This window comes from Amia ocellicauda, chromosome 17 (assembly GCF_036373705.1).
Source record: "Amia ocellicauda isolate fAmiCal2 chromosome 17, fAmiCal2.hap1, whole genome shotgun sequence".
NCBI lineage: Eukaryota > Metazoa > Chordata > Actinopteri > Amiiformes > Amiidae > Amia > Amia ocellicauda.
The window spans coordinates 26,292,672-26,436,850 of record NC_089866.1 but is presented as its reverse complement, the minus strand read 5'-3'; the positions used below and the strand labels follow the sequence as shown (position 1 = coordinate 26,436,850).

The 144,179-nt window shown below is 39.0% G+C and overlaps 1 protein-coding gene and 1 long non-coding RNA gene across 5 annotated transcripts; one reads left to right on the top strand and one right to left on the bottom strand.

The window, feature by feature from the left end:
- Positions 1 to 37,049: 37,049 nt before the first annotated feature.
- tbx5a (T-box transcription factor 5a) lies at positions 37,050 to 76,878 on the bottom strand. 2 transcript variants are annotated; one of them, XM_066688844.1, is made up of 9 exons: positions 76,702 to 76,878; positions 72,406 to 72,578; positions 69,274 to 69,368; positions 67,231 to 67,350; positions 63,315 to 63,462; positions 55,792 to 55,944; positions 47,069 to 47,160; positions 41,539 to 41,765; positions 37,050 to 41,293 (listed from the first exon to the last, which is right to left on the bottom strand). In XM_066688844.1, the coding sequence occupies exons 2-9, from the start codon at positions 72,547 to 72,549 to the stop codon at positions 40,707 to 40,709; spliced, it is 1,566 nt and encodes a 521-aa protein (XP_066544941.1). In that variant the 5' UTR covers positions 72,550 to 72,578; positions 76,702 to 76,878; the 3' UTR covers positions 37,050 to 40,706. The 2 variants fall into 2 exon arrangements, with proteins under 2 accessions (XP_066544941.1, XP_066544940.1); XM_066688843.1 differs by lacking the exon at positions 76,702 to 76,878 and adding an exon at positions 74,723 to 75,135.
- A 254-nt stretch (positions 76,879 to 77,132) lies between these two features.
- LOC136712330 (uncharacterized) lies at positions 77,133 to 108,639 on the top strand. 3 transcript variants are annotated; one of them, XR_010804818.1, is made up of 4 exons: positions 77,184 to 77,726; positions 103,778 to 103,813; positions 104,883 to 104,977; positions 107,735 to 108,639. It is a non-coding gene; the product is annotated as an uncharacterized LOC136712330 (long non-coding RNA). The 3 variants fall into 3 exon arrangements; XR_010804817.1 differs by lacking the exon at positions 103,778 to 103,813 and having other exon boundaries at positions 77,185 to 77,726; XR_010804819.1 differs by lacking the exons at positions 103,778 to 103,813; positions 104,883 to 104,977 and having other exon boundaries at positions 77,133 to 77,726.
- Positions 108,640 to 144,179: the final 35,540 nt, after the last annotated feature.

The following is a 144,179-nucleotide window of genomic DNA, read 5'->3' as shown; positions in this document are numbered from 1 at the left end:
AACAAGTCCGCTCTCACTGGGAGCTGCCAAGGCTCTCCGTGGAGGAGGGCGATCAAGTCTGCGAACCAGAAACTGCGAGGCCACCGTGGGGCTATCAGCAGAACTGTCACTCGTTCTCTCCTGACCTTCTCCAGGACCACCGGGAGAAGGGGGAGCGGTGGGAACGTGTAAAGGAGACAGCGTGGCCACGTGTGAGCCAGACGACGTGCTAGACAGTACAGTCTGCGAGACCGGAGACCTCCTTGCCTGTTGATATAGGCAACCACCGCTGTGTTGTCCGTCCGAACCAGCACATTGTCTGTCCCACAGGACTTGCAGGAAATGAGACAGTCCAAGGAGTACTGCTTGTAACTCCAGGATGTTGATATGGAGGGCCCGTGCTGGCTCCGTCCACCTGCCTTGGACTCCACGTCCGTCGCAGACTGCTCCCCAACCCTGCTTGGAGGCGTCTGTCGTCATGACTGCTCGGTGGTAGACTGGCCCCAGGGGCACACAGAGGGTCAAATTGTGGGGGCTCTGGCACCAACGGAGCGCCTTCCAGCACGCCAGAGTAACTCTGACTCAGCGTGCTCAATCGTGGCGAGGGTGCATCCTGAGAGACCTGAACCACCACAGCAACAGCCTCACTTGGTGAGTCGCGGGTTGCAGTGCGGCCACAAGCCGGCGGAGGTCTCTTACGACACACACGGATTTTACTGCCGCTGCTAGTGCTCCTGCTGTGGAGGAAAAAGCCCTGTGGACAAAAAACCAACACAGCAAGCAGTCAGAATATATATAGCACTATATAAACACGACTATTATTTTTAAAAAGGCTCTTCTTGTGAAACCTGAAAACCTGAAAAAACTGAAACCGAAAGCGCAGCCGGACCTCCGGTGTGCGGACGGGACAGAATTGGGATTAGCTATCAATAATAACTAAACATACACAAGACAGAGACGATGTGCAGCGAAAACGGTGGTGAAAAACACTATGAAGTGAGCCAGCCAGCTGAAATACGCAGTTTGAATATTTATTACAAACACAGACACAGAGAGCTTACGAGTCCAGCGAAGGGGCAAAAGAGGACAAACCTGCGCTGATGTCACGTTTTATAGAACAGGAAGTGGGAAGGGACCTGTTCTGAGTGACGAGCGCAGGGGCCAATGGCAGCTTTGATAGAGTGACGTATCGATCGGGTTCCTACGGAAGTGCGCAGAAACCCCTCCCCCCTGGGCAGTGCTTCTGACTTGAAAGATAACATACACTTTTTTAAGAAATTGACAATTCATGATAATTAATATTGGTGATTTTAATCTGAGAGCTGACCAACATTTTTCACATTTAGCATGCATAACTTGACTGGATACAGAAAGTAACAATCTGAAAACCCACAGGCCCAACTAAAATGACCCTCACTAGCTGTGCTTCCATGTAAGTATGAGTTATTTCCAAATATGACAAATTTAAATGGGTAAGGCTAATTTACAGCAGCGGTGTTACATAGGCTAATTTACAGCAGCAGTGTTACATGGCCAAGTCTTAAATGTTTTTGTCCAGATACTGCTCTTGGGAAATGGAATCCTGATGTGCTTTGAACAGTGCCTACTTCTACAATGATTATATCTGAAGTCTGTTGTATTGCATGGCAATGACAGAGCTTGAAAAGCAAGACATTTCCTGAAAATTACAGCAAGCCCTTCTTGGCAGGGCTTGTCTGGGTAACACAGCTGTCATAATTCAGTTTCCCATTGAAAACATGTTTGCCACAACGGACACTCGCATCTCCACACAGCTGATGTTAAATTTGGGACTGGAATCAAAGACCCCATTCAGAAACCTATCCATGTGTGTTTGTTCTGTTATACTGAAATCATTGACAGACCACCACCAGATTAAAAATATATAATTTCAAAGAGAAGTGGATACCCCCCAATTAAATTAATTTCAGATTGTACAAGCTGCCCAATCTTAAAGTAATCAGCTGGACATTTCAAAACAATCATCTAATTTTTAGTAAATTTTCCCAGACGGGTATTGCTTATCGGTTTCATCAGGACATTTTGCTTGCAGTTCTGGTGGGGGGGACCAAACTTTTCTTAGAGGTCTTATCTGGACCTTTCTATGCTTTGTTACCTATGAACTGTGACCACCAGCACAGCGCTGCTTCACACACAGCCCTGCTTCACACACAGCCCTGCTTCACACACAGCCCTGCTTCACACACAGCCCACTTCAGATCATCAGGCCACAAGCACCTCGTAAATACTGTATATACACGCGTCACAACTGAGGGGGTTCAGTGTGACGCACGTGACCAACAATGCCACCTCAATTGATGAGCGAGAGGAACTCACAACCCCCTTCGAATTCTCTCCCTGGGCAGGCTCGATCAGACCCAAAGACAACAGCAGGAGGCAAGTAATAATTTTATTTAAACCGTTTGGTTTGACATGCACAGGGCACGAAGCTGGGCACCGCTTCCCCAGATTCTAGGAGAGATACAGGTCAGTAGTATTTGTTAAAAACAGTCTGTGCAAAAAAGCAAATATTGCTTTCCTTTTCTATTACAGATTGTAAGTCCCAGAACAGCCACCAGAGGAGAGCGAGGGAAAACAGCAGCAATCAAATTATGCAATTGCAATCCCAACTGTCCTTTATCACATTCTATGGTGTTTGAAATAAAGTACCATATTTAACTCTTATTGTCTTATCACTTTTCCATATACAGGGAAACAAAGGTAAGGGTGTGGTGTGGTCCCTGCTTTTATAGGCAGAACAGTGGAGTCAGCAGTGCAGGTGGTGGTAATTAGGTAGGTGACGTGGCAAGTCCATGTGGGAATGCGACCGAGCGGCGTGTGGTTGGCTGTTGACTTAAATAACACACATGAAGCAATAAACTAATTAAAAAACAATTAAGGAATAAATAATAAAACAAACCAAAACACTTATTAATAAGTGAAAATAACAAAGCCAAAAGTGAAATGTAATAGTGCACACATTACTCAATGGTGATAAAGGACCAAAGGTGATAATTGCCAGTCATGCCTGCTCGTGCCATGCATGCAGAATAATGCAATCATGCTTGATATGAGAGAGGGACCGAGGATATGTGCAGATAACCTTAATGCACAGCAATCAGAGAATGTTAACTGCTCCTGGTGGTCAGGGTAATATGTCTGTGCAACAATAGGTGCATTTACACTGCTATTTCTGAGCAGGATCAAATGCATTGGTAGCATTTGATCCTGCTCAGAAATGGCAGTGTAAATGCTTGGCGATTGGATCAAATGCATCTCTCAGGGAGATGGTACAGATCTGGAACAAATGCATTGGTAGCATTTGATCCTTGCAGTGCAGATGCTCGGCCGACTCAAGTTCCAGCATACACTGGAATTGTTGTTAAAATTAACGGTACATGGCTTATTTTATGTTTGCAAAAAATATATAATTGTAAAACAAGATTAAAATAAAAAATACATGTAAGAATAATTTGTAATGAGATAAAATGACAGTTTTTGATAAAGCTTTGTGTTCTAAAAGACTAATTTCATATATACATAATTAAGTTTGGACTTCATGCAAAGACACCTGGGGCTGCTGACAGTTGATACAGATCAAATGGCAGTATAGACGTGATGCCACTGATACATTTGATTTGGATCAGCAATGGCTGTGTAAAAGGGCCTATTGTTTCTCACATTGTACAACTCACACCATGTTGTGAAAAGGAAATGTGTTCGTTTGGATAGTACTCTGCCTTGATTTTGTTGCTCTATATCAGAAGGCCCCCCTACCCTGCTGTTTTTTGTTCCAACTAAGCTCTCAATTACTGAATTGAACCCTTAATTTAAGTAATAATTTATTAAATCAGAGCCTTTTAATAATTTTAAACATATGGGGTTTTAAGTTAAGTATAGAATTGTATAAATAACTTAATAGACCAACTCTTATATTACACAATTTAAAAAGTCAAAAATAGGCAGATTGTTACTTAAATTAAGGTTCAATTAAGTAATTGAGAGCCCAGTTGGAACAAAAAACAGCAGGGTAGGGGGTCCTCCAGGACCAGGGCTGGGAACCCTTGCTCTGTATAACCTTTAGAATACATGGTGTTCAACACTGTACAATAATGTAAGTAATGTAGCGCAGTGTAAGATTTTACGTTTTAAGTGCCTTGTACAAAGGTGTCAGTCTTAATACTGATACTGGTAATAATGATGGTAATCATCGTGATAATGGTACATTACATGGTTTTCACTGTAAGTGCAAGTGCTACTCTTTGTTTTGTTTCAGAGGTCTCTGTCTCAGTGTCTCTAGCTCCTCTTTGATTGTAATATATGTCTTTAAGATGGTTACTAGAATCTGGATAACTGCTCAGCCCAGGACGAGTCAAGAGCACTGCTATTTTATCTCAAGGGTTGAGCACAGTCCTGGCCATTTAAACAAAGAAAGACACTCTCATCTGTGCACCCTCTCTTCCATGACAATTTCTACTTTTACATTAAGATCTACTCCTCAGAAAACTATAAGCGCTCCAGCAATAAAGCCTAATTTAGCTAAATTAACTTAAGGCTGGGAATGGTTAGGATGCATGGTCTAATAGCATTACATTAAAGGATTTTCTGGCTCATAACCTCGATGGAGGTAGGGGATTTAACTGCAGCCCGTTAAATTTTTGAAGTAACATAAGCTACAGCTTGATAACTGCATGTAACAAAACATGCTGTACAGTTTTGTGCACAGTTGAATTTGTGTGTTGGTTTTCCAGTCATGCTTTAGTGTTTTTATGTGGGCTAGGTGTGAGTTGTCTATGGTGCATGGTTTAATTGTGACATTAGAAGTCAAAGATGTATGACATCTTATCAAAATTACTACAGACGTTATTTGATTGAACTGACAGAAAACAGGTGGGGTGTAAACATTGGACTGCCGCTCCAAGAAAACAGTCTAGAGGCAATCTGAAAATTGCACGCTCTCTGTCAAATGCAGTCTTTACAGTTTTCTCTAGGCTAGAATCAGTTTTCTGCAAATCCTGAAAAGACAGCATTGACAAAAATATGTTGTCTCATGAACAACATTTATTCAAAGGAAACGTGAGAGAGCTTTCAAAAGCAACTGCATGTTTAAATACAACAACCAGATTTGGAAATAACACACAGAAACAGCACATGACAAATCTTTGTCCATACCTAGGAATTAAATGGTGAATGAATACACATTGCCCAAGTTTGGAATACAAAGTTCTTTAATGTACTGTATGGAGTGGTTCGATTATGTATTTGCCACAGCATACCTGAGACTCTGGCACCTGCTGCCCTCTTAACAGGTTCTCTTCAGTGAGGAGTTGGGGGGGATCTTACTGCCAGGCTGACAGGGGTGCACCTGGCACTTTTTTTGGAATTACCAGATCTTTGTAAATTCCTATCCCTCCCAATGGATTTGCTCAAATTGTTCATTGCAGATTCTCAGATAGACATGAGTAAGGAAGAGATAGATAATCTGGACAGAACAGACAGGCTTCAGAGGAAAAAAGCAGAGGGAGACAAATAATCAAACAAAGAGTACAGTGGCTCTCAAAAGTATTCACCCCCTTGGACTTTTCCACAAATCATTGTGTTACAACATGATATCAGAATGGATTTAATCAGGAGTTGTTGCCACTGATCAACACAAAATGTCCATAATGTCAAAGTGAAAAATATAATCTGCAAATTGTTCTAAATTAATTACAAATACAAAACAGAAAATAATTGAATCCATAAGTAATCACCCCCTTCAGTCAATCTTTGGTAGAGGCACCTTTGGCAGCAATTACAGCCATGAGTCTATGAGGATAGGTCTCTACCAGCTTTGCACATCTGGACACCGCAATTCTTGCCCATTCTTCTTTGGAAAATTGCTCAAGCTCCATCATGTTGTATGGGAACCTCTGGTGAACAGCAATTTTCAACTCTTTCCACATACTCTCAATTGGATTGAGGTCCGGGCTTTGACTGGGCCACTCCAGGACATTGACCTTTTTGTTTTTAAGCCACTGCACTGTGGCTTTGGTTGTATGTTTTGCATCATTGTCCTGCTGGAAGAAGATGATCTTCTCCCAAGTCCCAGGTCTCTTGCAGACTTCAGCAGGTTTTCTTCCAGGATTTCTTTGTACTTCATTGAATTCATTTTGCCCTCTATCTTTACAAGGTTTCCAGGCCCTGTTGCAGAGAAGCATCCCCATAGCATGATGCTGCCAACACCATGCTTCGTGTTAGCTCTATTTTGGTCTCATCAGACCATAGAATCTTCCTCCACTTGATCTCAGAGTCGCCCATATACCTTCTGGCAAACTCTAGCCGAGATTTTATGTGAGTTTTTTTCAACAATGGCTTTCGTTTTGCCACTCTTCCATAAAGGCCACTTTTGTGAAGCACCCAGGCTATTGTTGCAGTCTGCACAGTGTCTCCCAGCTCAGCCGTGGAAGACTGTAACTCCTTTAGAGTTGCCATAGGCCTCTTGGTGGCCTCCCTGACCTAGTGCCCTTCTTGCCCGGATACTCAGTTTTTGAGAAAGGCCTAATCTAGGCAGATTCACAGTTGTGCCATATTCTCTCCATGTCTTAATAATGGACTTTACTGTGCTCCGGGGGATATTCAATGCCTTGGAAATGTTCATATATCCTACCCCTGACTGGTGCTTTTGAAGAACCTTATTCATGATGTAGTTTTTGTTAGGAATTGTAACCTGAAATCGGACTCCATTCAAATAATTACATGACTTCTAGACAATTGGTTTCACCACAGCTCAATCAGGTGTGTCATAGCAAAGGGGGTGATTACTTAGGGTTTCAATTATTTTATGTTTTGTATTTGTAATTAATTTAGAACAATTTGCAGATTATGTTTTCCATTTTGACATTTTGTGTCCCAAGAATGAAGAACAAAAGAAAAGGAGAGGAATATTTCAGTTATAATGCTCCAAGACTGTGGAATTCATTACAATGGTTTATTAGAGATGCACCCTCACGGACTATATTTAAATAAAGACTTAAGCGTTCTTCAATGGACTGTGTTCCTAACCCTGATATTGATAAATCTTTTTGTCATTATTGTTCCCTGTATTTTATTGTGTGTTTTATTCTCTTTCTTTGTTGTATTTTAAATATTCAATTAATTTTATTTTCTCGTACAGTGATTTTCTCTTTCAATTGCTTATTGGTATTGAAGGAGCTATATAACTAAAGTAACACAGGTGCCTTCTAAGCCACAGTGATCTCTGTTGCCAAGCAACCCCTGAACATGCTGTCTGGACTGCAAGACTCAACATAGCTAACAATATACCATTGTGCTTATTTCAGATTTTGTTTGGACAACTTAAATTTGTACACTCCCTGATAGGCGCATACAACCTTTTGAGAATCAAAATCGAATGTTGTTGCAACATAACCATGTAATTACCCAGTTGTTAACATTGCTATAGAGTGGTAATAATGTTGTTATATGACATTGGGACCATATAATCATACTAACCTTATTTTTAAACTTTCCTTTTTTTATTTGGAAAACAGTTATTATAAACAATTAAAGATATTTCCCTTAAACAAAGGAGCAATGAGCATTTATGGAAATATAGTAAAATACTGATGTTCATATAATGAATATAAAACATCCTCTTACAATAAGGCCATTTAAAAACATATATATAGCTAAAACAGTGCTTCTCAAAGAGTGGTTGATCTAGAAACAATGACAAAGATTATCACATAAACTTTATCATAACATTTGATAACCGAATGCATTTTGTCATCAGGGGAGGGGTGCTGGGTAGTCCATGAAAATGTTTGCATCAGCTGAGTGTTCTGCAGGCCAAAAAAGTTGGAGAAACTAAAGACTTGTGTTTCTGTTACATTGCGTCAACATTTCTCTCTCAGATTTAAATTGTCAATGTTTTAGCAAGACAGTTTCCACTTATGAATAGGGGATTAAAAAAGGTTATAAAGACAGTCGACATGCCCAACCAAGGTGTCCATGGGGGGTGGCGGGGGTGGGGCAGCAGTGAGTGACAAGGACAGGCAGGATTACAGGAAGCAGTGAAGCGCAGTGGATTACACGCAAATAATACACCAGTGTAGGATACAGAGGCAGTGCGCTTGATAAGTACCCTGTTCTCTTAAACAGAGCTGTCGCCTTATCGATCTCCGATATGTTGGCAGCTTGTGTGGCCCCTGATTCCTGGTGTTGTGCTTGACTGCTCCCCGCACCTTCTCTCTCGGCCTACACATGGGGTCACCATGTGCACTGCTGCCCGGGTAACTAGTCCCCAAATAGGACCTCACAGCTTCCGGTCCAGCGGATTCCAATTCCTCCCTTTCCCCGTGTCTGCAGAAGACTCTCGCCACCCCCACCCTGGTCCCCGAGACATGTCCACGTTTGTCCCAATTAAATTAATGCAGCTTCTCCTCTGTTCTTCCAAAAAGGCGACAGCCACTTCCATCTCCCAGCAGGCCGCAGTGACAGCCACCAGGTCTCCTTGCGCTGGCGACACCTAGCAGCAGCTAGCAAGGAATCAATAGCCCGCTCAAGTAGAAGACAAAAGTGGCTGTTAGCTCCAATTTTTCACCTTGTCGTTTCCGAAACTCAGCTAATATTTCCTGATGTCTGATGTGGAAGATTGATATCTGTTGCACCGAAGGGTTTAAGCCTGTGGCAAAGTTTTACCCTTTCGGTGCCATCTACAGAACTGGGCTTACTGGACTTCTTGGCCTGGCTGTTTCAGGGCAGCTAGACTAGGCACTCCCCAAGTCAAGAGAGATCCAGCATTAGACACATTAATTGCATAGATGTCTGGAAATACTACTTTTTCAATTAAATAAGCAGGCACTTGTTATCCCTCATTGCAACTACTCCTGTTTATGTACTAATGCAGGGGGCTGCTGATCTGCCCCAAAGATAGATTCCTGTGCTGGTAAAATGGAGGCTGATGTGGTGCTCACTTCAGTTAATCACGTGTGTTGTCAAAACATCTAGTGCAAATCACACACAAAGCAGTCTGCACACTTATGTTCTGTTGTTGCATTTAGAAGTCATGTTAAGTCATTTTTGTGGATTTTATGCATACATCTGATGTAGTTGAATACATGATGAGAAAAGTTGCCACCTTGTATTCCAGTACAAGTTCCTTCATACACTTTGACACAGGGGTAGTTTGTTGAGGGCCATTCTGATTGGATACAAATGCGTGTGAATTAAATAAATGTATACATTTTGTCACTCATAATCTCTGCATTATTCCCTGATTACTTCATTGTTTTTTACAGTAATTTATATTATTTAATTAAAATATGCCTGAAGTAACTTAAAATTATTTCTTACCACACACCCTTATCCAGGCCGAATTAGAATTGTTACAATATATCACATTCTTTTAACATACATTTACCCATTTATACCCATTTAGAGAGAGGAAGTGAGGACCGGCACAAGAAAGGGAGGATTTAAAGGAATAAGAGTAAGTGACAGAGAGAGAGAGAGAGAGAGAGAGAGAGAGAGGGCACAAGCACAGTTTACATTGGGTCACACTATCCCTTTTGTTTTCTTAAATACCTCTTGTATACTTTTTCAAGTGCTTAAATAGTGTTATTCAAAGCTGTAATGTTCATAGCCCCCCTCTGCACCACCCCCCCTCCCCCCAAAACATTTTTTTCTCGCAAGTCCTCTCAAGACATCTTGGGGGGGAGGGGTGGCTGGGCCAGGGAGAAGCGGAGCCTGATAACATTAAGTACCACTTAAGCACTTTGATCACCAGGGAACATCAATCTCTTTGGGGTGAGAGCCTTGTATATTTTACAAAGTGAATCAATGTTATTACTGGGACAGCTGGGATCGGACTAGCCCTGTACTGTCTGCAATCTCACACACACACACACGCATACACACACACACACAGACATATACACACACACTTATATATATATACAGCAGGGCCCAAGCAAGAAGTTAGAAGTGTGTATTCTGTCAGAGAATTGGACTTATGCCTAACTGCATCATTGAAATCGTGGATGGTTAGAAACTACATTGGCATGCATTAGCAACTTCCTCTCAGCATTTGGTAAGCATCCCTCCTGCATTTGGTAATTCTCAGCTTAGATATTTCCTTCAATCAAGGGTGCAGGTTTACCTTAAGAGCTTGTCCGATTCCTCAGGAAAGTATGACTGAAGTGGTGTTGAACCTTCAGGGGAAGCAGGAGGAAGATCCTGACTGTTGCCATCCACAAAATGTGTGGGCCAATGACTCCTTCCATTCAGCTTGTGGCTTATGAATATAAAAAGTCTGCAACTTGCCTATTAGTGACGTAACTCAAAATTGACTTGACGTATGACCTCAGGAAGTTGTTGATGGGATACAGTAGTATGTGCCTTCCTCTCCCCATTGCCCCCTAATGAAAGAGAGCACTGTGGAGTAGTGGTTAGGGCTCTGGACTCATGCTTTAAAGGTTGTGGGTTCAAATCCCAGGTGGGGTAGTGCTGTTCTACCCTTGAGCAAGGTACATTGCTCCAGTAAAATGCCCAACTGTATAAATTGGTACAAATGTAAGTTGCCCTGGATAAGAGCGTCTGCTAAATGACAAATAATGTAATAATGATAGATATTTTGTAAGGTGTTGCCTTGGTTTACCAAGTTAAGTGAATGAAAGCTTCTGCTTCAGACCCATAACTTTCCCTTCTCCATCTCATGGCTGCATAGTTTATGATTTCATTTTCGCATCTTCTATGCGGTCGTCTTTTAGGTCTTTTTAATCTCTTGGGATTCTTTCAATAGCTTCCTTTGCCGATCTACTTGCAATGTGTCCGGCCCATTTTAATATTTTCACTCTTGCAGTGATGTCACATATTTATGTTTGTTCTTGAATCCATTCATTTATTTTGGTTATTCCAAGCATCTTTCTAAGCTTCTTAGTTTTGTCCACCGTTTCTGCACATTTTAGCATTTAGTGCCCAGGATTCAGAGGCATAAGTGAGCACTGGTATTCCACATTGATCTAATACTTTTCTCTTCAGACCAATGTCTAGGTTTTATTTCAACAGCGTACTGTCTCAACCAAATGCACCCATTGTCAATTGATCCACTTCAATTTTCTTACATTTAAAAACACTGTTAAAACATGACTTTGGTTTTACTCAGGTTAATTTTAAAGTAGTGAATAGAATGGAATATACACACGCAATGGGGAATTGATCCTTGTTGTTCAGGTTGACCTATTACCTTCTCTGTATGGACCAAGGAGAAAAACAGTCACACCAACCACATTTTTGAAGTGCCTTTTTATTCCTTTTCACAAAGAAGCTAAAATACATGTACATTATCTTGCACCAACCTGCAAGCAAACTGAAAACAAATGCATGCATTTGCAGAAATGTAATTCAACATTTACATAAGTCATTGATAAGAAAAAGGCTGAAAATGTTCTGTGAAGCGTACGTTATCGAAGTTGTATTTTTTGCCCCTCAATCCAAGAATGCAGCTGGAACTGCTAACAGCTGATTTATACCCACCCCACCGTGGCTGTGTCCTGCCACCTCGGGTCCTCCAGGGTGTATCCTGTGCTCTGAATAGTACTTTTAAATAGATTTGAGCACCTAAATCCTACAGTTGTGCTGACTTTACTCAACAAAAGTTAAACTGAAACTGCCATTCACTTGTTGTGTAACTAATGCCTGGACCAAATTCAAACCTGGACTAAATCCAAACCTGGACCTCCCTGTAAATCTCAAATGACAGACTTCATTTCGTTTTCATTTCTCGACAGAACCCATTTTCTCCTGCTTAACAAGAAATTAAAATGTCATAGTTTGCAATTTTGCGACTTGAGTTTAGACTGGCTCCAGGCCTAGGTTTGCATCAAAGTCTCCAAAATAAAATTTGAGGAAACTTGCCAACAGGGTCTGAAACATGGTCTGTTTTTAAGCAACTCAAGTTTATTACATGCGGCTGGCCACTGCATCAGGAAAGCTCTCTCCAGCTTTGAGAAGCAAAATAGTCATCTCCTGCTGGAGACCAAGGACACAGAGACTGCTTAACCTTGACCTGAGATGGCCAACTGAGAATGGCTTTGTGAGGGAACTGCTGCCTCCTCACGTAGCTCACTTTACAAGATGTTTACATTGGGCCGTTACATTTTTATCTCTTCCCTGTGCTCTCCCCGACAGTTCTCACAGCCCTGACTCCAAGGAGAACAAAGGGAATGGGTGCCAGCAAGCTCTGGAGAAGGAAGATGTCACAATGCCATTTATTTCACCACACTGGCTCCTCTATGCTGTGTTGCCCAGCCCCTGGTTTACAGCTCTGGTCAATGAGCCATCATCTCCAACCCCCATCTTTTTTTTTCTTTGTTGATATTTGAGATGAAATAGAATGCATTGGAACATCATTTCAGTCTAAAGTTCCATTCCGATTATACACAGTTTATAAATCTTAATTCAAATATTAGATTTTCAAGGACAACTCAATACTGTATAAACCAGAAAGGACAACCATTGCAGAAAAATAATAAGAGCATTTTCATATTTATGGTTTAGATCACAGTTCATACCTATGTCTGCAGAATAGAGTACATGATATTAAAATAGCACACAACTTGTAATTCTGTGATTTGTACCATTTATATAATATATTCCATGCAGGCCTGGTTATCTCTCAGTTCCAATGGCTGTCATGAGTCTGTTGTCTTTCTGGGCATGATGGGTCCTGCATTTCTTTTCAGCTTCTCCTGTCTCCTCCATTGTCTGCTTAAGTGATAAAAACCAATTGACCCCATTACTGGCCTGCCTGGTATATTGATTGCGATTAGGGTTTCCCCCTTGCAGAGATAAACCTGCAGGGCTGGGAGAAAGTCGACCTCTTCACATTGTTTACACCACCTGCCAAGAGATGGCCGCACAGCGTCATTGTCCTCTGTAAGCCAACAAAGAGAGCCTAAAACCCGAAGGTGCTCCGTTCTCAAGTTGATGTAAGGATGTTTAAATTATACTTAATTAATAATGGAAAACCAGACTATTATTAGTCAGATTTGCCTTATTACATTGGTCATTTTAATTTTTGTTGTAATAAATTGAAAGTAAAAGAAAAGTTTATTCATTCTTGCTTTTTGTTTTGGTTGCTTTTTAGTATGGGGCTTGGCTTATTATTTTAATTCTCAATCCAGTTGTATATGTGAGTGTGTTTTTTGTTAATAGTCTTTGAGTAAAGTTTGTTTAAGAGCTCTGATTAACTCTTATTGTCATAAGGGCCTGATATGTGTATAAAATGTAAGAGTACTTCATTTTTATATATGTTCTGGAATAGGTCAGTTTACAAATGTTTAATTCCTGTATTTACTGTACTTTCATGCACTCGACTAAGATTATACGTATGCAAGGTGGCCATATTCATTGATTCTTTTTTATTGTTATGTAACTCCAGATACTTTAATTTAATTTGCATATCAGAATTGTTTGAACATTTTTTGTGACACCTGGATTAGGGCAAACAATGTATGACATTCAAGTAAAGGTACGTAACTAGCTGGGGTTAATCATTTCGATGCTGTCTGTGGAAGTGATTTTATTCTGGAGTAGGTGTTTTCTGTTAAGCCGACTGTGTGGATAAATCATACAGTGAGCCCTTATTTGGAATAATGTGAAGTTCATAATTAGAGGATGGCAATAGAATGGAAGGGAGTACTCAGAAGAGATTTAAAGGGTTCCTTATCTATGGTATACTGTTCATGCTTTCATACTTACTTATTTAATGTCATATTCATCTCCTGCTTAACCAGTCTTTTTTTCTGGCATTTTTATAATTTATATTTTCATTGATTTTCTATTTAAGCCCAATAGCACTACATACATTTTTCAGTACGTACAGAATTATATTCCGAAGCAAAATAGAGGGACAATAAACAATAATAAGGTAATCGCTCATTGAGGCCGGTAAATGCAATTATAGTTCAAATACGATAATGGAAAGAAAGGAAATGGGTGAAAACAAAAGAGAAAGTCCTTTGAAATGCATACTAGTGAGACCTTCTCTTGCTTTCCATTACTACAATGTCATTCCATAAACATGTCCCTCTGTCCCAAAATGTTTCTGGCTGAAGGTCATATTATCTTAGATAATAAATGCATCCATATCTTAAGTATTAGTATTGCTCCAAATTACAATAACAACATACAGTTTTTGATGCTAGATCCCTTATTCTGTCCATTAGTCTTTCATCAGTCTGGCCCCTGTACCAAGAGACAATCTGTCCCAAAAAATGCAGAACTGGGCCTCAATATAACAAAATGTTTATCTTTGGTAACTGAATTTATAGATTTCCAACAATCATTTATTTGATCATGTAGCCAAAAGCCTATGAATAAAAGAGCATGTTTCATGTTACATGTTGCTTAGCATGTCATTTTTTTATGTTATATTATATTGACTTCTGCCTCTGCTATGATCCTTGCTGGTTACAGGATTTTATCCGTCTGATTTTGACTATTGTCTTTAGTGTTTCAAGTGTAAGTGTCCCTAAAAAAGACGTAAATGAGACTTTCATCTCAGTGAGTTTTGAGTTGCTGCATAAGTCCTTAAAATTAGGGGATGACAATGCCAAAAGGAAGTGAGTTTTCATGTAGCTGATCTGCAGTCAATCTTGTAGCCACTGTGAATGCACCTCACCCTCTCACACAACAAAAAAACACTTATGGCACTCAATTGTCAAAGTCAACAAAGAAGATGGAGTCATTATCACTGTGACAGGCTATTAGCTCTTACTGATGCTGAGACAGGCCTGGGATGGATTTAGTGCTGGCTACTAGATGTCGTGATAAGTGGCCAAGCCCTTTTACAAAAAGAAATCTAAAGACCACCAACAAACCCATAATGAAGGCATAAGAGCTGCCCTTTTAAGGAGCAGAAGACTCAATTTCCAAGTGAAAAACTTCAGCTGCTCTTCTAGGCAAACAAGATTAGATAAGACAGGCAATATATATATATATATATATATATATATATATATATATATATATGTTTATTATATACATAGATATAGATAGATAGATATAGGTAGATATATTTTTTCTTGTGGCCATTAGTTTGTCAAAACTTACTTCCTTACTTCCTTTATACGAATATAAAGTGGCACACCTCTATCCCAGTAGGAGGTCTTTGGGTGGCGATAAAAAAAGCCAAGTATCAGGCCTCATCCCCAAACTGTCTTAATGCGCACACTTATCAGAATCCAAGTCTCCAGCCCATTTTTTTCCATTTTCCCGTTATTGAGAGAGGAGTCCCATCATCTCGCAGAACATTCTAACTTTTTTTTTTTAAGAAAAATCAATATGCTTTGTTTCTGTGCTGTTTAATGATTTTTCCATTTCGCACATCCTGAATTGTATTGTTTCCTATTAAAGGTCAGTTTGCCGGGACAAAACATGTTTTTTGTTTAGTTTTTCACCACTACTTCTTGGCATCGATTCTCATTTCTCCTTAGTTCTTATTTGCCTCTCCAGTCGCTTGACCACACCAGCCACCAATCCCTCAGCCCTTACCACATTAACAGTCAACTCCTATCAGCCGCTCATCTCCACTCACAAATCCCTATTGCCCTTACAATTCTGAGATGTGACCACCAGCCCACATTGCTGAACAATCCCTAATACACACAAAGCTAATTACCTCACCTTATTCATTTTCAAATAATAATAACAGTAATACACATATAACCATAAGAATCATACAAGATCTGTATACCACACTTGATACAATAGTTGATTTATGATGTATGATGTCCAGCTTAAATACAGCCTGGCACAGAGGAATATTGTGCATATGCACTTGCTAGTGCAGAGACACTGTATTTGACTGGAGGAAACCTTATAAAACCTCCATACCCATCAGCCCTCCAGGTGAATGAAAATTATGCAACCTTTACTTTTCCCAATGGGTATCATTAATGTTTGAAACACTTAAATAGATAAATAAATCATAATAAAATAAAAGAGAGTACATTTATTATTATTATTATTATTATTATTATTATTATTATTATTATTATTATTATTATTATTATTATTCTGAATGCTTCTATGCTCCCCTGTTTGTGACATGAAAGATTACTCACCCCACCACCACCACTTGTGCTCTCCAAAGACAAATAAAATGAATACAAATAAATGTGCGGCTGCTCAGCTGGGGAGGTTTGTGAAAAATTGGCGTTCTGAGGTGAGGCATCGAGCTGCACCTCTGAGAGAGCGAGCAGGGAGCTGACCCCTGCCTGCGCCAGCCTCACATTTTATTGATAACATCAAGTCACACGTCCTGCGCTCTGAGATCAGAGGCTGCTGGGAGCTAACCTGGGTGGTCAAACACAAAAGAAAGTCGGGGCGATTCCCATTTTCCCTGCTCTCCGGACTTCTTTGGAATAAGCACCAGCCCCTCTGTGTTAGCTAGATCAATATCTCTCAACCCACAGCCCGCCTGTTCCCAAGGGAGACATGGGGTATCGACTCGGAGCTGGTGTTAATAGAGACGGCAAAGACATTCTCTGACAAAGTGTCCTTTCAGCATTCCACTCTCCTTAACCATAGGCACACACACACAGGCACACGCAGCAAACTTTTACTACAAGTAGTAAATATAAGACATCTTTAAAAAAAGCACAAATTTCTGACCTGGGAAGCACACCTACAATGGCACTGTTCTACACTACTGGGAGGAGGAGGCTAAAGTGAAAGAAAATGGGAATAAATACTGACTGCTATGTTGAAACTTTCAGCCCTTGTTTTTTATTATTTAGTAATTACCAGGGAAGGGTTTATACAGAGACCAGACACAATCCTTTTGTCACATGCTTTTGTTTGTTCTATTTATTAGTTTTTTGTCTTTTCTTGTTATTCTAAATATTTATTACCGTGCCTCTTTGTGTTGCTTGCAGTTTCTGTAGAAGTTTTGCATTTAGTAAGCAGATTTCAGAGTCATGAGTGAGCACTGCTAGTATGAATTGAACAAATACTTTTCAATTTTTGACAATAGCATGCCATTTCTACCACGTCCTCCATATCATTTTTCACTCCTCTTTTGATTTCTTCTATAAGATCTTGTTGATTTGTTGTCCATACTTTTTTACTTAAAGTATCCTTTAATCTATTTTGTCAGTTTTAACAAAGCTCTTATGATTTTGGTCTCATCAAGCTCATTTTGATTACAGTTTTCTTACTTGCAGTCAAGAAGTCTTCTAATTAGAAGTCTTCTTCGAGTGTTGCTGTGTAGACTTTGGAGAGATTCAAATCTTGCTTATGTCAGTGTCTTGGTGAGGTCAGATTGCTGATGTAGAATTGTAGATATTTTTCATAAGATTTATGCATGTTTAATCAATATTTTGATGTTTGTTAGAGTTCTGATGACTGAGTTTGTATATATTGAATCAAATGTTTTCTCATAGTTAATAATGCCCTGGAACATATTCTTTTTCTATTCATCTTTCGAATACTTCTTGGATGACTTGAACCACCATATTTTATTCACTTCTGAATCCTGCTTGTTCTCTTGGTTTGGCACATCGCCATCGTCTTGAAGGTGATGTTAAACCTTGATAACTACTGAACATATAATTTCAGTAGTACAGTTTTGTTTTGTTTTGTTTTTATTATCAGGGTGTGTCCAGAAAGGTTTAAGAAACTAATTAGATGATCCTATTTTTCCCATTTAAAATTAATAGTTTTCTTTCATGACTGTTAAAGTTAACCTTCATATAGACACTGTGGCATACTATTAATAAAAAAATATATAGGATTTTTAAAATGTCACATAAAAATTGGGGGTGGACATCCATTCAACAAAATGTATTATTATTATTAATAAAAATAATATTGTTTTTGTTGTTGCCTGTGTGGTCCTAGAATTTGTTTAATGCCAGGCATGTCAAGTATTACCATTCCGCATTGTTACTCAAAAAACAGTTCTGTGTTTCAGGCTGTCTGCCCAGTTGTGCATTTGAAAAGGAAACATATTTTTTGTGTTCAGAAGTCTGCCATGAAAGATGGACTTCTTCGAGAGATCAAAGTTAATTGAATAAATCCGATAGATATAATGTTGTGTGCAGCCCCTCCGTGTTGGTTTTCGAGCTTTAATCTAGAACAGACATTTGGATGCATGAGAGTATATTTTTTAATCCTATTTCGCAGATCAAATTTTTGCACTTCAAAACTTAAAAGTAAATCTTCTATTGCGAGGAAGCCTCATCCATCTTGCACTGAGGGACTGTCTTCCTGGTTTAAATACCAAGAGAGGCCTGTCCTTATATGAAGCACAAGAGAAGCAGTTTGCTTTTCTCCTTCTACTAAAACTCTTTACTCCCTGTAGTAAAGTGTGATTTGTGGGTATCTGTGTTTTTCCTGTGATAAAAAATTTGCCTCTGATTTGAGTGATTGATTGATCAGCTGTTTCAGTCAGCAAAAAAGAGAGTCTGCTCTCAGTCTCATAGTCAAGGTGTAACTGAATTCACTTGGAAGGATAACCTGACCTCATAAAATGTGCTCGTTTTAATTTTGACAATCATGTTGTTATTTCGTATACATATTTTGTTCATCATACTTTATACAACTGTATAATCAAGGCTTATGTTACACTACTTTTCACGTACAGTGACTCAGTAGTATGTGGCTTGTTTGTAATCAATTCCTGCCAGTTTAAACCTTGAAAGGAGACCTGCAAAAGGCCCTGGTCCACATTCTGTTTATTTTGTTCTTTCCACAATGGACAATCCATAGCTCCAGTCAATAGTTATACAAGGTTTTCAGAAAATACAAATAATCATTAAAAAAACTGCAGCTCCCAAGTGCACAACAACCCCGCAGTAATTGGCCACATTAACCTGGACAAAGGCGTGCGGTTGTTGAAGATGACCAGAAGACCTCTAAACTTTCCCTCTGCCTTTTTGCCTGTTTATTTCCTCTTCACTCATTCTGTGCAGAGAAGCCCGGGGAGTACCTGGTATGGCATGTCTGATCTTAAAGCCCGCTGCTCAGCGAGCGCCCGGCAGCCTGGTACCACCAAGCTGCTCGAATTAAAACGCAGGAAAGTGTGAACGATCCATAATGTTGCACGGAGCATCCTATTGACCCAAACTGTGCTGCCTTGCACCTGGGGGCTGGCTGAGGAGCACTATCCCTGGAGAAGCAGTAGACTGGGGGTATTGATCTGCCCCTTCCCTCCCTCACCCTCCCCTCTTGACTGTCACGCTGTACAAAGGTGTTTCCAGTAGAGCTCTGCGGATCTGCAGCTACACTTTTTCCAATACTCACCACCCTGGTCTTCTCCCCCCTACTACACCATGTTGTACAGGGTGTTTGCAGGGGGTGGAGTGGTTGGAGTGGGGGAGCAGTGCACTCCTGTCACAACACAGGGGACATGACTTTTCATTGACCGCTTTCCGTGACCACGTTAGTTCCACTCCGAGGGCCTGCTGTCATTGGAATAAAGGCGATTTGCTCTTAACCCATTCCAGTGCTGTCCCGGCATCCATGCATAAACCAGAAGCTTTAGTGATCGATTGTGGCCGTTCCTCAGGCCTGCACTGAAAGCAAGAAAACCACACCTGCATGTCAAGGATCACCAAGGATTTTTTTTTGGGGGGTGCTGTCTTTTATTTAGCAATCAGAGGTCTGACAGCTTGGAGAGATCTCCATCTCATCGGAGGGAGGTATCCCCCCAAAGGACACCATCACGGCAATGTCTACGGTCTTCAGATGCCGGCCTGCTGAGCTTTGCACCCCAAGTGCGAGACCTGAGCGATGGCTTGGCATCACGCTCTCACGACACTGTACTGAGCTTCTCACCCATGTCGAGATTTGGACATGGGTGTTGATGTACACACACAACATTTGGAAACCATCATGCAGGCAAAATTGGAGTATAAAGGAACTATCCACTTACAGAAATGCAAATTGCTTATTGTAAGTTTGATGTCATTGTATCAATTTGGATGAAACTTGCAGAGAGCTGTGTTTGACACCATATTGCCTTTCCCATTCCCCCAAGTTGGATGATCTCATGCTTTGGGAAAGTGTCAACTCATATAGTGGAGCCACAGTAACGGTGCAGATAATTTTCCAAAAGGAAAGTTACAACCTGCTATGCCCTACTTTTACAGTGATAGCTATAACTGCTATTATTTTGCCTATCAATCCATAGTAATAAAGCAGTCCTACAATCTAATGGTTGCCTCTAAACCAAAGTTTCTGGTTAGATCCAAAATGTTAAATATATTTTTTAACAAAACCCAGAGTTTATTATCAAAGCAAAAATACCAAAATCCCAGTTTAACACTGGCACCTCCCTCTCTACTGGATGCTTCCAAATGTTCACCTGTCGAAGTAAAAAATAAAAGCCAGGTCATTTATAGATGGTGAATAAATATGGCTAAAATACAAAAAGGAATTCAGATCTAAACTCACCAGTATCAAATTGTGGGTGATAATGTCAATAAGTGTTTATTGATTGATTGGTTCTTGTTCTGCTTGTTTACAATGAAGGTATGCTAAAACAAAATATAATTCGAGCCCAGACCTGTCACATTTCATTTTTATCCCCAATAAATTAAACTGTGATTGGGTACACATTTGAAGAAAGTGAATGAATATTGAGAAAATAAACTAAATAATTGAATAAACTAATCACAAGATGTTTTTTCAATGTATTGATTTCTTGGCCTTTTCTGTTGCCATATCACAGAAAAACTAGCATTCATTTGTTTTTTTTCTGCTGCGTGCTCTATATGTATTTTTTGAAAAAATGTTTTTATATGTACCTATTGTTGGTAATATCCTTTTGATTTCATTAGATAGTGTAGTACATACACTGACATTTGTGTCACTCATATGTCATGTGTGATACAGTCCCATAGACGAATACCACACACATTTCAGTGCTGTCCTTAGATGACTTAGGTGTTTCAGGAGATGCAAGCAAAAAGTTGATTCCAGTGGAGCCATACAATTACAGAAACGTATTATTGTGATTTTGTTTTCTGCTAGTAAAGACATGTTTAAAGCAGTGATTTTCTTTCTTAAACATGAAGATTTATTTTGGCCTTCGGGAATCTAGCTTAAATAAAAGACAGAATGATGCCAGTTGTAGTTAATGCTAACGGAATGCATGTATATGAGATAAATACAGAAAAGACTTGCCCACAATGTGTTCCATATGGGTGAAAAATGCAGGTGAAAGTGGGCACTGCACAGTGTAATGTCACAGGGAATCTTACCTTTTCCCACAGACAGAGAATAGGGAGGATTTGTCAGTTGCAGCAATGAGACAGCTGGAAGACATTTGCGATAGGATGCTTGGTCCTTCTCTGGGCAGATTAAGCTTTAAAAAGCACAGAGCTCATTTAATCTACTCGTGTGGAGAATGGATGGAGTCATTCTGACATCAACAAAGAAATATTCAAAGCTAATGTGATTTCATTCTTTCCTTTTTTTTGTTTGCACTGTAATCTCTTGTTAAAAAAATATCTTGTCATGGATCTAATTGGTTTGAAAAGGTTCCTCTCCTCTTCTTCATCAAAGCCTTGCTATTGGGGGTGAGGTGGATTCTCTGCTGGCTGTACCGCAGTAGCTTAGCAGAGCGTTTCCTCTATTCTTAATGACAGACAGGAGTGCTGTCGTTGGGAAAGCCTGCAAGGAGTCTTGACGGGATGTGTCTTATCTGAATACGACGCAGAGAGAAACCTGAGCCTAAGAACACTTTAAGACATTTACATTAATGCAATTCCTTTTCCTGTATATGTGGACATGCCTGTATTATTTTGTGCTTGCTTCTACAGTGTTTTGGCCAAAGTGACCAACATAAAAAATACATTAAAATAATTAATGTATGAACTGCAGGAATAACAGGGATATCACTTAATCTGAGCTTTGATGTCCCTTGCTCTCTCAGTGTCCTCTTGCGCAACTCCCCAAGGAATGGACAAGTGAGGCTGAGCAGGGTCAGATTTTGGAGTTCATATCAACTGATAGTTTGCTATGTCTGGCAAAACGTTGCTTGGGAAGGTGACCAATGAACTGCAACCTTAGTCTTAACAGACTGAGAGCATCAGGATGTGTATTAGCTAAATATAGTTTTATTTTGTGATTCCCATAAGACAAAACGGGGCACATGAGACACTTTTGCTGTAGGGCAGGGGTCCTGGGGGGGCGCAGTGTCTGCTGGTTTTTGTTCCAACAGGAGCTCCCAATATTTTAATTAATATCATTATTTACTCAGGTAGGCTTCTCTAAAACTTTCATCTTTTATTTTTATAGATGATACCATTTGTTGATGACTCAAAACATTGAACCCAAGGAACATTTCAGATTCTGAAGAGAGATGTTCAATTCATCCAGTTAATTATTATTATTATTATTATTATTATTATTATTATTATTATTATTATTATTATTATTATTATGATTTATTTCTTAGCAGACGCTCTTATCCAGGGCAACTTACAAAACATGAGAGCAAAACAAAGTGCAAAAATACAGTTCAAAGCATAATGTAATTTACAAATTCCAATTTATATGCCTGTATAGGAAATATACAGTAAACAATACAAGTCTGTTTTATATCATTACTATTTGTGTCTAATGTAGATATTTTATTGTTGTACTCAGTGTCAGTACCTGCAGTCTGTAGCTTTATTCTCACATCTTTTTATTTTTGTGACTGTTAAAGGGTACAAGGTTATAAGTTAAGGATAGTAACTCCTGCTGCATATTGTTTAATCAACTTAAAACAGTCCACCTCCGCAGTGGGGACTTTGTGTCTCTGAGTGTTGATGCACAATGATACATCCTAAATATATCCAAATCAAAACTGACCCATAGGCAAATCTCAAAATAACAAAATAACGGCTTTTGCATGCCGTTCGCTGAAAAATATGAAGGTTAGTTCCTTTCCTAAAAACAAAACAATGTGATTAGTTAAAAAACATTTTTTGTCAATATCCGGTACCTTTCACACAGTGTGATTTATTGGGAGCTGCCACTTGTTTAGTTTAGTGAGAGGCCAAAATGTTGTTTTGGTCTAGGCCTGAATTACATTTTGTTTTAGCAATCTTCATCGTACACAAGCAGAACAAGAATCACTCGATTTCAACACTTGTTTAATTGATTGGCCCAATTGTCTTTTTCTTGTAAACATTGCAGATTCATCATGTTATGGTGATCAGGTCCTGTTTAGAAGCATCACAGAGCCCAACCATACAGTCCCAAAAACAACAATCAGGAAAACTGACATACATCTAAAAAACAAATATACATAAGAAATATACAAAACAAATTGGAATGCAATCGGGCCTTGAACCGAAACTTAAATTGGAGGCCTGAAAACTCAAAAATCTAAAATATTTGAGAAAGACAAACTTTAACTAAATACAGACTCGGTGACCACAGCCTACCCATTGAAAAAGACCGTTAAAAAAATTCCTGGGTGGCCAGAGAAGAGCGGTTGTGCAGCCAGTGTGACCTGGGGGAGGTCGAAACAGAGACGCACTTCCTGCTGTCCTGCTGCTTTTTCCCTTTATCCTTCCCCCCAAATCTATCTATTTATTTATTTTATAATGACTTGTTTTCAATAAATTTTCTTTAAATTACAATATGTTCCATCCTCCATTCCCAGGGTGGTTTCTGTAAACTGTACTGTTTTGTTACTGTACAATGTGTTGTTGCTTTAAGCCTTGGCAATACTGGAGCATTCTTGTCATGCCAATAAAGCAAATTATGAATTTGAATTTGAATTCAGACAGGGGGGCGGAGGGAGGGAGAGAAGGAGAGAGAGTGGAAAGGAGAGCGAGAGAGAGAGACAGAGTGCAGGGTAGCAGAAAATGTAAAATGGGGTGTGAAATGAGAAATTAAGGAGCGTGACTTTGCCAAGTTTTCCAGTCATTACCTAGTATGCATAAACCCTTTCCTACACTACACCATTCTTACTTTACTTGCAAAAACAAAATGCCTGAACGTCTACATGCCTGACATCCAAACCCCATATGCTTATGAGAGTTTCCAAGTGCCTCTAATCCAAGGAGCCCCTGTCCCCTTGCCAAAGCTGCTTAGGTGTCCAGACAGAAACTGTTATAACGTTGGGGGGAGGACTATTACTGGGAGCCACATCAAAAAAGGCCAACCTGCGGCCCAGTCTCTGAGGACAGCTCTCGTTACAGGCCTGAACATAAACTCCCTTAGATGTTTGGGAACAGAGAGAGTGATAGGAACCGTGGGTCCCCCTGCCTCTGTTTGTTGATCTTGCTCCCAGTGCTTCACAGACACCTGCTTGCTGGGCTAGAGTCATGCAGGGGTCTGCAGAAAAGCCCCCCAACTCCCAGGCTAGAAGGGGTGGGGGGGGCTGACAGGCACCTTCCACTAGAGATTCAACACCATAGACATTTGACATATAAAGGATTTGAAGTCTGAGAGCCCTGTGTACATTTTGTGTTGTTGTTTCTTGTGTAAAATGCCTCTCTCATTGATGGCTCCTTATTCCTCAGCCCTACCTGTACCTTGCACCTATATCGCTGTGTGTTTAAAAAGAAAAATACTTTGAGATGGTCTTCAAACAAAGACAGATCGAAGGGCTCACTGAGCATACCATATCTGTTCTCCCTCTGCACAGTGCGTATTTACTGAGCTGTCCGCTAAGTGGAAAGACATCAGCTGACGAAGTGCAGGCCTCCTTGAATCATTAGGGGATCTCTCAAGACCACTGGCTTTCTTTACATCAATGGAAATTTCAATTAATAAAACCAAGGAATTTTCCCAATAAAAACTGTTAGGAAAATGTAGTTTTTAACAACCCAGCATGGTAAAAATAAGGGTCTTTGAGAAAGGGTGGGACACGAGAAGGAATTAACTAGCAGGTAGAAAAGTGTGGTTAATGGCATAGGAGAGTCTTCCTGCTGTAGTGTAGGTCTTTTGAAATGTGTGGATACAGAAACAACAACAAAAATACACATTGTTAGCATCAGAGTTTGTTGTTTTCTTCACCTTCTCATCATCCCCCCAGCATTATTCCCAGCAGGCCTGCAGAGAGTGAGGAATGACAGAACGATGAAGAGAGAGCTATCAGTGTTAAGTGAGGCTTGTATTTGTTGGAGAAGCCTGCAAGGCCTCCCGTTCCCATTATGTCTCTGCGCAGCTACAAAGTGAAAGGCCTGTGCAGATGTCTCTCAATCAGAGTGATGTATGACCTCGTTGATTTGTTGGACGTCTTACATGAACCAGAAGACGTGTTATCTGATGAAAATTGCTTAACTTAATATTCTGCTCAGGCCAGGCTGGGCTGGTCCTGGGACTCGGCCAAGGGTATGCTGTTCTTTACCTGCCGGCTGACTGCAGCTCCTCATCTGAGCAGATTATTTGTTTTTTAGGCCAATTAGAGATATCTATATACTACAAGAGTCTGTCACAACAGTGCTCAAACCATTTTGTTTAATTTACGAGGGGACTGTGGTTAAAATAAGGCTGTTGAAATTAAACTTCAAAAAGCAGTTTGGAATATGTCAGTCTGCCCATGAATGAACTAAAACAAATGTAAGCAACATACATGCAATAATATGTTATATATGATAAAATAGTAAAACAATGGCCCAGAAAGATATATTTTGAAAATGAGACATCAAAATGTATGTATACTTATATACTTAAATAGTTTTTATGTATGATCAATTTTCCCTTTAAACCAATAACATTTTCCCAACAAGCAGTACATCCATATCAGGTGATGGATGAACCCGGAATATTTTTCCTTCTTCCATTTTATAAGCAGGCATTCATCATAAATTGATCAGGATTTCAGCACTGTAACATTTTAACATTGTAATCCCAGTTGTCGTTTTTTCTCCAGTTTGGAATGCTCTTGTTCTTTCTTTTTTTCTTCCCTGCCATATCTTTTGAAGACCCTGCTGTCGTGAGTCTGGTAGACCTTTCGCTGATTTGTTTTCTTTAGTGATTTGAAGCTGAACAGGGCCAGAGCTTATCACAGCTTTCACTTTGCTATAGCTTGTAATTTGTGCTCTCCTGAATCTACAGTATGTCACCTTGTTTTCCCTCCAGTATTTACCACTGAGTAACATAGTTGTTTGAGTGGTTGTTCTCAGTCATATGAAACATAGTTAGCTTTTTGTGTTTTCTTATTTATTTTTTATTGAGGAATAATCAGACCATGAGTTGAATAACTGTGAAAAAGTCATTTTTTTCTGCAAACCTATCAAAAAAGAACCCCACAGAAATCACAGAAGTAAGAATTTGGTTAAAGTACATGTACATAAGATAGGATTAAGATATGTAATGAAACAACTTGATTTAATGGATAGTAAGTAATTTAGCAAATGCCTTTGTCCAAGATGATATAAAGCTACCATAGAGTTAATTACACATGCACAACATAACAAGTGTAACAATATCCCTATAAAAAAGATAGAGATAGATCAGTGGTCTCACAACAAATTTAACAGAATGAGAGAATTACAAGTAACAGGGGATGTGCCAACTGATTAGAAAACTGCTAATGTCATACCTATACACAGGAAAGGGGACAAAACTGAGACAGGAAATTATAGAACAATTAGTCTCACCTGCATTACCTGTAAAATTTTGGAAAAAATGATGAGACACAAAATAGAGGAGCATATTAATATTAACCATATTCTTGGAGATAGTCAACATGGGTTTAGACAAGGCAGATCATGTCTAACTAATTTATTAGAATTTTTTGAACACGCAACTGCAGCTGTAGATCGTGTGAAAGCATATGATATGATATACTTAGATTTTCAGAAAGTTTTTGATAAGGTTCCACACCAAAGACTGATCCTCAAATTGGAAGCTGTAGGCATTCAGGGTAATGTAAGTAGATGGATTATGAACTGGTTGATGTGTAGGAAATTAGAGGAGTTGCTTCTAACTGGAGTGAGGTTGTTAGTGGAGTTCCACAGGGATCAGTATTAGGGCCTTTGCTTTTTCTAATCTATATTCATGATCTGGACTCTGGGATAGTTAGCAAACTTGTCAAATTTGCAGATGATACTAGAAAAGGTGACTGTAAAATAGGCAGATATAATCTTGTCAGCACAAATTATTCAAAGGGACTTAGATAATATTCAGGTGTGGGCCGAGACCTGGCAGAAATTCAATGTGGACAAGTGCAAGATATTACATGATATTTGATCCCCTGCTGATTTTGTACGTTTGCCCACTGACAAAGAAATGATCACTCTATAATTTTAATGGTAGGTGTATTTTATCAGTGAGAGACAGAATAACAACAAAAAAATCCAGAAAAACGCATTTCAAAAAAGATATAAATTGATTTGCATGTTAATGAGGGAAATAAGTATTTGACCCCTTCGACTTAGTACTTGGTGGCAAAACCCTTGTTGGCAATCACAGAGGTGAGACGTTTCTTGTAGTTGGCCACCAGGTTTGTCCCACTCCTCTTTGCAGATCCTCTCCAAGTCATTAAGGTTTCGAGGCTGACGTTTGGCAACTCGAACCTTCAGCTCCCTCCACAGATTTTCTATGGGATTAAGGTCTGGAGACTGGCTAGGCCACTCCACGACCTTAATGTGCTTCTTCTTGAGCCACTCCTTTGTTCCCTTGGCTGTGTGTTTTGGGTGATTGTCATGCTGGAATACCCATCCATGACCCATTTTCAATGCCCTGGCTGAGGGAAGGAGGTTCTCACCCAAGATTTGACGGTACATGGCCCCGTCCATCGTCCCTTTGATGCAGTGCAGTTGTCCTGTCCCCTTAGCAGAAAAACACCCCCAAAGCATAATGTTTCCACGGTGTTCCATGTTTGACGGTGGGGATGGTGTTCTTGGGGTCATAGGCAGCATTCCTCCGCCTCCAAACACGGCGAGTTGAGTTGATGCCAAAGAGCTCGATTTTGGTCTCATCTGACCACAACACTCCTCTGAATCATTCAGATGTTCATTGGGAAACTTCAGACGGGCCTGTACATGTGCTTTCTCGAGCAGGGGGACCTTGCGCGCGCTGCAGGGTTTCAGTCCTTCACGGCATAGTGTGTTACCAATTGTTTTCTTGGTGACTATGGTCCCAGCTGCCTTGAGATCATTAACAAGATCCTCCCGTGTAGTTCTGGGCTGATTCCTCACCGTTCTCATGATCATTGAAACTCCACGAGGTGAGATCTTGCATGGAGCCCCAGACCGAGGGAGACTGACAGTTATTTTTTGTTTCTTCCATTTGCGAATAATCGCACCAACTGTTGTCACCTTCTCACCACCCTTTAAGAGAGTGCTCCTAATCTCAGCTCGTTACCTGTATAAAAGACACCTGGGAGCCAGAAATCTTGCTGATTGATAGGGGATCAAATACTTATTTCCCTCATTAACATGCAAATCAATGTATAACTTTTTTGAAATGCGTTTTTCTGGATTTTTGTGTTGTTATTCTGCCTCTCACTGCTAAAATACACCTACCATTAAAATTATAGACTGATCATTTCTTTGTGAGTGGGCAAACGTACAAAATCAGCAAGGGATGAAATACTTTTTTCCCTCACTGTAAGCCTATGCAAAATGTAGAAGTAAAGAATATTTATTTTTCCACTGAGATATATGACCATGTAGTGTACTAGGATAAAATGACCTGTCTGTAAACTCAGCGGTCTCAAATTCCTTCACCCAAATGGCTAGATCATTCCATAGTTTTGGTGGCTGTATAGGATGGCATGCTTCATTCCCAATGTGTTATTTCAGCACTGGGAATGACCATTAACATAGAATTGTAACTCCAAGGCTTGGCTGTGTGGAGTAATTCCTTGAAATATACTGCTTCTGAACCATTTAAGTTCTTGTTAGTTAAAAGAAGGATGTTCTTGGTTTTATGCCTCATAGGGATACAAATAACTGCAGCGTTTTGAAGGCACTGTTGTGGAGACCACAACATGTATAGGTCTTTTACATCTATAGGTCTCTCTCAGGTACAGCAGGGGAGGATCCTGCCAACATTGCAGATTGAATTGAAACTTTGTCCTCCCTGTGAAAAACAAATGACCCTGGGATATTTAAAGTAACGGATACTCTAACAGCTACAGAGTTTAAAAGAGCAGGTTACATCATCAATCACAGGACTCATAGTGTGGTTGGGGAGTGTGTGGGTGGGTTGGCAGTTGTAGTGGTGGTGGGTGGATATCAATAACTGTGAAAGCTCTAAATCTTCTCTAAAGCAGGGGAGCCAAGGCCATAGGGGAAGGGGTTAATGAATTTCTCTTCCTGCCGCCGGTCGGCGCATTCAGATCTGATAAGAGGGCCCGTTGTAGGGCAGGTAGTGTAGTAAGCCATGGCGGTCACATCAAAGCCCAGGGCGAGGTCATGATTTGGGGCTCAAAGCCAGTGAGGAGGAGGGAGCGAGGCATCGCAGACCTTTCCTCAATCTGCCATTTTTCAAATCCTTGTGATCTCCCTCAGATGTAATGACTTTGACCATTTTCTTTTTTTCTTGAAACAAAATGTGGGATATTTGGAACAGTCTGACCTGCATGCTCTATCTTGCCATACCCCAATCCCAGCCGTAATGCATGCCCCCTCCGTGAAATACTTATTTGCAAAGTCTTTGATTTTAACTTTTTTTTTGTTGTTGCTTATTGTATTGCTGTTTTTTGTCTTCTTCCTGAAAGATGCCACTGGCATTATGCAGATCTGAAAATTAGAGCTGAAAAATGTCTTTAATATCAAGGTGGGAACTTCTCAATCACACCAAACCAAGAAAAGAGAATGGCACACTACCAATAGGCTTTAAATTATTTGTATTGTCTTAGTGCACACACAAAAAAAGACATTATAATAATACTGCATCTGCTACTGTCCTACAGTTGAGATATTGTACAGACCTGCCTCATAATTCTTCCTTTGAAGTGTTTTGTTTTGTGGGGGTTGGCCAGGTGGAGACTAGAGCAATAAGAAAGAAAATGAAGCAAGGTGCTAAATCAGCCTGACCCTGCGGCCTACAAACACAGTTAACTACTGATTTGTGATGCTTCACCCCCCCCACCCCCACTACACTCCCCTCTCATCCTTACAACTGTAAAGCTTGAAACTCCCTGACAAGCCAGAGGCTTCTGTGATGCAGTCAGTGCAGTTTTCTTCTTCTCCTAACCTGCTCACTGCAAGTTGCTGCAGAGAGCTTCTTGTAGTATCAATTAGAGATGCAGCTGTCTCCCAAAACCCTTTCTGGTCACAACCCTACATGGGCTTGCATGCTCCTCAGTTATTTTCTTTCCAGACCCCACTAGCAGTTCTGTGTGGTGATGTTTGCTTTAGTTATAGGCCTCAGCTGATGAAAATAAAATCTCATCTGTGCCTTATAGTGGGTTTTTTTCTGCAATATTTTTATATTTGAAAATATATATATCAGATCTCGTTTCTTTTCATGATGAAGGCAAACATACTACAACTTTTGTCACATTACGATTATTATTATTATTATTATTATTATTATTATTATTATTATTATTATTATTATTATTATTATTATTATTATTTTTTTATTATTTTTTTATTTTGTATTTATTTCTTGGCAGATGCCCTTATTTTTATTTCTTGGCAGATGCCCTTATCCAGGACGACTTACAACATAAGTGCAAAAATACAGTGAAGTACAAGGCATCAATCATTACAAAATCAATGTATCAATCAAAATCAATCAATGCCTTGAAGGTTGTATCTAGATTCAATCTAGTAATGCCCAGCTTTTTTCAAAATGTGTATTTGTGTTTGTTTGTCAAACTGTGTGTATTTTTCAATATTGTTTGCTTTTGTACTTTACATTCTCTTCTTTTAACATACAGTGATGATGCCTTATGGCATATCTATTTAAATTACACTTGTAAAGGTATTTGATACTTATTATATGAAAGATTTCTATACATTTGACTCAATTGGTTTCTCCATGACTGAAAGTGACTGAATGCAATCAGGCTGAACTTGAAGTAATACAATTATTTCACTACAGTCACTTCACTGTAATCTTTGTTGTCCTGTTGTGAACCTTTGAAGTACACTGTATGTTATAGTTTGGAAAAAGGACACATTTTGACTCGAGTAAAGTAAGGTGTCTGTTGAATGACAAACTGTAAACCTGGACATAATGGTTTTGCCAGCTGCTGCCATTTATAATCTATTCAGGTCCACTACCAGTCAGATATGGCACATGTTAAGGGCAATTAGAAAAAATTGTCAACATTTTACTACACAAGTATGGAGACTGGAGAAAATTTTCCCTCCAATAACCTCCACATGGTATTAACATTAGGGAATAAAAGCACAATTTAAAATAATTTATTATTAGTAAATATAGCCTAATGATCAAATATTTTTTTGTTGTTGTTGTATTTGTTGTGAGCAACATTGGAAAGGAACAAAGCCTGTAAAGACCTAGCCTGTTTAACCAGGGTTAAGGCACTAGAGTCAGTTAATCTAATTTTGATGCCACTGTTCCCTGAAGAAGAGATTCCCCCCCACCACCACCACTCTTTACTGCTTACAACTTTGACTTCTGTTCTTTGTTTGTGCAAGAAGTAATAGCTTTTCGGGTCTTACTCTGCTAGAGTCTTTTACATGTGTCTATCAAAGATCAAAGCCTCCTTTTCTTATTTTCTCTCTTAATTAAACTGGCTTGTATGCAAATAGGATAATGTAAAATGTGCTTACAGTCAACAGGATGGTTTGTTGGTTTCATTTGGATTGTTTGTCAACTTCGGATTTATTTGTGATGTTATTACTTTAAGATAGTAAAGATAGTAAACAGATTATTATTTGACTGATGCCTTTGTCTGTGGTAAACCAAGTGAGCTGTAAGATGCTACACAGTACAACGCTGGCCCAATGCACAGTGTGTAATATTATTGTGAATTATAATAATTCTGTGCACATGTATACTTGGAGTTCCCTATGGAGATGATACTCAAGTGAGGCAGTCAGTTGTCAAAGGAAAACCCTTAACCCAAAGTGAAACCAGTAGCAGTGTTGGCATGTACTGTCACTATCTTCTGTCTCGTATCAGTGTACACATTCGTTGTGACACAAAGTACTATTATTATTATTATTATTATTATTATTATTATTATTATTTTTATTTCTTGGCAGATGCCCTTATCCAGGACGACTTACAACATAAGTGCAAAAATACAGTGAAGTACAAGGCATCAATCATTACAAAATCAATTTAGCTAAAACAGCAATTCAGAATAATACATTTTACAAATTCCAATTTACAATTTACACAAGTACAGTAAGTGACTTCCTACATCCTGGACGGTGAAAGCTAAGTGCTGTCAAGATGTAGGGTCACAGACAAGGGGTACGGGAAAGGGAGCAAGGAGGAAAACAATCAAGAACGCGAGAAGCATAATAAAAACTGTGAAGTGCTATCTAGCAGGGATAGAGGACTAATATTACAAGTACTGTCAGAAAAGATGCGTCTTCAGTAAGCGCCGGAATGAGGTCAAGGACTCTGCTGTTTTGACTTCGGTGGGCAGGTCGTTCCACCATTTAAGGGCCAGGGATGAGAAGGAGCGGGCTCTGGAGGAAGGAGAGTGGAGAGGAGGCAGAGTTAGAGTTAGTAGTTCTTATTATTGACATTCTCCTTGTCTCATGGGTCATGTGCTTCTGTTTCATTCAACAGAACTAACTCACTGTTCACAGAGTTAAATTTGTGATTTGTCTGCCTTTTGAGCATCCTGATCTTAATTTTCTTGTTTTCGCTGATTACAGCAACCAGCTTCTCTTATTTTTTCAAGTTTATTATCTTCAAAGTTAATGTTAGTTGGATGAAATAATATACCCATTAGCAAACTAATTACTTACGGTAACTAGTATTATTTTAATCTCTGAAGCATGTTAATTGGCAGTGGCATGGTTGAGGTTGCTTAGCTACAGTCAATCAGGGTATGTTTTGTAACCAGTCAGAGTTGAGGTGGGGGTGAGCATCCTCTTTAAACACTTTCATCGATCGAATTGTCTCAATAGTGCCTAAGCAGATTATTATACTGGCAAATGTCATTGTGAAAGCCAATATGAAATGAATCGCATGTACAGAGAGGAAAAAAGCAACATGCCACAGCAAAGGAAAACAATAGCAAAAGCGATTGTGTTGAATGTGTGGAGGGAAAGTCAATGTATGGTATAACTCCAGGGAAATTACCTCACAACTGTACAGCCCATTATAAGGCTGTTTCTGGGTGCAACGCTCTGCCCCCTTGCCACAGAGAACTCCATGTAGAAAGACCTGATGCAGAACTCCCTGATTCATGACTTACCCTGTGCAAATACCGCAGCAGCAGTGGCACTGTGAAGGTGGAAGACGAACAAGTCCCAAAGGTATGACGGGGTCTGTAGCTCAACCTTTATCCCCCCTAATCAGCAACCTTTCTGCAAGAGCTGCCAGATAATGCAAGCAATTAGCTGTGACCGCAGCCTGATTTAAAGGGTCTATAAAAACTAATTCCACAAGATCGCAGTCACACTGACCCCTGAGCGGCCCACAGCAGAGGCTTTAAGAGACTAGGCTATACAAGGACAAGATCCTCCTTTTTTCCTTGCACTCATTCCAGTGGGACAGCTGCATGACTTACCCTGTGTGATTGCAACCTTCAAGGCATGGGTAACACAATGCCTTGAAGGTTGTATCTAGATTCAATCTAGTAATGCCCAGCTTTTTTCAAAATGTGTATTTGTGTTTGTTTGTCAAACTGTGTGTATTTTTCAATATTGTTTGCTTTTGTACTTTACATTCTCTTCTTTTAACATACAGTGATGATCCTTTTTGGCATATCTATTTAAATTACACTTGTAAAGGTATTTGATACTTATTATATGAAAGATTTCTATACATTTGACTCAATTGGTTTCTCCATGACTGAAAGTGACTGAATGCAATCAGGCTGAATTTGAAGTAATAACATTATTTCACTACAGTCACTTCACTGTAATCTTTGTTGTCCTGTTGTGAACCTTTGAAGTACACTGTATGTTATAGTTTGGAAAAAGGACACATTTTGACTCGAGTAAAGTAAGGTGCTTGTTGAATGACAAACTGTAAACCTGGACATAATGGTTTTGCCAGCTGCTGCCATTTATAATCTATTCAGGTCCACTACCAGTCAGATATGGCACATGTTAAGGGCAATTAGAAAAAATTGTCAACATTTTACTACACAAGTATGGAGACTGGAGAAAATTTTCCCTCCAATAACCTCCACATGGTATTAACATTAGGGAATAAAAGCACAATTTAAAATAATTTATTATTAGTAAATATAGCCTAATGATCAAATATTTTTTTGTTGTTGTTGTATTTGTTGTGAGCAACATTGGAAAGGAACAAAGCCTGTAAAGACCTAGCCTGTTTAACCAGGGTTAAGGCACTAGAGTCAGTTAATCTAATTTTGATGCCACTGTTCCCTGAAGAAGAGATTCCCCCCCACCACCACCACTCTTTACTGCTTACAACTTTGACTTCTGTTCTTTGTTTGTGCAAGAAGTAATAGCTTTTCGGGTCTTACTCTGCTAGAGTCTTTTACATGTGTCTATCAAAGATCAAAGCCTCCTTTTCTTATTTTCTCTCTTAATTAAACTGGCTTGTATGCAAATAGGATAATGTAAAATGTGCTTACAGTCAACAGGATGGTTTGTTGGTTTCATTTGGATTGTTTGTCAACTTCGGATTTATTTGTGATGTTATTACTTTAAGATAGTAAAGATAGTAAACAGATTATTATTTGACTGATGCCTTTGTCTGTGGTAAACCAAGTGAGCTGTAAGATGCTACACAGTACAACGCTGGCCCAATGCACAGTGTGTAATATTATTGTGAATTATAATAATTCTGTGCACATGTATACTTGGAGTTCCCTATGGAGATGATACTCAAGTGAGGCAGTCAGTTGTCAAAGGAAAACCCTTAACCCAAAGTGAAACCAGTAGCAGTGTTGGCATGTACTGTCACTATCTTCTGTCTCGTATCAGTGTACACATTCGTTGTGACACAAAGTACACAAAGGTCACAAAGTTTTGACAGATGTACTGACCCAAAGACTGTGCTATTCAGTTGTAGGACACTGTGAAAGTTTACTGTTTACAATAAGTTTACAGTACTGTTTACTGTACCTGCAGTCTAGATGAGTAGAGAATTATGAGGCTCACTCAATCCTGGTTAAAAGAAAAATAAAGTACAGAATGCATCATGAATGCAATTTCAAGAATCAGTGTAGGAAGGACTGGGTAAACACTTAAATCCTTTCACACTTGAATTAAAAAAATGGGGGAAGAAAGTGAAACTGTTGATTTGTTACAACGTAAATTATTTAAGAAAACATAAATCATAGCAATCAGAACCCTGTTATATATATATATATATATATATATATATATATATATATATATATATATATATGTAATATTATTTTGACAGACCTGCCGCAGGAAGAGAAAAAGGTGCACTTTATGTGAGTTTTATTTTTATGTACAAAAATAGAAATGTGTGTAAAGTAAGAAGACTTTAGATAGAAATTTGGAGTAGTCACAGCAATTTTCAATCCACACTAATACAGCTGAGACTGAATGGGAGTGAGGAAGACAACATACAAACTTCCTCAGGGACACCTATTGGCAGCACTTTAGATTTGGAGTAAATCCCATCCACAGTAATGACATGTAGGGATGTGGCTGAACAGCGGACTGTTGCTGACCTTGTGCTGAGCTGTGTCTGCATCACTGTGAAGAGCTGAAATGGGGGATGAGAAGCAGTTACCAGGACTGTCCTGCTCTGCACTGTAGGCATCTAACTCCCCATGAGAACCCAAATTCCAGGTCAGGCCTGGCACTCCACCAGCACAGAGTAGCCCTGTCACTGCCTCACTGCCACATCTTCTCTACATTCATAAATAGGAGTATGAATGCTTCATTACATGATCTATAGCACAATGGGAAATAAGAATGAATGCTGCTACTTATTTACCAATTTACCATGTACTGTATATCAATAGTTTGTATATACATTACATTATACATATTTTAATTTTGTCCTTACTTACTTGCAGTTATACATTGTGAATTTACTGTCCACTTCCATTTAGGAATGTATCAGCTGAATTTGTATAGGCCAGCCCCATTCCCAATATTAAATGGTACTGAATATCATCTGTTTCCATGGGCTGGTGGGTATCCCAATGGATTTGATATCAGAAAGTAAACAATCAGTTGATGTTATTGTTATATGTCTGAAAAGACAGACACAGGACAGTACAGGTGGAACCAGGTGGAGCCAGTTAGGTGTGAATTGGTGGCAGATAGACAAAATGTACTTAAAGCTGCTGTTGAGAAAGAGCTACGCTGTTTCTCAGTGACAAAAATCTAAGTTGACTAGGGAACAGAAACCAAGAGACTGACAAACTGTAACATTTAGAAGCATGTGGCCAATACAGTGTCAGGTTTGCAGAATGACTGCCTTTCTGGATGAACTTATCCAAGAAGATTTCATTTGTGAATGTTGTTGCAATGTTGAAATCCTAGAGATCAAAATCTGTGATCTTGAGGCTCAGCTTGCTGATCAGCACTGTATTAGTGATATGGAAGAATTGGTCAATCTGCCCATGAGAGAGATGTTGTGCAGCCAGATGTTGGGCCCTTACAGCAGGAAAGTGTACAGAACTGCTGGGTTACAGTAGGTCGTATCCACAGAAAAGGGTGAACACACCCCTAGGAGAGACAACCCAAGAGCTAGAAATGCCCAACAGGTTCAAACTGCCGGACACCAAAATGGACAGTGACGGCTCAGAGGGTGATGGGAGGGCAGTTGAGCTCCAGAGCACCATGGTGTCCACTCCCCCCCAGTACAGGGGAGGTAGTTATAGTAGGAGACTCGATTCTTAGAGGTGTAGATCGCACAGTGTGTTTTAGTGATAAGGAGACCCACATGGTATCTTGCAACGTTTTATTTTTCGAAAGAGATGTGGCCAGCCTGACTGTGCCAGTATATTTATTGTCTGAGACAGACAACGCAGTCAGTTTGAATAATCCAAAATGTTCTTTAAATTTATTGCAGTTCTGTATATACATTTGTGTTTATTTACAACATAAACAACAAAGTAAACCATCTTTTTTACAATTGCATTTGAATATTCTCATTTCTAGAACATTGTTTAATATTTTTCTTTAAAAAAAGGTTCAAACAAAGCAAAAACAAAACAAAGGAAAAAGTAACTAACAATATATATTTTTTGATAAACTAGAACAAATTGATTTATAATACTAGAACAATAAATACTATGAACAAGAACAATACTAGTTAATACAAGCATCTGTCACATTCTCTCTTTTCAATAATCAATACTTGATGCATAATTTAGTATTATTTTATCCTTCTCATATTTGTGGAGGTTTTTTTAACTTTCAGATCAACCTAGGCTTTATAATAGGGCACTAAACTGTATTGATATAAATGCATAAGTGGACTGCAATTTATGGTGATGCTCTGTACACTGGTAATGAAACATATTATGAAAAAACAATCAACGTATAGAAACACCACTTCCACTTTTCTGTGCTGCCCTTCTTTATTCTGAAACTCATCACATTCTGAGTTCTTTATAGCAGATAATTGTTGAGGATCCTACTGCATACAAGACATCTGAAATAGATATTCCAGTAAAGCTTATGGTTCGGCGTCACCAGTGGTGTAGGTTAGGTTTCAGAATTGGGACACACACATCCACTATGCCTATGGAGCCAGGCATATATTATTGCAGGGGACTATTAAACGTTCTCTCAACATTGGTAGGTCTCCCCCTAAACCTACACTTACACAATCCACATCACATACATGGATCTAGCTATCTGAACCTCACTGCGCGTTACAGAACCCACTGTATATATGATCGCATATGAGAGCATCATTGAAGAGATTCAGAAGGAAGAGCCATGTACAGTCTGACTGGGCTTTGGCTCAGGAAAAGTCTTCCACTCCACTCCACCACTAAAGCAAACTGATCTGAGTTTCAAGCCTCCCAGAATGACACAGAAACAGATGCATGTTGTTTAGAGCTACACTCACAGTTTCTAAGGTAGTAGTTATGTTGTTGTTTTTTCAGATTTAATTGGAGATACTTGAGTACAGTAATTTAAACAAACAAAGAAACAAAAAAACACCTATAATTAGCAATTAATTCAGGGACTTTGATTTTCTTCCAATACCCTTCATGGTCTGAGTCTCACTAAAGATTTAGTTTGCAACCAGTCATGCATTTGTAAGTGTGTGAGAGATTTGCTGTTCTTTGCCCCAAGCAGGAATCTTTAAAACATCAATAATTAATAATTTCATTCAGATTGTGAAAAACAGTACAAGCTTTACATGATCAAAACAGAGTACATTTACATTGCAATATCAAAGCAAGCTCAAAACCCAGAAGCAAGATTGTCCTGCACTTAAAATCAAATTCATATCAGAGTCTAATCTCAGTTCGTTGCAGGTGAATGGAACTGAAGGGAGTCAGTGTGTTGCAGAAATTTGATCATTCCCGTGTAGACCTTTAACAGTGCGGGTGAAATAACTCAGGATCAGGAAATAAGTCACCAGATTTTTTAAACAAAACTGGGTCATAAATGCTGTTGAGAGGGAATAATTTTAGCTGTGACTAGACAGGAATAGTCTACATGATAATTTTTTCCTGTCAGTTTCTTAGTTGTTGTCATAGCCCATGATGGGCATAGGGATAACAGAAATGTTGAATTGATGAAGGGGCCAATTGACCAAAGGCTTCTCAAGTGATGATTTCTGACATTCTGGGTAATGCTGTTAAGTTGTAAATGCACTATAGATTGACTGATAAACACAGGAGTGAAAGTTAACCAATCTGTGTAGGAACTACCTATGCCCCCCATATTGTGACATACCTGCATTCATTGTGATGTGCACTATCTGGGGTGGCCTGCATCTGAGCTCGATTGCATTATAGGTCACTAGAGACCTAAAAAGCTGCTGGTTGCTGTTTAATATGGGAGGATTTTGTTCAGAATTGAACTTAATTTCAGCATAAGGAAAAATACATTATAAAATGTGTCCCCCAACCTTCCTCTTGGAATAGAAGGTGGTGTGATTTGTATTTGTATTATTAGTTTTTTGTTGTTCTTGTTTTGTCAGTATGGGCACAAAGCTGCATTTAAAACACAGTCTCTGTTTTGTTTAGGATGAAATCAGCCGCAACAAAATTTGAAAGACCAATAGCCAATTCATCAAGATTGCAAAATAAGAAACCACAGTTGGAAAATCCATCATCATCATCCGTCATCGTGCTTCTAATTGTGCTCTTTCCAATGGTAAGTTCCACGGTTGTTTTCTGCATTTCTCGGAAGTCTTATTCTAAACAACATGGTTGTCTTTTCTGCTCACACCAGTCTTCACCAAGAGCCTAACATGACATCCCATTAACCCTTCCTTCACTGAAAAGAAAGTTCTGCTAATGTACTTATCCCCGCAAGACATCATTATTGTAAGTATAAACTAATCCACAATAAGTCATTTCAACCAGTGAGTGCTTTAATTTATACCAAGAACAATTCAGGGATATGAATAAAGAAATGATTGATGCCTGTTTTGTGTTCTATACCACTACCAATATGCAAGCAATTAACACAATTTTCCTTTCAGACAAAGTCATCTTACTTCTGTGTGGTTTAGATTGTCGCAAGAGACTGGGATTCAATCCAGACACCACATTTCAACACATCGTACCAACTTATCTCTAGGGTTTTGTCATAGTGATGATAATATTTAGAACATCTGCGTCACAGCATAGAGCTTTTGCTAAAGAGTGTAAATGCATTAAGCTGTATTTTGAATGAAACGTTTGTGGCTGCATCTTCAAATCACTTCACTTAATAACAGAATCAAACTCAATGTTGACATTTGTAGAATGGGAAAGTTGAAACAATCTCAGATTTCTTGGGAAATGCAACGGTAACAATTGTTTGAGTTGATGCTCACAGAGATCACACCTCACAGAGTTTTGGACTTGTTTGTCTCCTGTCTCTATCAGTTTGTTGTGAATTTATCTGCACAGGAAAAGAAAAATACATTTTTCAGTGGCTCTGTACCTTGTTTTGTATGTTCTGACCTAAAGGTTATGAGTTACCGTATCAGGAAATTCTGTATATTTTCCTTTTCTAAATAGCACCTTATGAAACTAAGGGGAACAAAACACCCAAAACAGCAAAAGAAAAACTATAGAAATGAAAACCCGGAGCGCAGGTTGCACATTGTCAGAGGTTTACTGATCACCCTGCTCTGATGTCTCTAACCACTCTCACAGGAGGTTAATCATTCTCTTCACTGCCACAGGATGTGGGCACGTTCACAGGACCAGCTTTTTGATTCTGTCTTATTTTATATTTTGTATTTTATATAACTCTGGTTTACCTTTTTTGAAGCAGCCTGGATTGTCCTCTCTCCGGGGGGAGGGAGAGAGAGGGGGAAGTGGGCGTTCACCGAGACAATAAGGCCGCCCGCTTTTCCCTCTCTTTCTGTCTTTTGAAATGCATTTAATTGAAAACGTCATTTTGCCGGAAACCAGTTTTTTGTTTTGTTTTACTTGTATTTTATTACTCCATCTCCCTCCCCCCTTCAATCAAGTCTTTCCCACCCCATCTTCTCTGGGTACAAACATCCAATTAGCTGTTCTCGCTCCACTCAGGAACAATTCCCACGCCGTGCACGGGGTGGTACTGGTGTGGGGAGAGGTTGCGCGGCATACTGTGGGGGTACAGGTACTCGTTTCCCTGGAGGCTGGCAGTGGGGGACTGGATGCCAGTCTGGGGTCCGCACTGCCGGGCCAGGGGCTGGTGGGGCATGGAGCCCTGGTACATGCTGTGAGTGTCTGCGATCTGCGGGGAGGCATGGTTGGCGACCCCACTCAGCCTGGGCATCAGGGGTCCAGAGGTGAAATGGGCAGAGAAGTGCTGGTAGGGTAGTCTCTCCATGGACTGCATGGCGCTCACCGGACAGGTACTGTAGGGCGGCACAGTGGTCCAGTTGTTGCAGCTAATGTCCTCCAGGCCAGGCACAGCCTCGGCCGCTTGTGAGGCACTGGCATACATGCAGGCCTGGCGCTGGGCTGACTCAGTCCTGTAGGAGGCGCTGCCCAGGCCAGGGGGCTGCGTGTAGCTGCCGGGTCGGTAGTACGGGTCCTCATCACTGGGCGAGCTCTCGATGTATGACTTCTTATAGGGGTGGTCTCCTGTCTGGCACTCGTCCTCCACTGCACAAAGACAGACAGACACTCAGTGAAGCCCTGACCAACTCTGACTAACAGATCCCTCCCCGCTGCTTGCCACTAATTAGCCAGCCTAATAATGTGATGAACTTTATGAATATAACACTCTTTTCCAGAAAGCAAAACCCTCTGCAGGTGATGCCCTGGAGTCAACAGCAGGAGATGGCAGAAAAAAAACACACCCACACACCAAACACCCCCCCAGAGAAAGGCTTTGCAGTGAGAGTTACCTTTCCTCTTGGTGCAATGGTAGACCTGGTTGTGCTCATGGGGGAGGGGGTAGGGGTTGGGCTGGGTAATCAGGTCCTGAGATGAACTGCTCACTCCGTTTTCACATTGGTACTGTGAGCCCAGGCTGCCCGGCGTGGCCAATCCCCTGACATCTCCGCTGTAGGGACTCTGACTGGAGCCCACCCTCTGTCTGACCGTGCTGCGAGGAACCACGGGGTACTCCTTACTACAGAGGATCAGCACCAGAAGAGAAATGTCAGCAAAAGTACCCAGATATAGGTCTAACCAAAGCCCTACAGCATATCTTAAACAAATTCCTGCCACCTAAAATTCATTTATATAATTTGTAATAAAGTAATGTAGCATATTTTGGCCTCGGAATGAAGAACACTGTTGTATCAATCCATGTGTTATTTTTCAGGGTAAGGACCATGTCAAACTGCTTCGACTTGCTAAATGCCTTCTTTTGCAGGTACAAAAAACGCAGATGTACACATGAATACAAATCATCACCAGATTAAGGCAAGGTCTGCTCAGCAGGTGAAATCTACTAAAGATAGCATTTTGTGTCTGGTTTGCTTTTCAAAATTGGACACAAAATATGGTATGGAGTCACATTTCAAATGCATTGTTCATAATATATCTTTAATCTCACGAGCAGAGAATCACAAGTCAAGCTGACTTCCACCTGCTTTTTTTAATACATAACCAGTTTCCTTCCATTCTGTTTTTTTGTTTGTTTCTGATTATTAACATTTAACTTTTATCAATTTGAATGTTCAATGACCAGCAACTAAATTAGTCACCTAAAATATTGACTAATCAGCCATATGGTAGTAAGTGGTACCTTCACAAAGCCATTCTGAAGACCAGAATAAAGAAAGCACTCACAGCAACCTCAACTAGTTTCCTAGGAGCTATTGTGTATTACAGGAATTTGCCAATTACTTCTGAGACCAAGAACATCTTAAAGAATCAGCATAATTCATACATATCAGCAATGATATGATCTCAGACATGCAAGACATGGTATATAGCTGTAGTATAGCTGTAGTATATATTACTATGATACACAGGTGATTTTAAATGAATACAGTGTAATGCAGATTAGTATAATATTAATTCTAATACCTGGAATATTTGACCATTTGGTACGTTTGTCAAATAATGTAATTGTCCCAGCCCGAGTTCTGAAAATAATGTGTATTCTCTTTAACTTAATATAACGTAATGACCTAATAACTTAATATTTACAGTTGAGGGTTTCTTTACATATATAGTTTTCAAACAAATTACTTATCATTATATTATATTTTGCCTCTGAAACTTTCATCACCTGACAAAAATATCGATTTGGTGCTCTCTGTTCACTGTGGCACATCAAACATTCTTGAAATTTTGAACTTATCCAGGAAAGTGTTACCTTTCTCTACAGTCAGCTAGAGAAGTTGCTTGTTACTTGAACATACTGTATATTAAAACTAACACACAGGTCTAAAAATATATTTCAGCTTTTTGTCACATCACATTGCTTCGCTCTGGTTGAATCTCTGAATAAGCGATGACTCATCCTCTGCTTTCTTGGTTTTAAACTTTTATTTCTTTAGAGATATTTTTAAGTGTGGGAGAGCAAGACTATTTTGCTGCGTGTTACTTCAAAACAACATGTAAATGTAAATTCTCCTGCGTTTTGCAATCGGAGCTGGGCTATTTATTTTTTGTTTGTTTGCTTTTTGGGGTTTTTTGGTAAGGGGGAGAGACCTGCTGCAGATAACTGCTTTTCTCTTGAATTTCTTTTGACAGTTCCAAATTATTCTGCACCATGAGTATAGTAAACATATTCCTTTGATAATTGCTTAATAGATGAAAGATGTGTCTCTGGAAAAGATAAAAATAAAGAAATTGTGAGTATTGTATTTGCAAATATTTCATTTTACAAGCTTTCTCTTCAATGTTCATTTTTCATATCCTGACAATATTTTATATCCAGAACCCTAAAGTCCTTTGTAAAGATCGCTTCAGGATGGCAATTTCTTTGACTGTGGATGTGTGCTCTTATCAGTGTCAGAAAAGCAGTATAACCAGTGCTTGGCTTTTGCCAAAAAATCTCGGGTCGTGACTGCTGTGTGCTGCTGCTGCAATTAAATTACAAAGACAAATTAGTTATTTCCTCCATGTTTAAATAAATGGTATTAAATGTAATAATGCAAAATAATGAATCCGATTTATGTTGAAATGTCTTCTGATTCCTATTTTTATTGTTTAATACAGTGAGGGAAAGAAGTATTTGATCCCCTGCTGAATTTGTACGTTTCCCCACTGACAAAGAAATTATCAGTCTATAATCTTGCTGATTGATAGGGGATCAAATACTTATTTCCCTCATTAACATGCAAATCAATTGATAACTTTTTTGAAATGCGTTTTTCTGGATTTTTTTGTTGTTATTCTGTCTCTCACTGTTAAAATACACCTACCATTACAATTATAGACAGATTATTTCTTTGTCACTGGGCAAACGTACAAATTCAGCAGGGGATCAAATACTTTTTTCCCTCACTGTATATAGATATATATTTTATTTCCAGAATGTTTCTGATATCACATAAATTGTTTCTTCTTCTTCTTCTTCTTCTTCTTCTTCTTCTTCTTAATAATAATAATAATAATAATAATAATAATATTATTCATTGGTTATTTTTCAACAAAAAATAGACTAGTATTTTCCCCAAATTATCCCTTAATTTAAATCAAATAATAATTTTCTGTAAATATTCGACCTTCAAATAGAATAAATACCATATAATAAAACTATGTATTAAATATTAATACATTAAATAAACCCATAAAGATTGTTAAATATGTTTAAGCAGGAATAAATAACTACATTAATTTAGTTTATCTTTGTATTTGTTTATTCTATGTGTTAGATTTATGTTTAAAAATGTGTGTGTGTGTGTGTGTGTTTAATTTTGTATTCCCTTTTAATTTAGACAAAACTTATCCCCTTAGGAAAAAATTAAAATCACAGTCAGTCTGAATGATCTTTTGTACCACCATAACCCCCCAGGATACTATGTAGAACAAAAAAACAAGTACTTTTTCCTCCTACTTTTTTTAAATGTTATGTCCGTATTCCATCATTTAACATCAATCCACACTCTTTAAACTGCCATCCTAGCAAATCTTTACAATAGCCTTTTACATATTAAAATATTAACAATGAAGAAAGAAAACAACAGTGCCCATCATTGTAAGAACATCACTACTTGCTACTTGATCACTGCTTTGGAATATATCAAAATATTAATATATCAGTATATTGTGTTGTAGGACTACAAATCCTTCATTTAAATCTTAAACTCTTCTTAATGTCACCTTTGCCTTTCTCAGATGGAATATTACTAACACTCCCAACAAGCAGACTGTATTATATCACTTAATCAAGTCAAGATTACCTCTCTACATGTTTATATTTTTGCTGCAGTAACCAGTTTTTGATCTACACTTAGTAAAACACAGCTGCAGACTAATCAAAATGAAGACTATCATATCAACATTGACTTTTGCCCTAGTTACTATTGACACTTTTTGACCCAATAATCAGTCCTAAATTACAAAAGCAGACACTGTTTGTTAAATTCTGCTTTGTTTCTGTGTTCCTTACACAATGTTGTTTTCACCAGACATGTCTGTCAATTATATTTGTTACCAGGAGAAGCCTAGTTCAAGACACTGGTTCACGGTGCAATGCCTTGAGCAAGCTAGTGAATCGCGTTAAGCTCACTGATGAGATCGAGAAACCGAGATCTTGCCGTTGGCGCCATTGCTGATGCATAGTTTACCTAGTCTCTCTTAATTACCTGAAAGTGTCTGCTACACGACTGTTCTTTATCACAGAGAAGTCGCCTCAAAAGAGCCTAGGTTTGCAAGAGCTGGAAAAATATATTATTGTCCCAAAAAAAAAGCTCCCCCAAAAAGAAGCATACTGGAGCCACTGTATATAAAATATATAGGCATAATAAATGTTTTCAAGCCTGTTGTAATAGTAGGGAATTCACAGGGCAATCGCAGCCTGTTCAGAAGTTTAGCCAGAGTGACCATGAGAGCTTTGTTCAGGAAGACCCGAGCTAATCGCTGGCTGCGATTCAACAACTGCACTTACGTCATATCTGTGAGTGGAGGGAAAATGCACGCCTGCATCTGCATTAAATCATATTTCTCCTTTATGTAATTTTTTTGTGTTTAGGCAATTGGTCTTCATCATCTTAGATGAAGCAAGGCATAACAATCTGCCCAAAGGAGCTGGGAATCTGTTTTTTTAATATTCCAGTTCAGGAAAAAAAAACATATATGCCTGATTGTGAAATATGAGAAAGAGTGGCAGCAAGGGGACCAAAATAAAACAGCTGATTATTACTTTATTTTCTTTTAATTTAATTTCCCTTGCTTAAAAAGCAAGTCACTGAAGGAAATTATAGACTGCTGCATCCCTTTGTGTTGCTCCAGTTGTCTGAGTAACATACCTTTTGTTTATTTTCTCAGGTAAATTCCTGGTAATTATTTTCTATAATACAACAAAAGTACTAAAATCTGTCTCGCCTGGTTATCTAAATATCATGTTTTTGGTACAGAGGAGATGTGATGTGATGTGTTTGTTTAGAAGTGTTCTTAACATGAATAAATACAGTGCTTTGTTTTTTTTTGTGATTGCCCATTTCTGTTCAGCTGTAGCATGGCATGTTTTTGTGAGAAACTGATAAGCCATACAATTCTATTTCTTTATCCAACTTCTGGAAGGACTCCATAGGCACAATTGATAGGTATCCTACACACCATTTACATGTATAACAAAAATGACCCCCCACCCACGGTGCCATTTCTAATGGTAATCTGTAGAATTCAGCTTGCTTTCCATTGTTTCTAATGGGAAATGTTGCTGGTTCATTTAAGAAAGAAGTGCAGCAGCACAATTACAGATTTCACTTGGCAGCACGTTATAGGGGGAATAAATGTCAGTCAGACATTTAATGTATTCCTTTTTGATACAATACATGAGCATTCCCCAGCAAGAAACAGCACCCTGCTTCCCTAAGGATTTTGTGCACGGAAGACATAGCCTACAGTGCACCTGGATACAACAGAGAGAGAGAACGAGAGAAAGAAAAAGAGAGAGAGAAAAACCCAATCACAGCACCAGATGTGATTAAGAATGTCTTTGCAGACTTGCAGCAGGATGTTCTGCAGAGAGCAGTGTAATGTTGTGGATATGAATGATATTTGCATCACTCCTCAAAAACCAGGCAGTACTGAGGTAACCTAGCCACCCTGCCAAGCTTCTGGAACTCTTTTAATGGTACTGTTCTCTTCGAGTCCACTGCAGAGAAGAAAGATAACTGTAGTAGATTAATAGATGGAAGGAGGTCAAAGGGCAGCAATGGATTAATGCTCCAGTGACACTTTGCCACAACCACTAATACTTTAGTCTTTGGGTTGATAATTGTGGGGGGTGGGGGTGTTCATGCTTACCTCTGCATTCTGGACATCCTATGAAGCTCCATGTCGTCGCTGCCCCGGAATCCTTTTGCAAAGGGGTTGTTCTCAATCTTGAGCTGTGTGATCTGCAAAGCACAGCGAAACACAGTGTGAAAGGGACAGCAGGAATCCTGCGAGGTACACAGGAAGTGGGTGAATATAGTCAGGCTTCAATAGGGTCACATGACATATTTCATTTTTCTGCTCACTTTTTAGAAAAGGGCACCACACATTCTGCTTTTTCTTCTTCATCTTCAACAGTGACTCCTTTCCTGGATATCTCCCCAGGATTTTCCATTCTATACAGTCCACTGGTGATCCATGCTGTCTGGCTCATCATATCCCTCCCTTTGTTCTTATTCACATTGACCTAAACCTGCTGAACCCATTATTAGTGTTTTTCGTTTGTTTCTGCTGACCCCTCCTTGCTTCTAAAGCGGTCATTAGAATTGTTTGTGTGCTGCACGTTAGCCATCAGATACTGACAATATGACATGAATAATTCCTTCCCATTTAAACAGCATTTATGAAACAGGAAAAATGCTATATAGACTTTGCAGATGCAGATACAATCCTTTATCTAAATGTGCAATAAGGAAGACTCCCTGGTGGTTATCGTACTTTTTAAGTGAATTGTACAAGGGTTCGCATGAGGCTTGGCCAAGGCAGACTCTGAATGAGGAATTTAAGTAGAAATACAGGGCAAACTCTTGAAAATGGAATGATCTGGTAATAAAACACCCAAATGAAATGAGATTTGCCATATGCACCAAGACCATTTTAGTAATTAAAGAGCTGAGTACCCAAAGGTTATTAATGATATACAGTGAATGGTCACAGATAAGAAGGGAGTGACTGAAGGTTGTTAAGAATAGTGTCTAGGGGCCTCTTGAGTGGCTCAGTTGGTAAAAGTGCAGACTGAGCCCTATAAGCTGTGGTTTGCTGGTTTGATCCCAGCTTATGTCTTTTGCCAATGGTGAAATAATTGGCAATTCCAAATAATGCAGCATCTATTTCAAATCATCTGAATTAAGCCCTCCTCCTGAATCAATCAATTAAAAAAAATGTATGTTGTATAGCACCCCTTCACATGCACGTTCACATTGAAATAAGGAATCCCTGACCAAAATCTGATAGTTTCACTTTTGCCAGCTTGTCAAATCTTTTCGCCCACCCTGCACTGACTGATGGTGCTTCACTGAGGGGTTAGATGATGTGAGAGCTTACAATAGGGACTACTGGAAGAATCAAACTGATACCACTTGGGTTTGCATCACAGTCAAAGGTCATGCTGACGTAAGGAGATGCCAACATCGCTACAACAGGACACTTTATATTATTGCAGTCAAGTGGTTGAAGCTAAAGACACGATAGGCCTCTGCCCATTTGCAGCCAGGACAGTCATTCCATTGAACTAATTAATTAAATGATTGAAAAAAGCACCACTACATACATTGAATTGCCTGACACACTCAATTCAAAAAGCTGTGCATCTGTGGGTGCTACAATTTAAATACCCATCTTCGTCATACTGTCCAATAGCTTTATTAATTCATGATCTAGCATAAAGCTTATTCCCACTTCCCACATAAGGCATGATTTAGTTGGCAGGTACTTTCTTGGTAGCAAAGTGGTGTGTATCCCCTAACACATGAATGCTGTCTGTGCTCTGGCTTTCACTTACTGCGAAACCTTGTAAAACCCCCTTTGTTGTGACAAAGACCTTGTAAACGCATGGTGTGTTTGGCAACCACCTGATCACTATGTTCCCTTTTGTGCCTTTCTCTTTTTTTTTCCTGCTTTGTTTTCTGTTTTGGTAAGGATAAGATCTCCTCGCTGTATTGCTTGACAACAAATGTCAGGTTGTTGGCACTTGAATCGAGTACTGTAGTGTGTAAGACCTTGCGGTTCACCTGTAGTGGAACACAGAAAGGAAGCGGGTAGTTGTCAAATGCTGAGACGAACACAGCAGTTAGTTGAGACTGATGTCACATCAATGGTGAGGCTGTAATGAAATGGAGAAGGAAAACTATGTATGATGAGAACTCTAACAGTCAGAACCCAATCATCCTTGTTCCATAGGTGTTGTCACTCTTTTATATATACAAAGATTAGTTAACTTGAATGAAAAATCAGGACAAATAATTGATTTGTAGCTTATGACTGAATATATTAATTAATTGAATTAGTAATTGTTTCATGGTAACGCTGGTCATTACGGAGGAACAATTATATATTTTCATTTCTGTTATGGCTGGAAGTAAAAAAAAGCTCTCCATTGACACCAGAAAATGATTTATTAAAGCATTAGTAATCCTATCTATAATTAACTTCTGTCAAAATCATAGGTGACCATTTGAACAATTCAAAAGGGATGAGAGGATAATAGCAGTGTTTTAGTGTTTAGCAGAAGTTGGAGTTATTGTGTTTGAAATCTGCCTGCGCAGGTCATGTAGTCATAATAAATATGTTTTTTTCCAATATTTTCGGAATTATTATAAAGGAAATCTGGGCTCCGTTCATCAAGAAATCTAATTCTAAGCCTACTGCTTCTCTATTTGCTTTACTGGCAATAATATTGCTTAATATGGGTCAAAATATGTTAAACGTGTTTCTTTTTGATGCAGAGTCATTTTAATTGTAAATACACCCCCTTCACCGATTTTTACAACCCTCACTAGTGTAGTTGGAAGTACACTATAGCAGATTTCTTTCTACTGAGAAATTATTCATTAAAACTGTGTTGGTGAGCGTTTGATAATACCGTACTTAATTTTGTATATCTGATTTTAGAAAGTCCACAAGTATAAACATGTTTAATAAAAAATATACTGTTTTCATAAAAGATGACAAGTTTGTTAAAATAAATGTGATTTAAATCTTTTTTTTTTTTTTTTTTTTTTTTTTTTTTTTTTAGTGGTGCTGTATCCTGTACGATTGGAAGTGTTTGCGAATCACTTTTTTGCATTTATTAATTCCCATTCTTGAAATCGTGATGTGTGTGAAGTTATTTTACAGATCTTGAGGTATTATTATAGTCTAATATTTATGAAAATTCGGTCGGAAATTGACTGTTACATTTGTTTTACAAAACATAATAATAATAATAATAATAATAATAATAATAATAATAATAATAATAATAATAATAATTCCGTCTGTGGTCAATAAATATAGTGTATTATGAATCCATAATACACTATATTTATTGACCACAGACGGAAGTCGGCTATATCCGTAAGAACAAAACATTTAAGATAATTGAGTAAAGACCTCATAACCGAGTCTCTTTTAAATTACATCCAGAAAACGTTTGCTTATTGTGTGCTTCTGTGTGTCTGAAGGATTGCATATGGAAAATCCACCCCTATAGGACAGCACATGGTGTTACCATATAGCCTAGATCCATAACATGGGCGTTTTTAAAACTACAAACATAATAACGTTAATGCAATTTAAAAATATTAATATAATTGAATTCAATAACTTGTATTATATATTATCTTATATTTAATCTATTGCGTATTAGAAAGCTGTTCAAAGAATAATCTGAATTTAAAAAAGGTGCAGAAGAATATTAACTTTCCAGATTGACGACAGAGAAATTCTTCTCATTTGCAGGCATCAGTTATAAAATTATCTATAGTGCTTTATTTTGTATGCATATAGATGTATGTTATCTTGTAGTTGTTTCGTCGTGTTCCCTGCTTCAAACTATAGTACAGTGGTGTTACTATGGTAGATAAATATCCACTTTCCAAATATTTTTCGTAAAAACATCGACTGCAGAAACGGTCCTGTTTGAGAGAGTGTCCCTGCTTTCCAATCCGCTACAAAGGTTGAAGAAAAACAACAGGTGTTTGTACAGGAACGCGTTTTTGCGCACAGCGCTGCTTCGGGTCTGGCAATTCCAAGGCACAATAAATGAAAGCCTATTAATTTGAGGTATTTCACATTTTCCTTGTTAAGAAAAACACCTGAGCCAAATGTGGGGGGAAAGGGTCAACGCTGTATATCCAGAGGAAACTAAGTACATTTTTCAGTTTTCCAGCCCCAAGCTGTAAAACTTAATGAGAATAATTATTGGCCAAAAGCAGTGCGCTAAAAGCCCTACAGTGAAGGAATGGGATATAATTACGGCTTCCCTTAGGACAACGTTCCTTTAGGTTTCCTGTTCTCAATGGCATTTAAAATTTGGATTGGCTCACACGAAATAAATGTGTCTCGCTTTGTTCCCCCACCCTTCAGTGGGGCTGTTATACAGGATATGAAAAACATGTCAATTAGGAGAAAATCAAGATATTGATTTTTTAAGTTTGACACTGGTAACATGTAAATCAGAAACATATTCATGTTAGCAATATTTCACCGAAGGACACTGGATTTCTGTACGGATAATTTCCAAAAACGTGACGGCACAAAGACTTGGAAATTAACCAAAAAGTCGCTCTGTCTATGATTTATTTGTAAATTACAATATAAACAGGCAAAATAACCAATGTCGTATGAAACATTTCAGTCCACAAATCATGCACAATCTAAATACTACTATGTTTATATATATAGGCAATATATAGGCAATATATAGTAAATTATGAAACGTTACCCTGGAACCTGACATAGTGTCAATACATTGGTACCTTGTGAATCATATACTGATTAGAATTATGTGTAGGCTAATCTTTGTTGATGTCAACGTCTCATAACTTAACTGCCAATTAATAATTACTTGTGTTTATTATTATTATTATTATTATTATTATTATTATTATTATTATTATTATTATTATTACTTTTTAAAGTAGAAACAACGAAAATCCGAGAACCAAATAAATAGATGGAAATGGAAAGAAAGACATTTGCAAAAGAGATTATATCTGAGTACTATCTATTCAGTAGTTTACATTTGTTATACATTACTACAATAACCATGACACTGAAAGCGTTATGTCTAATAAATAGATAAACTAAGCATAGTGCTTGCAGTGCAAATTAAGTGAATGTATAAAACGTGCTTAAAACCAAACATTTTCTGCGAATATCTGAGGTGCCATGAAACTCTCAAAGTGTAACTGCGTTTAAATAAACTCGTATCGTAATATAAACTGCCTTGAAGTGGATCTGTTTACATCAGCTGGTGCCATTTTTAATTATAGGTGCTAAACCACAGAATGAGTCTGGATTTAACCTGCATAAAATTGCCGTATAAAAAAGACATAATCTTAGATTTACTTTTGTAAATCAGCGAATAGGGAATATCAAATATGTAACCAGTAAGACCATTGTAAAAGAAAATAATTGTATTTTTTTAAACTTAGATATATAAATAAATAATCAAACAAACACATTAATAAAAGAGGGCAACATATATAATATAAATATTCTATTACCCGGCTGAACTATCCGTTATTTATCTAAACTCTCCCCATTAAAAAGGTGTATAAACATACGGAATCTGAACATGCATATGCGTAGGGGCGTTTAGGAAACTTAATGATTAATTCAGGATGATATGCTTTCAATAAGTAATATACATTAAAATGTACTAAAAAACAACTGCATGAAAATATCATATGCCATTTCATTCCAAAGTATTATAAATATGCGGTCACTACACTTTCAAGTTAATGTATTAAATAAGTATGTAGAATTGAGAACATAAACGGTTTTGATACTTTCTAAAATAATGTTTTATTTTTAAAAGGTGCGTATTGAAATAAACTGAATCACGCAACTGAGTAAACAGGGATTGCATGTGAAACGTGTACCTCGATAGCCCCTGTTGCACCGGTTTCTGAAAAATCAGGGAATTAAAACAACTAAATGTATTCTCATGCGCACTTGACATTTTACCTTTCCAAACCAAACAAAATATAACCTTAAAATATTAATACTATATATTTGTATTCGTCTTGCATTCTTTTCATTTTCAAATTCCCTGGCAGATCATTCTTTAGCATTGAGTCCTATATTCTCAGGCAACTGCAAAACAACACCCCAGTGAGAGCTGCAAAACACTGCGCAAGGACAAAATTGTACTCAAGAGAAAAACACACTGCTCCTTAATGCATTCCACCCCACATCGATTTAAAATCTAATTTTGATGAAAAACTACACATATTCCCCCGAAAGTTTAAAAACATTTGCTTTTCACCAATCCAAAATAAAATGGGTTTCTTTAGGATCTGTGATGCAATGCGAAAATATAATGAAATGCTGGACATACATAATAATAATGTGATGAAAACGGCTCACCGATAAGCAGTGGGTTTAATTCTGAGGCACATTAGCGTTAAATATGTTTCTTGGTCTTTTTCGCGCAGATAAAACACGAAGAGTTCATTCCAGCATTAGAGTATTGTCTAATAACAACACTTGTTGCATCTGACAGATTACTTAGTTACCTTAGAGTCTGTCTGCTTTAAACTGGGGAGTGATCAAAATATTTTTACACCATATTTAAAACACATTTGCAAACTAATTCCAAATAAACAATTAATCAATCAATAGATATGGCAGTGATGTCATTATGTCAGAATGTTTTAGAAAATAGTTATTATTCCTATTCCATCGTCCATATGCGTGTATGTCACGTTGTAAAATTTTCTACACAATATAAGCAATGTCAATAATCATAATAATAATAATGTTTAAGAAACTGACATTAGAAATGTTACATTTACCAATCAGTTTAGGTTGACGCTGGAGTCTGGAGAATTGTCGTTAGGATTTCGTTAAAGATACGTTCATACATGGCAGAGGGATGCGTTGTCAAATGTTCAAATACATCTTGAACTACACGTCCTATAGCATTACCTATAGCATCGCCTTATATATATATATATATATATATATATATATATATATATATATATATATATATATATATATATGAAATATATCAATGCAGTGAGGGAGATGTGCACTTGATAAAGCCATAGAAACCCAAGTGAGATGCAGTTAATAGGAGGTGGTTGGAATGTCACTCTCCAAACCAACAAACACTTCCAAAAATGTCCTTATAGGCACGGTTTAAAAAAATAAGAAAAAAAGAAACAACAGCAACCGAGAGTGTACAAAACAAATACAGGCTAAAACACAACACCATGAAAAGCGTATGAAAGCAGTGCGTATTCCAAAAGCAGCAGTCCATGTGTAGAACTCGCCTTATATAAATAGAACAACAGCGTGAACTACTGCTACACTTATGGCTAAATATATTGCTTGGTTAAGCATTTGTCAGTCTCATGTGAAAGCTTCATGTATGTGTTTACATTTGTCTGGTTAATCTGTAAAGTCTAATGAAGTCCCACAAGGTAATTGTCTTCCAAAAGCCCCAGGGATCAATGATAATATCGTTAACAGGTGAAAATTATTATTATTATTATTATTATTATTATTATTATTATTATTATTATTATTATTATTATTGTTATTGTTTATTATTGTTATTATTATTACGTTTTATTTTTACCCCGGTGTATGTTATCGTAATGTGTCATTATGTAGATGAATGTGGGAAACACATGAATATCCTGTTACCCTGTTTCTATACGAATGCAGTATCACCTCGGGAGCTGTTTGGAAAAAAAATCTGCTTGACCACAAGATAAATGCACTGCTTTCATGTGCTGAAGTACCAATTCACTCTTTTTCTTTGCATTAAAATGTATAACAGGGCAACATAAACAGTTTTGCACAAGAGCATTTTGTTTGATACGAAAGCACATCTTGTTGTTATTTGTTGGTTTTACGCCAGTTGTTTTGCCTGCTTCAGCATTATATTGTGTTGTTTTCATCACCTGTAGTGTTACATAAATGTAAGGTGTACATTTAAGTAATGATTGTATTACTTTAGGTGCCACTAACTTGGTGTTTTGATTAATTCAAATGACAAACGACATAAACATTGAATGCGGCAGTAATTCATGATGCAAAAGGGATCAATCAAGTCTAGTATTATGACAGTGAGGCTTCAACAAGTATCGGAGTTTACATAAAAATAAAATTCAGAACCTGCACTAAAAATGTTATTGAAAAGAACTGGTGTAGTAAAGGAGACGACAAAATATGGTGTTTTCTAGCACACAAAGCTATATTCTGCATAAAGATTCAATTGTATTGAAGATCATAGAGTAATGGAAACGTGTATGTCAGTAGTAGCACCGACTTAGACATGGATAACTAGGGTGTAATATACTAATTACAAAGTTTATGTAATCATTGCAATGCCAATTACTCATGTATTGATTGATTGATTGATTGATACCCTAGGGTAGTCCGATTGATTATATTTGCATAGATGGTCGCTTATGGGTTCATTACTCTCGAGAGGTTCGAATATAGTTACAATTGGGTTAAACAACCATATGAATAAACAACCATACTTTCCAGAACATCTCAGTAGTTACCATTAAATAAACTGGAACAAAGTCAACATTAACTCCAATTGCCGAGAGTTTAACGTCCCCTAACGTTACATATTTATCAGATACGTATGCATTGCTGTGCATTTAGAGGACAATAGTACAATGTTGAAGCAGCAGTGGATGTGATACAGTGGAAGTAAACGAGTTAAAACCTCTCTCATCTGGCAAGAAACCGTTTGCGCGATAGTTGTACCGAGCAGGCTACATACACAACCTGGCCAACCGGTGGACAAATGTATTGCTTTCTAGACGAGTTTTAGAAAATCAATAATTGAAACGTGGGCTTACCTTATGGTTTTGGTAGGATGTGACTGCAATGAATGCCGTTTCAGGAAAGACGTGAGTGCAAAAGGCCGTGTTTTTGGAGCCGAAGCCGTTATTTTCGTCCGCTTTCACAATGTGGAGCCTAGGCTGGTATTTGTGCATGGAGTTTAATATAATCTACAAAGGAAATATACAGACCAGAGTTAGTGTGGCAGAGTCTAAGAGCCGCAGGCAAGATACTCTGTTTACTGAAAGGGATGGGTCATTGACACAACTACATTATTTGAAGGGCATAATAATAATAATAATAATAATAATAATAATAATAATAATAATAATAATAATAATAATAATAATAATACGTTTTGGTTATTGTGGGTAATCAATTTTCAGATTTTAAAGGAAATAAATGCATAAAGTCATACTATGATACCTTAAACACTTAAACAGCTTTGCTTTTTTCTGTTAAATTAATATATGTCTATAAAGATGAAGTTCAGTAATTAAAAAATGTGATAGCCTATATAAATATAAGAAATGTAACTGATGGGGAAGAACAAATATAGCCCACATTTCAATTCATCATAATTATCATAAAATGGTCACTGTACACGTTAGTGGAGTTCATATCTCTCTCTCTCTCTCTCTCTCTCTCTCTCTCTCTCTCTCTCTCTCTCTCTCGATTGTGGCTACTGAGGGCCTTGGCGACAGAAAGACGCTGTTTGTCCAGCCAGATCCGCGCCGTCCACGGCTCCGAGAAGTCATCTTTTCTAGCCAAGCCCTCTCATCCAAGGGTGTAAGCCAAATTGCTTTGACGTTTCGGATAGCTGTGGACATCAGTGGTGAACGATCTAATAGTTTTTAATTTCATTACAGCGACTCTAATTGAGAGCCAGCAGCGCAGTTTGTTTTCTGAAGTCCCTCATTGTTGGCTGTGCCCCTCAGTTTGTTTAAAAGGCTCGTTTCATTACCCGCCTCTTCACAGTAGGAGGAGATTGCCCCCTTGCTTTTGGGGGGCATCTTATATCATTACAAAGGCATTCTGCAAAAGCTACTGTTTGTTCACCGGAAAGGCCCTCCATCACATGGTCTAGCATGGTCCATACTAGTCACAGGGATGAGAGCTGTGTGTTAGGACGTGTGTGTGTGAGTGTGTAGCAGAAGACACGATTCCAGAAATTCAAGCTACATCACACCAATGCATTACAACTTGTGCATCAACATTTGAGGTCATTCTCCGTCGTTTTAAATGCCCCTTTAAAAGAAAACCCTCAAACTATTACTTCCAAATCACTGCTGTGCGTCCAACTATGGCATGTTTTCCATGATCAAAGATAGGCCATTGATGAATTTTAAAACATGTGTAGCAGGCAGTTGACTTATTGCCAGTTGATATAGACTGTATCTGTCAGTCTACAACAAAGCCTTTCGCATTTGTGGTCTCGCTGTAAACATTCCGTAACCCTGATGTTAAAGGTCCCCATGTTTCTAACAGAGCTCTCAGATCAACTGATAGACAACAGAAAAGTCAGCGACCTTTATTCCTTTGAAGATCTATGTAATTAATAACTCGGAAGACGCTTGCTAGACGGACACTATGCCGCAATTACCGCTCCCACTACACACAGAGACATACACACATACGCATATACACAGACAGACACACACATATATATTAAAAGTAAGCTATACAAAATATTAAAATAAATGAATATGTCCGAAAATGCGGTTTGGTTATAACCACGCATAACAACAAAATGAGTCTTCACGAAAAGAGGTTCGTCAATGTAATATCACCTTTTCAATGGCATTCCCTGACTACATTTGTAAACCCCCAAAACCTAAGAAATTAGGGATATAGGTCACTATACACAAAATACAAAATAAAAAAGAATGTGGTGCTGTATGTGGAGCCACCATTCAGGGGATTCTGCATAATGGGTTATTAATCATACCATTGTTCCTAATGAATCCAAAGCAGAGGCTGCAAATCTCAGCATAATCCACTTTTAATTGTATGTGGACCGTACAACCAGTTATTCAATAAAATGACAAGCCGCAATTTAGCCTATACACATCAGAATTCGTCTATGCTAAAATGAACATTGACTCAGAAAGCTGCATGAACGAGAAAGCAGCCACGTTAGAAATCATTCGACATGCAATGTATATTTGTTTTTTTTGTTTTGCTGTCTTTTAATTATTATTATTTTTGCCAGCCATAACTCCGTTTAGGACCGTGGTAGTATATTTCTCCCTGTGTACGCTATGTTATGCGCGTATGTATGTGTATATTTATTTTGGGATGTATGTTTGCATTTATTTATGTAAGTTTTCAAATGGTAATCTGATTGTGGAACAACACAAAGAGACCTTAAGCTCAATGTTGTTCCATTGCTGCAGTGCTCGATTTGTTTTAGTTGGCTTTGCCGTGGCCCTGTAGGAATGGTCTTATTTATCCCGTTTTTAATGAGCTTCTCCATCCTGCTCCCCACACAGACCTCGACTAACGGAGGGACCAGTACAACAGCACCTCAGAAATGTAGCATGAATGTACCACATGCATCCTGGGCATTGACTTATGCAATGTGTGCATTCTGGCAGGCACAAGTGGTTAATCACACTGCCCCAGAAATGCATATTGAAAATATCTATACTTTACTATGTGCGGCACTGTCATTAAGACATACTTTAGCAGCCACTGATGGATAAAGTAGGATTCTCTGCTGTAAGGTGAAGCCAGATCTCGGTGCAGGGCTTACTGTTGAATCATGCAGTTATTAGACGCCTGTGTACTCTATATGCATCCTACATTAAAAATATAAGTAAATAAAAACATGTATTAAAAAGGTGACAATTTTAAGAACATATACATCTTTGCCTAAAGGTGCTGCAATTGTTATGCATTTTTATATGCATGTGAGATATCCAGTTTTGGAAAAGTTGTTTCCAAATAAAAGGGTCAAATATCAATGATACACAAGACTATCACATGGTAGACAGATGCACTTGAAGGGTTCCTGTATTGTGTGCACAGGTACTGCAGAGGCAGCTATAGATCACACTTCCCCATCGTGCCTTTGTAAATGGGCCCCTGTCTTTTCCTGGGACCACCCACTTAGAAGGTGAAAGAGGGCTTCATGATGCCTTGCTATCAATCCTTGGCCTGTCATTGTCCTCTGGGTTGTCTGACTATGGTTATTTTTTCATAGGATGAGCTTACTGAACTGATTTCACTTGGACTTTTCAATACCCAGGTGCCTGCATGTCAAAAAGATCAAAACAAACTTTCAAGTGAATCTGAGACAACCAAATGATCTCAGTATAAATCTAAATGAAGGAAAAACTTTAAAACAGTGCCTTAAAGGCTTGTTAGTATTCCTATAATGTCATATCTTAAATCAATAATGAATTATAATTTCAATGTTATGAAAAGGAATGAATTGGTGAATTTTCCTTTTATGTTGTATACAGGGTCAGATTAGAGTTTCCGAATGCCGTATTACAATATATACTTTCACCCTTCCACAAAACGACTTGCCTCATGCTTTCTTCCTTGCTTAGGATGGCAAACAGTGTCATAAGAAAGGGTTTTGACAGATTTTATATATCCGTGGTAACTGATACTGAAAAATTGCCAGTCTGGAAAACTTGCAATAAAAAAAGTTTTTTTCAACAGCTGGAACAACATGCAAGTCAATCGATCATGGCATTTTTGGTCAGATACCAATATTCCTTTTACAACTCCCATTACACCCTATCAGCACAGAAAAGGGTGTCTGCTAGGAACCACTGCAGGCCATCAGAACTGTTCTGGCTGCATTCTTTATGCATTCTCACTGTAAAACCATATTCAGATGCTATTCTGCCTGTAGAATGGATCATTCTACAAACATGTGCAGGTCTGATATATGATAGATGGGTTAGGGCAAAATATAAGGTTTTCCTTGTGAACAGAGGAACAGTGAAGGATCAGTGTGTTATTTAAAGGCATGTGCAATAAATGTGTTTAATGGAACCCTCATTTTGTACATCTTCTATGTAGTGCTGTGCTTCTAACCTCCAAAACCTAAATGACTCTATATGTAATCGTTAGAGGCTCCTGAACCAGATGCTGTCTCAAGAGCGGAACAACACATTTATAATGTTTTTCTTCTTGTTTTTATGTTCTTTTAAAATTCCCATTGTACAGCACTAGCAGTTAGATGTGCAATCTTAATATGATCAAGGAAGCATGGTACATTTCAATCTTAGCTTAAAAGAATGCACCCTGAAACAATCTAATATTGTATACCAATCTAATAGAGCATACTGACAGTAATGTAAATCAAAATGGATTGTGGTTTCTTTCGGTAGTCTTCCAGTGTCATGTCTTTAAACATGCAAAGTACATAAATAAGATTCACTAACATGAATCCAGTGCACTAAAATCTCCTATTACAAGTTTGCATACTGTTAATATTACATATTATATATATATATATATATATATATATATATATATATATATATATATATATATATTCAACAAAGATTTTGTTTATATCTTTCCTTGTTTTGGAAACAAAAGTAAATACACTAATTGTTACAACAATCTGCTGTTTCTGATTCCCAGTTGTCTCTCAAAACACAACATTTTAGATGTCTACAGACAGTTGACATCAATATTATGAAATCATAGGTAGCAAGTAGCCTACACTGTCAGCAGTGAACCTGCAGATCTGCACACAGACAGAGGACACAGGGGAAACAGAGAGGCCATCTCACAGGCTCTGAAGTAAACTTCCTTTTGGGGACTTGTGAGATGTGTGTTAAAGTGTGTAGTGCATTTCTGAAGTGGGGATTGTTCATGCAATTTTAAAGTGATCTCCTGTTACTTATAATAGAAGGTGATAAGGGAAGCCTTCTTACTAGTCTACATTCTGATAAACTGATAAAATACAAACTGTGCCCTGTTGCAAGGGTACAATAGCAAGTGCTAAACCCCAAAAGAGTTTGAATACAGACATAGGCACTAAATTCATGTGAGAAGACTTTAAATTTCATGACACAAACTAGATTGTGTGCTGAATGCTGAATTTAAATATATTGTACAAGTTAAAACCATTGTTTTATATATATATATAAAGTATTCCCAAATAAAGTACTGTACAGTTATGCTATCACAATTTGTTTTGTTTTATTTAATTTCACTGACTCCAGTTGGCTTTAAAAATATGACACACATTATATTTGTTTGTGTTTCCAGCTACTGCACTGACTTTGTAAAGGTCCAGAGAGAGCAGAAGAAATGTTCGGATATTGTCCACACCTCCATCCCTGCCCTGGCAGAGAATTGATATGTTGGGATCCAGGTTTGGTGTGAGAGGTAAGTAATCTGTAATGACTAATGTATTTTCAAGTACACACCATACTGGGTTTGTACTAGATTTGGTGACATATAGCTACTTCATTGCTGCTTATTCCCATCCACCACAATCCACAAATGCTAAATCCCTTGGTGTTGTAATACTATCTAAAGCAAATGCCAGTTTTATGTGTGCATTTAACTTGACACGTTTTACATACTACACATTATCAACATTATGCTATACAACTTTCACTGGAAGAATGATTTCAGCATTGAAACACTGAAATGTGTAATTTGTTTTAGCATACTTGTTGCCCTCCACCCAGCATATTGGAGTTCTTCTCATCACTGTTAAAGCCTTGAAGTTTTACAAAAGGCTCAGATTCAACTATAATATTTTCTGATATTTCATGACAGCAGTATTCCTGAAGTGATATACATCTGTTAACTGCTGCTAACCATGACAGATCTAAATGCTGAAAAATATTTAAAACTCACGAATAAAACTAAGTATACAGTATATTTTTCTTCATATAGATATGGAAATCCACACACTTACATAGTCTTTCCACTACGTTTGTAATGATAAATTGCTCTATTATGGATCTGAGGGTGTTAAACAATAGCATATGTGATATTGCTAATCCCATATGTACTGCGTTATGTTAATATACATCTATATTGACAAAGTACGTAAACAAATTGAGCAGGGAATGCAGTTTTAATTATTGCTGCCACATTCACATAGCAATTATAGATGGGTAGGTGGATAAGATTTGTTAACATGTCTGGAATTAGAATTTCTCTTTATTGAAACAAACAGAATAACTTTATCATTCAATTATGGATACTACCCTGCTAGAACGAAAGTTAAAAATTGAGGCATTTTCACAGCCTCCGAAGATTTATAGATTTTAATCAGTGACAAAGTCTGATGTGACATTCAGTTCACACACCTGTGAATTTGGCACTAAGCACCTGAATGTTTATTATTTGTAAATGCCAGATGTTGTTTTTCTTTTCTTTCTAAATAAACCTTTAAGATTTGTATCCCTTACATAATACGTTTGCCTGCATGTGTCTTTTTGTAAAAGTATAACCAAAATGATAGTTCTTAATAATAATAATAATAATAATAATAATAATAATAATAATAATAATAATAATAATAATAAAAATATGGTTTTAGAATAAGCCTCTTTCATTTGGACATGAAATCCAATAGGGCCTATTGAACTCTTTTGAAACAACTTTAGTTTCCGAACCGGCATATCAAATTCTATGTATCAAGGGAGATCTGTGACGCAAGTGGTGTGTTAGTTTTTTACAACGTCGTTAAGGTTTGGACGGCAGTAACTGCGTCTTTCGAATTGATTAAAGAATGCTAATTAGGCAGGCTAGTTACTTTCCTGAAATAAAAACGGGGGGTCAGTTGATGCCAATCTATTTTAATCTTTCTAGATCTTCATATTTACAATTTAAGGAGCAAAAGATGACGTGTTATATTTTCATGCACCCACCCCCTCAGAATTAGTTTGGTTGAATGATTTAAAATATATCTATATAAAGCATTCCCAAAAATCCAATGCTCAAGTAATGATATTGAATGCCGCATCACAACCGAGAAACCGTTGTTACATATTTGTAATTAGCTCCCTACGTATTTAAGCACTTAACATGACATATGCTCATAATAGAAAAAAAAATGTCTAGCAGAAATATCATGAATAATTAAACAAAAATGAAAAAAGTCATTAGAAATACTTGAAATAATAATTTTAAATCGCTAAAACTAAATTGCTTTGGAAATCATATTGTCACTATACTGTTATGTAATATATAGCATTTAAGAATACTTTTTTTTTAATAGGCCTATTGTTTGCAAGCGTATTATGTTAGTTTAGTTTTTATGAAAGTTTGAAGAAAGACCAATGAGGTCAATTAAAAATTAAAGCAATATTGAGGGTGTCTAACTACTGTCTTTTAAACGTTTTCTTTCTGATTGTTTTCTTGATATATCTTTTCACTATAATTCTGGGCGACGTTTTCCAAAAAAAAACAAGATTTTCTTTAGGCGTGTACGACACAACGCCAAAATCTCTGCCATTTTCTTTATTTTTCAATTATAAGGAAAACAATCATGGCAGAGAATGGCCGCAGACATCAAAACAACAAAACAGTAACACGTTCAACTTACATGTCCGAATGGATCGAGGTGGTTGTTGGTGAGCTTTAGCTTCTGGAAGGAAACAAGCTGCCTCATCCAATGCGCCCCGGTTGCCGGCGAGTCTGGATGGACGTAGAGCCGGCCGGGCATAGCGGGCTCTGCCTTCCCCGTCACAGACCTGGGGCACAGCGGACAGTCACAGTGTTATACACTCATCCGCCACCGCCCGCTCACCCCCGGGATGCACATGATTTCATCCACAAACACTTGGCTTGGGTATTTTACGCGTGGCGGTTAACCCCTTGTCAAGATTGCGCACATACGATCTCTTTGATAAACAGGGAATACAGGCAACTGTGCATATTGCGTTACCACCCTCAGTATCATTTGAGGGTATTTGGAGTTAAGCATAGGTCCAGCTGGCTGACATTGAAGTGTTGCTGGTTTACCAAAACTGGACTATTTGCATAATGAAGTTATCCCCCACGCAGTGTCACATTCTTTCCCGTGTTGTATATATACAGTTAGGCTGGCATGGACTACTGTACACCAGCCAGCATGTCAAAAAAGTCTATTTTCGCAGGCGAGATAATGCAATTCTTCACCTATACGTTTAAAGTCTGGAAGAACAGGAACTATCAGTTACATAGTAACTTTCCATTCTGACAGTAACAGTGTAGGGTTTTATTAGTATCAGCCGATATAAACTTTAGCCTATTGGTTTTATGAATTATTTTATTATTATGTTCTAGCCCATACTGACATTTTGAAAATTGTAATGATTGTTTTAATCCATGCATTTGTTGGCTGTTAGTTTAAGTTTCAGTTTAAGTTAGTTTCAGTCGTGGGATATCACCATGTTGTTGTTTTCTTAAAGGCAATTTTGTTTATTAAACAGCATAATGGCATTTTCCTGTGGTGTATGTCTGAACTGAGACTCGAGCGAATTATTTTGTTCTCGAAGGAGAGACTGAGAGTTGTTGCTGTAGTGTCAAATGAAACTGTATGTCATGGAATGAAACCAACTAGAAATGACTATTAAAGCTACAGAACAGATTTCAACTTTTATCCATTTCAATAGCATTGCATTATTTTTATGATTAAGAAAAATACGCTGATTTATTGGGTAGACAAAAACTCCCCTATTCTAAGAATGTATATATGTGTGATTCTTTTTTTAAGGAGCTACAATAATAAAAATGACACATTCTCAAAATATACCTTTTGTTAGTGACCTTACATTACGCATTTTAGAAAACTAAAATAGTTTAACAATAGGATAATACTACTACTACTACTACTACTACTACTACTACTACTACTACTAATAATAATAATAATAATAATAATAATAAATAATAATAACGTGTTTGTCAACGCGTTCCAGAGTTTTTGCAACTGTTTTTAAAATCCCGAAGTTCAAATCCCAATGTAGTTTGGGAGAATCATACATTTGTATGTATGTATGTATGTATGTATGTATGTATGTATGTATGTATGTATGTATTTATTTATTTATTTATTGGCATTTATCCAGGGCGACTTACAAAACACCTTAGACTCATAACTTGCTGCATAACAAATGTGTTAGTATTCGTGTTGTAAGGTAATACATATATTTTTTTAATTTCTGTCAGTGCAGTGGTAACAGTTTTAACCGAACTTGGTGTGTAGGTCTATACTATTTAGGACAAATTAATCCACATACTCAGGGAAATAATACCGGAATCGTCTTAAAAATACGAAAGTTTACGAAGAAAACTTTAAGATGGGATGGGAAAAAAAAGAAACAGGAATTGAAGTGGGGAATCACAGAATACTTAATCGGCAATGGGAAACCGGTCCTCTTGCCATTGGTGTTGTTTTGATGTAATTCATCCGGCCTGGACATTAACTAGTGACCAAACGCTTATTTAGTTAAATATTTAATCTGTAGCTGGGCTCAGTGCCATTGTCAAATTTATATTTTTATTTTTATCCTAACAAAATGCATGCATAAACAAATAAAAACATTAATTAATGTAATATGGAAGCAATTTATCTGGGTCCACGATATGGATGAATTATTTTTTAAAATATATTTACAGTTTATAATATTAAATACTTATTCTCTTATTAATGACAATTGGGTTCAATGCAATAGTGCACTACTTGATTGATCGTCAATAGATAAGTGTCAATATATATTAATAAACCACTTTATAAAAATTGCAGACAGTGCACAAATAAGTATTCATTTGTACACTTGTGAAAACTAATGATCTATATATAAGATTATTTTTAAGTATCTAAATTAAACTGATACACGACACGTTATGTAACACCCAGGACTGTAACTTCAAATATTCGAATGTGTTACACATTGTGTGTTTAAAGTACGTTAATTTAAACAAATAGTGTGAATTTCCTTTGCGTAAACATAATCAGCCAATTATATGACTAGTTGTTTAGCAGCAATAATAGTTATAATAGCCTAACATTCACGGAATGACTTTGTCAGGCTGCGAAGCCTCAACATGTCTTCTCTGCACAAAAACCAAGATGAGGAGGGGGAGGTTATTTTATTTTTTACATTAATTATATTTGGCGGATGGAATTGGAAAGCGTCTTTAGAAAGGGTAATAGCGATACTGCTTTCCTTGTTCTTCTGTCACACAGCATTTGACCCAGAATTGACTAAAATCTTCATCATTATCACCTTATAATCCGTCTTGACATGCACTTCCCTGTTTTGGAACAATCGGTACCGGTATTTGCAGAACAATTATTTGTGGCGTATTACATGTATAAAGAAGGCTCTCGAATCATTTCACTATTACTACCAGCACCACCACTGAGAATACGAATGCAGTCTTCAAAAAGCACGAAAACCAGTTAAAAGAACTCCTGTGGTTGCAGTTAACGCGTTTTCTACCTTATTTACCTACAAATGACACTGAATGTCTCAGTAAGAGCATGCTAGTAGCATACTATTAGGCTACTGCTTCTGCTGCCAATACAATTTATCATAGGCCTAACAGCATTGTGGAAATCAATGGTACTAGTAGGCCACAAATACACAATATTGTTCTTTTTACTAGGTAATGTGGACCAGTGTTTAAGATTACTGACTCTCTACGCATGTATGTCTATTTGAAGACTTAGAATGTATGAGAGCCAATGGAAATGCAATCCTCCCAGCAAGAGTGAGTATGTGTGTATAAATGTATAAAATGGCGCCCGAGAATCCAAAATTCAAAAGTTGTTCAAGGGAGGTTTTAGTACTATCACAGCGCATCTGGCCTCCCACAGAGCAACAGGCTGCATTAAGTCCCATTAATTTAAGATTATAATGCTACTGAAAAACGGACTATAATGAAAAAAGCTAATCAAGTTTAATCTGTCATCCAATGAAATCCAACAGAGAAATATACACATTCGAAGTCGTTTGTATTAAACCCTTTTTTCCTCCGCGTTTAGTTTTTTCTTTTCTTTTGAAATTACACAGTAATAACACAAAATCCTCTCAGTTCGTCGGTATGGTAAAAACACGATAGTGTTCATTTATGAGTATTCATATGTTGGATACAGTTTCATGTTTGCATGTTTCCTTATTTATTTATTTATTTTTATATTTTGCAGAAGTACCAATATTTTCCATTAATGGAAGAATCAATAAATAAATCATGACCATTTTGTGTAGAATGACTGATATAATTTGTGATTTTTCTTACAACGTTTTTTCCACAATACACAAGAAATATATCTAAAATGTTGGGTAAATGCATTCCCCAAATGTAGATAATTCCGGAGAGAGAGATTGAAAGAGAGAGGGAGGGAGGGAGGGAGAGAGAGAGAGAGAGAGAGAGAGAGAGAGAGAGAGAGAGAGAGAGAGAGAGAGAGAGAGAGAGGGGAGGCTTTTTATACTACATTGAATGTCTTAGTATAGTATACTCACGTTACATACCATTTATTATCGGCGAATTTGTAGCGGTGGTCGTCTGCCGGTACTATATCCATCAAGAGAATATATTTCGTTTTTGGATTCAGTCCAGTTACCTTCACTTTGTAGCTGGGAAACATTCGCCTGTAAAACATAATAATAATAATAATAATAATAATAATACATGAGCTGGGTGACAGGTGATGTTATGCATGTTTTTTGTTTTTTTCCCAATGGTGTCTGAGATCCGTGGATTACATGAAGCAAATTGACTTTAAAAAGCCATGTTGAAAACCCCTCAATTTTTAGTTAAATAGTCCTTATATATACCTTCGGTTTCCTTCAGCACATACACACTTGCCCTAGAATTACACAAGCTCTTCTCTGGTAACATAAACACTGAGTTGGGACAACGTGACCATTGAATGTAGGCCAGAACAAAACGGGACGAGTCCCAAGTTTTCCAGCCTTAACTTTTTTGGCGCATTTTTCTTCAGTAAGTTTATAAAATGACGACTAAAAGTGAAACATCACATTTCCATCATTTGTCATTTTTCATTGCGTCTTTAATAATAATAATAATAATAATAATAATAATAATAATAATAATAATAATAATAATATATACTTAGACATTGCATACAGTTTATAGATTATGTTTCTACTTAGACGCATTTATTTTTAATCTGCAATAGGGAGTAGCCTATACCTGGAATCCAAAAAATATTAATTATATTCTAATATAAAACGAGTCATTATCAAAACAATACATTCCCTAGAAATAAACGACAATGATACAATATCAGCGAAAGCAAATACTCCAAAAGATCGAATATGTTTTCTATTATTCACGAATTGCACTCTGTAAGGGGCTTTTTTCTCCCTTTACATTTATGTAACATTGACTAATGTTTCTTTGACCACAATAAAATCTGGCAGCTGAGGCGGAAGGGCCCTCTTTATTTAAGAAAGTTTTGCCAAGACCTAAAATCAGTCTGACTTCAAAGAGCAGGGGTTCCACATTGCAAACCTGAGGGCCCCGGTGTCTGGCAGGGGTTTAGCTGCTACAAACTAACGCTGACCAGGTGGCACTTTTGAGTTTGGAGATCGGTCCTATTTAGCGGGCTGGGGGTGGGGAGCAGTACATTATTACTATTATTTTCAGTAGAAGAGGAGAACTCGCCGATTGTGAACATAAAGCCCTCTTTGTGTGACTGTATGAAGGGTGAAGGGAATGTGCAGACATTATATAGCTCTAGTAGGACAAGATGTTTACATATCATCGGCATTAATACTGAAATAATCAATATGTTTAAACGAACACGAACTATGGAAATGGCCTCTCTCTCTATCTATGTATCTATGTATCTATCTATCTATGTATCTATCTATAAGAGCATAATGTGTTATTTAATGAAAAATGTTTCACTTTGGTCTACATAACAAACGGTTTTTCACTATGTTATGTTAACAACTCTCGGTTGACAAGTTAAACAAAGGTGAAAACTGCGCAACAGGCACAACTGCTGATTTACTTTTAAAGCACGCCTTTACTTTTAAAGTTACCTTAAAGGTAACCAGACATAAGTCACTGACACTACCCCCTCCATGTTAACAAGTTTTACCTCATACCTTTATATTATACCATATAAATCAAACCGATATAAGCATTTCCCCTTAGGTGTACACTTAATATACATACTTATATAATGTTTACCAGAAATGTTGCCATTAGGCATTTTCGGTTAGGTTCTATTCGTGTACTGTTGAAAATCTAGTTTCCTTTTCGCACGTTTTGCTTAGCCCATGTAACTCGCCTCTGATCCATTATCTTATAATAAATAAATAACCTGCCATCATAACATTAAAAACATAAGAAACCAATCGCTGTCAAATTGTCCTAATCACACACACACACACACACACACACACACACACACACACACACACACACACACACACACACACAACACACACACAACACACACACACACACACACCAGCATAATCGCCGAGATGCAAAATTGTTCTTGACAATTTAAATACAATTCCAAACGTTGTTCCTACCTCCCCGCCTTGGTGATTATCATCTCTGTCCCCACTTCGTGAAATTTTGTCCACAGTTCTCGTTCGTGTAAGTAAACTTTGATCCCCTCCATTCCCTGTTAAAAATGAGTATGGTTTGTTTAAGGCAAATCAAGGACAGTGAAATCAACATTCGACATGCACACCATTAAACTACAGTATTTACTTATGTCTGTCTGTATGTCTGTCACTGTCTATCTATGTATCTATATATCTATATATCTATCTCTTATCATTAACTTCTAATGTCACTATCTAGCTAAACCTTATAATTAACTTCTAATATCCCTATCTGAATACCACGTCGACATATATCTGTGTTTTACACAGTGTATCTGTTTCTGTCCAGTGTCTAGCAAATTTGACTTTAACTTTAACTGAACTATTTTTGCTTCGGGAATTTTGATTTGTGGTGCAAGTTAAATCAAATCAATGTAACAAAAATCCTTATATACACTGTAAAAAGTGCTGGGTTATAATTTTAAGCCAATCATTGGGTTATGTGTGTTGGCTCAAGTTGTTGGGTTATTTATTGGGTTAATTTGCTGCTCTGAGATCTTAACCCAACGCCTTACGCATAGTATTTATCTGTTTTATGTATCTTCTTATCTCTGTGTGGCACATGTGCAATTAAATGGAAACGGTTTTAGGAAAACAAATAGCCACAGCATAGAAAACTTTGAAAGGGTTTGAAAATAAAACAAACATTTATTTTTATTTGTATAATACATAGACCTAAATATGAATGTGATCAAAGCTCAACCAATGAAACATTTTAAGTTATAATTCTTTTGAACACACATATATAGACCTGTATGTATTTATGTATAACTATATATTTGTTGTACTTAAATATCTGCTTAGAAACCCACAAAACAACTGAAATACACAATCTTGGATCTTTTTGGAGGAAAGCTTACATAATGAAATTAAAGTAGCTTACTTTAAACGTTGTCTGAACTACACTAAAAATGTATTGGCTTAAATTAGTGTGGCCTAATGGTAGTTCAACTTTGTACGATATAACCTGGTGAAAAGCGATTAAAACGATTAAACCGGCAAATAAATAACACAAAAAACCCAGTCATTTCATGCAGACTGTTTCGCAGGCAATGGGTGCACTTCCATACAATTGAAACTGACATTGTGAAAAATCCCAGACGTTTTTGGAATAATAGATATCATTTTTATGATGCATTCTTTTTGTTTTTGTTTTGTAATAATTGAGACAAATGTTTGGGTATCTATGTGTACGAGGAAGGGGGGAAATGGGGTTGTGGGGGATTTTAATTTTTAATTATGTGAAACTGTTTGTCAATCGAAGTGGAATTAACTGCCGAAACTAAATGAAAAAAAACATGACGGCAGTTTAATCTTTGCCTCAAAACAGTCAGATTATTCTCCCTGATCCTCATTTTGCTTTCTTTAGAAGAGTTAAACTGCTATTTGATAACTATGAAATTGTTATTATTTGGAGTCCAAATTCCTGGTGCATATACACTACGGACTCCACTGTAACTCTGATGTTACAAATTCTTCAAACGCATATGCAGTGCTGCTGCCAATAACAATAGGATCAAGTTGGACGCAGGGAAGTAACCAAAGCTGACCATGTGCAGAGTAAGCAAGTTGCCATATCTGAAATGAGACCACAGGAATAAGACCGAGTCTGAATGGTGTGTGTGTGTGTGTGTGTGTGTGTGTGTGTGTGTGTGTGTGTGTGTGTGTGTGTGTGTGTGTATGTGTGTGTGTTTATGTTTGCGTAGTAGCCCAAAATAAGGCACGTTCAAATTAACGTTCAATGCTTGCACCAGTGCTTGACATACGAGAAATCAGTTTTTCAATTCTCATAAGAACCGCGATACTATTCTATGCCTCTCAAAACATGTACAATTGCTAATAGCTTTACTAACAAAACAACAGTATACCTAGTGGTATTGGTAGAATCAGTAGTGGTATAAAAATAAAAATAATAATAGTCGAAGTAGTAGTATTACCGTATAAGTTATTATTATTATTATTATTATTATTATTATTATTATTATTATTATTATTATTATTATATGAGGTGTTAAAATGTCCCTATTCTCTCTGGCCGGTTTTACAAAACCTATAAGAAAAGCTGAATATCAAACAAGCACACACTTGTGTACATAGAGAGCAACATCGTCATTTGCTCACTAACAACATAAACATAGCTGCAAACCCTTGCATTCTTGACACATTTTGGTGCGTCTGATTAGAATAATATGATTATAATAATAAGGCAAGAAGAGTTTATTACTCCGATTACAGCTTTCGTCCATTTACATGTTTATTGGTGGCAAACAGAAAATAAATCAAGTCCTGTTGATATGTAAATTCGTAATGGCATTTACCTGATATATTTATTTTAATATTTAATACAGAAAAATCTCCCTGACTTAAATGACTGCAGAGCTTTTCGGATTGATTCATCACTACACAGCCCCAGAGCAGGCTGTTTAACTTTCAGGGCCGCTTTGCATTATTTTTCTAGTCATGGACTTTAACACCATGAATTTCTTTGACCGATCAGTAATAGTGTATTATATGACGTACCATCTGGCAAGGGATTGTTGTGATTTTTAATACAGACAACGCAATCTTGTGGTTAAAAAATAATAGCATACAGAACATGCAGGTGTTAACACACTAGTTAACACAAGTTAGTTCAAAACAGGAACACACTGGGTTCAGACACAGTTCTTGTCTGCCTTTTTGTGTGTTGTTCTTAATGAGTATGTATTTCCCCTATTTGAAGACAACGCAGGTTTTATTTAATGTGAAATTCAGATTTTTGACGTATTAGTGTGTGTGTGTGTGTGTATATATATATATATATATATATATATATATATATATATATATATATATGTTGGGAGGGGGGTTATATATGTTTATATTATTAAGCACTGTCCCGAACCTTGTGTATGGTATGCTTTAACCCTAATTGAACAAAATCATAATGTATTAGTATTATTGTTGTTTTTGTTTTAAGGGAAAAGGTTTCTTTTTGCGTGTCACCTTATTCTTTGGTGATTTCTGTGGAGGAACGAGAAGCACACATTGTCGTAGATACATGTTGAGTCTGACCTGTTGAGTGTATGTTGTTTGTGGCGATGGCGATTTGCTTGTAGGTCCTGTTTGATTTTCCTGTTTATTCTCATTCTGTAACTCCTTAGAGTCCGAGTCACTGGGAGTATGTGGGAGCCCAAAGCTTTCATCTGTATCCGCCATGTCAAGCGCGCTTTCAGCCGAGCCTCCAACTGTTTAAGAAAACAAAATAATTAAAAAAAACATAGACAACAAAAACTGACAATACAAGACACTAAAACATTTCGGACTTCATCTAGACATCCATGTCTTTTTTTGTTTGTTTTTTTGCTGCTGCTGTGTAAAACAGTGCGTTCCCTGTTTAGGCTGACAAACATATTGATTTTGAAAAATAATTTTACAATACAACCTGGCTAAATTCGGACACGCTAGGAGTGATCTGTAGTTATGTCACCGTCCGTCTAGTCGAAAAGAAGGATGGCTGGTATTTAATCTAATTCGTGCGGGCTTCTGAAAAGGCCTAATAAAGATAAGGGTCCCAGACAGATCTGCATTAAAGAGCAACCCTTGAAAAATAAAATGGAGTCCAAAATACTTAAATACAAGTATAGTTTTAAATAATAACAATTAATACATAAATAAAAATATGATATATACTTGTGTTGATAACGAATATGGCTAACGATGTACTAACGATGATTAAGTATACGCATACAACTTTTTTTTTTCTATTGGGTTTTCTAAACCGCTTAACTGTTAGATAGTTTTGTCAGTGAAAGCCTGCATAACGTGTAATGCTTTCACAATTATATATATATATATATATATATATATATATATATATATACTGAAAAAATAAAAAATTATATATATATATATATATATTTTTTTTTTTCCAGTAAAGAAACTTCAACGTATTTCTAAATACAGAATGAAAGGTGACAGAAATATCGTGTCGTCAAATGTGTATCTTCATGGTAATCACACTCACTATTACACTAAATAATGTAACTTGATTTACCTAATTTTAGCAACATTTGTGTTATGTTGATCATGTTATGATTATGGTTTAATACGAATAAATTCTAACCTGTCACTCTTCCTCTATCTGTTCTAAAATGCGTTAAAACTCATGTACAGTTATATGTTTATGTTTTGTGAAAATTTCAAGAATAATCATTATATTTCGAGCATGAAGACAATTGTTACATGATTTAAAATTTTTATTTTGTTATTTTGCATGTACGGTGAACTGTGTACTATAACTTTTGCTGTTGAGACGGGCCTTTTTACTAACAAACACGAAAGGTCTTCGAATTGTGCCTTAAAGAAATTTTAACATTTTGCCACAGTTGCAATGTCTGAAGACCATGGCGTATATAAATGCAATTATTAAACCATGTATTAGCCTACAGATCAATTGCAATTGTATGAATACTAATGCACAGTGAATGAATACACTGTTGTCAGTTAAGATCTATTTTTAGTGCTACCACAGAAATACATATATAGGCTATATATTTTTAAACAACCATTTTAACTGTAAGTGGTATGCCGTTTCATTCAGATAATGACATAATTAAACATGAATTCAGGTATAAAATATGTATGTTCTCTACTTATCTAGGTTCAGTAAAAGTGGTACAGATATTATATAATAACACGACATTCAAGATTATACATAACTATATATGTGTGTGTCTCTGTGTGTAATATAACCCCTACACACACACAACACACATACACACATGTTGGCCTATTGAATAATGTAGTAATATATATATATATATATATATATATATATATATATATATATATATATAAACCGATTTGTTTTATATTAATAAGTCTAATAAGTGTAAGGGTAAGACACGAACTATGGTTGTTATTCAATTTGGAAGTCCATGTGTTCTGGAGTACTGTCTGTGAAATGCATAGGGGGGGGAAGCTAAAGTTGTTTTATTTGCTTGAGGCTTGGTCATGTATTATGCATACTTACCTAATCTATGTGTGCATTAATGTATGTATGTAGTAATTAACAGCTTAATTCGATATAATAATAATAATAATAATAATAATAATAATAATAATAATAATAATAATAATAATAATAATAATAAACCACTAAATCTAGAAATTGAAACTGTCAACAGCAAAAAGAAAAAAGAAAAAGCACAAAGTACAACTTATACAATACTTAATACACTGTCTGAACCTTCGCCGTGTGTAAAGGAGCAGTAGGCCTTGCTGTTTCTTGGGCGAGGATTGCAATAACAGTGACCTCGGTGAGGCACTTTCACTACTCACGACAGAGTGAAATGCAGGGATACGACACACAGGACATAAACTGCTTTACCTTGTTGTAATAGTCGAGCCGTTCAGCGGTGTAAATCCCGGGAGGCGAAAATACTCTCCTGCTTTTTGGTTATTTTTTATTTTTTATTTTTTTCGTTTCCACCTAACTTGTATTAATACATATTCCACTCGTAAGACCCCAAAGCTCTACCCGACAGATCCACAAATGTCTTTCTTTTCAAACACTTCCAGGTTCACTTGCCAGTTCCAGTTCCCAAAAAAAAAGAGAGATTAGAAAAGTAAAGGTACTTATTGTTCTGTTTATGCTAAATACCAAACTTTTCAAGCGATGCCCGGCTATTGCACCGATTGTAGTAGGAACAGTTCTCCTCTAGACGAGCAGGTTCGTCTCCTCTCTCACACACATTCTCTCTCCCTCTTTCTCTCTCTCTCTCTCTCTCTCTCTCTCTGTATCCCTCTCTCTCTCACACACACACACACTCTCCACTCACACACTGCGCTGAGAGGAATGACGTGGGGGTAGCTTTGGTTGCTCTCAGGGTGCTGAGAGCCTGTGTCCAACCAGTAGTGATCCACTCCAAAGCTTTCTCTCGTATCTACGAGCCCCTTAGCCCCCTGCCCCCCCACCCCACCTCCCTCCCCGTCTTACTCCGAGTCTCCCTCTTTCTGTCTCTTGTACACAGACACCGTAGTCAAGCATTTGCAGGATAGAATTAACCCTGAAATGTGCTCATGATTTGAACTAGCATAATATCAACGATCAAAAATGAAAAACACTCACAGCAACTAAAGAAAAATAAAGCAGAAATGGATACTCGAGAGCCTCTGCGTCTCCTATTTTTCTCCTCTCCTCGAACAAAAAGACACGCACGTTTTTCATACAGTAACATTTGACCGCTCAGTTGTAAATAACGCCTCATAGACGAGACAGAAATGGTGGTGATGGGGGGGATGGAAGGGGGGCATCGGAATTGAAACGAAAATGGAAAAATGTCTATGCAAGGAAGAAAGAAAGAGAAAAACAAATAAACGGAAAGATCAAAGATATTTTCTCCCCCAGACTTTCTCGGGAGTGCTCAATGGCTATTGCATGCGAGTGGTACAATATATACAAACCGCGTGGTTTTCCTATATTAAAATAATCAAGCCGTCAGCGGAGGATGGGGATTTGTTTTATCTTGACGTGCTCTCACTCCGTTGTCTGTAAATGTATTATTTAGAGGGTAAAGTTGAATAGGTCAATGCGAGGTAAACAGCCGCGCTGTCTCATTCTGCGCGGTGAAGAAAAACATATTGGGGATGTATTTTTGATAAGACAATGCATAAATGACATGGTTTGCATCATCCTGGACCTTATACTAAGGCCTTTGGCTTCACGAATAGCCTATTTCAAAAGATACAGGAAAGTGTGAGTTTATTGTTTGAGCTACAGTTATCACTAACACCAACATTATATTCACTCATTTAGCCTTGTCTGCCAGCCTCACGCGTGGGAGGCAATGTTAAATAGGCTTCAAATATAATTTTTCCATGGTGCGTAACCGTAACTGTGAAGTGTTATTGTGTGTTTAGGCGAATGAAGGCGTAAAAGTCTCATTTTTAAAGAGAGATAGTGTGTGTGTGTTATGTGTATACATGTACATTTATCCACACACATACCCATATACACATTACACATATACCAACTACAATGCTTGTTTCAAGTCAATTGTCTTTTAATCCTGAGGTATTTATTTCCTGACGTAAGATTGAACCTTAATGCAAACAGGCACTATACCTTATTTTCTGTTTTCACGGACATCGCTTCTGAATCACGATGTTTTTTTCTTCTGTTGTTGAGACGGGTTGTATGTGTGAAATACACGTTTGTCATTTCATTATTTTCTTGAAACATTACGAAATTAGCCTACGTCTCCTGACGTATGAGCCTGACACTTCAAAAGAGCTGTCTTTGCTGCAGAGTGATGCAAATGTCTATGACTCGTACGGTTGTCTTTACGAAGCTGGAAAACTTCTTACCTTGTGATGAGGCGTGATGTACAGTTGTATTTCCCCGTGTCAAGCACAAAGCTTCAGATGTTTTCCAGAGCCTACGCGTAGAAATATTGCAGCGACCGTTGCACTGCCCTCGGCGGAGGAAATAGGTAGAAATAGAAAAGAGTACACATTTAAACGTCGGCAGCGACCACGTTAAATATCGCTCTTTATTTTCAGCTGTACTCCTAAAACTAGCATTGTACGGGGTAATATCTGCTATCTCACCAGCCTCCCGCCTATAGAGCTCATAAACGTCACAGATCACGCAACTGGCCGCTTTGTAATGGTTGAGTGCAACGAAAACAAAAGCTTAATCTATATGGCCGCGCAATTAAAAACAGGATAGCTATAATAATAATAAAATACACCAATGGCATTCACCAGTTGGTTAAGAATACATTTATGTTTTGTAGCTTAGCATTATTACACTATACATCGGTTATACATTAAAGTGTGCATATGTATTCACACACTAAGATACATATATGACAGTAAGCACAACATTTCTCCAAAAAGGATGGGAAAATCCTTTGCTTCAGACATTCCTTCTGTTTATAGTGGACCTGTCCTGCTTATTTTTATTGCGACTGAAAACTTGACAAATGACTACTCTGACACCTCTGTGACAACCAGGTCGCGCTATATATAGTTAATGATAACCCGGTGGTTCACACATTGAAGTATGGGAACCAATTATTTGCAATGATAAAAAGGTAATCCAGCAAACTCGTGCCAAGATAAACGAATGCTTGAGCCGACGGGGCAACCCTGAACTCTGAAAGCTCACTGTGAGATAGGCACTGTGAACGGCATGTGACTCTCGGGCGCCTTCATGGCATTTACATCCCACTTTCCACAGATTGCAAGGCAGGAAAATAATAATACAACAAGTAGCGTAGTTGACTGTAAAAAATCGCAGGCTGTCCTGGTCATCCCAGCTCTAAGGTAGGGAATCTTGTGGGCGAGATCATCTGGAGGTGCTCAAAACTGCATTTGGCTAGGAGAGGGTGAGTGATAATTTCAATTCACACTTGAAATTGCATGATATATCTTTATTTTATTTCATAAATGTTATATATATATATATATATATATATATATATATATATATATATATATACAGAGAGAGAGAGTAAGATAAGCAGACATATAGATAGATAACTTTACACAGTCTAAATAACACTACCCGTTCATAGCAAACTGCACAGATCTTTCTCTTAATTCCCTGAGCTCTATCTATCTAATGGAATCTAATCTAATCTAATCTAATCTAATATAATATAATATAATATAATCTATCTATCTAATCGATCTATTTCCCCATATACCATTTATACTTTGGAAAGCACAACCAAGTGGTTTACTGTTAACCGTGTGCTGTGGCAAGTACCCAATCTGATACGGTATTCTATTTGTATTCACCCCACAATACTATTTTAAAGAACTTTAGTGATATGGTGTTGTTGTGTTTGGGTTTAAGTTTAGGAATTAAATGGTGTGTATATATTAGTTGCGCTACTTGTACATATTCAGATAAACTGATTTTAAAATCACAAACAATCGCCAAACCAGGCACGTTTGCATGCTTTAATATTACAAATGGTGGTCTTCGAATATGTCTATTTAATCGTATTTTCAAATGCAGGCATCAACACATATTTTCATATAGAAAACAATATATCTACTCATGACATACATAGACACTGGATGCATTGAATTTGGCAAAAGGAATTCGGAACAGGACATTTGCTGAAACTGTTTGACCGAGTACTCCGATTAGCCTAGCGAGAAATGCAATTCTGACAAGGTAAAATCTACTATCACCCAGATGTTGCACAGAAATTACTAGGTCAACGGTATTGAATTTGAAGGCATTGGTCAGCTATAGTTCTGCATTCATGGCCACTTCGTGGAAACGATGGATTCTTTGCAACAGGAAACTTCAGGACACCTTTTTAAGTTCTGTGTATTAGGTTCCAATGTTATTTTGTCAAGGGGACATTACCAATGGTGTCTAAATTGTTATTTAAGTTAAAATGCTTCATACCATTTATTTCAGTCCACATACACAATTCAATCAAAATAAATCTGAATTGTGTTCTTCCAAGGAGGGTTATACCCAGCAATATGCATCGCAGGGCAAACATTCACTTTCTGGTATTTTATATACATGTCTTTATTGTTTTGAACATTGTTACAGATCAAATGGCAGTTAGATAACTGCAGTAGGTTATATTTCTCTATAATATACCAAAAGACTCATCAACTAATTATTTAAACAAATAAGATATGTTTTGTTTTTTAGCTTGATTTTTGAAAGGTATTAAAAACACAGTTCAACCAATCTGGCAAGTTACCTCTTTAACACGGAATCATGTTGATTCAACTTTGGATTCGTTCTTGTCTATTTGAAAAGACCAGCGCCTACTCTTGTGAAACAGTAGTGTACTAAAAGTGTACTGTGTCGAAATAGTTATTAGTATGCTAGTATGCTATTAGTATATTATTTTGTACTATTTTGACCCAACTATACTTTCGTAGTTGCTCTTTATCTGTATAATTTAAAAGTAAAATACATATTTACACACACACACACACACACACACACACACACACACACACACACATAAATAAATCGACCCAAACCCAAACAGGTACCCAAACAAGTCGGGTCACTATAGGTATGTATCTGTATATATAACGAAGACAGACAACATGATTAGGCATTTCTAATAGAGTTTTGGGCTTAAAAGCCTTTTCAATTAGTATTTTGTTCTGTTCCTATATATATTGTACCGTCGTATAATATTATTATATTACTGAGGATACGGAAAACAAAACTGACCAGTCAGAGGATTCTATTTAAAAAGACCTATACCTCGACTGAATAAGAATATAATAAAGTTTTTTTTAGATTTTAACGACAACTGTGGGCATTTAAAGTAAACATAGCTCTTCCAATTACACTGGCCTCAACTGTAATCTCAATAATAGTCCATTATACACACAGTTATTCATTTAACTGACTAGAGAGAAAGAAAAAACACTATGTTTCAAATTGCTGAAATAAAATAACTAAAAGTATAAAACATACAGTAGACAGACTTTCAATTGTTGTGATGTTATTTGCCTAACGCAATTTAGTGTAAAGATGAAAGACCTGAAAATTAAAGGTTTACCTCACAACCTATTTTTCCATACCTTTAATTTCGACGCAGTGTTTTAGGCTAATGCTTTTTGTTCTTGGTGGTGGTGGTGAAAAGGAAAGTATTATAATACTTAAAATATTTGACATAATAAGTAGAAAATACTAACAGTATAAACTATAATTTAACTAATATTTTGAAAATACACCAATAAAACGTACTCATCTAACACTGCACAACACTGTGCTTGAAGTTTTAAACATGGAGCAAAAAAAAATGGACGCTTCTCTAAGGGGATGTGAGAGGTGGAACACGTGTATAGCAACTGGAATTGGTAGTTTTGTAGAAACTTGGAGGCATACCGGAAACATGTATCGACTAAATATAATGAAAAGTTGAATTTGAAAACACGATATTCAAGGAAAAATATGCACTTATAATAAAAAAAAATGTTCGTTTAATTAATGTATTTGTTTAAAACGGATCTCTAAATCTCGTGTTGCTGTTGTATTATTTGAGGTTACCCCTTTAGGTGTGTTCACCAGTCTCATACAAATTTAAGCATAACCCACAATTCCCACGTCCTTAATTAAAGCATCGCTGCACTCCTTAATTGGTTAATCTTACAATGTTGTATTGGATCAAGTAACTGGCTTATCGACCTAGGCATCTCAACTTACCTTGTTGCTCGTATATTTTAAACTTTAATTTCTTGGGTTTGCTTTACTTTATTTTACATACCCGATGCGTATAACACATTATTGTATTGATGCACGCAACAGTAATTCCATTTAGCTAAGGCTGTCTGATAATACTAATGAAAGTGCTGGCAGAGTTGTCTGTGTGTCTGTTGCCAAAATAGTTTCTTATTTTTCATATAATTACGTACATAAGGAAAATGGCTATTAGATAAAAAGGTGTAATTAGGAGGGTTTATATCTGTTACGTATAAGTAGACCTAAACTCAAATTTTGATTTGCTTGAAAATGAAATAACGTTTCAGAACGAGAAAAGCAATTGTGACAATTGTGTTAAAATCAACCAATCAAATTAGTTTCATGTAATAAATAATTGCTTATTTTAACAATAAAAGCAATATCCCGGCATGAACACAATTTCTTCTTTTGGCGTACCATTGTTAAAAGTGTATGTGTAATTCGGATTTGTATTTTTTACCCAATTATACTATGCTGGCTTTGATGTATTTTATCAAGGTTACCTTTTCTTGGTTGTATGTAGGTGGTGTGTCCAAATTCTGAGCTTGACTGGTTGATCCCTGCGAAATGTCGACAGAGATATTTCTGGGTACAGAAGAATGATAAATGCGATTTGGAATATATGTAAACGGTGTCTCTAACTAAGTAAATATAAGATAGGTTACTTACAGACAGCCGATACGTCGAGTTTCGTTATATAGTTCTGCACAGGTAACTAACACATAAGACAACTTCATCCACTTTCATTTTTTCTTTGGAGTAAGTGTCAGCTAAATTCTTGAAACGTGTGCACTACCAAGATATTGTTTGTTGTGATCTCTTTCTTTCTCTCTATCTTTCTCCCGACAACCAAAACCAGCCTTTCCAGTGACTTCTAAAAGTATATTTAAAATAAGGAATTATGCAGTTTAAAACAGAGAAGCATGCGATATTTTTCATTCTAGTTGCTCCCCGGTTTCAAGTGGTCTTGTTAACCAGAAAGGAAAGGATTTCAGAGGAGGGCCTACTGTACGCAAACAGAAGAAATGTAAACATTTATTTTGTATTTCACTGTACTTGATGGACTCAAACGTCTTACAATCTAAAGAGCTTATGGTTTACAATATTCATTTTTCTTAACAATGAGTAGGCTTAGGAATCATATATTGCTAAACCTACTCCACAGCTCTGTTATTTCTTTATATCATTTTTTTACACTTTTTACTTTGAAAATGCATACCTCTCAAACTATGGGTGGTCAGCTTTTCAGACTACTGCAAGCGCCAGAAACGTTGCCCACAGTTGTACAAAGGTAAAATAATGAATTAGCCGTCCAGAGTTTGCCTTTCCTTTGAAGCTGTTCTTTGCCTAAAGAAGTGTACTTTTTCAACACAGAAAATGTGTAAGCTATGGGGTTTATTTCTGCAACTGGTGTTTTATTTTGTGAGGGGTGTGTTTTCTTACCGATATTTGAAGGTATTGTAAACTGTAAATCAGTGACGCTTCAGTTGTTCTGATCACATTAAATCAAAACTGACAGTTTTTCAAGTGAATTTTCCAATGTCATAAGGTGCTTTACTGATAAACACAGCTTCAATTTAAGTGCTAAAATCTGCATGACTGTATTTACATAACAAATGTAAATACAAAGACCAAGAGCCAGATTAAATCAAAATTTGGATCCACCCGCTCATAGCAAACTACATACTTTTATATTGTATCACTGAATTAGAGTAAGAAAATAGCATTAAATAATCAAGTCGCAACTGAATTAAGGTTTGTAGGCTATTCTATTAGGGGGTGGGTGAAAGTTTTAATTTGATCCCAGCCCAAATCAAATCATTTCCGTTTATCGCAAACTACACATTTGTAGCCTATACGCAGTTTAAACTATTGTCACAAGCCATATGTAGGCCTACAAGTTCCCAGGTAGATCAGATTTGGGCTATAGACCTTAGTTAAGTGAACTCTGAATGTAACAATGTACACCATTCATTTATAATCTGTACAATTTATGTTTAGAAATACATAAAAAGACACACACAAAAAAAAAACAGAAAACATTTTATGAGGCCATAGGATGAAAATACTCAATTGGATAACTTGTGACCGCTTTGTGACTTAATTTCGAACTTATGAAACGAGGTATGCATATACTACTATCGTGTGCATTGTACAAGCAATATCAAAATGATTCATATCGCTTACTCTAAAGTAACAACTTTGTTGTCTGGGCCAAACTGGTGGGACCAAGCTCTGGACTTGTAACCGGACGCTCTGGACTCATAGGTTTAAATACTGAGGTTGACATTTTTGTACCTTTGAGCAAGAAACTTGCAAAATTTACTCCAGTAGAAAAATAAACTGTTTAAATTGATATTCATGTAATCGGTTTAAAGCTTCGGTGAAATAAATGAATAATTCATATATTGATTAATTTATACCTGATTCTTGCTGCGTATGAGGAGCTGGGTTATCACAAATTACAATGTTCCAAGCATACATCGAACATTTTGCGACATAAATGAATTAGTTGTACTGATTGTCAAATGATCATAACATTTGGTTAAACTTTTAGTTAAGTCTTTAATAATAATATATTCTTCTTTGCACCATTTCGTTATTTCTTACTGTTGTAAAACTATATACCCAGAGCTGCAACATAAGCCCCAGGCCTAAGTAAGCTGTTCTGCTTCTCTCTCAGAATGGTAAAACGGTCTTGGATTTGCAACTCCAATATATGAATTACCATTGAAGAGAAGCGGCATTCCAACCTGGTGATGCTGGGGGTTTGCCAAGCTTTGTGTGGACAGGGTTCTTGTCTGTTAAAAACTAAACCAGACCGAGGGAGTCTGCAGACACCTCGAGGATGGAGAGAAAGATACCTTAGAAGACATGAAGGTCAGTGTCGGTTTCCCTGAAGTTCCTTTTCCGCTCCCTCACGTCACCAACATAGGAGGCCAGTGTAGCCTGTGGTGTCCGATAAGATCAGTGTACAGAAAAGCAAAAAATGCAAATTTGTGAAGGCAAATGATTGTGTAAAAAAGCGGCCAGTGGCTGTCATGTTGTCGGCCAACGGGTTTGCATCACTAAGAACCACACGCGCCATTCGGTGCTGTGTTTCAGACTGGGATATTGAACTTCGAACATCACACGTCTCTCAGTGCATTTGGATACCACATAGCCTGATATGGAACATGATACATCGTTGAGAAAGGCCTTTTGGCGAATGCGCAAATACTTCGCGAGTTGCTTGACTCGAAGGAATATCGATTTATCGTGGAATGGCTGTGGAAAGATTTCCTGAAAATAGCATTCTCTAATTTCCAGTGATTGACAGCACATTTCAGTTCCCTATAGACACGTCCTTACGTTTTGGTATTTCAGTCTTCAGGTTTAAATTGCTATACGTCACGTTATCTGGGCAATCTAATCCTAATATGTACTTTCGAACTGAGAGATTTACCTCACATATTTAGTGTATTACTATGAGCAGGTTGAATCTCGTCCTTCAGTCCTGTTGTGATTCTGTAGCAACAGTTCCTGGTGCATATTTCACTCCTTAGACTGTGTTTGCTGCTTTGGATTAGAGTATGTTCAATTACTTTAGTGGTGTTTTATTGTATGGCTCTTCGAAGCGTCATTGCAAGTGCCATATGAAGTGTATAATATTGCCAGTTTCCAATATTAATCGCAGCGACAATTGAAATAACGGGTTCCACATAGCTTTAGAGAAGTGAGTGAGTGGAGTGAGTTTTGTCCAAAACAATCAATGTTTGTTCCCTGTATCTCATTTGCACGTGTGGATCCAGTCGTAATGAATACGAATGCAAACATTTGTTTCTCGTTAATGCTAATGAGGACTTGAGGCTCAAAGGCAGCTGTGGATCTTGGTTTTAAGTGATCAGGCTGGAATGGCACATGGAATGGCGTTTCTTAAAACAAGTACAGTATACAAGCGCCGCATACATTCTCTCATACATTCTGATTTCTGTAAATGTATTTAAGTGAAAACAGTTATATTTGTATTAGCCTGGTGATGTCGTGTGGAACTGGATCAAAAAGCACTTCATAAATTAAAAAGTAAACTCTTTGGTTGATAAATATACAGTTTTGCTTATAAACGAATTTGTGGTACAAAAGTCACCAATTTAGGCACATGGCAACTATACTTTAAGACAATAACAACAACAACAACAATATTACAGATAGTTAAATAATATCTTATTAAACACAAAATCAAAATCTTCTTAAATTATATGTAATCAAATTCAGAATTAAAAAATCTAACTTCGACAGAATAATATATTTAATTGCAGTACCAAGAAGTCCGTTGTTGGTCCGATTGTTTTAGAGACTTTTAATAATTAATTACCCCAGAAAGAAAACAAAATTCAGGAGAGTAACCAATCAACCGCATCCCCCCTCCGGTCGCATCCCTCTGCCCTTTTCTATTCTGCAGTTTAGTCTTCAGTTTCAAAATTTGGCATCCGTTATACTGCTAAAGGCAACATATACCAGGTCTCTGTGGTTTACTATGAGAGCTTTAATATCCTAACCTTATAAAATGTTTCTGAATGGGGCTATTTCTGTTTTTGTTCAGGCGATGATGCCAATCCTCCCATGCAGGTAAACCAGATTAAAAGATAATGTAAGATGATATATACTGCATTTATTTTTTTAATTAATATGCATGTAATATCTGAAATGACTCTGACTTGGGCCCGTTTAGCCTAACTTCAAACATCTGTAATTGTCCGTCTGAGAAGGGAGATTCAATGTTTTAAGTACCGTGCACAGGTTTATTTTCATTTTAAACGAAATGGCCAACGCACATCTGCTATCGGGGAGGTGTTTGAATTTTGAATACCAACAACATGTTGTTAAATTAATTTCCTATATCCTTTTTGGTTTAATTCATATCACACAACACGCTCTCTCATATGGATGGAGTTTATATACTTCCAAATATGCGCCTCACGTTTAAGAAAAGGACCAATTAAGAATGATTGATAACAATGGGTTCAGATCAACCCCCATTTAGCAGGTTTATTGGCCAAAGCACACCAGACATACACATTACTTATTAATTGAAAGTACAGCTCTCGCTACTCAATAGATGTGCGGTTTAATTTTTAAGGAGGAAAAAAGCGAAATCTTCTTATTTCAGCACATGCATGAAGAAAGTTTAACCTTTTGCTCTATAGTTATTGAATAACTGCAAATGTAGCTCCACGGTCATGCTAACGTTTAATTGTGCACTTGTTGTACTGTCAACTCACAGACCCCAATTTGATGACAGAGGTGTAAACAGCGAAACTAGAATGACACATGTTCAGCCTATAGGATAACAATAAAGATGTCCGTGGAATTAATTGATTTCTTCTTACAAGAGCGGTCGAATCTACGTTTAGCCTGAAACAGGGGTCATTGAACTTACACGAAGAAATAATTGAATAACATCAAAGTAAGTTGAAATCCGCTTACTTTCTGACGACTTTTGCTCTGAGGCATTGGTATTTGTCTGATTTTTCTCAGTTGATATGCGCCCGAACTCTGCACCCAAGCCAGTTGGTTCTATGTACTGAAAAAAATAAACAATGGGTAAGCATCTACTGCTCATGCATGCACCAGGGTTTTAAAACTTTTGAAAATAAAAATAATAAAACGGAACAATACAAAATAAAACACAAATATCTCGTTAAATTTGACATTAAAGTTTTAGTTTCTGAGTTTTTACATTGTAACTTCTACTACTAAAATTACTACATATAGTACAATTATTTATAAATGAACAATATCACTTTTTCTAAGCAGACACACTCAGAAGCGCGATTGCGACTACTGCAACAACAATAACAACAACAGCTACAACTATAATAATAACAGTAATAATAGAAAATGTAAAGCAAAATAAACAAAGAAGAAAAACAAATCGGAATACATTCACGCCACAAGTTACAGAAATGGAGAGTAGAGATGTTTAATGAGGCACAGAAATGGAAGATAACCCGGCGGAAGAAGAACAGGGATTCGTAGATTACTGTGAGTCAATCAAACGGGCCTGTCTCAGAAGTGACATTTTTGTCCCCTTAAATTTGGAATTCCTTTAAAAAACCTTTAGCGTTGACTGCATGAAAAACATACACAACGGCGTATACCCGAGGCATTACAGCACATGTTCTCAGATGGCATGAGGCTTCTACCTGCCAGGTATGCAACACATTTTCAAGTAGACTTTTGTACATGACTGTAGGTGTAACTAAATGCGTACAATTGAAACGTTTTCCTTGTGATAAGGGTTTGCAAGGAAATTAAAAAAACAAAACAAAACAAAAAAACAGGTTCAAATGTGTAAATACTTCAAGCAGCGCTGCCAACTGTAATGATAATAATATTAGTTATGTCTTTTGTCCACCCCAAGTGTCCTATATCTTTATAATTTAAGGGGTTATAAACCAAACTTGTTTTACATCTGAATAACCTATACTATGGATTACTGTCACATTTCAATTAAACTAACTTTAATAAAACCACTGGGTGAAAGCATTGTGAATGTAACCTTCGTCATTTTGTTTTTAAGCCAGTGACATTAATACAACCGCAGCCATGGTGATACAAGCGCCATTCAGTTTTATTCAGGCTAAGGTCTGGGATAATACCACTGTATGATATAAAGTGTGTACACTTTAACTGCCTTGTAAACAGTCATTTTTTAAAAACATTTTGTTATTAGTTTTGTTGAGAGATTCATTCTGTGGTTCTGCTACATGTTAATAAGAGCCTCACTCTCCTTAAAACAGAAAAAAGGTATACGAATGATGTAGAAAATATAATTAAATCGCTTTTCTTCAGTCCGTTCATATCATAAATCCAATATTCGGGGCACTAATCAAAAGCAACAAGTGGTCTACAAAACAAGTTCACAGGGTTCAAAAACAGATGGTGCACACACCTTTATAAGGTCTTTTATAAAGAGCAATGCATTCAACGTATTTGGCAAATATTCACCTGTGTCTTGATGTGTGCCAACTAGATTTAATGACTCGTAACGACATATAAGCAGGGAGCCAAGTAAGCCGGTGAACTGGTAAACTTGTGAAGCTGCACCGCAATGCAGTAGAAATGGTCACATATCAACCTCTCGTTAAATCATTGTATACATTTCCTAACATTGTTCATAACGTTGTTCATATATTCACACAAAGCCATGTCATATTTGATTTATTTATTTATGTATTAAAATGTTATGTATTGCATTTAATTCGTTTAACCAATCCAAGTCAATATAAAATTGTGAGGCAAAAACACATCTAATCTGGGGCAATAAGAAAAGTTAGAGAGCGAGCTTTTTTTCCTGAAAACTTTATTGGCTGCTTTATTTCTTACAGGAAAATAAAATATTGCTCTAAAAGTGTAAAGTTTTCAGAACCATGGCCAGTACCAAATCAAGACATAAAGCAGGTATGCGGACTTCCTGCTTCAACATGCCAGCCTTGAGTTTCTTTCTTCATTCGTTCACCGTCGCCTACTTAAACTTCATCATAAGGGTGTTTGACATGTTTTTTCTTAATAACTTATAGGCCAAAAAGCTGATCGATGGTTGAAGCCTTAAACATCATAACAGACCCGTATAGCAGTACTAGGAGCATTTTATACATGTAATAAACGGTTTGTTAAAATATAGAAAGACCGAATGATTTGTATTTGATTAACAACTGCCGATATTTTTCCTATTGGAAATGATGGAGTAGGTTTTCCTCGATTGATAAAATTGCTTAGAATCAACGCAATGCTAAATGTTTCCATAATGTTTTGAGGATCACAGATACGTCGTAAACCAGTTGGCAGGCACAGTCAACAACTTATAGCTTGTTAAAAAGCTTATAATGATGGGAAATATTGAGAGCATATTTAACTACACATATTAAAGAAATACATGCATAAAAACTCCAGAATCTGTATTTACGTCAAAAAACGGCCAGGGGTAAAACAAAAAAGATGCATCGAAGGCTTGCAAGCAGGTAAATATAATAAACTAACGAACTTCGTAAATATGCACAAATTAAATCAACCAATCAGTCAGTGATGTTTTGAAAGTATTCTGAATGTATAATAAAACATGTATTTATAATACTGAAACGTTCAGTTTGATTTTCGGAAATTTCAGAAATTCAGCCTGTATTACTGAATCACTTCCCTAGTGTTTTTAAACGTACAGCAGGTAGATTGTTTTCCATTCAAACACTCTGGAAGGAATGACCCGAATGAGGTTTTAGAAATAACTTTTGCACTCTTTTCAACTTATGTTGCCTCCTTTACAAATCACGCTGCTTTTGTGTAGCTTCTTGCATGGTCTGTGTAGGATATTGTGTGTCCCATAAATATTTCAACACAGTGTCTTAATCAAATGCAGTAACGTGTAACAAAAATAACACATTATGAATTGTTTTTAACACATTTGTTCTAAATGTTCTAGAGGGTAAGAGAGCACAATAATACCCATTCTGTGTAACATCAATTACCTACAGGAAATGTACAATCTTACATCTTGGATATCCAATTATTATATTTATCGATTTGTCCTGTCTTTGAGACGTTATGTCAACATGTGAACGAAATCTACTTCAACATTTTCATTACTGGGCCTTGTCTGATGCATATGCCAATTGTTAATTTATTAGCTTCTATGGACGGTTTTATTTTGCAATTAAGTAGTAATAGACTGTTATAGAACTCGTCTCGTTATTTAAAGGGCAGATGCCTTATTTTTTTAAATCCGAAGCAATAATTAATTTGTGCATGTTTGCCTTCCACGCTACCTAAATCATGGCTTTTGACCTAATAAATGTGCCCTGTAGCCTACAGCAATTCCTGCAGACATTAGTTTCTATCAAGAGGCATGTCAAGTAAGAATTGTATTTCAACTTGTTGAAAAAGTCAATTTATTCTCATAATATACACATGAAATAGCCTATGGTTAAATATGATGTCATGCAACCTTTCTCCAGCAAATCCGTGACAGTATCTGGCAATTCGGACAAGGTATAACCTGTTATAAACAAGAAAAAAAAGTCATGTCCATAGCTGCCTGGAAAATACGTTTTGGGAAATGTTATCGTGTCTAAAAAGCGAAGAGAGCATATACTGCAGGTTCCTCGTAGTAAATTTGACAAAGCAGAATACATTGTCACGATAAATATTCCCCCCTTCCAATATTTTATTTAAATGTCATCGAGACAAACAACTTTAGCTGACTTCCTGTTCAGTCTGGCTTCCACGACCCTCGAGTGCCCTTTGAAAGATGTCATGTCGCGTTTCTTTGCAAAAAAGCTGGTAACTCAACTGAGTATGCGGGTCAAAGCCGTATATTGGCTTCCATCCGTACACCGAGACTGTATTTAAACGGACGAAGAACTGCGGCATTCCAGATTCTTGCATTATCTCTGGTGTGTTCTGAAGGTTATGGAGGATATTCGATGCCAAAATTACAATTTTGATTTAAAATACAGGTTGAAATATATACATAAAGCTGCAAATAAGTATGAAAACAAATACATGTATTTGTTTTCAAATTTAATTGAGCTTTATGTATATATACTCACATATGTGAGTTTGCTATTTCTTTTCACATGTCACTGATAAAATCCAGCTCTCAATCAAAACCTGTGGGCGGTATCGAGTGTTCCACAGCAAAGCAAGTAGTTCTGAGTCAGAGTTGGCATCAATTTGGGTCGAATTATACTGTGGAATTCACACATTTCACACTGTTTTTTGATTGGCCAATGATGCGCTCGACACCACCTAGAGACTTTGATTGACAGTGGGATTTTGTCATAGTGAAAAGTAAAAAATAAAATATCGAAGGCACATTTAAATGTAAACTTTAAAACGCAGTCGAAAAAGACGTGTAGAGTCCAGAATATAAATAGCAAAGCAGAAAAGGAAAAGTGGAAGAAGCAGGGACGCCACCACCGGGGGCGCAACAGGGGCGATGTCCACTTTTCAAACTGGGGCAGCGAATGATTCCCTCTCCATTTAGGCAGTAGGGGATGTAGAATTCTGTGGTCTGTGGTCCAGAAAACTCGGACCATATCGAATGAGTGTCAGGGACCATATCGCTTGAGTGGCCCCTGCCCTGGTCCGAGTGGTCCCTGCAGTGGTTGCAGGAGTGCTGCGGACCACTGCGGAGTGGTCTCTGTTGTTCCCCGGACTCCTCCGCTGAGCACCTTACGGTTCATTCAGTGCTCTGAGGAAGATTATTATCGTTGTTTGGTATTAGTTGGCGCTAGTACGTTATGTTTCTGTATGTTTTTTGTTTGTTTTTGTCTTTATTTTTGAAAGTATATTTATTTTTATTAATACATATCTATTGAAATTTGTAAATTGCATTATGCTTTGAACTGTACTGCATTATTGCAGTTTGTATTGCTCTTTTTATATTTTGTAAGTCGCCCTGGATAAGGACGTCTGCTAATAAATAATAATAATATTATCTGTAATAGGCTATATGTGAGGTAGCCTAAGCACAATAACATTATTTATGTATTTATTTATTGGCAGACGCCCTTTTCCAGGGCGACTTACAAAACATAAGCGCAATACAATGTTCAAAAATACAGTTCAGTACAAGGCATCAAACATTACAAAGTCAGATTTACATAATGCAAAGCAATTTTCAGAGCATAATACATTTTACAAATTCCAATTTACACAAGTGAATACAATAAATTAGGTCTTACATCCTGGATAGTAAAAGGTAACTGCGGACAAGATGTTAGGTAACAGTCAAGGGCTACGGGGAAAAGGAGCAAAGGGGAAATCAAAATAATACGAGTACCGCAAGTAACGCAAGAAGCATGTTAAAACGTTGTAAAGTGCTATCCTACAGGAGAGTAAAGGACTAAAATTGCAAGTATTGTCTGAAAACATGTGTCTTGAGTAAGCGCTCGAAGGGGTCAAGGACTCTGCTGGGAAGGTCGTTCCACCACTTAGGGAACATCACATTCAATGGTTTAGAATATAATGACAGTTGTATTTATATGTATCAGTATTAACAACAAGGACAGTAATACATACGTATATCAGCTCGTATAAATTGATTCTTGTCAGTATTTATTCATTCATTAAAGTAAGGTCTACTACGATACCATGACGTATTTCTCTGGTGGCTGGCGTGGTCTGGACACTGCTGAATGGTCCTATATCGAGTGATCCGAGTGGTCCCTGCGGTGGTCCCTATTGCTGGCTCTGTAATAACGGTGCTCTGTAGTGTGCTGTGAATTGAAGACATACTACACTGCTACACTACATTGAAGACTACTTTATCTGTTAGTGTTAAACAGGGTACAGTGCAATGCACGGTGTCCCACAGTGAGCTAACCATTCAAACTGTCTCATTACTATTTGGTAGTTTTGTCACACAGTATTGTTGTCTATTTTGCGTCTCTGTAAGAAAATGCAAATTACATGAAGTAACACAAATAAGTATGTTTTCCTTAGTGTGCTGAACGAATACTAAATGCGTAAAACATGAACAGGCAATGTTTGTGAGTGGTCACGTTTCTCACGCGATCTTGAGTGTTGTAACTGGAATGCTGTGGTGGTCTACACTGCTATGAGCACACTGCGCTGTGTATTTTGAGTTAGCTCAGACAGTTATGTAATCTGTTATTACTTTTTGTTTGTTGTTCTTCCCTTTGTTTATAGCATTTTTTATTATTTTGCATTTTTTGTGTAGCCTCTCACAAGGCTGAGATTATTTGTTGCGAGTGTACTGACAGTCAGCTTGTTTTCTAAAATGATATATATATATATCTGTATATGTATTGTCTGTCGTTAGAAATATACTAGCCTAATTATTCGTTCTTTCAATACTACTGGATTTACAGTACGGTGACAGACAGAGCGAATTCTGAATTCTGAAATTCTGAAATTAAAATACAAACCGTTAACTTTAAATACAACAAAGAATAAGAAAAAAGACGTATTCGTATGTATTACACGTGTAGCAAAGTTTTTATGAATCAATTACATGACACAATATTACATAATATGAATTGTATCCTAATAGTGAGACTTCCAACATCTGGCAGGAATGACAACAGTAATTCTGACAAAAGTGTATTTAATAAAAGAAAATAAATAAAACGTGAGTCTCATTATCTAACTTTACAACTGCATTCTTTATTGGGGCTTTCACTGTACTTGTCATTAGACTTAACTTATGATTATGTTTAAGGTCCATTAAGGCACACACACACACACACACACACACACACACACATATATATATATATATATATATATATAATACATGTGTTACCTCTCAGCCTTAATTGTTATGCTTATTTGTAATTCGTTTTAATGATGGAAATACAAAATTATACATTTATGTCATAATTGGATGTGAATATGGAGATTCTCTAAATTGATTTTACTTAGTAGACTAAATTAGATTGGACACTGTTGGCTATATAAGGCAGGGGAAATTGAGGATCAAGCAACAAACTGAGCCTACTTTTCAAAACATGACATTATTGTTGTTCAAACAGTGGTTACAGTTTCTGTTTTAAGAGTTAGATTGTAACCTTAAAAAAAAATTGGACTTTCTTGTGTTTCCAGGAATAGAAACTCAGCAGTCTTTTGAGATCACTATATAATCTTAAATGTCAGATATTGAAGCTATTGTGACTTCTGCCTGAAATCTGCAGAATCCTTCATGCTTTTCTAATATTTTGATGATGATATGTAAAAAAGTGCATCAGTTATCTGTTAGAGATCACCATTGCAGTGTTAACTGTGGATACACATTATTTAATTCTTAAATAGTATGACATTTTTCCCATACATAGTTTGCCTATGTAAGCAAACACATTCATAGCATGGCTATTATATATTACATGGTATTGCAAATTGTAAAGTATTTAAAACTATATTTAAAATAAATATTAACCTCTGAAGCCAACACGTCTAGCAGTAATGATGTATTCTTATATGTCATGTCCAGGTTCACAGCACTTTGTATTTTATCATACAGAAAAACTGTCTGCAAAAGAAAGTGAGATCACATAACAGTACCAACACTGCTGCAGGCTATCAACATCAACAACAGTTAAATACTCTATATTTACTTGCCTCTTTTTCATTGAGTACTGAGTGTCTGTTTCAGTTTTGGCATATAGGAAGGGTTTTGGAACAAAAACCTGTTTGGTTTATTTTTGCCTCTCATTAAGTCATGCACCAGTTTCTGTTGGATAAACAATATATCAATATCACATTTATATCAGGTCCTCTCTCCAATTAATAATATCAAATTTAATTTTACATAGCATTATTTACTTTCCTATGCATTCCATTTATTTCAGTGTTTTATATAAACAGGAGATAGGCACTTTATTCCATGTAGGTATAATAACTTAAAGTAAAGCACATTCAGATTACTTTAATTATTAATTTAACCATTTGTACACATAATAGTAACTTAAAAATCACTACTTACTTGCAATGCTGCTGTTAAAACCATACACAGTGGAATGGTAAAGAGAATCCGGCCATTGAAATTATGAAATCCTGAAATGTATTCTTGAAGTCAGACTGGTATTTCACAGACTGGGCATAGATTTACATACACTTGGATGCTTGTGTATAAAAGCATAAACAATACTTAAAGGACATTAATTCAACAATTCAAAATACATATTAATATCTGCTTAAATGGAAAATACTAAAGTCCATATACAACAACATTCTTAGTCAGCAGTTTTGGATCTGAGAGCTGTGGTGGGGTTAGGACAGTAAGGACATATTGTTTCATGTGGGATAAACTGTCCAGGTACATCATTTTCCTGCTTTGCTATGTCTTCTGGTTATTCTTCGGGTATCCATTTATTATTCCACAAGTAATTAACCATCTTGACAAGGCGTTCTCTGTCTGGTGGGTATTCATGTACTTCAAATGAAGGTTCCTGTTCAATATCCATGCATTTCTAACTCACAACTTCTGTGGCCTCTTCATCACTCTCATTTCTCTCAGTTCTAACTAACAAATCCTTTTGTTCTTGATATAGCCACCACATTGAGAGATACCTGTGAACACATCTTGACATTGTCCTACTTCCTTTGCATTGGCAGTACCACTGACCTGTCTTGATGTCAAAAATAACTCTTGTCCTTCCTAAATAACACCAATAATCTTTCTTTCCAGTATACACAAAAAGTATACATCTATCATGATCATTGAAAAATATTGGGTAAACACTACACACCCCTCGGGTGGGGCAGTGCTGTTGTACCCTTGAGCAAGGTACTTCACTTTACTCCAGTAAAATGCTGAGCTGTATAAATGGGTACAAATGTAAGTCGCTCTGGATAAGGGTGTCAGCTAAATGACGGTAATGTAATGTAATGAAAGACATTAATCTTTCCTAATAAGGCCATTATCACACATATTATCAAGAAAGGTCTCATGTAGTGTAGATGGTGGAGTGAATGGTTGTGACACAGCAGTTCTCTATAAATTAATACATTTCAAAGCTGGATTGCCACTTCGGCTAGCAAGAGCCATAAACTCCCAACACTTCTCTGATTCACAATCAGTCACTTGTTCAGTGAAAGATTTGCAGATGTGTAATGGTGCCCTTTGACCACTTTTGTCTTTGGGAGTGAAATAAATACCACTTGCAACATCAACACAGTAAATGGGATCCTTTGCTACCCCATGTTGGTACATAGCGTGTCGTCGCAAGGAAGCATGACTTCCAAAACTGGCATTGCAGGTATTGCATTGTTGAATCTTCCCTCCAGGACTGGTTTGGCTGTCTAGAGGAATCTTTCTCCTTTCAGCCAGTGTTTCTAATAAAACAAATGCACAATGTTTAATGAAAAACACATATAGTGTCAGTATAGTGTATGTTACGGTGCTCTACTCACACGAAAGGGTTTTGAGATCAGTGGTTTTCTTATTTCATCTGATTTGCCTGTATAGCATTTTTATGTGTAGGAATGTAGCTTGTTACAAAAATACAACAGTGGTAAAATATTAGGATCAGCCTTAGATAGTACAGTCATTTAAAAAGCAAGTTAGAATGTGTTAATAAATAGTCCTTACCTTACCTGTACCACATTTTCCATTTTTAATTTTGCAATCTATAATAAGAAGGACATATATAGTTTTGGGAATGTTTTTTTTCAAAATATACAATTTGAAAAGCAGAATAGGCTATTATGATTACAATTACAATTACAATTGACATAAAAATGTATCAGTATGGAAAAAGTGGAGCATAAGACTGACTATGAAAATATAAAAAAGTAGAGCACTTAGAGCATTCTTAGACATTTCATAGAGTTACAATTAATTATATAAAAACAATTGTACTCATTCGTAATGGTATGAGATTCTTAAAATACAATGGTTTCAATCTGTATTACCATGTTTTTCAAGGTGTTTCTTGAAATTATGCTTTCTCTGCACAACAGGTTTGCACTTATGACAGTGACAGTGGCTGCTCATAACAGAATGAGGGCTGTCATTGCTGTTATATAAAACTATAATTTTAAAATAAATAAAACCAAGGAATTTTACCAAGGAATTATCATACCAAGCATTATCGTAACCGCAACCATATATATAATTAAAGATGTTGGAAAGCAAGAAACTAGAAAGAGAAAGAAAAAGAATGAACGAAAGTAAGAAATAAAAGGAAAGACAAAAAACATACATATCTGGATCAATAACTAAACATGCAATGACCTTTTAATGAACATTCCAGTTTTCATTCCTATTACTTCGTTACCACTTAAAATCACACAAGAGAACTCAACGAAAGCAAACAAAAAAACGAATTAAATAAGTACAACATATGTGTTAAAAGCATTCTAAATAAAACTGATCATGTACAATATCAACATTTATAATTGGCTTAGCATTTTTGGTTATACAAGTTATTGTTTTTCTTCACAAATTCTCAAGATGTTCCTCTCCCGCCCCCCCCCACTCTCTCTCTCTCTCTCTCTCTCTCTGTGTCTTTGATAGAGTAAGCACCCTCTTTCTCTCACTTATAGTGTATATGTTATTGAAATACCTGCACCCTTGTCGATTTCATAATTTTTCACTGTAGGATTATACAGCGTACTGTAAGTATTAGCTGATTAAGACGATACAGTTAATTAACGTATTTAAGGTTTGTAACTGTTAAGACAAGTGACTGTACCTGCAGGGGCGTGTGTAGTGAGTTGTTAATTGTCATCTATTACGACCAAAGAAGCAGCAACATCAGTATAGCTCCTAACTTTCTAAGTAGATGTAATGGCTATTGCGTCATGTTGACCCTTTTCCCTAAAATAAATAAATGTAGGATTGTTATAGCTGACATTAATAATTTTCATGCTATGCTACATTATCTATATACTTACTAAATATAAGGTATTATTATAATGATCTACCCCTTACATTAACTGCAGAACTACCTATCTCTCATGGCTGTTCTTTCACAACAGAAACTGATTAGGTCCTTATTAAGGCCTTTGGAAAGTAAACATTAAATAACATCTCTGTTAAAATAATTTGTTTGGCACAACCTAATTCCCTACTTCTGTATTTTACTATGTATATTTTGCACGCACGGATTGTTTTGGGTTATGACTGCAGAATAAACTGGCTTTCTCCAACTACCATTGAATCCAGTCTTTAATTAAAACCTCAACGTTTTAGACTGAACCGGTTACCATAAACACCGCCAGTGTAGTTTCCAGCACAAGGCATGCATTGTGGTGTAGGATATGAAAAATGTTTAGATTTGTTTTATCACATGGGTCAGGTGTGCAGTAAATGTTCAGGGAGATTTGGGCCCATGTGCATAATGGAATCTAGGCTTCATGCGTTTTTTAAACTTTTGATTCCAGCTTAATAGTCATTAATTCATACATACATATCAACATACATACACTATTAAAACGAACTGAGTTTTTGAAATTATATATATCATATATACCATGAAAAAATGTATGTTGGTTTTGCACGTGGATAGCCTACCTATTTTAGTACCACCAACTTTTCGCAAATCACAATTCCAATATGTGATTGCAGACTTTTGTTTGTCAGATGTTTTCTTCTTCTTTTTTACGCTTAATCGTCTACCATCAAACCCAAAACACACACAATCGAAGACATATTGTGATTAAATACAGATAAAGTCCCCATGTCTTCCCAAAGAAGTAGTCTATAAACATGGCGTTTGAAGGCAAAATTCCTGTATACATCGAAGAAACAATTTGAAAGTAAAACTGAAAGACAACAAGTCGACACTATGGGTATTTAGTTATTAGCACAGGATACTATTTAGGAAACCATTTTCTTTATGTAATTAAAATGTGGGCATTACTTTCTCAGCCAATAATTAAACAAGGTTTGTCCACTTTCACAATTAGTGGCCCCTGTATTAATTATGTATGTATGTATGTATGTATTTATGTATTTATTTATTCGCAGACGCCCTTGTCCAGGGCGACTTACAAAATATAAGAGCTAAAAGGATTTTGGAACTAATGTCTGAAGTCCCAAAATAAAACCCCTTGTCTGTAGTCAGTCTGAACCCAGACTAAACGTTTTCCAATTCAGCATCCCTTTACTTTATTCAGATGAATGGAACATTAATGCACCATAGGCTATGACTTGACGGACCAAAGTGTATTTTTCAACACTAACCTTAACATGTTTAAAAAAATTAATCTTCGAACACCTGACGACCTATATTAATTTAATGAATTGATCTATTTATGATTGTAATTAAGGCCTACAGCAAGCAAGAAAACTCCGAATTACACACATTTTGGCGTTATGGGATATGCTGCTTTCCGCAAGGTGATGTAATTCTCTCTTCCACTCAACTGGCCCATTTCATGTTGGGTATGTTTTACATCTAAACTTCTCGTTAATGAAGTATACAGACCTGTTTCGCATAGATCACAATACCAAGATTGGCTTTTTATGAGCATTGGATAGTCTCAGGGTCTCTTAAAGCTGTATCAGGAAACCAAATATATTATATATTCTAGTTATCTGTGCTTCTTAACTTATTAAAACTGGATATATTGTTGTGTAATAGTAAAGCTAAGATTATGAATGAAAACAAATAAGCTACTGTCCCGTCAGTCCCGTGTCTGTCTTATTAGCTATATATTTTTTTCTTTTGTTTCTTTTTCCTAATCTGAACTCCAAAAGTGACGATGTTCATATACATTTTTGCTTTCCAAGTGATCATTAGTCATGGTTACTTACTACATCTTTCCGCCCAGTGTCAAATCTATCTACACCTGCTCATAAATGAGCATCCACATTTGTAGACAGGCTGGTTCAAACTGGCTGACCCTGTTCACATGGCACTGCGAAATTAGATTACCTTTTGTGCCCATAATGTAAAACATGCGTGGCCTACGTCAGGCAGTCTTCTTTAGCCAGGCGTGCAGGTAATTCCTGACACCGAATCTGTTAGTGCAGGGGTATCAGGGTCCGGTCATGCTTTTGTTCTGTTACTCACTTCATATCATTATTTTCTCTGTCAGGCTTATTAAGATGTGCACTGTTAAATTGATCCACGACTGGATTGTGACACTCCTGTGCTAGGAGGGAAATATATATTTTTTCATGTGGAGCTGTCGAGCACAACCCACAGGTTTCTGAATGCTATCACAGACAGCATTCTGTTGCCAGTTATGTACCTTTGCGACATATACATTTTCAATTTCGAACCAAAATGCATGTCAAAATGTCAGTTTAAAACGCTCCATCGTTATTTATTCATGTTATATAAACAGATGATAATTTAAGATAATAGTGTCATTTACACTGCACCTGTCTAACGTCTTGTTTTTTGGCAGGATTGGAGAGGTGCTTTTTGCAAGTTATTGCGCTTACCACACATGCGCCGTTTTAAAAAGTCAATTAATTTACGCCTTCGTATGTAAAAATTTTAATCAAGCTCTAAACTTGTTAAAATTCATGGGGCTTCCAAATAGCCACCAGAAAAAAATGAGGATGAAAATAGGTGGATTGCAGTGACATTTCCTTGGATGTAGGCCTACCTATTAAAATATATATCCCGAACACAATCAAAACGACACCACTCAGCCTGTAATAATAACACCAACGTGACCTCTTGTGTCACATATCGGCTGTTAGAGCCATTAGACACAACATCTGTTCCACGTGCCTCCGCTTTTCTCGCCATTTAGCCTCCTGCCTTCCCCTGCGGCTGCACATGATCCACAAAACTCAACAGCTCCACCGCGGGGATCTGCACTTCTTCACTGGACACACGGCTGTGAGGCATGCAATATGGATCTGCTGTCAGTGCGAGCCACGTTTTGCAAGTGAAAGCCACCGGAGATGTTCATGGCATCTCCGTTTTGGTCCAGTGCTGAAAAAGATGCATCTCTTTAGCCAGACCTGTAACAACACGGGAGATACACATGGTGTATGTAGTGAGACTGTTGTTGATCTTCCATTGAATGCAGAATACAAAACCCTTATAAATGTCCCCTGTGTTACAGGAATATTGACATGGGAGTATATGTAGAGCACGTGTCTAATGTATTTGTTCTTGTAGCATTATTTTACAAGCCTATCAATGAAGTATTCAGTGCGTCATAAACGAGGAAGCACTCGGTTTGAGATTATTATAGAAAGTAATGTATGTGTTAAAAATAATTCGTCCACTATGGATGTGTACTACTGATCTACTTGAGTCGGGCTGATGTTAAACTGTCTAAGGAGCAAAATCCCCGGACATAGGTCTTGTAATACGGATCGCGACTTTGATTGTTTGATGTTTCATTCATTTATGCGAGCAGCCCAAGGAGATGATTAACCATAAATTACGCAGAACTCTTTACAAGACTTTCACAAAGCAAAACGCTTGAGTGCTTTTAAATGGTAGGCTCTACCACGCAGGAATCTTAGGTGTGATTTGTCATGCATCACTTTCTCCAGCCAGAACACCGGAGAGAACATGCATCTTTTTTTACAGAATCAATATGCTTCCTCCATTGCATTCTTCAACATCACAATTAAGTCGTATACAAGCGACTGTAGCACATTAATATGTAAGTTAAAAATATGATAATCAATTGTGCATCAGAACTCCAGCTGAGTAAGTCAGAACTTTTTTCTTTTTTCTACTACCATAATAACCCCATGAAGTCTCCAGTTTATATTCTGCGAAGTTTTCAAATCCTTCTATTTACTGAAATAAGGTATAGTCATATACAGTGAGGGAAAAAAGTATTTGATCCCCTGCTGATTTTGTACGTTTGCCCACTGACAAAGAAATGATCAGTCTATAATTTTAATGGTAGGTGTATTTTAACAGTGAGAGACAGAATAACAACAAAAAAATCCAGAAAAACGCATTTCAAAAAAGTTATAAATTGATTTGCATGTTAATGAGGGAAATAAGTATTTGATCTCAATCAGCAAGATTTCTGGCTCCCAGGTGTCTTTTATACAGGTAACTAGCTGATATTAGGAGCACTCTCTTAAAGGGAGTGCTCCTAATCTCAGCTCGTTACCTGTATAAAAGACACCTGTCCACAGAAGCAATCAATCAATCAGATTCCAAACTCTCCACCATGGCCAAGACCAAAGAGCTGTCCAAGGATGTCAGGGACAAGATTGTAGACCTACACAAGCTGGAATGGGCTACAAGACCATCGCCAAGCAGCTTGGTGAGAAGGTGACAACAGTTGGTGCGATTATTCGCAAATGGATGAAACACAAAATAACTGTCAGTCTCCCTCGGTCTGGGGCTCCATGCAAAATCTCACCTCGTGGAGTTTCAATGATCATGAGAACGGTGAGGAATCAGCCCAGAACTACACGGGAGGATCTTGTTAATGATCTCAAGGCACCTGGGACCATAGTCACCAAGAAAACAATTGGTAACACACAGCCAAGGCAACAAAGGAGTGGCTCAAGAAGAAGTACTTTAAGGTCCTGTAGTGGCCTAGCCAGTCTCCAGACCTTAATCCCATAGAAAATCTGTGGAGGGAGCTGAAGGTTCGAGTTGCCAAACGTCAGCCTCGAAACTTTAATGACTTGGAGAGGATCTGCAAAGAGCAGTGGGACAAAATCCCTCCTGAGATGTGTACAAACCTGGTGGCCAACTACAAGAAATGTCTGACCTCTGTGATTGCCAACAAGGGTTTTGCCACCAAGTACTAAGTCGAAGGGGTCAAATACTTATTTCCCTCATTAACATGCAAGTCAATTTATAACTTTTTTGAAATGTGTTTTTCTGTTTTTATTTTGTTGTTATTCTGTCTCTCACTGTTAAAATACACCTACCATTAAAATTATAGACTGATCATTTCTTTGTCAGTGGGAAAACGTACAAAATCAGCAGGGGATCAAATACTTTTTTCCCTCACTGTACGTGTATTCTGAAAATGAGGCTATATTATTTTATAAATTGTTCACTCTTAGCTATAAACTCCACCTATTACAACCTAAGCCACAATTAACCAATCTTTTATCCGTTTAACACAAGTCATTCTGATGATGCTACTGCCCCTATTTTTAATAATAGCTGCACCCTAACTTTTTGAATTTTTTATAAATAAATGAGCGAATACTAACCGAAAGCCACATTGGAAATACCAAACTTGGAATTTCGTATGTATGTGTGACATTATTATATTTACTGAGAGTTAGGTTTGTATAATGTTAAGCATATATTTACATCAAGTAAATACAAATACAAACTTGCAACTTTATTACAGATGGGAGGTTGCCTGACTGATAGGGAATCTCAGTGATAAATGTTGATGTTTAGAGATAGTACCATCTCTAATGAAATTGCTAGTTCTGAGGTTTCATCGAAATGTTTAAGAAATTCTAAACAAAGCAATAACCTTTAACCAGTATTGACATATGCAATTGAAGAGCTACACTTCCACAATTAATGTTTTTATGTGTTTATGTATATATGTATTTCTCGCAAATTCAACACCAAGGGGATTTCCATAGTTTGTAAATTAGCACACATTGTACTGATTTTTCAGCCTAATAAGAAAGTCACGTTGTTGTTAACAATGAATACGTTTGAAAAAGATGTGTCGTCACCGTCAAAACTACTTTAATCTGACAAATCAACACATATAACAAAGAAAAAAGAACAAATATAACGCCTGGCCTAGCTGAGGTTTAATTAGATTGTTAATCAGAATTAATATTTGTTTTGTGTGATTTATTTGAGTGTATTTTGCGGTGAATTATTGTTGTTCCGTAGAACGTTAAAATAACTACGCTACAGAAATACAATAAAATTGTTGGTAAAACATTATTTGTATAGGTAGTAATTAGCTGAACAAAAATGAGATTCGAGTCAGAAAATGTACAGGTCACTGTTTTTTAAAATAACGTGTTAATTAAAACGAAATTATTATTATTATTATTATTATTATTATTATTATTATTATTATTATTATTATTATTAAAATAAAAAGAAAGTGGCGAGAGGCATTTTGCCTGAAATCTTTAATAGAAAACAGTTACCTTAAATGTGACAACACTATACAAAATATTCACCGTTCATGTTATTATAGTTGATTAATTTAGTAGGCTACGATATTAAACCATCATGACTTAATTAAGTTAATTAAATGGTCACACGTTTACAATATCTCTGTGGAGGTTGCAAATTAGAATGTATCCGTATGACATATAGCCTACCACACAATATCACACAACTCACGGCTGCTCGGTATATATATTATTAATCGATGAGATCTTGATCTCCTGATCAGGAGCCTCCACACAGTTGCTATCAGATAAGCATCAGATTTATTGATGAAAGTGTCTGTTTCCACAGGCCTTCCTTGTCGTTCATCTTGAACATTAAAGTTTTGGGCTGGCAAATGAGATCCCAAGGGTGGGGTATGTGACAGTAGTGGACAGCAAATGTGTACTCTGTAGGAATTACAAGGCACCCTTTTCTAAATATAGAATAAGTTCTATCAATGTTAACAAGACCTGCTTTTAGGGGGTGTTCCAGTCTTTTGAAACTGTTTCCTGAAGGACAAAAACTGACTGTCAAAATTAAGGCGTCTGGGGTACATTTGGTTTTCTGGGGGTTGAGTGAACAGTATCTTGCACTAGTGCATTCTTGCACTCACCTGTGCATAATAGAGTCAGAATATCATCCCCTTTTTGTATTCCAGACCCATGGGCAGGGAAGACACCTTATGTGGCAGAGGGTAAGCCTGGCACTGCTCTTGACATCTTGTTCAGTCCTGGCTTCCAGTTGTTTCTCTAGGGGCTCCTGTACGCCCAGCCGATAAGGTATCAGACCGGTCAATGACTGCACATCCACTGGCTTTGTGTACCATCTCGGTCCTCATGCTGTGCTCCAAAGTAGGGCCCTTAGAGGGAGGGCTAGGGGAGGCGGCGGGCAGGGGCAGAGAGGGGGACGTGGTGGGGCACGATCAACAAGTTTCTGGGAACAATCACATCACACAAGCGACTCACATTCCAACATCCCCTTTTACTCTGTATTAGCCTTTCCACATCCAGTCCAATCACACCTCTAGTGGTTTCGTGGTTAAGGTCACCATAACCGAGGAAACATAGCCCCCCATCCCCCGGACAAGGTTTCTGAATGGCTAATAACACACATGTGATGAAACAGGGCTGTGTAAAGGAATTCATTATCAGATGAGATGTGAAGGAACACTCAGTATGCCTCCAGTGGATTTGGCCCCATAACTGACTACTTTCTGGATAAAACCACAAGGATCTGGAATGTAAAAGTCAGATTTTGTAGGGGTTGGGGGAGAACATGGGTTTTAGCATGGTGTGTTTATGATTAGATGTTTACACACAGTTCACTAATGCTCACAATCACAATGACATTTCTGTTGAGTGTAAACTAATAGTAATTCTATGTAACCCACACTCAAAACATACCTATCCTCCCTGTTTTAATATTAGTGAAGAAACAACTAAATACAATTGACATCATCTGTCCAACTTTTCACCATCACACTAACATTATCCTAAATGACAATATATTGTAAATATACTGTTGAAAACATTTGCATATAGCAGGGGAAATGCACTTGTTAGTGTAAAACACACATATCTCAAATTGTAGTTTATCCCACTCCTTGTGATCCAAATGTAATACTGCCATCTACTGGTCCACCAATGTTCTGCAGTCTCTCATTTCCTTTAGATTTTTCAGGTGCTTAACAAATCAAACCTTCAAAGAGTATTCAAGGTCTAGCTTCAGAGTGTTCTTTTTTGTTTCTTCTTTTCTTTAACCAGGAGATCCCAAGGATCTATGCACAATAGAAGTTGGCCAATATGTCCTTGGATTGTCTCACAACAGCAACTCCCTGTGGTTTCTTTTGCAGCTTCAGGTTGTTCACAGTTCCACCTGCATCTGATCCTCTGATTGGTGGAATATGGGCTGTGGGGCTTTCTGGGCTTGCAGTGTGTGAAATAATGGATTCATTTTCACAGCATGAGTTTCAGAGGATGCATGTTTGGTCTTATCCCTCATAAAGAAGCATGGAGCCAATTTGAGTCCAGTAACTGGTGATTCCAAACCAATAAATGGGCAGATTGTGGCATACTTCCATTTGAACAGAGATGGAAAGAGTTTGTTGCCCAATCCCTTGAAAACCAGATGTTTAAATAAGCATTTCTTCTGTAGCATTAGCAAAAGATGTAAAGCAAGAATCACATGAACTAAGAAATCCAAAAATTACATCACATTTGAAGTTTCCTTATTTTTTCATACATTACTGGCAGTCTTTCAGAGATACTAACCACAATAAAACAAATCTGGGTTCAGCTTTTTTTTCGTTCTTGCATGTACATTTTTTTTAAATAGAAATCAGCTTTCATCCATTTCAGAAAAGTTCCTTGCATTGACTCCAGCCTCCACTTTGCCATCCAAAACCTTATAATACTATATTTTGCTAACTGGAAGTGATATAAATATAAAATAAGTAATTGATGTGTTTGACTTTAAACATTTGAACCAGCACTGCTAAATCTATTAAAGAGAAAATGTTAGGTTTTGTATGCTGGTCAGTTTATTGAGTTTATTATTTGTATGTTTAATCCATCAAACCAATTTTCTGATGATCAATGTCTAGTATTTAGTATCTAGTACCTCTCCAAAGAAAAGTTGGTAAGTTTTTTGCTGTTGTTGTACACCAGCAATATTCTGGACACTCTGGTACAATCGCACACTGTTGATATCTTGAAGACTTCTTTATAAACACATTTTCCACCACTTTTTAAATGCTGTATTGGACTCTAAAACAGGAGTACTATGAACTCTGGCAGGTGCCTGGGTCAAGATTCTGTCTGCCGAGTTCCGGATATGTTGTCATTTGGAGAGACTGCTTTTGGACACACCAGCCAGAGGGGGTTACAATAATCAGTTTGGGAGAAAATAAGACCAAGTTGTGAATCAGCTTCTCAGCTACAGATACTGATAGTGTAGTAGCAGGGAGACTAGTGATATTTCTACTTCTGTGTTACAGAGGTAGAAATTTCTGCTTTTCATTACTTCTTTGTGTTTCAATTAAAACTATGCATATACACTCACCTAAAGGATTATTAGGAACACCATACTAATACTGTGTTTGACCCACTTTCGCCTTCAGAACTGCCTTAATTCTACGTGGCATTGATTCAACAAGGTGCTGAAAGCATTCTTTAGAAATGTTGGCCCATATTGATAGGATAGCATCTTGCAGTTGATGGAGATTTGTGGGATGCACATCCAGGGCACGAAGCTCCCGTTCCACCACATCCCAAAGATGCTCTATTGGGTTGAGATCTGGTGACTGTGGGGGCCAGTTTAGTACAGTGAACTCATTGTCATGTTCAAGAAACCAATTTGAAATGATTCGACCTTTGTGACATGGTGCATTATCCTGCTGGAAGTAGCCATCAGAGGATGGGTACATGGTGGTCATAAAGGGACGGACATGGTCAGAAACAATGCTCAGGTAGGCCGTGGCATTTAAACGATGCCCAATTGGCACTAAGGGGCCTAAAGTGTGCCAAGAAAACATCCCCCACACCATTACACCACCACCACCAGCCTGCACAGTGGTAACAAGGCATGATGGATCCATGTTCTCATTCTGTTTACGCCAAATTCTGACTCTACCATCTACCAATGTCTCAACAGAAATCAAGACTCATCAGACCAGGCAACATTTTTCCAGTCTTCAACTGTCCAATTTTGGTGAGCTTGTGCAAATTGTAGCCTCTTTTTCCTATTTGTAGTGGAGATGAGTGGTACCCGGTGGGGTCTTCTGCTGTTGTAGCCCATCCGCCTCAAGGTTGTACGTGTTGTGGCTTCACAAATGCTTTGCTGCATACCTTGGTTGTAACGAGTGGTTATTTCAGTCAAAGTTGCTCTTCTATCGGCTTGAATCAGTCGGCCCATTCTCCTCTGACCTCTAGCATCAACAAGGCATTTTCGCCCACAGGACTGCCGCATACTGGATGTTTTTCCCTTTTCACACCATTCTTTGTAAACCCTAGAAATGGTTGTGCGTGAAAATCCCAGTAACTGAGCAGATTGTGAAATACTCAGACCGGCCCGTCTGGCACCAACAACCATGCCACGCTCAAAATTGCTTAAATCACCTTTCTTTCCCATTCAGACATTCAGTTTGGAGTTCAGGAGATTGTCTTGACCAGGACCACACCCCTAAATGCATTGAAGCAACTGCCATGTGATTGGTTGGTTAGATAATTGCATTAATGAGAAATTAAACAGGTGTTCCTAATAATCCTTTAGGTGAGTGTATATATACACTTGGCTGTCCTTAGGAAATCCTATTCAACAACTAAGAAATTAAGAACCATAAGCAACCATCAGATTGAATGTGATGTCATAATTTGTGTTCTTCTTAGCTATATTTTAATAAGAATTCCAACCTATAGATACAGTTCAGAGAGAGACCAAGACAGAGAGATTTGTTTACTTCATGGTGGTATTTCCATAAGATTTCATATTACCTAAATTGTTCCACTACAATATATATACAAAGAGAGATGCACAAACACTGCCCACTCTTATAACAGTGACTGTTGTAATACTCCAATGCATCACATGTGACTGTAACTATGTGTCATTAATTTAGATCAGCAGAGACCATCTTTGAAGGGGATTGCCTTAGAACTTCAGGGGCTATCAGAGATCTATAGAGTGTGGGACCTTCACCTGTACAGACCATGCAGTGCCACTCCACTCAGTGAGTCTAAATGATGCCATGAGGAATTTGTTTGGACCTTGGTCTGATCACTTCAGAGACACACTCTACAGCTCATGTTGATGGACAAATCCTACATTTATCTGTGGTCTGCACACATGTGATCTGTAGGCCATATTTGGGATTCTCTGGTGCAGTCTTCCCAGGAGTGTCAATTTGATCGAATTGTCTTTTTCATCAAGGCAGTTATGTGGATACGCATGCCCCGAAACCAGGCACAATGTCTCTCTCGCCCTGCCCCTGCCTAGTTAGTGTCTTCCTTTCCTGCTCTGCCGTACTGGATTTATCCCCGCCTTGGGGGGCCTGAGTTCCAATCTCTGCCCCAGAGGTCTGCGCTGCATCGGGGCTCACCTCTTTGTAAGGTCAGCCGGAGACTGCCGGGGTCAATTCTTCCGTCTGCAGGCCAAGATTTATAGCTAAGGTTTAGCGAGGACATCCAGGTTTCAATGCTTTCTATTCAACTAAGGATAAATGCGTTTAAGGCAACGTGTTTAAATATATCCTTTTTATCTTTTTCTTGTTCTTTTGTATTCTTTCCTTGATTGCAATAAAGAAGTATTTTTTTATTCTTCTGATCTTATGTATTGGTTACAATGAAAAAACTTGTAATGACTCTCTAATTGTATTTGTTTATTTCACTTTGAACAATGAACAAGTGTTAAAAAATGTGAATTGTCAACATGCATTGACATACATGTGACGTGTAATGAAATAGACTTTTGAATATATGAATGTGTCGGCCTATATAATATTGCAATAAATGTATGAAATCTTCATTTCTATTGTCTATTTCTATCTATTTCTTATCCATATGGGATCATGGGAAGAAACATTTCAGTACCTGCAATGCCTTTTAAATAGTGTTTTTAAACTCAATAGGTCTTTCAGGTGATTTAGTCCCAGGGATAGATGAATACCTATTGACTTATTGTGTTGTTTACCTTGCTGTTTTCTGTGCCACATGTAGTGCTTGTGTGAGAAAATGGTACTACTACAGCAACACAATGGCAAATTGGCTTACAATATCTGGGTAAGTGTCTGTTTCAATAAATGTTTATAAGGTCACTGTAGTTCTGTATGCATTTGTGTTTTTTATACATAGTGAATCTAAGTTTTGGATGACTGATAAATATGAAGGGGCATTTGTCTCAATCACCACAGTTGAGATTTCACAATGATTATACTGATAGTGCCAGTGCAATCTGCTACAGACCGTTTTTCACAGACTCCTCATTCATTTTGGGGATTTCAAGTCCAGCTGGCATTTAATCTCATCCTTTTTAAATTTTCTTGCATATACTTGAAAAAAAAATACTCAAAGTCTTGAAACAGAATCATGTGAAGTTTGCGAAAATGCGAAAATGTTTAATCTTATTGGCATCTGAGCCACAGGGCATGACTAATGGGTCCATGCACAAGCCTTTGTTTATTTTTTTAGCACTTTTAATTGTTATTGCATGCACACATCACTTTATTCATTTATATTAAGTTTGTATGATTTACACGGCTTCTGCATTGGTGGTAGGGTTGTATTCCCTTTCCAAAGGAGGAAACCGCCTCCTGTAATTTAATCATTGAGTATAGCCCTCGTTAGGTTAGAGAAATGCACCTGAAGTCATTAGTGAACCCTATTTTACGAGCAGGAACGCCGGAGATCAGGAGAATGAGATTAGAGCACACACGGTGGGGGGGGGAAGGAGAGTACCTGAGAGTTAGAGCACATGGCTGATGAGAGCCCACGTACGGAGCAGGTGGTTTAACTAAGGACTAATCACGAGCTTGGGACTGAGAGGAAGCAGTGCAGATTGAACAGAAGGGCAGTAAGGAAGCCCTGAGTCTGCAACTTGCTACAAGAATAAATTAAGGAGAAGTTGAACACTGGAAGCTAAATAAGGGAGTGCTGAACTACACGTAAAGACAAGCACGTATAAGACTGGACTCTATATTGGGAAATTGCAACATAGGGAGAAGCCCAGCTGAGAAGCAAGACAGCAGAAAGAAGGTAGAGAGCACTAGATGGACGGCATTTGAAATTAGCCCCTTCAAGCTATGGGGGTCCAGGGTCTCTCCAGTTACTGCTTTACAGACCGATAAGTTGCACTTTTCACTTTTCCCACTGCCCCTGTATGAGCTAGTTTTAAATCTTTGAAGTGTGCCTCTGAGTTTTATTCTTTTTAGTTTTGTTATGGCTGGATTTTAGTGTTTAACCTTTTATTAAATAAATTCAAGAAACCTGTGCTTGATTTTTAAGATAAATACTTCTTTATTAAAGATCCCTTCGCAAGGATACCTGGCGTACTGACAGGGGCTTAAGTAGCAATTTTGGTATAATTTAATCACTTTGTTTTCTATTTTTTTAGTTGGATTGTGTGTTGCGTAGGATGTTTTTATCCAGCGCCGACTGCTGCCACGGGAGGACGCTGGAGACACTAATTGTTTATGTTTTTTATTCGGACACTTGGCCACTTGAATTTGATGTTTTTTTTTTTTTTTTTACTTATTGGGTGGGGTTTTTATTTGCTACTTTGGCTCCTAGCCAATTAGTGGAGTCTGGAATTGAGTGGGGGGGGGTTTCTTTTGATACTTTGGCTTCTAGTCAAGTGGTGGAGCTGATAAATGGCATGTTTTAACTTGTGTAATAAATCTTTGTATAACTAAGCCTGTGTAGAACTCCTGTGTGGTTTTTGGTCTGACAACAACTGCTCTAAACTAGTTGAAATATGAACCTGTGCGGAGAGATAGTATTCAAGTTATTATTCTGGGTCCTAGTGCCCGATAAACACTGGGTGGCGTAGATCAGCAGACTACATTTTTCGTGACAATTGTCAGTAATTTGGGCTATACAGTCCGGTGGACATCCCGTCTTGTGTCACACGTGCATAGCATTAGCCCAGATATTTCTGCAGGTTTCGGGAGGAAAATCTTCTATTCTGAGACCACAGAGGCTTTGTGGAGGCCTACTTCAAGTGCAAAGGCTCAGAGCGCACTGTAGAACAGCGGAGGATCCCATGAGTGCGGCCTGGTGTTATCCATGGCGCAGAGGCCGAATGGTCTCAGGCTGCTGGCAAAATAAAAGCGGTTCATAAAACTCTTGCACTCATTTCAGCCTGATGATATGATTCTATTAATCAATTTACCGGTATGCCTGTCTGGGGGAAATACCATGCCAATGTAGAGAAGAATAGGGAAGAGGATGGCCTTTACAACCAGCACCTTACCAGTCATCGTCAAGGCCCTTGTGCTCCAGCTGTGGATCTTCCTTCGTACTTTGGATAAAGCTTCCTGCAAGCTTCGGGTGCCCGTGTTGGTCCCGTCGATCGTGTCCCCCAGAACCTTGATGACCGGTTTCACAGGGAACACGGTCAGCTGGCCCCATCCGACAGGCCATGCCTGAGAGAGGACCTCGCTCTTGGTCTTATTGACAGCAGCCCTCGTCGCTCTGCAGAAGCCGTCCAGCAGTTCTTCAACCCAGGCCACGGACGGCGCGTCCGTGCAAACTACGGCCATGTCGTCCATATAGGCCAGGGCTTTCAGTTGCTCTCCGCCGGAACCCGGGAGATGGAAACCTGTCACCCGGACGTCCCGGCGGATCACCTGCATGAACGGCTCCAGACAGAGGATGTACAGCAGGGCCGACAGGGCACAACCCTGTCGGACCCCCGACCTGACCAGAAATGGTTCGGTCAGGTGGCGGTTCTCAAGGACCCTGCTGCTTAGGCCTCTGTAGATGATCTTCACCCACTTCCTCAGGCCAAGAGTGAGACCCATCCTCCCCATGACGAGCTGCAGGTATTCGTGGCCCACTCTATCGAAGGCTTTCTCCTGGTCCAGACTGATTAGGACCAGGGGAAGCCCTCTCTCGTTCGAGTAGGCCACGACATCCCTGAGCAGCATGGCGTTGTTGGCCGCCGATCTCCCCCGGGCACCGCAGACCTAGTCGGGACCCACGACTTGAGGGAGTGGCCGCTGCAGCCGGAGCGTCAGTGCTTTGGCCAGTATCTTGTAGTCGGTGCACAGGAGGCTGACCGGCCGCCAGTTCCTCAGATCCTTTGGATCTCCCTTCTTATGAAGAAGAGAGAGGATACTCCTCTTCATAGAAGGGGCCAGTCTACTCTCTCTGTACATCGACCCCAAGACCTGAGCCAGATCTTCCTTAAGCACCTCCCAAAAGATCTTATAGGATTAGCAGGGATCCCATTGGGACCCGGTGTCCTTCCAGAGTTAAGACTCTTTATCACCTGGGAGAGTTCAGTGGAGTTCTGGATCCTCCTCCACCTCCTCGTCCCCCTCGTTGCGGGACTCCAACAGGGACAGAAAGTGATGGATCAGATTTTGATCCACCACCTTCTGATCGTACAACTCCCTGTAGAAGTCCCGCACCACTGTCTCAACAGCCTCTCTGCCCTCCACCTCCTGCCCGGAGGAGTCGATCATGGAGGACATTGCAGGCCGCCTCTCCTTTGTTTTCTTGAAGAAGAAGCGGCTGCACTTCTCATCGTCCTCCATGATGCGGACCCTGGAAAGGACCTTGATCTATTCTTGCTCCTCCCGATAGAGGGCGGAGAGACTAAGTTTGACCCGGGCCACCTCCTCAGCTAGGTCGAAGCTTCTGAGCTGTAAAAGACTCAGGTGCTGGAGGTGGGCGTTTAGATGGAAATATCTCGGCTGCCTCTCGCGAGCTTTCCGTTTCCCCAGCTGAATGAAGTAGCCCTTGGTCCTTTTCTTCACCATCTCCCACCACTCTATGGGAGAATCAAAAAGGTCCCTCAGGGTCCTCCACTCCTCCAGGCGTCTGCTAAAGGTCTTAATAACACGAGGGTCATCGAGCAGAAAAGTGTTGAGCTTCCAGACCCCAGGCCCCGACTCCCGTGTGCTCGGGATGAGCACCTCTGTCGTCAGGAGCCTGTGGTCTGAAAAGAAGACCACCTCCGAAGACATGGCGGTCCTCTCCAGTGGCTTACTGAGGAGGATGAGATCTATCCTGGAGAAGGAGGAGCCAGCAGAACTCACCCAGGTGAACAAGGGGACCAGGTCCCGACCTGCGTCGCAGAGTTCAAAGTCCTCCACGAACGCAGCGAAGTCCCTGCTGGATCAATCGTTGCGGGGCTTACTCCGGTCTACATCCATCAGAGCACAGTTGAAATCACCTGAAATGATAACTGGTAAGGTGCCGATCAGGAGCAGGCGTAGCTGAGTGAAAAAGAGGACTCTCTCTCTGGCTGGTGGGGGCATAGACATTGACCAGCCTCAATAGAGACCCCTTGTATTTAAAGTCGAGGCTGGCCAACCTGCCCGCCTCTATCACCCAAAATTTTTTAACAGATATAAATGGATTCTTCAGGAGTACGGCAATCCCGTCCGCTCGGGACACATTGAACCCCGACCAGAAAGATTCACCTAGGGTCCAAGTGTCCCGGAGATCTTTGTATTCTTTTTGGAATGGGATGCCGCACTCCTGCAAACAAATAATGTCTGCTTTCATACCAGCCAGAGAGTTTAAAACATCGGCCCTCATTTTCACCTCAGCAATGCTCCTCACATTTATAGATATAATAACTAAAGCCGCTCCGTAACAATCATGTAAAGAAACCCTCCTCTTCCCCACTTCTCTCTTCTCCCTCACCTAGCTTAGCGCTCGCACCCATCATTTCAACCATTTGCCTCACCGCTTGATCCTCTAGGAAGACTATGGGGGGTTCGGCTCCCGCCACCTGGTAAGGCTGGTGAAACGCCACTGGGCTCAGGGCCCGTGGTGCTGGAGGTTCTCCCTGGTTCCCTTGCAGCCAAGGCCCGACGAGCAAGTGGCAGAGCAGAGGCCTTGTGTGTAACTGAGGAGAGGACTGGGTAGACCCCGCTAGATGTCTTTTTAACTAATGGTGGGGGAGGGGGTGGTCTCTCCCTTCCCAGCTGTCTGCTGCCACAGGCCTCCTCTCCTAGCGCCAGTGACTCCGCCATTGCAGCCCTAAGGTCTTCTTGGCAGAAGACACTGGCGCAAACTCTCCTCTCCTGAGGACCTGCGGCTCTCCCACTACTGCCAGGAGGGCATACCTGTCCCCTCCCCTGAGAGAGTCTAGGGCGTGGGGCAGGAGGGATGTTACTATTACTATCCACCAGGCTGCCCACTTGGGGGAGTGGAGAGGGCCCATAACTCTCCGCTCCGGACTCGGAGTGGGGCGTATAAAACTGAGAGGGAGAGGTCTCTGCAGCGGGGGGGGGAGCTGGCGGGGGGGGGAGAGCTAGCAGAATTAATCCTCTTGCTCTTTGCACCCCCCCCACCCATGCTCCTCTTCTCTGTCCTTCGCCTCTTTCCCGTCACAACTGTCCACTCCCCCTCTGCCTCCACTTCCGACCCAGAGTCAGAGAGGGAGCCTATGAGACTCCTGAGGACTGTTTCCTCTCTACCCCTATCTTGGGGTGTCTCCTTTGGAGGAGCCTCCACTTGATTTTCTGTCTCTCCACTACCCCCGAGGGCCCTATTTGCATAGGAGGAGGGACAATTCCTAAAAAGGTGCCCTCCCCCGCCGCACAGGTTGCAGGCCCTCTCCTGCTTGCAGGCCCTGGTCAGATGTTCTCCGCCGCAGACCTTGCACTTAACAACAGTGCAGGCTGTGGCTAAATGACCCAGGGCCTCACAGTTCCTACACAATTTGGGCATGCCATGATAGAAGACTATCTACCTGCCACCGTCGAGCACTGGTCCAAACCCCATCCTCATCATTGACCCTCTTACTTTCGGAAAGGATCTCACAGTGTCTCCTCAGCCATACCTCTACATCATACTCTGCCACTGCTTCATTATAGAATTGAATTGTAACGATTTTTATCTCTCTATCAGTCAGGGCGTTGACTACAAAGTCACTCAGGGGCATGCAATCTTTCTTTTCCCTATATATATTCCAGAAACTCTCCAGCACTTGAGGGTTCTTAAAACTCACTTCAAACACGTCCCTAGGTCCAGGCAGTTTCACCACGCAGTTCAACTCAGAAGGGGCAAAGCCCAGGCCCCTCTGCAGCACGGACCTGCTAAACTCCAACCGGGTGAGGGCCGCGGTCTCGACTCCAGCCTCTCGGCTGAAGCGCACCGCATTGTGGCGCCTCACTCCGGCGGTTTGCTGGGCCATGCTGCAGTTTCCTACCTGGGAAAGGGTCCAGAGGCTCTCAATCCGGAGGTCGGGGCAAGTCCACCTGGCTGGGGAGCAGCTTCCACCTCCGGGGCTCTTGCAGGGAGCGGGTCTTGTGGGGAGAAGTCCGGGCCCTGGCTGCAGGAGGCCTCCCTCAGGGACATTCGCCGTGCGGCCTGGTCGGTCCCTGGAATCCGAGGCCTCTTCTGGATCCTGGCTGGTGACGTCAGCGGGGAGCAGTCCTGGTCAGGCCGGGCTCCGGGTAGATGGTCGGCCGGGCTTCTGGTAGGAACCCACTCCGTGAGGAGTCCGCCGACTCCTCTGGCTAGGTCCCTTGTCGCTCCCGGTCCGTCCCAATCTCCTCTTGCCTCGGCCTCAGGACCGCTCCAAGGACCCAGGACTCTGCAGCTCTGTCAACCGGAATCTCCCCGTCTCGTCTCGTCTGGCCTGGTGGAACAGCTCCCTGCAAACAGAAGAAAAAACACTGTCAAATACAGTTCGAAGCCCCCTGCTGGACAAAGGTTTCTCTCACAATTGGAGGGAAACCCGAGTCCAAGATTCCACATGTTAATACTATTTTTATTGGTAAAAGTATTTTACAAATACATTGAAAATAACTGAAAATGCATTGAACAAAATAAAGAAACAATTAAAAAAGTAAAAATAAAAAACAAACAAAAAAGGTCCAATGCATTTTAAATTAAATTAAATTGTCCAAAACGGACAATGTATTTGACAAAAAAATAGAACAAAACTAAACCAAAAAAGCCCTAAACAATTAGTGTTTTAAAAACAGCTAAATCTTTAAAAACAATTAAAATTCATTTTTAAAATTCATTTTAAAATATAATCATTCATAAAAGAATTAAAAGATCTTGGACTCGGGCTCCAGCAGGGGGAACTGACCGTCCCCGGAGGTGGGTCCCATCATGGGATCCTGAGCTCCCCCAGATCTTGTATATGCCAGTTCTTATAGGCTTCCTCCTTGCCCCTCTGATGGACCTCCAGATTGACGTAGTCCCTCACGAGCACCATGCCCCTCCGCGCAATGACAATCGGGTCCAGCTCCTGCTTATTGAATAGACAGATATTCCGTCCCTCCTACAGGGCCTGCTTCACTGCGCAGACGACACGCCACCAGCACCTCAGGGTGGAAGATGTTAATCCCCTGGCAGGACCGTATAAGATCTGCTGGGCGGTCGCCCGCGCAGGAACGGCAAACCTGTGGAGGAACGGAGAAAACAGGAGCCAGACCCTGTAGGCGGAGGGGTAATCTCTAAAGATGTGAGCCTCCGTCTCCTTCCCCAGGCAACCCTTATAGGGGCAGGTGTCATAAGGAGCTATGCCCCTTCTGTGCATGAACACTCGGGTGGGGAGACACCGACAGCCATCCAGGAGACATCTTTCTGCGTATTCGTGAGGCAAACGTGTGTAGCATTAGCCCAGATAAACCAGCAGGTTTCGGGAGGGAAATCTTCTATCCGGCTGGTCTCCTGGGTAGATCTCATCTGGCTATAGATGGTTTTATAATCCCAGGAGGCCAGCACGACTTTATGGAGGCCTACTTTGAGCGCAAAGGCTCGGAGCGCCCTGTAGAACGGAGGGGGATCCCACGAGTGCGGCCTGGTGTTATCCATGGTGCAGAGGCCGAATGGTCTCAGGCTGCTGGCAAAATAAAAGCAGTTCATAAAACTCACTTTCTTGCCAGCAGCCTGGATGTTCTTGACCACATAGGCCAGCCCCTGCGCCTTTATCAGCCGCACAACGTCCGGGACCCCCCTGCCTCCATCCAGGGTACCCTTCACCATCTGCACTCTTTTCAGCCTCTCCATTTTGCTCAAACGAACCGAAATATAATTCGGGTCACTAATTTTGCGATGACCTTGTCTGGGGGGAAGATCATTCCTACGTAGAGGATTATCGGGAAGAGGATGGCCTTTACGACCAGCACCTTACCAGCCATCGTCAAGGTCCTTGTGCTCCAGCCGTGGATCTTCTTTTGGACCTTAGATATGGCCTCCTCCCAGCTCCGGGTGCCCGTGTTGGTCCCGTCGATCGTGATCCCCAGAACCTTGATAAACGGTTTCACAGGGAACACGGTCGGCGGGCCCCGGCCGACAGGCCATGCAATCCCACATGTTAATACTGTTTATTTGGTTAAAGTATTTTACATTTCGAAAATAAAAACAATTCAATATTTAATACTTATGATTAAAATCATTTAAAATATCAATCATTAAAATCACTTAAAAAATTTTAAAATCTTTGTGATTTTAACTAAAACAATTAACTTTAAAATAAACGTGCTCAAATCAAATAAACAAAACGTGATAAAAGCTAAAAAATTGCACACCAACAAAAGAGTCAGATACATTGAAAATAACTGAAAATGCATTGAACAAATTAAAAAAACAATTAAAAAGGAAAAAATAAAAAACAAACAAAAAAAGTCCAATGCATTTTAAATTAAACCCAAAACGGTCAATGTATCTGACAACAAAATATAACAAAACTATTTAAAAAAAAACCCTGAACAATGTGAATTAAAAACAACTAAATCTTTAAAAACAATTAAGATTCGTTATTTAAAATCTTTTTTTTTTAAAACAGTCATCCGTAAAATCTTTAAAAGATCTTGGACTCGGGCTCCAGCAGGGGGAACTAACCGTCCCCACATGTTAATACTGTTTATTGGTTTAAGTATTTTCTTTTCATCAATAAAAACAATTCAATTTTTAATACTTGTGATTAAAAACATTGACATATTACCTTAAAATCACTTAAAATTTTTAAAATCTTGTGATTTTTAACCAAACTAAAACAATTAACTTTAAAATAAACGTGCTCAAATCAAATAAACAAAACGTGATAAAAGCAAAAAAATTGCACACCAACAAAAGAGTCAGATACATTGAAAATAACTGAAAATGCATTGAACAAATTAAAAAAACAATTAAAAAGGAAAAAATAAAAAACAAACAAAAAAGGTCCAATGCATTTTAAATTAAACCCAAAACGGTCAATGTATCTGACAACAAAATATAACAAAACTATACCTAAAAAAACCCTAAACAGTGTGATTTAAAAACAACTAAATCTTTAAAAACAATTAAGATTCATTATTTAAAATCTTCTTTTAAAAACAATCATTCATAAAATCTTTAAAAGATCTTTAAAAGATCTTGGACTCGGGCTCCAGCAGGGGGAACTAACCGTCCCCGGAGGTGGGTCCCATCACGGGATCCTGAGCTCCCCCAGATCTTGTATGCGCCAGTTCTTAAAGGCTTCCTCCTTGCCCCTCTGATGGACCTCCAGATTGACGTAGTCTTTCACAAACACCATGCCCCTCCGCGCGATGACGATCGGGTCCAGCTCCTGCTTATTGAACAAACATATGTTCCGTCCCTCCCACAGTGCCTGCTTCACTGCGCAGACGACACGCCACCAGCACCTCAAGGTAGATGTAGAAATTCCCTTGGCTGGACCGTATAGGATCTGCTGGGCGGTCGCCCGCGCAGGAACGGCGAACCTGTGGAGGAACGGAGAAAACAGGAGCCAGACCCTGTGGGCGGAGGGGCACTCACTAAAGATGTGAGCCTCCGTCTCCTTCCCCAAGCAACCCTTATAGGGGCAGGTGTCATAAGGAGCTATGCCCCTTCTGTGCATAAACACTCGGGTGGGGAGACACCGACTCACAGCCATCCAGGAGACATCTTTCTGCGTGTTCGTGAGGCAAACGTGCGTAGCGTTAGCCCAGATAAACCGGCAGGTTTCGGGAGGGAAATCTTCTATCCGGCTGGTCTCCTGGGCAGATCTCATCTGACTACAGATGGTCTTATAATCCCAGGAGGCCAGCACGACTTTATGGAGGCCTACTTCGAGCGCAAAGGCTCGGAGCGCCCTGTAGAACGGCGGGGGGTCCCACGAGTGCGGCCTGGTGTTGTCCATGGCGCAGAGGCCGAATGGTCTCAGGCTGCTGGCAAAATAAAAGCGGTTCATGAAACTCACTTTCTTGCCAGCAGCCTGGATGTTCTTGACCACATAAGCCAGCCCCTGCGCCTTTATCAGCCGCACAACGTCCGGGACCCCCCTACCTCCATCCAGGGTACCCTTCACCATCTGCACTCTTTTCAGCCTCTCCATTTTGCTCCCCCAGACAAACCGAAATATAATTCGGGTCACTAATTTTGCGATACCCTTGTCTGGGGGGAAGATCATTCCTACGTAGAGGAGTATCGGGAAGAGGATGGCCTTTACGACCAGCACCTTACCAGCCATCGTCAAGGTCCTTGTGCTCCAGCCGTGGATCTTCCTTTGGACCTTTGCTATGGCCTCCTCCCAGCTCCGGGTGCCCGTGTTGGTCCCGCCGATCGTGATCCCCAGAACCTTGATAAACGGCTTCACAGGGAACACGGTCGGCGGGCCCCGGCCGACAGGCCATGCCCTGGAGAGGTAGACCTCGCTCTTGGCCTTATTCACAGCGGCCCCCGTCGCCCTGCAGAAGCCGTCCAGCAGTTCCTCGACCCTGGCCACGGACGGAGCGTCCATGCAGACCACGGCCACGTCGTCCATATAGGCCAGGGCCTTCAGTTGCTCTCCGCCGGAACCCGGGAGATGGAAACCTGTCACCCGGACGTCCCGGCGGATCGCCTGCATGAACGGCTCCAAGCAGAGGACGTACAGCAGGGCCGACAGGGGACAACCCTGCCGGACCCCCGACCTGACCGGAAATGGTTCGGTCAGGTGGCGGTTCACAAGGACCCTGCTGCTTAGGCCGCTGTAGATGATCTTGACCCACCTCCTCAGGCCAAGAGCGAGACCCATCCTCTCCATAACAAGCTGCAGGTATTCGTGGCCCACTCTGTCGAAGGCTTTCTCCTGGTCCAAGCTGATTAGGACCAGGGGAAGCCCTCTCTCGTTCGAGTAGGCCACGACATCCCTGAGCAGCATGGCGTTGTCGGCCGCCGATCTCCCCCGGGCACCACAGACCTGGTCGGGACCCACGACTTGAGGGAGTGGCCGCTGCAGCCGGAGCGTCAGTGCTTTGGCCAGTATCTTGTAGTCGGTGCACAGGAGGCTGACTGGCCGCCAGTTCCTCAGATCTTTCGTGTCTCCCTTCTTGTGAAGAAGGGAGAGGATACTCTTCTTCATCGAAGGGGCCAATCTGCCCTCTCTGTACATCGACCCCAGGACCTGGCCCAGATCTTCCTTAAGCACCTCCCAAAAGATCTTATAGAACTCAGCAGGGATCCCGTCGGGACCCGGTGTCCTTCCAGAGTTAAGACTCTTTATCACCTGGGAGAGTTCAGTGGTGGTGATCTCTGGATCCTCCTCCTCCTCCTCGTCCCCCTCATTGCGGGACTCCAACAGGGACAGAAAGTGATGGATCAGATTTTGATCCACCACCTTCTGGTCGTACAACTCCCTGTAGAAATCCCGCACCACTGTCTCAACAGCCTCTCTGCCCTCCACCTCTTGCCCCGAGGAGTCGATCATGGAGGACATTGCAGGCCGCCTCTCCTTCGTTTTCTTGAAGAAGAAGCGGCTGCATTTCTCATCGTCCTCCATGATGCGGACCCTGGAAAGGACCTTGATCTTTTCTTGCTCCTCCCGATAGAGGGCGGAGAGACTCAGTTTGACCCGGGCCACCTCCTCAGCTAGGTCGAAGCCTCTGAGCTGTAAAAGACTCAGGCGCTGGAGGCGGGCGTTTAGATGGGAATATCTCGCCCACCTCTCGCGAGCTTTCCGTTTCCCCAGCTGAATGAAGTAGCCCTTGGTTCTTTTCTTCATCATCTCCCACCACTCTATGGGAGAATCAAAAAGGTCCTTCAGGGTCCTCCACTCCTCGAGGCGTCTGCTAAAGGTCTTAATCACACGAGGGTCATCGAGCAGAGAGGTGTTGAGCTTCCAGACCCCAGGCCCCGACTCCCGTGTGCTCGGAATGAGCACCTCTGTCGTCAGGAGCCTGTGGTCTGAAAAGAAGACCGCCTCCGAAGACATGGCGGTCCTCTCCAGTGGCTTGCTGAGGAGGACGAGATCTATCCTGGAGAAGGAGGAGCCAGAAGAACTCACCCAGGTGAACAAGGGGACCAGGTCCCGACCTGCGTCGCAGAGTTCAAAGTCCTCCACGAACGCAGCGAGGTCCCTGCTGGATCTATCGTTGCGGGGCTTACTCCGGTCTACATCCCTCAGAGCACAGTTGAAATCACCTGAAATGATAACTGGCAAGGTGCCGATCAGGAGCGGGCGTAGCTGAGGGAGAAAGAGGACTCTCTCTCTCTGGCTGGTGGGGGCATAGACATTGACCAGCCTCAATACAGCCCCCTTGTATTTAAGATCGAGGCTGGCCAGTCTGCCCGCCTCTATAACCTTGAATGTTTTAACTATTAAGAAGGGGTTTTTGCTCAAACGAACCGAAATATAATTCGGGTCACTAATTTTGCGATGACCTTGTCTGGGGGGAAGATCATTCCTACGTAGAGGATTATCGGGAAGAGGATGGCCTTTACGACCAGCACCTTACCAGCCATCGTCAAGGTCCTTGTGCTCCAGCCGTGGATCTTCTTTTGGACCTTAGATATGGCCTCCTCCCAGCTCCGGGTGCCCGTGTTGGTCCCGTCGATCGTGATCCCCAGAACCTTGATAAACGGTTTCACAGGGAACACGGTCGGCGGGCCCCGGCCGACAGGCCATGCAATCCCACATGTTAATACTGTTTATTTGGTTAAAGTATTTTACATTTCGAAAATAAAAACAATTCAATATTTAATACTTATGATTAAAATCATTTAAAATATCAATCATTAAAATCACTTAAAAAATTTTAAAATCTTTGTGATTTTAACTAAAACAATTAACTTTAAAATAAACGTGCTCAAATCAAATAAACAAAACGTGATAAAAGCAAAAAAATTGCACACCAACAAAAGAGTCAGATACATTGAAAATAACTGAAAATGCATTGAACAAATTAAAAAAACAATTAAAAAGGAAAAAATAAAAAACAAACAAAAAAAGTCCAATGCATTTTAAATTAAACCCAAAACGGTCAATGTATCTGACAACAAAATATAACAAAACTATTTAAAAAAAAACCCTGAACAATGTGAATTAAAAACAACTAAATCTTTAAAAACAATTAAGATTCGTTATTTAAAATCTTTTTTTTTTTAAAACAGTCATCCGTAAAATCTTTAAAAGATCTTGGACTCGGGCTCCAGCAGGGGGAACTAACCGTCCCCACATGTTAATACTGTTTATTGGTTTAAGTATTTTCTTTTCATCAATAAAAACAATTCAATTTTTAATACTTGTGATTAAAAACATTGACATATTACCTTAAAATCACTTAAAATTTTTAAAATCTTGTGATTTTTAACCAAACTAAAACAATTAACTTTAAAATAAACGTGCTCAAATCAAATAAACAAAACGTGATAAAAGCAAAAAATTGCACACCAACAAAAGAGTCAGATACATTGAAAATAACTGAAAATGCATTGAACAAATTAAAAAAACAATTAAAAAGGAAAAAATAAAAAACAAACAAAAAAGGTCCAATGCATTTTAAATTAAACCCAAAACGGTCAATGTATCTGACAACAAAATATAACAAAACTCTACCAAAGTCCCCACATGTTAAGCCAGGAATCTGCTGCTGCCATCTCTGCCTCGGTCTCTGAATGCCGAGTGACTCCTTTCAGCTGGCTAAATAGTCCTGGTCTACAGGTCGGGGGCGCAGGTGAAACAATCAGCTGGGGAATGTGGGTGGATCCACGTGGGAATGTGCTCTGGCCATTTGAAAATATGCATTTTTTCATTGAGTTTTTATTGTTTAAGTACTATATAGGCCTAGAGAAGATGAAACACAATCCTAATACAATAATCATAATTTGGTTAACACATGCTGGTATGCAAATGTGCAATAGTACCTAATGTGAGATTTTATGGTTTGAAAAAAAAGTAGATAAATGTCTTATTGGACTAATTGGCTAGATTGTCTTAATTTTTTCACTTGGTTTGTTTTATATCTTGGTGTATTTGTGCCTTTGATTGAAATTAAGATATGGATAATTTTCACCAAACACACTATACATGTATGATGTTGTCACACCCTTGCAGGTGATTAGGTGATTGGTGACTAGGCTGCATGACCATGACACCTTTTTTGTTAACGAGAGAGGACCTCGTTCATCCAGTGCAACGCTCAACCGGAACCCAGTACACCACCACACAGAAAGGCAAGTTTCCACTAAATCACAATTTATTATTATTTACACAGCTTGGACAGGGCATGAAGACTGTACCATAGTGGGAAAACAGTACAAAGGACATGGGAACCTAAATCTAAAAAAAACTAATCTAAAATTGCCTTTAATAAACAGGGCGATAAAACTAATAAAAACCCTACAAAATACAAGAAATAATAAAGTAAGGAACGAATGAAGAATGAATAAAACTCAGTTTCCTTTTTTTTAAATATAAAAAAAAACAGCAACCATAAATTCACAAACTCATTCACAGGAAAGTGCAATAGTGCAGAATAAATCCCCCTTCCTCTTTGAGGATGTTGAACAAGTTTCTATCAGCTGTAACCAGGACATCGTCGGTCAACTGGGACCCCAACTGGACTCCAGGTAAGAACTAAGTATTAATGTCAAGGTCTCAGATTATACAAGCCCAAATAAAATTGATCACTATTTTTCTCCCTTTATTTACAGACACAGTTTCACACCACAGGGACTATGTAGAGGGAAAGCTGGTGACATTGTCCATAACCCAGCACAGAGACCCTTCTCTGTCCAGGTAAACACAGCGAAATGGGATAAATGTCCAAAAAGTCTCAATAAAGATTTGATATAAACACCGTCTATGCTTCTTTTCTTGTAACCATTTCCTTCTTCAAGAAGGAAAGCAGAATACTTAACGCTCCGTAGACTTCTCGTCTCAGCAATTAAGTCTCCTTCATCAGTGTTCAGTCTCCAAGGGTTTCCTATGGTAATTTCATTGTAATCCTTCTTCAGGGAGTTCTTTGCTGTTGTCCCCATCTTTCACCTCCTCTGCCTATTTACTTTCCTCTAGCCCTGTGCCTTCTGGATTGGATTGGATTGGATTGGATTGGATTGGATTGGATTGGATTGGAGCTTGCTGCACCCCATATATCCTCGGTCAGTTGCTTTTCTCTTGAATGACACGGTTTCTGCGCTTAAATACCATAAATAAAGGGGTGCAGGTGAAGGCAATGAAGAGAAGACGTGCAGGCAAGTCCAGGTGAGAATGTAGCCGGCGGCGTGCGCTTGTCAATGAAAACAAACCAATCCCAACCCCAATAAACCAATAATACCAAAAGAAAAGTTAACAATATAAAGTAAAATAAAAAAATGACACTTGGAAAAGTGGAAGTGGAAAAGACAACCGTGATTTAGAAAATGTGGCACCCACCCCAATGTTATTATATAATAAAGTGATCTACGACAGGGGTTCCCAAACTTTTTTGACCCAGGGACCCCTTTGCCACCCAGATTTTGGTCCAGGACCCCCACCTACCAATGGATGGCGGTGGAAGGGGGGCCCCTAATGGTCCACGGACCCCAGTTTGGAAACCTCTGATCTACACCACCCTTTGATTATACCAGGAGCAAAGAGTACTGAATCCAATTGCTTTAAAATCCCCGCTCAGATCCCTTCCACACTACATGGGAGAATAATTTAAACACGAGCGTGCTCTGTTCTATCACAGGCAAGGGTCTTTAGTATTATATATAAATAAAAAAGACATTTACTGGTTACTTAAAAAATTAAATTAACGTCTGCCAATCGCTATGGAAATAAACTTCTCCCCAAAAGCACCCAGGGAAATACACAATCAAATGTGTCACTGCTCCTAAATACAACATGCTCAAAAGGAAACCAAAATACAAATACTAATATTTCACAGAAAATAGGTAAAATGTTAAAATCTTTAACTTAATAAATATAAATCAAAAATACCACACCACAAACGGGTCAGTGAATATATTCTAACATTTGGGCTATAGGTTATATTACATTCGTATTGCAAAAATTCACAAAGCGATATCTAGTCAATTAAAAAAAACAGCGCAAAAGAATAAAACTAAAAATTAAACCAACAAAACTGAAGTGGAAGCAAAAGTGGCCAACGCATTTCCTATAGAAGAAAGAAAAACAATCTTGACCACCAACATAATTCAAACAATACCAAAACTATAAAACATACATTACCTTGGTGAACCACAACCAAATAAACAGCCGTCACTCCAACCTGTTCACCCTACAAATACCCATAACAAAAATAATAAACAAACCTTTAGAAAATCAAAAAGGGAGATCAACGCACGCACGCAAGCAAGCAAGCAAGCAAGCAAGCAAGCAAGCAAGCAAGCAAGCAAGCAAGCAAGCAAGCAAGCATAGCGGGAGAACGCAACACTCCTTATCCATAGCAACCGACACGAACAGCAGTTCATTGTACATTGAATGCTGCAAGGGTTGATTATATACTTAACACCCCTCTCGTTGCTTTAACAGATTAAATTAACTAATCAAACAATAATTAGCAGGGTGTGGTCTCACCTGCTACAAAAAGAATAAGTGCACACATATAAATAAATAAGTTAAATAAATTGTAATAAATCAATTAAGTGCAATCAATGAAATGCTAAATTGCCCATCACGCCCTGCCCATGACACTTTTATTATTATTATTATTATTATTATTATTATTATTATTATTATTATTATTATTGAAGGCTGTGATCATCTCTCTGAATTTATGGTTATCTTTTAAGTTGGAAGCACTGCCCAAGGGGGAGGGGTTTCTGCGCACTTCCGTAGGAATCTGATCGAAAATATCACTCTATCAAAGCTGCCATTGGCCCCTGCGCTCGTCACTCAGAACAGACCCCTTCCCACTTCCTGTTTGTAGGTGACATCAGTGGAGGCTCTTCTTTTATTGCCTGTGTCTGTGTTTGCAATAGACATTCAAACTGCGTATTTCGGCTGGCTGGCTTCACTTCATACTGTTGTTCACCATCGTTTTTCGCTACACATTGTCTTGTGTGCATGGCCGTATGCAGGGTTTAAAAAATACCGAGGTCCAAAAACTAAGTTTGCTAGCGGGGTTCGGAGGCAAATATATTGATTTCCCCAATTGACATATGTGCATTTTAAGACGTTGGATACTAACAGCTTTAAAACCATGTGCCTGTCCCTTTCTTTGTGACTCCTCACTTGTGTCTCCTGCCAAAGTGTAGTAAAAATAATTTACCCAATAATTTGAACCTATAGGCTTCACTGTAATTACCAAAGAACACATTTCTCTGTGGTAATTAGCCTACATTGTTTGAATGAGATCAGGTCAGTTTTTGTTTGTGTTAAACAGCACAGTAACATAATGCTAATCATATTTTGGGCACAGTGGGTAGTACCTGCTCTTCCTCGCTCATCTCCATCATCTTCTCTTTTTCTATTTCTCTCAATCTCATCTCCTTGCCTCTGCTAGGATAATCTTGCAATAAAAATATATAGTAGTACCTCATCATTTTAACATACATTTCAACCCTACACAAACTGATACAAATAAAAACTGATTGATTGACTCATGTTTACTCATGATGGACGACCACTGTTTAATGAAGCATGACTGCGCACTGGAGCTATTTGTCACATGATGTCTGACTGGGTGTGGATGAATCATGGCAATGAACTACCAGCAGACGACTAGTAAACTTCTCTAGTTACCTCATAACGCTTGGGCAGATTAAGGTGCCTGCACTGCCCGGTGTGTTGACATAGTTGATAGTCATATAGAGAAATCTCTATCCCTGCGTGCACACTGCCCACTCGCTCAGCTTGCAAGTCGCTGGCGCGCTGTCGCTGACCCTACGTGCACACTGCCCGCTCGCTCAACTCGCAAGTTGCTCAGTCTGGCGCGGTGTCGCTGAGCCCTGCACTGTGTGCACACTGCCCGCTCACCGTGGGCGGGTCTTATTTTTAAACTAGCGAGTAGAACAGAGAAGGCACTTCAATATGTAGAGTACATCTGCCTCCCATTGGTTGTTGCCAAACTCTGTCACTGCGTGCTCGCTGCTAAAATCCAAGGCCCAGCTGCCCAGCCTTGGTGTGTCATAAGAGATCTGTGTGAGGAGCTCCTCCGCCAGCTTGCGCCCACACTACAGCCCGCAGCTGTGGCATCCTTGTCCATGTGTGCAGGCCTCGGTTTTAGATCCCACTAAAGCTGGTGGTCTACTACCCTCGGCCCTCTCAGAACCCACACACGGTGTGGTTAAGCCTAAGGGCCAGTGCAGCGCTTGTATCGTACACTCCGGTGTGTGGATACACAGTGTTCTGTCCGCCAACAAACAAGGTTGTGTGCGGTTGTGTGTTGCAGTGCCCCCATGTCCGCTAATGTTGCTGAGTGGAGACGCACTTACAGCGGGCCAGTCCTGCTAGGCGCTCCACTTGTCGCCCCCCGCTCACAGCTTCCAGGCTTCAGCCCAGGCTTCAGCCCAGGCTTCAGCCCACCCTCCTGCCAATCTTCGCCACCGTTTCACTGGCAGGCAAGTGCCCCCCAGGCTTGCCGCCCTGGCCCCCAGAAGCCCACGATAGCTCGTGGTAGGAGGAGGCCTGGCCTGACCCCACCTACCCCACCACCCGAGCCCCATCCCTGAGGCATTCCAGCAGCCTCTGGCCAACCCTTACACCCCCCAGCAACTCTCACATTGGCAACAATGCACCAAAGACTCTTGGGTGCGCCAAATTATATTATATTAGCCTCCCTACAGTTCCAAGTACATCCTATCCCTTCCGAGGCATAGTGTGGACGCAAGTGAGGGACTCGTTGCAGTGTGCAGTTCATGTCGAAATTGCCCTTCTCCTGGAAAAGTGAGCAATCCACGAAGTGCCCCCTCCGGGGCAGCAGGAGGGATTCTATTCCCCATACTTCCTAGTGCCCAAGAAAGATGGCGGCTTCTGCCCCATCTTGGATCTGAGGCACCTGAACTGCCACCTCAAGGTGCTGCGTTTCAAGATACTCTACCTGCACACCATGTCCCAGGCCATCAAGCCCGGCGACTGGTTCACCATGGTGGATCTGAAACATGCATACTTTCACATTCTCATCGCGCAGGAGCACAGGAAGTCTCTCTGCTTCGCCTTCGAGGGCAATCATTCGAGTTTGCTGTTCTCCCCTTCGGCCTTTTGCCAGCCCCACGCACTTTCTCCAAGTGCATGGATGCCTTGTTGGCCCCATTGCTTTGTCAAGACAACTGGCGCTCCGTTGGTGGTGGAGCCCTTGCAATCTCACAGTCGGTGTGCCCCTGGGGCCGGTCTACCACCAAGTAGTCATGACGACAGATGCCTGCAAAAAGGGTTGGGGAGCAGTCTGTGACAGATGTGGAGTCCGAGGCAGGTGGACGGAGCCCACACGGGCCCTCCATATCAACGTCCTGGAGCTACAAGCAGTGCTCCTCGGACTACACCATTTCCTGCCAGTCCTATGGGACAGACACATGCTGGTCCGGACGGACAACACAGCGGTGGTAGCCTATATCAACAGGCAAGGAGGTCTCTGGTTGAGCAGACAGTATTGTATAACGTACTGTCTGCTTCTCTGGGCGCAACCTTGGTTCTACTCCATCAGAGAAGTTCACCTCCCAGGCATATCCAACACAATGGCGGATCTCCTCTTGCGGGGTGGTCCACTGGTTTCCGAATGGCGCCTCCACCCGCTAGTGATGAGTGGAAGTGGATCTCTTTGCTTCGGCAGAGACCACCCACTGCCCCCTATGGTTCTCCATCCAAGACCAAGGAACCCAGGGGATCACACACATGGCCATCCTATCTCCTCTACGAATTCCCACCATTTCCCCTTCTCCCGGTGGTCCTGGAGAAGATCAGGAGAGAACGAGTGACAGTTCTGCTGATAGCCCCAAGGTGGCCCTGTAGAATCTGGTTAACAGACCTGATCGCCCTTCTCCATGGAGAGCCTTGGCAGCTCCCAATGAGAGTGGACTTGTTGTCCCAAGCGCAGGGCACGCTTTGGCACCACAACCCGGGCCTCCTCCAGCTATGGGCCTGGCCCCTGAGTGGGAGCAATTGATTTCCAGGGGTCTGTCAGACGTGGTAGTAGCCACTATTCAGGCGGCGAGAGATCCCTCTACGAGGTCACAGTATTCCTACCGCTGGCGGACATTTAGCACCTGGCGCCAAGACAGCGGTCAAGACCCAGTAAACTGCCCCATTGGGGTCATTTTACAGTTTGTACAAGAGCTGCTGGACCAAGGCAAGTCCCCGTCCATGCTCAAAGTGTATCTGGCGGCCATTTCCAGGTGTCATGCCCAGATTGATGGTGAGCCTCCTGGGTCTCGTTCCCTGGCTGCGCAGATTCTGAAGGGAGGTCGATGGCTATGGCCTTATCACACCCCTTCACTGCCCACATGGCACCTTGATGTAGTGCTGGACTCACTTTCCCAAGCCCCATTTGAGCCACTGGACTCAGCTGAGCTGAAGCTAGTGTCACTTAAGACAGCGTTTTTGCTGGCAATCACCTCTGCAAAACACGTAAGCGAGTTACATGCCCTGTCTATACACCCTTCATGTGTCCAGTTTGTGGGAGATGGCTCCAGGGTTACACTATGGCCTAACTCTGCATTCCTCCTGAAAGTGCTGTCTCCATTCCATGTCAACAGGCCTATAGAGTTGACCTGCATGTAATGCCTTGCACTTGTCCACATTCAACTGAATATCCACAACTGAATATTATAAAAGTACCTTTGAATAACATGGGCTGCCGAGATTGTATCTGCTGAGCCACCTATTTTAGTATCATCTGCAAATTTGACACGTTTTCTAACTATCCTAGGGTCCAGATCATTAATATAGATTAGAAAAAGCACAGGCCCTAATACTGATCCCTGTGGAACTCCACTAACAACCTCACTCCAGTTAGAAGCAACTCCGCTTATCGACACCCTCTGTTTCCTATATTGAATATTGATTTCAAAGTGAATCCAAAACACATTACATTTGGGCAAAATGGACAAAATGTCCCTGTGTTCAAGATATCCATTGATTGGTAATTTAGAGAGACCTGGAAAACCTGCAGGATTGCAGCTCTCCAGGAACAGGGTTGGCCACCCCTGGCCTATGGTGTCACCAAAACCTAAAAATATGAATTAATCTGTTACAGAGCCCCTTAAATGACATAAACAGGCGTTAAGCAACACATAGGCCTACATTAATACTATGCTATGCATGTGAAAAGTGAACACGTTGGGCCCACACATCTATTTTCCTCTTAATCTGGAACAAAACTCCACTTATGCGGTTATGTAGATTTCAAGAAACCCCTAATTAACTGCACAGACTTTATGAAGCCTGGAATGGATGATTCCGTGTCAAGTTTAGCTTTGATGTTGTACTAATTATATAAGACCATCTGTTTTTTGATTTTGAGTTACTTTCTTTATTCTCTTTTTTAAACAAAAATATGGGTGAGGTCACGTAAATAAGCATTCATTGAAAAAATAAAATAAAGAAAAGTATGCCATTTATGTCCATATGCCAAATTAATTGTTTTAATTGTTAGTTTGGAATTTTAGGATTTGATTTTATCCCAAGCAATGCCGATTTACAACAGATAGGCATTTAATAGACTGACGGAAATTATTAAATGACAATTTCAAAAACAACACGATCTCTTATTATATATATATATAATATATATATAATATTTCGCTCCTGTTCTCACTCTACACTCGCTCCCTGGGCCCCCTCATCGCTTCCCATGGCTTCTCCTACCACTTCTATGCTGATGATGCCCAGATCTTCCTGTCTTTTCCCTCTTCTGACCCTCTCATCCCCTCACGCATCTCGTCCTGCTTGTCTGCCATTTCCGCCTGGATGCACTCGCACCACCTCAAGCTCAACCTCTCCAAATCAGATCTCCTCTTTTTCCCCCACTCTTCCTCACCTTCTGCTGACCTCCCCATCTCGATCCCCTTGGAATCCACCACACTCTCTCCTTCTTCAGCTAAAAATCTAGGAGTCACCCTCGATCCTGCACTCTCCTTCTCCCAGCACATCACCACGCTGACGCGTACCTGCAGATTCTTCCTGAGCAACATACGCTGGATCCGTCCCTTCCTCACCGACTACTCGACCCAGCTACTCGTCCAGTCACTGGTCCTCTCCCGCCTGAATACTGCAACTCCCTCCTGGCCGGCCTGCCTGCATCCACTACCCGCCCACTCCAGCTCATCCAGAACTCTGCAGCTCGTCTGGTATTCTCTCTGCCAATATTCGCACACACTACTCCACTGCTCCGCTCCCTCCACTGGCTCCCGATAGCGGCACGCATTCAATTCAAGACTTTGACCCTCACCTACCGCTGTCTTGACCACACTGCACCAAGCTACCTTCAGTCACTCATCTCTCCATACATCCCCTCCAGACCACTGCGCTCCTCCAGTGCCAGAAGGCTAACTCTGCCTCCTCTCCACTCTCCCTCCTCCAGAGCCCGCTCCTTCTCATCCCTGGCCCCTAAGTGGTGGAACGACCTGCCCACTGAAATCAAAACAGCAGAGTCCTTGACCTCATTCCGGCGCTTACTCAAGACGCATCTCTTCCGACAGCACTTGTAATATTAGTCCTCTATCCCTGCTAGATAACACTTCAGCTTATTTTGCTCCTCACGTTCTTGATTGTTTTCCTCCTTGTTCCTTTTTCCCGTAGCCCTAGCCTGTAACCCTACATCTTGACAGCACTTAGCTTTCACCGTCCAGGATGTAGGAAGTCTCTTACTGTACTTGTGTAAATTGTAAATTAGAATCTGTAAAATGTATTTTGAATTGTTATATTTTAGCTAAGTTGAACTTGTAATGATTGATGCCTTGTACTTCTCTGTATTTTTGCACTTATGTTGTAAGTCGCCCTGGATAAGGCCGTCTGCCAAGAAATACAAATAATAATAATAATAATAATAATAATAATAATAAATAATAATGTACAGATTAACGAGAACCACTCAAATTTAACTGAGGTTAAGTACGGAGTCCCACAGGGCTCAGTCCTCGGACCTATCCTTTTTTCATTGTACATGCTCCCTTTAGGTGATACCATTCGACGACATAATATTAACTTTCACAGTTACGCAGACGACACACAATTATATCTGTCAGTAAATCCTAACAATACCATAGACCTAGAAAAACTAATCTGCTGTCTGTCTGAGATTAAAACATGGATGACAAAAAAAAAATCTTATGCTTAATTCTGACAAAACAGAAGTCATAATTTTAGGAGACAAAAATCGAACTGTTCATCATGCACTTACAAAACTGAGTAATGATAACTTTAATTTCTCCCCTAAAGAGATGGCACAAAACCTGGGTGTCATCTATGATCATAATCTATCCTTTGAATCACACATTCAGAATGGATTACTGTAATGCCATTCTGTCAGGCAGCACAAACAGAGCTATTTCTGCACTTCAGTTAGTCCAAAATGATGCTGCAAGAATCCTAACAAAAACAAAAAAACATGAACACATCACTCCAGTATTGTCTTCTCTTCACTGGCTTCCCGTGCGCTACAGGATAGACTTTAAAGTTCTCTTATTAATATTTAAAGCACTAAAGGGACTGGCACCTCCCTACCTAAAAGATCTTGTCAAATACACTCCAGGTCACTGAGATCACAGGAAGCCAGTTACTTAGTGCTCCCTAAAATACACAAGAAAACCGCAGGTGGTAGAGCATTCAGTTATAGGGCCCCGAAACTGTGGAACGATCTTCTGCCCCCTCTGTCTTAGCCTTTAAATCACGGCTGAAGACTCATCTGTTTAGTCTCTGTATTTCTAGCCCATAGTTCCGCCGGTGTGCCATGGACATGCAATTGCACAACTATCTTTGGAAATGTCCTGCATTGCATGACCAGTATCTGAGCACGACTGCCTTCTTGTCTTCCAGCAACAGCCCCCTCCGAGGGTCCAACGAGGCACCTCGTCCCCCACCATGGAAGTCTGATGAGGCACAACCCACCCCAGAGGCACCTCACCATGGAGGGTCAACGGGGCATCCACACCCAAGGTCTGACGAGCCATCGCAACCCAAAGTCTGTTGATGGTCCAACCCCCCCACCCCGATGGCCAGCGAGAGGCCTCCTCCAGAGGGAAGACCACAGCCAGCAGCACCGATAAAGAACTTTCTGATCTCCTTGCTGCTGTAATAACTATACTGCCTGGATGGGAGACAACCATTAGGCCTAGGCCCTAAGCTGTGGACCCCCAGAGATTCATTTTCTCCTACATGCCATCCATAGGAGTTTTTTGTTTTTCTCTCCTCCGTGCCTAAATGGTTTATTTACTTAAATGTTCACTCACTTTATTCTAGATCATGTAAAATGTTTACAGGTCTATATTTAATTTTATTGTATTTATGTATTTTATTTTGCTGTACGTTTGTTGTATGTTTACCAGTCTGTAAAGTGCTCTGTGACTACCCTGCGAAGGGCGCTATACAAATAAAAATGTATTGATTGATCTTAAGAAAGGGATCAGGAAAGCAAAGAGGGAAATACAAAGAAACAGCTCTTGGAGCTAAAACTAATGCAAAGGGCTTTTTTCAATACTACAACAGCAAGAGGTCAATAAAGGAGGAAGTGAAACAGATAAAGGGCAAAAATGGAAGTATCTTGGAAAACGAACAAGATGTGGCAAATGTTCTAAATAAGTATTTCACAGAAGTTTTTACAAAAGAAAAAACGGATGAGACTGATCCTCAAATTGGAAGCTGTAGGCATTCAGGGTAATGTAAGTAGATTGATTATGAACTGGTTGATGTATAGGAAACAGAGGGTGTCAATTAAAGGAGTCGCTTCTAACTGGAGTGAGGTTGTTAGTGGAGTTCCAAAGGGATCAGTACTAAGGCCTTTGCTTTTTCTTATCTATATTAATCTGGACTCTGGGATAGTTAGCAAACTTGTCAGATTTGCAGATGATACTAAAATAGGTGGCTCAGCAGATACAATCTCGGCAGCACGTTATTCAAAGGGACTTAGATAATATTCAGTTGTGGTCCGACACCTGGCAGATGAAAATCAATGTGGACAAGTGCAAGATATTACATGCACGTTACAAAAATGTCCACTATAATTACACTCTGGTGGAACAGAACTAGATGCAGTAACGCATGAGAAAGACCTAGGAGTCTATGTGGACTCCTCACTTTCTCCATCCAAACAACGTGGGGAAGCAATAAAAACAGCAAACAGAATGCTAGGGTATATTGTCAAAAGTGTAGAATTTAAAACAAGGGAAGTAATGTTAAGACTGTACAATGCGCTAGTTAGAGCTCATCTGGAATACTATGTGCAGTTCTGGGCACCACACTTCAAGAAAGATATCGCTGCTCTAGAGGCAGTTCAGAGGAGAGCAACCAGACTTATTCCAGGTCTGAAGGGAATGTCGTACTGAGAGACTGAGGGAACTGAACCTTCTCACCCTGGAACAGAGGAGACTACGTGGCGACTTGATTCAAGTCTTCAAAATCATGAAAGGCATCGACCACATCAAACCAGAGGAGTTTTTCCAGATCAGCAGGGACACACGCACCCAGGAACACAAATGGAAATTGGACCTCAAACAGAAAACAGGAGACACTTCTTCACACAGAGAATAGTCACAATCTAGAACAAACTCCCCAGCGTTGTGGTAGAAGATGAAAATTTGGGAACATTTCAAGTCAGACTGGATGGGATCCTTGGATCACTCAGTTATTAATGGACACCAAATGAGCACGATGGGTCAAATGGCCTCCTCTCATTTGTAAACTTAATTATGTTTCTTATGTTTCTTATATATATACAGTGAGGGAAAAAAGTATTTGATCCCCTGCTGATTTTGTAGAAATTATCAGTCTATAATTTTAATGGTAGGTGTATTTTAACAGTGAGAGACAGAATAACAACAAATAAATCCAGAAAAACGCATTTCAAAAAAGTTATAAATTGATTTGCATGTAAATGAGGGAAATAAGTATTTGATCCCCTATCAATCAGCAAGATTTCTGGCTCCCAGGTGTCTTTTATACAGGTAACGAGCTGAGATTAGGAGCACTCTCTTAAAGGGAGTGCTCCTAATCTCAGCTCGTTACCTGTATAAAAGACACCTGTCCACAGAAGCAATCAATCAATCAGATTCCAAACTCTCCACCATGGCCAAGACCAAAGAGCTGTCCAAGGATGTCAGGGACAAGATTGTAGACCTACACAAGGCTGGAATGGGCTACAAGACCATCGCCAAGCAGCTTGGTGAGAAGGTGACAACAGTTGGTGCGATTATTCGCAAATGGAAGAAACACAAAATAACTGTCAGTCTCCCTCGGTCTGGGGCTCCATGCAAGATCTCACCTCGTGGAGTTTCAATGATCATGAGAACAGTGAGGAATCAGCCCAGAACTACATAGGAGGATCTTGTTAATGATCTCAAGGCAGCTGGGACCATAGTCACCAAGAAAACAATTGGTAACACACTACGCCGTGAAGGACTGAAATCCTGCAGCGCCCGCAAGGTCCCCCTGCTCAAGAAAGCACATGTACAGGCCCGTCTGAAGTTTGCCAATGAACATCTGAATGATTCAGAGGAGAACTGGGTGAAAGTGTTGTGGTCAGATGAGACCAAAATCGAGCTCTTTGGCATCAACTCAACTCGCCGTGTTTGGAGGAGGAGGAATGACCCCAAGAACACCATCCCCACCGTCAAACATGGAGTGTTTTGGGGGTGTTTTTCTGCTAAGGGGACAGGACAACTGCACCACATCAAAGGGACGATGGACGGGGCCATGTACCATCAAATCTTGGGTGAGAACCTCCTTCCCTCAGCCAGGGCATTGAAAATGGGTCGTGGATGAATATTCCAGCATGACAATGACCCAAAACACACAGCCAAGGCAACAAAGGAGTGGCTCAAGAAGAAGCACATTAAGGTCCTGGAGTGGCCTAGCCAGTCTCCAGACCTTAATCTCATAGAAAATCTGTGGAGGGAACTGAAGGTTCGAGTTGCCAAATGTCAGCCTCGAAACCTTAATGACTTGGAGAGGATCTGCAAAGAGGAGTGGGACAAAATCCCTCCTGAGATGTGTGCAAACCTGGTGGCCAACTACAAGAAATGTTTGACCTCTGTGATTGCCAACAAGGGTTTTGCCACCAAGTACTAAGTCGAAGTGGTCAAATACTTATTTCCCTCATCAACATGCAAATCAATTCATAACTTTTTTGAAATGCGTTTTTTTCTGGATTTTTTTGTTGTTATTCTGTCTCTCACTGTTAAAATTCACCTACCATTAAAATTATAGACTGATCAGGTCTTTGTCAGTGGGCAAACCTACAAAATCAGCAGGGGATCAAATACTTTTTTCCCTCACTGTATATAACCTATATAATATAAATATGAATATAATGTTTAAATGTCTGGATTATATAGACTATAGCATATGTACACGCAAAGGTATATTTTTATATCCAAATCGAGTGATATTATCATTGAATAATTTCCTTCATTCCAGAAAATACGTTGTTTATTGCAAATCTGCTTTTGTTGTGATACATTTAAATCCTGTATATAGCCTATGCATATGCAATGCACTATTAGGGCTGTATACAGTTATTACTTTATTCTCTTGTTTTGAAAATGTTGTTGATGGTATAAAATGTTAAAAATGCATCACCTTTTACAGTAAAATGTATTAAATACAACTGTTCGCATTGCATCCATTTGGGCACATGTGTCAGATTGCCTCATTACAAAACAAAAACAGATCGGCTGGTGTTCAGTCTTCCCCTTATGGTTGCTCTGATAATGTATCATTGTTGCACTCAACTTAATTAACTTCATAAGAATTTTAAAGACTGTAATTTTTTTAATTCGATTCTAAGTTTAACAACCAATAATAATAATAAACAAATGTCTCCACCAAAAACAACTGCTTGTTAATTATTTTTCAAAAATGATCGAGGTACCTAGTAGAAAATAGGAACATAGTATTGAACAGGGGAATTCAGTTGTTAGCTAAATACTTTAAGGAGATACATCTAACATGAAGAATGCCCATCCATGACCATGCTCCACAGTAGGAATGGTATTGTTAGGGTGATGCACTGATTTAGGCCAAATAGTCCCATTTTAGCTCATCATAGCACAAAACGGTTTGCCACATGGCTAGTGTTTTCATGGAGTGTTTCAAGTGGGCTTTCTTGAGTAATGGCTTGCCATTTCGATCATACAGGCCAGATTTGTGGAGTGCTTGAGGTATTGCTGTCCCATGCACACATTGACCAGTCTTGGCCATGAAAGCCTGTAACTCTTGCAAAGTTGCCATTCACTTTTGGTAGCCTCTCTGATCAGTCTCCTTCTTACTCAGTCATCCAAGTTGGAGGTACAGCCTGCTATAGACTTCTTAATAATGATCTTGAATGTCCTCCAGGATATTCAAGCCCTTTTGATATATTTTATACCCATACCCTGATCTATGTCTTTCAACATCTTTGACCCTGAGTTCTTTTGAAAGCTCCTTGGTGCTCATGGTTCAGTCTTTGCTTTAAAATGTACTGTCCAGCAGAGGGAACCTACACAAACTGCTTAATTGATCCTGAAATCATGTAGATCACTACAATTTAACACTTAATTCGGTGTGATATTGAAGGCAATTGGTTACACCTGAGCTAATTTAGGGTTTATTTATTTGGAAGTTGTGGGGTAGGAAGTATAGATAAATGAAACATTGCATGTGTTAAAATTGTCACAAAGATGTTGTTTATAATCACTCAGTAATGTGTAAAAAAACAACACATAAAAAGCCCAGATAAAAAGTTACCAGTATACAGATATTGAATTAAAAGGCTTTTTATGAATATATCATCAAAGCAACTTGGAACTCCCTGTTGGATGAACACATACCTAGACAAAGCATACACCAGGAGGCTGCAGCGCGAACCTGCCTAAATACACAAATACGAAAAGCCACATCTGATGATATTGCCATATCTGATAAAAGCACAAATATATAGACTCAGAATCACACTCTCCATCAAATGGCATTTGCAGTAACTTGGCATGTACATTTGTAACAATTGCACATGTTCTATTGAGATGCTTTATGTTCACCTTCTGCAATGTAATTCACCTTAGTGTGGAACCGCTGTTTCATTTGACAGACTAAAACAAAAGTGTTATATAATCCCTTCATCCTTAACACAGTCTACCTAGGAGAACCTTTTATTCATCATCGTCATTTGTCTTCTATCATAAGTGCAAAAACACACCCACAAACCCCAAATCCTACTTTAACATTTACACTGATTTATCATGCTCCTTCTAGGGAATGCATAGCTAGAGAACAATGTACTGCAGTTTAATGTAAATATTTATATTCTGTAGATGGAGCATCATGCAACCATGAGATTATCTTTTCCTGTTGGTTCTTTAATGCCTTGGTGGCATAAGAATCAAATGTATGAATAGGTATGCAGTCAGTGAAAATACATCCCTTTCTTTAACCACTAGGCCCTTGTATAAAACATTTCTGTTTCACTAAGCTAGTTGACAGTCTGCTCAGTCTAGATTATTCCGAAGGCCTACTGGAGAGAAATGCACTTGAAAATACAGAATTGGCCGACTTTATATTCTAAAAAAATACACCGTTATGTTCAGTATTTCCATATGACCTTGTGGAATGGTCCTTCAGGTTATAGTAGCATTAATATCACATTCATATCACCCCCTACCCTGCTTATTTGTGTTCCAACTGAGCTCTCAATTAATTGAATTCTTAATTTAAGTAATAATTTCCTAAATCACAGCCTTTAAACCCTCATCCTATCAACATATTATACTTACATGGGTTATCAACTCTGGTCATTCTGACCCCAATAAGCAATTATTGGAAAAAGCAAACAATTATTGCAAAATATCATCTTATTTCTTATCAATATATCATTAGCCATGTAATTAATGTGATATGGGGATTTTTTTATTATTATTTTAACAGAATTACAGCTAATTTGCATATTATGTTTCCTTTGTATAATTTTCAGTTTTTTCCCCAGATAAAATTCATATCAGTGCTAAAAAGCTGATTTACCATCATTTGATTGTAGTATAATTTATCTAAATGTGTTTTTGTTTCATATTTATGTACTAAAACCAGCCAGAGTCATTTTGACCCTAAAATTATACTATTCCCTCAAATAATGAAAACCAAAAATACCATCTGAACACATTTATTGTAAATTTAAACTGAAAAAAAAATGTATCTTTTAAACATTTGTAACCCCAATTTTGTCCAACTTATCAGTTGTAAAAAGTTGATTTTACATCTAACTAATTATCTAATTCATACAGTATCATATATTGTGAATCATTTCATTTCAATATATACTCAGTGGCCACTTTATTAGGTACACCTATCTAATACAGAGTAGGACCCCCTTTTGTGTCCAGAACAGCCTGATTTCTTCGCAGCATAAAACATTCCTTGGTCCATGCTGACTCGATGGCATCACACAGTTCCATTCGACCTCATGCCGAAGGTAATCTATTAGATTGTGACCTGGGGACTGTGCAGGCCATTGGAGTAAACTGAAGTCACTGTCATGTTCGTGGAACCAGCTTGAGATGATGCATGCTTTGTGACGTGGTGCATTATCCTGCTGGAAGTATCCATTTGAAAAAGGGGAAAATGTGGCCATATAAAGGGATGCACATGGTCAGCAACAATGCTTAGGTACACTGTGGCATTCAAAGTATACTCAATTGGTATTAAGGGACCTAATGTGTGCCAAGAAATTTCCCCACACCAATACACCACCACCAGCAGCCTGTACCATTGACACAAGGCAGGATGGATCTATGCAGATTATGCCAAACACTTCCAAACTCAAAAGTGGCTTATATTGGTTTCCCCACATGTCCTTTCTTATAAAGTAATGATCTCACATTAAATATATGGCTTACAATTGTTACACTACATCACCCATTTAAACAGTTGAGTTTTTGCTGGATAATGGGTACAAACCGCAGTGTCCCCCACCTGGAATTGATCTCACAACCCTCCACACCAGAGTTCAGAGCCATTACCGCTGCCCTTGAGTGTTGATCAGAAATAACAATACAAAATCAGTAGCACTTGCTCTTAATACTTTTAACTCATCTTTCCTGGGAGGTAAGGACCAGCAGGACCAGGGAACCCCTGAGTTAGACCTGCTGTCTTGCTAATTGATATCCTCAGATGACTACTCCGATGTCAATTAGCGAGACAGGAAGTCTAACTAATGCATCATCCTCGAACCTGGAGTTTTACCTTTTTTATCTGCATTTTAAGTTAGTAGCTAAAGATCAACATAATATTGACTCATTAATGTAATAACAGGTTAATAAACCTATACGGGCTAATAATTGAAATGATTCTCGTTAAGCCCAGTAATTATATAATAACCGAACTTTTACTAATAATAATATTACTACTACTACTACTAGTAATAGTAGTAGTAGTATATTTGTACAGTAGTATATACTAGTAGTAGTTAGCTTTCATGCATTTCGCTGCTTAGTTGTATTTTTTGTGTTGTAACTACTTCAAATCATGGGTTTTCAATTAATTTTGACTCTACTGCCCCATCTACTGGTAATATTTTGTAACAATTACAAAATATATCTATGAATATATATCTTCCTCTTCCATGTAACACCATCAAACGCAGAACTTAATTTACCATCTTTTAAGTAGTCTTCTGTAGGTCTTTTCTCATTTCTTGGGATCCATTCGATGGCTTCTTTTGTCCATCTTTGATCTGTTCTTCTTACAATGTGTCCGGCACTTTTTCATTTTAACATTTTCACTTCATATGTATGTTTGTTCTCGAATCCATTTATGTATTGTTCAATCTCTTCTTGTTATTCCGAACATACATCTTTCCAAGCTTCTTTGTGCCCTCCGTATTTTCTGTGACATTTGTGCGTTTTGACCAGGTTTCAGAGCTAGGATTCATATGTTGTTGTTGTTCTTTCTTTCTTTCTTTCTTTCTTTCTTTCTTTCTTTCTTTCTTTCTTTCTTTCTTTAATTTATTTGTTCATTAGCAGATGCAGGTCGTCTTAACTATATATGCTAAAAGGAGGGGGTATATGCAGTGCAATGACCCCAAACTACATAATCGTTAGGGAAGGAGCATCAGTTAAGCCCTTTCGAATACGTTTTTTGATATATTTTGAATATTGTACCGTCCTGCACTTATTCTTGTTTGTGAGGCGCTATACCTTTGCAATGTTCGTGGAGCAGTAACATTTGCGTGTTATCGAAAATAAAGTAGTTTTTGTCCAAAGTCGGCCCAGACAGAGATCAAGGTGCCCTAAACACAACCACAGAGCTTCATCTTCTGACGTGTTTTCTGGGACGAAATCGGAGTGACATTGTGATGTTCTCGGATGTCACTGTTAAATCGTTGTCGTTATCAATCCTTCATTCAGAGTTACCCCAAATGCCAGTCAACCCTTTATTTAGAGCACTGTCACTTTCCGTTGTGTTCAATATCGGCCCAAATAAACAGAACAATCTTAGGACATTTATCTCACCATATCTCTCATGTTGGAGTTTAGGGTAAGGTTGAAACATAGCAGACCATATTCATAAAACTTGCACTTTCCGGTTTATTTCATGTTTTTCATGTTGCAGAAAAAGTGGGGAAATGTCACAGAACTTTCCCAATATTAAATACATTAATAAATTAAACCAAATTAAATTCTTATTATTATTTGGTACCGTTGTGTGCTTTTAATCTGAAAATAAAAATAATAACAGCATTATTGTATTTATTTAATGAGGATATCGGCCAGTGTTATGTTGCAGAGTGTGTAAGCTTGTGGCCAAGGAGAGAAGGTATTGTCGATAAGAGAGACCATGTTGATAAACATAAAAATAACACGGATAGCTTTGAATAATAACTGATTTATCGATTTCGTTTTTTGTTATTTGATTATTTGTATGTATCTTTTATTGTTTTTAAATGACCGCAAGAAAGAACATGTGCACAAATATAAGAAGCATCTCTTCTGGGAAAACCGCCCAAAGCCTTAGACTGGAAGAACATTGTAACCTTGTAATTAAAAGCCGTGCTTCACGCAGCCTAAAAGAAGAAATAGAAAAAAAGAGAATAGAAAAGCGGCCTTTTCCTGTATGGAGTTGAGTTGAGCTGTCAGAAATGTCAATGTTTTGCACGGCTGCTTGTGGCACTAAATGTTGTGTTGACAGTTGTGTCGATGAATCAGTTGGAAGGTGCTTTGTGTACGTGCTGAGCAGTGCTTCATTTATAATACATATATTTATTTAATTTGGACAGTTCTTGTCATTGATGCTGGAGAAACGAGATACAAGTAAAAATGACCACGAAACATATATCCTCGAAGCTGACGTAATGTAGTGTTTCTCAACTCTGGTAATGGAGGAACCCCTACGCTGCTAGTTTTTGTTCCAAACGTGCTCCCTTACTTGAACTAATAATTTCCTATATTAGAGCCTTATAATTATATTAAACACTAGGAGTTTTGTGTTAAGTTAAATGTAAAAAGAAACATACTATCTTATTAAGGAACTCACTTACACAATTTTAAAAGTGAAATGTAAGCAATTTATTACTTCAATTAAGGTTCAATTAAGTAATTGAGAGCTCCATTGGAACAAAAACCAGCAGGGTAGGGGGTCCTCCAGGACCAGGGTTGAGAACCACTGATCTAAGGGCACCCTCAGTTATCCGCCAGTGCCATTGTAGCACATGGGGAATCCATTCACTATCTCTACAGGGAATTGTATGGTGATAGGAAACAAAGTTCAGCAATTACTAAAGGGCGAAAAAATGTTCTGTGAGGAGCCTTGCCAAAAAAGGTGGTGTATCCTACATAGGCAGAAGCATGTCCCTCGAGCATGTGGAGAGAAATGCACAAAAGACTTGTTTAGGTGTGCATACATACAGTGTGGTTAGCCCTGGGAAATCCCCTGAGGCTGGACATGTTATATACAGGATTCTGTTGGGTATCAAGGGATCCTGTAGGCTTGTCTGGGAGAGTATGGGCTGCTGTGTGCAACAGCTTAGGCACATCCAGGGAGAGCCATCAGAATTACGTGATTGTCAGGGTGTAATAGGAAGGCCCTCATGTGTCTTAGTTAGCATTGACTGGAGCCAGGCCTTTTGACCAACTGTTGAACTGCAGCAGTCACATCTTGTATTCTTCAGCTTCCTCCAACCGCTGTCACTTCACAGAGGGGATACGTCTCACTGTCTGTGTCTACAGACTGTCTACCCTTTGCTGATTTGGTCTGAAAATATAGGCTGTCAATTCATTCAGCACTGACTTGACATCCTCAACAGCAAAACCTGCATTTCCTGCGCATTTTCGTTCTTTTCTGATATTGATCGCAGTGAGGGCTGGGTTTAACACGGGCTTGGAGTTAGGACTAGGGTTAGAGTGACAGCATACAGTACATCAACATTGGATATTTTGAAGATTTATTACTAATCTAATAAAGTTTACATAATTCTCTGCATATCAGACTCAATCTCCAAGCTGATATTCAAGCACTGTGGCAAAGGGAAGTAGTCTAATTTCTGACATATATTTTGAGACCCAGCTATTGGTGTCAGTGGCAAGAGCGTGAATTCTGACTTCAAATATGCTGCATTCTCTAACATTTGCTAAACACATATTACATACTGGGGTTTTCACTTGCATATTGAAGAGTGTATCTCTGTGAAAAACACAATTTATTTTTAAATGATACATTACAGCTGGGTCACAGTGGCTTTAAAGACATTACCATGAATGAATTATGCATTTTACATGCTGTCCCGTCTCCTGTGTTAGTTAAAAGAGATACCAATGTGATCAACTTTGATGCATTTTAATAAAAAAATAGTATTTATTAATTTAATTATGATTATTTGCAATGGCAGACACATTTGATTGCATTTGTTTCACTCAATAGAGTTGATAAAACAAATAGCTTTGCAGTTTAGAACAGACCCGTAGCGCCATCTGCTGATGGTGAAATAAATAACACCAGAATTGATCCTCAGAGCTCATGAGTAATGGGGAGTTCAATACCCACAAACAGCTCACAGATCTAAGCCCTTTTTC

What these genes read in the sequence shown, in the direction of transcription:
- tbx5a (XM_066688844.1), bottom strand. Translation starts at nt 72,549, where the DNA reads ATGGCGGATACAGATGAAAGCTTTGGGCTCCCACATACTCCCAGTGAC. An exon ending in ATAATCACCAAGGCGGGGAG is followed by an intron (nt 67,351 to 69,273) that starts GTAGGAACAACG and finishes TATGTTTTACAG; the next exon opens with GCGAATGTTTCCCAGCTACA. An exon ending in ACCTCGATCCATTCGGACAT is followed by an intron (nt 55,945 to 63,314) that starts GTAAGTTGAACG and finishes TTTCCTTTGTAG; the next exon opens with ATTATATTAAACTCCATGCA.